The sequence below is a fragment of the Hakea prostrata genome, chromosome 3, assembly GCF_041222555.1.
Source record: "Hakea prostrata isolate BN-2017 chromosome 3, UWA_Hpros_2, whole genome shotgun sequence".
In the NCBI taxonomy this organism is placed as follows: Eukaryota; Viridiplantae; Streptophyta; class Magnoliopsida; order Proteales; family Proteaceae; genus Hakea; species Hakea prostrata.
In genome coordinates this window covers 3,283,170-3,425,696 of record NC_142602.1, presented here as the reverse complement: position 1 = coordinate 3,425,696, position 142,527 = coordinate 3,283,170, and the positions used below count along the sequence as shown (strand labels likewise).

The 142,527-nt window shown below is 37.2% G+C and overlaps 11 protein-coding genes and 1 pseudogene across 16 annotated transcripts in view; 5 read left to right on the top strand and 7 right to left on the bottom strand.

The window, feature by feature from the left end:
• LOC149020073 (zinc finger (C3HC4-type RING finger) family protein) overlaps positions 1–4,848 on the top strand; it is a 6,712-nt gene extending 1,864 nt beyond the window's left edge. The window contains exons 2-8 of the mRNA XM_089148104.1: positions 1–499; positions 2,784–2,996; positions 3,085–3,167; positions 3,253–3,410; positions 3,495–3,544; positions 3,679–3,753; positions 3,833–4,848. The exon at positions 1–499 is cut by the window's left edge and continues 1,164 nt beyond it. Coding sequence (XP_089004230.1) covers positions 1–499; positions 2,784–2,996; positions 3,085–3,167; positions 3,253–3,410; positions 3,495–3,544; positions 3,679–3,753; positions 3,833–4,391 — 1,637 coding nt within the window. The 3' untranslated portion in view covers positions 4,392–4,848. The remainder of the gene's footprint in view (positions 500–2,783; positions 2,997–3,084; positions 3,168–3,252; positions 3,411–3,494; positions 3,545–3,678; positions 3,754–3,832) is intronic.
• Positions 4,849–23,398: 18,550 nt separating this feature from the next.
• On the top strand, positions 23,399–32,127 carry LOC149020072 (uncharacterized; annotated as a pseudogene). The gene is made up of 12 exons (XR_016172148.1): positions 23,399–23,812; positions 23,902–24,030; positions 24,574–24,770; positions 25,406–25,453; positions 25,560–25,688; positions 27,115–27,239; positions 28,009–28,119; positions 29,103–29,211; positions 30,578–30,696; positions 31,233–31,386; positions 31,475–31,619; positions 31,696–32,127. The product of XR_016172148.1 is annotated as an uncharacterized LOC149020072 (transcript).
• A 2,384-nt stretch (positions 32,128–34,511) lies between these two features.
• NDPK2 (nucleoside diphosphate kinase 2) lies at positions 34,512–37,645 on the bottom strand. Its single transcript, XM_089148103.1, has 7 exons — positions 37,253–37,645; positions 37,098–37,154; positions 36,917–37,003; positions 36,700–36,780; positions 36,479–36,591; positions 36,314–36,363; positions 34,512–34,933 (listed from the first exon to the last, which is right to left on the bottom strand). The coding sequence occupies exons 1-7, from the start codon at positions 37,505–37,507 to the stop codon at positions 34,866–34,868; spliced, it is 711 nt and encodes a 236-aa protein (XP_089004229.1). The 5' UTR covers positions 37,508–37,645; the 3' UTR covers positions 34,512–34,865.
• Positions 37,646–39,539: 1,894 nt separating this feature from the next.
• LOC149020070 (putative carboxylesterase 11) lies at positions 39,540–45,133 on the bottom strand. Its single transcript, XM_089148102.1, has 2 exons — positions 44,034–45,133; positions 39,540–40,602 (listed from the first exon to the last, which is right to left on the bottom strand). Exons 1-2 carry the CDS (start codon positions 44,849–44,851, stop codon positions 40,065–40,067), a joined length of 1,356 nt encoding a protein of 451 aa, XP_089004228.1. The 5' UTR covers positions 44,852–45,133; the 3' UTR covers positions 39,540–40,064.
• A 1,356-nt stretch (positions 45,134–46,489) lies between these two features.
• LOC149020069 (serine/threonine protein phosphatase 2A 57 kDa regulatory subunit B' theta isoform-like) lies at positions 46,490–58,831 on the bottom strand. 2 transcript variants are annotated; one of them, XM_089148101.1, is made up of 4 exons: positions 58,165–58,831; positions 57,819–57,951; positions 56,012–57,682; positions 46,490–47,255 (listed from the first exon to the last, which is right to left on the bottom strand). In XM_089148101.1, exons 3-4 carry the CDS (start codon positions 57,227–57,229, stop codon positions 46,896–46,898), a joined length of 1,578 nt encoding a protein of 525 aa, XP_089004227.1. In that variant the 5' UTR covers positions 57,230–57,682; positions 57,819–57,951; positions 58,165–58,831; the 3' UTR covers positions 46,490–46,895. The 2 variants fall into 2 exon arrangements, with proteins under 2 accessions (XP_089004227.1, XP_089004225.1); XM_089148099.1 differs by having other exon boundaries at positions 56,012–57,951.
• A 449-nt stretch (positions 58,832–59,280) lies between these two features.
• On the bottom strand, positions 59,281–76,197 carry LOC149020068 (AUGMIN subunit 6-like). The gene is made up of 7 exons (XM_089148098.1): positions 76,010–76,197; positions 75,094–75,300; positions 67,174–74,279; positions 66,644–66,723; positions 65,707–66,536; positions 65,215–65,328; positions 59,281–65,100 (listed from the first exon to the last, which is right to left on the bottom strand). Exons 1-3 carry the CDS (start codon positions 76,112–76,114, stop codon positions 74,028–74,030), a joined length of 564 nt encoding a protein of 187 aa, XP_089004224.1. The 5' UTR covers positions 76,115–76,197; the 3' UTR covers positions 59,281–65,100; positions 65,215–65,328; positions 65,707–66,536; positions 66,644–66,723; positions 67,174–74,027.
• Positions 76,198–76,302: 105 nt separating this feature from the next.
• On the bottom strand, positions 76,303–84,538 carry LOC149020067 (uncharacterized). Of its 2 annotated transcripts, XM_089148097.1 has the most exons (6): positions 81,770–84,538; positions 81,612–81,664; positions 81,050–81,498; positions 80,783–80,900; positions 76,417–76,477; positions 76,303–76,327 (listed from the first exon to the last, which is right to left on the bottom strand). In XM_089148097.1, the coding sequence occupies exon 1, from the start codon at positions 84,347–84,349 to the stop codon at positions 83,222–83,224; it is 1,128 nt and encodes a 375-aa protein (XP_089004223.1). In that variant the 5' UTR covers positions 84,350–84,538; the 3' UTR covers positions 76,303–76,327; positions 76,417–76,477; positions 80,783–80,900; positions 81,050–81,498; positions 81,612–81,664; positions 81,770–83,221. The 2 variants fall into 2 exon arrangements, with proteins under 2 accessions (XP_089004223.1, XP_089004222.1); XM_089148096.1 differs by having other exon boundaries at positions 81,050–81,664.
• A 7,975-nt stretch (positions 84,539–92,513) lies between these two features.
• AUG6 (HAUS augmin-like complex subunit) lies at positions 92,514–106,492 on the bottom strand. The gene is made up of 13 exons (XM_089148095.1): positions 106,155–106,492; positions 105,999–106,055; positions 105,773–105,867; positions 104,530–104,680; positions 104,014–104,139; positions 103,739–103,898; positions 101,153–101,213; positions 100,745–101,063; positions 99,113–99,238; positions 94,882–95,040; positions 94,510–94,762; positions 93,874–94,359; positions 92,514–93,415 (listed from the first exon to the last, which is right to left on the bottom strand). Exons 1-13 carry the CDS (start codon positions 106,368–106,370, stop codon positions 93,375–93,377), a joined length of 2,250 nt encoding a protein of 749 aa, XP_089004221.1. The 5' UTR covers positions 106,371–106,492; the 3' UTR covers positions 92,514–93,374.
• Positions 106,493–108,850: 2,358 nt separating this feature from the next.
• Positions 108,851–118,682, top strand: LOC149020065 (plant UBX domain-containing protein 1-like). The gene is made up of 8 exons (XM_089148094.1): positions 108,851–109,257; positions 111,023–111,125; positions 111,298–111,366; positions 114,059–114,126; positions 114,571–114,700; positions 114,790–114,894; positions 116,295–116,509; positions 117,497–118,682. Exons 1-7 carry the CDS (start codon positions 109,174–109,176, stop codon positions 116,489–116,491), a joined length of 756 nt encoding a protein of 251 aa, XP_089004220.1. The 5' UTR covers positions 108,851–109,173; the 3' UTR covers positions 116,492–116,509; positions 117,497–118,682.
• A 2,199-nt stretch (positions 118,683–120,881) lies between these two features.
• On the top strand, positions 120,882–128,345 carry LOC149020064 (glucose-6-phosphate 1-dehydrogenase, cytoplasmic isoform-like). 2 transcript variants are annotated; one of them, XM_089148092.1, is made up of 16 exons: positions 120,882–120,991; positions 121,323–121,571; positions 122,214–122,299; positions 122,644–122,710; positions 122,807–122,993; positions 123,457–123,614; positions 123,715–123,783; positions 124,303–124,361; positions 124,671–124,707; positions 124,789–124,860; positions 125,048–125,195; positions 125,684–125,779; positions 126,729–126,799; positions 127,681–127,796; positions 128,013–128,058; positions 128,147–128,345. In XM_089148092.1, exons 2-16 carry the CDS (start codon positions 121,392–121,394, stop codon positions 128,315–128,317), a joined length of 1,563 nt encoding a protein of 520 aa, XP_089004218.1. In that variant the 5' UTR covers positions 120,882–120,991; positions 121,323–121,391; the 3' UTR covers positions 128,318–128,345. The 2 variants fall into 2 exon arrangements, with proteins under 2 accessions (XP_089004218.1, XP_089004219.1); XM_089148093.1 differs by lacking the exon at positions 120,882–120,991 and adding an exon at positions 121,025–121,136.
• Positions 128,346–130,617: 2,272 nt separating this feature from the next.
• Positions 130,618–136,102, top strand: LOC149020063 (F-box protein SKIP14-like). The gene is made up of 2 exons (XM_089148091.1): positions 130,618–132,614; positions 133,638–136,102. The coding sequence occupies exons 1-2, from the start codon at positions 131,676–131,678 to the stop codon at positions 134,184–134,186; spliced, it is 1,488 nt and encodes a 495-aa protein (XP_089004217.1). The 5' UTR covers positions 130,618–131,675; the 3' UTR covers positions 134,187–136,102.
• Positions 136,103–140,112: 4,010 nt separating this feature from the next.
• The window catches only part of LOC149020062 (S-adenosyl-L-methionine-dependent methyltransferases superfamily protein), a 6,236-nt gene continuing 3,821 nt past the window's right edge, over positions 140,113–142,527 (bottom strand). For both annotated transcript variants that reach the window (XM_089148090.1, XM_089148089.1), the window contains 3 exons: positions 142,273–142,344; positions 141,665–141,773; positions 140,113–140,885 (listed from right to left, as the gene is read on the bottom strand). In XM_089148090.1, coding sequence (XP_089004216.1) covers positions 140,784–140,885; positions 141,665–141,773; positions 142,273–142,344 — 283 coding nt within the window. In that variant the 3' untranslated portion in view covers positions 140,113–140,783. The remainder of the gene's footprint in view (positions 140,886–141,664; positions 141,774–142,272; positions 142,345–142,527) is intronic.

Genomic DNA, 142,527 nt, shown 5'->3' with positions numbered 1-142,527 from the left:
CTGTCGGGTACACGTGTCGGTTGATGGTACCGGAGAGACATAAAAGCATACTGAGACCAGAAGCACTGAATCCAACGCTGATCAACGTGGTCCACCATTTCCACTTAAAGGATGGGTTCCAGTTCGCAAACGTGGATAGAGCGGAGATGGTGATCAATCATTACAAGTATCAGGTATGGGAGGTATTTAAGGAGAAATTCATCAGGAGGGTTGCCACGTACGTGGCTGATTGGCAAGAAGAAGAGAATGTGGGGTCCAAAGATCGAGCTCCCGGGTTAGGTACACGAGCAATTGAACCGCCTGATTGGTCGAACCGGTTTTGTGAGCTCACGGACACAGGACTTAGAGACTGGGTTTTGAGGGAGATGGTTGACCCCCATACACAGGAGCTTCCGTGGCAGCGACAACAGAAGGAGGACGAGGAGGAAGAAGATAGATTAGCATTGATCGAAGAGGATAAGATAAAGCACAAGAGAAGGAAACAAATACAGGGTGAGACGTGATCTAGAATTCATTTATTTTTATTTCTTAATTATTTTTTTTGTAGATATAGATGAAACACAGTCACACAAGAAGCTTCAGCTTTCCATTTTGTAAGTATCTACGCCTTGTTAGCAATGACTTTTTTTTGGTAATGACTGATGACCTCAATAGGAGGGTGGAGAAGCATCATCTCCTTAATCCTTGCTGCCCCTACTGCCCACATAGGAAGACGAAATTGGATTTTGCATTTTTTTTAATCATATATAGGTAGGCTTATTTATTTTAGACGCTAATTTAAATAATCTTTTCCAGCTTGTAGTTAAGGTAGCCACATCATATGGACACATGTCAAACTGAGAGTGGTCTATTTGAAACTTAATTTGTCGTGAGTCTGGCTCAACTCGAGGGCGTATATAGTGGCCATAGAGATTTTTTACCACAGATTTTACGTGGGGTTCATGTTTGATTAAAATAAAATAGTTTAAAAATAAGATTTTTTTTGGGTACAAAATAGCTTTGTTAAGTCGGAGGGTGAGGATATTAATATGCCTCAACAAGAGTTGAACCTATCATTTCTTCATTAAGATGTGTTGATTTCACCATTAGAACAGTTCTGTATTGGTTAAAAATGAGATCTTTAATGAGTTTTATATGAGCCCCAAACACTATATGTAGTAAAAAAAATCACGACAATGCTCCTTCAACAAGCAGGTGATGTGAGACTATTAAAGTTATTGTTTTTCTTTTGTAAAACTAATAATTAGATTAAAAAGAAATACGGATAATATTTGTAAAAATGCATAAAAACATTATTTTCCTATTTTGGCTGTGAAATTCATGACTATTTAGTAATCCAATAGGTGTTTCTATTTGGAAAAACATCAGTGACGGTCAAAATTGTTTTTACAAGTAGATAATTTACTATTTTTGCTATTTTGGCTGTGAAATTTAGGATTATTTAATAATCCAGCAAGTGTTTCTATTTGGTAAGACATCATGATTGTCAAAATTGTTTTTACAAGCAAAAAACTTATTAAGCGTATGATAAAATTTGTGTATGGAAGGTAAATCCACTATCAGTATGGCTTTAATAGATGATTTTTATAGAGCTTTTATGTTTAGAATATCAAATTTTATGAATACTCTTCTCTAAAAAATTTTTCACTTAAACTTACTCACTTTTTGCGTTGAGAAACAAACATATTACTCAAAAATTTTTAAAAAAAATAAATTTTGGTTTTTAAAGTTGAGAAACAATGGATCATTAAACTCAAAATTCGAAACATAATATATATTATACACTTACCATTAGAAGTCAAGCCTTACCAACAAAAATTATAGAACACATTAAAAAAATTCAAAAGTTTGTTAGGTTCATAATATTTAAATTGTTTAACTGTATACCTTAATATCCTCTTTGCCTTTAAAATAAATAAGTACAATTTTGGTCAAGATGAAAATGGTTGGTAAATTTTATTGAAAATAATTTGAAATGGAAAAAAAGTGGGCAGTAAAAAATTAATAATTATTAAAAGAGGAAAAACTATAAAAAAAAAAAAGTTAAAAAAAAAACATAAAAAAAAACTTCAATCATTTTACACAAGAAGATGTTTATTCCATAATGGACAAATTCTATGGATTTGGAGGCTATTATTTTAAATAAAATAAAACAAAAAAAAAAAAAAAAAGTTCCATGATTCCCATGAGATTAAGATTTTACGTTTAAATTAAATATATTGTCTATTTTTTCTATTGCAAACATATATTAAAAAAAAAAGAGAGGAAAACATCCACATAAAAAGGGCATGAAAATCTTTGCATTTGCTTGGGTGTTGCTGCACTATGTTGATCTAAAATATTTATTAATTAATGGATAACTTCATTCACTGTATCCCTATTTCCTACCCATATCCCTAAGAGATCTAATGTAATAATTGATCTCTTAACTAGGAATGCCCTTTGGATTTTAGGCCAAGTAATAAAATTGAATTTACTTATACAAAACAAACAAGACAAAACGAATAGCGAAGATTTTAAATTGGACCGGTCGCCTTAAGGAAGAAACGAACCCTAAAGCAGAATTTGGGTGAAAATAGCCGTTAAGTGAATATAGCCGTTGCAAGGCTGAACTAGCTCCGAAGCTATATCTTAAAATTCGAAAATTCGACCGTTAGCAGAGAGAACGTCCCAGATACCCTGTTTCCTCTGTGCAGAAGAGAAACGTTTCTTCTTCCCTCATCAAAAAAACCTTGGAGAGAAAAAATGGCAGGAGAAGAAAAGAATAGTCCGCAAAATCTGAGTGGCCCATCGAAGCGATCGGCGGCTGTGGAAAATGGTGGAGATGCTGCTAACGCTTTCAGCCCTGGATTCCGATCGGTCGCCGCCATGGCCGGTTGGGATGAAGAGGCAATTATTCTCGCCACTCTCGTCGTAGAAGATACACCAGAGAGAGAAACGAAGGTGAAGAAACGTGCCCATTTGCAGATCAAGAGCCCTCCAACCAGTTCAAGAAGGCAAATCCTTTCTCCATCATTTTCGTCTTTCTTTCCTTTTGAATTCCTTCCACCTCTAAAATGGGTTTTTTGTTGTTTCACTGCTCAGAAAGCGTAGATCTAAGAAACGGAGTTCTGATTCAATTCCCATTGGTGTTCTTAATCTTGATGATGAAGAGATTGTTGGAGAAGGTATGGGGTTTCCCTCAATCTTTTCAATCTTGTAGCCTCCCCTAAGGTTTATTAAAATGCCGATCTGGGTTTTCCTGCTAATCAGAACCTGCTACAAAGAAGATGGAACCGAAAAATGATGTGAACAGGGAAAATCAGGAAAAAGAAGGTGAAGTGGCTTTGCGAGCAGAGGCTTCCGGAACCTCTTCTTCTGGTTTGGCACTTCCTTGTATGGATCGATTGAGGGAGGAGCTTTCTTGCGCAGTGAGAATCTTAATCTTAGATACCTTGATCTTTATATACTCTTTCTTACTCAGGATAATAAGTTTGGGCTGATCCCTTGTGCAGATCTGTTTGGAGATTTGTTTCGAACCAAGCACCACTACTTGTGGACACAGGTAAGGAAAAATTAAATCTTGAATAGCATGTCGTTTGGTTTCTATTGAATTAAAATGGAAGTGCTGTTTCATCTTCTTCCTCTTTTTTTGGTGGGTAGTTGCAGTCATTGAGAGATTTCATGTTTGTACTGCAGCTTTTGTAAGAAGTGCCTGAAATCTGCTGCTGACAAGTGTGGCAAGAAATGCCCTAAATGTAGACAGCTAATCAGGTATTAGAGGTCATAAATTCATGAGGCTGAAGGGATTCTTCCTGTGTCTTATCTAATTCTAGTTTTTGCATAATTGCAGCAATGGGAGATCATGCACAGTGAACACTGTTCTTTGGAATACGATACAGCTTCTGTTTCCACAAGAAGTTGAGGCAAGGAAGGCTGCAGGGGCTCTAAATGACCGTGAATTCGCTCGGCAAAGTCCTATAAGAGGAAGCAACGACGCTCTCGTTGCTAGCAGAAGAGAGTCAAGAAACAGAGATGTTACTACCAGAAGAAGGGAAGTGCCCATTCAGGTAGAGGATGCTGCATTAGCTTATAGATTGCAGAGGAACAGAAATGTCACTGCAAGAAGAAGAAGGGAAATACCCAGTCAGGTTGAGGATGCTGGTTTGGCTTTTAGGTTGCAGAGTGACGGATATGTTACAGCAACAAGAAGGAATGTGCCTAGTCAGGTAAGAGATGCTGCATTGGCTTTTAGGTTGCAGAGGGAAGAATTCATGGAAGCCTTTTCACAGGTACAACCCAGGAACCCTTTAACATCAGCAAGGGCAAATTTGAGAGCTCTGGCTTCCAGGGCCATGGCATCATCACCCACAGCCGCCATCAACCTTCGTATAAGAGACCGGGCGCTGTAAACCCAGCTACAGTTTCAAGGGCTGAAGTTCTTTCTGCAATACTTCATTCCTTATTTGACTCGATTATTGTTCTTTGTGTCTCTCTATACTCCTAGGTTCTACAAGAGATTCCTACTTTATTTGGCCTTTTAACACCATCTCGTTTGAAACTTAAGGTATATTCTGTGCCTTCTATTATGTGTAAAATGACCAACATACCTTTTAAATTTGCCTGTGAAATATGGGTGAAGTCGATTTTCCTGAGAATTAAAATAGGGTAAGTTAGTCAATTTTAAATGTTTTAAATAAAAGTAGAAGTATTTGGATAATTTCATAATCTATTTTAACATTGTAGGTAACTTTGTAATTTACAATTTTACCTGTAGGTGCCATGTAATTTATAAAACAATAGTGACTGATCAATAATGTTACTCAAAATATGGGGGGATGCAGTGTAATTTGCTTTTAATTAATTATTATTCTTCCGCCCAGGTATGTGCAGTGATGAGACAATAGTAAGTGATCAAGAATTTTGCTCAAAGTATTGTGATTTTAAGATGTAGTCTCCTCATTAAATTATCCTTAATCAAGGGATGGGATCACTGTGAAAGTAAATCTATTGAATAGGTATTCTCATGATATATAAATATAAATATTTTTTTTTTTGGTGTTAGATATATACATATCTCCTGCAGTAGTTATTTTCATTAGTGTAATCTTCTATTTTAGGTAAGAGTATTTTTATTATAAGAAAGTAAAACTTCTATTCTCTTCCATTCTCTCCCATTCATGTATATGAGTATGTTCATCAGAGGGAGCTTTGTCGTGCAGCAGGTTGATTATATCCTCCTGAGAGGGAGCTTTGTTACGTACTCAACAAACTCGCATGATAAAATTCAACGATTCTTCAAAGAGCAAAAGAAAGTATCCATCCTTGTATTTATAATATTTTTTCTAAAATCTAATTCCTTAATTAGATTTTTACTTAAACTCAACTAAGTGAAGAAAAGTAATAGAAAAAGAAAGTATTATCCTTCTATATATAATATTTTGTTTATTTTCTTCAAATCCTAATTCCTTAATTAGAGTTTTGTTTTACTTGGAATCAACTAAGTGAGGGATTTGTTAAAAAAAAAAAACTAAATGAGGGAAAACAATATCAAAGTCAGGTAACTGCGGCCCAAATTATAGTGGAACCCAATTACTAGGGTTAACATATTTATATACATCAGTTATCAATAAGATTCATATGAAATATTGAGTCAATTCTAAAACTTCAAGCATAACCCTACTTATCTTTCTTGCCTTCTTCCTCATGGCAAACGTTCCTCCATTCCCACCTCTTGCAGCTCCTTCTGACACTGCCCAACATGTTCAACAGCTTCTATCATTGCTGACAAGGGAAGAGAATAGGATAAGAACTGCGGCTACCATGCTGGTTCCTCTCACTGCCGATCAAGTTCAACGAGTTCTATCGTTGCTGAAAAAGGAAGAAGAAAAGAAAAACAGAAGGATATCAGTTTGTTTGGATGATGATATCTTGTTTAAAATTCTCCAGAGATTAGAAGCTGATACCTTGTTCAATTTAAGGGTGGTAAGCAAGCAATGGCATAATTTGATTTTTGATCCTTACTTTGTTATTTCCCATTTCTCTTATGAGCCACCGCCTGGTTTACTGGTCCAAACCCAGAGCCTATTATATGGTTCTTATAAATTGGGTTTTCTAGATCTGAAAGGAGAAAAGATTGTGATGAGGTACTTGGGAATAGATGTTGAAAAACCAGTAATTGCTTCTTGTAATGGTCTTGTTCTTGTTTCGAAATTATCCAAATCGAGGAGATTATTCTGTAGGAAACCTTTTTAATAGAAAAGGAAAAATTTTGCCTCTGCATAATTACGATGATGATTCATATCTAGACAAGGTTCTTGGGTTTACATACGTCAAAGATACAGGGGAGTATAAGATCGTGTGTCTGATGTGCAAGAAAGATTACAGTATTCACTGGCCGATGATATTCACGCTTGGGTCCAATACATGGACACAAGTCAAGGAGTCTGAACCAGCACACCACTTTTGGAATGAGCTTGGCTTTGTTGATTTTAATGAAGAGATTGCAGACAGGTATCTATGCATGTTGACACCAGTTTGTATTAACAATTTCCTACATGTGCTAGTTGAAAGCGAACATGTAGAGGGTGAAGAAGTCTTGGAAGTCTTGGTAACCATAGACACTAAAAATGGAATTTTTCATAAGAATTTACTACCCTTTGAATCTGAATCAAGGGGTGAACTGATAAATTTTGGAGGGGTTTTAGGTTTTCATGTCAATTACAATAACCAAATTAACATATGGGTTTTGAAGGACTTGTACAAAAAAGAGTGGATTCAAGTACATTCCTTGCAAATTGAAGATGCACCTTATGGTTTTGAATCACCTCTGTTGCTTGGTAACCTTGGAAATGGAGAAGTACTATTGTATTCAGACAATGGGAGTTGTGACTCTTGTCATGTATTGCATGTGAATTTTTTCTATGCATTGGATGTCGAGTCGCAAAAGGTGATTAAGCGTTTTCCACTTCCCTTGGATGATCGACGTTTTTGTTTGCAGCATGTGAACACCCTCATTTCAATCAAATCATTGTAACCAAGTCCCAAAGTTTTTGCTATTCTTTACTCATTGGTTCTTCTTCACCTAAGTCTCTGATTAATGGTCTTAGGGTCTGTTTGGTTACATGAGTCTGGAGATTTCAAATATCTAGAGATTTCAAATCTATAGATTTTAAGTCTATGGAGTTATAATTTATAAAATTAGATGTTTGGTTGTGGAATGAAATTTGTGGATTCATCCTAAAAAATTATTTGATTGACGTGATTTTTGTAAATGTACAAATGTATAGCTTTTTTGAAATCTCTGGATTTCACCCCTTACCCATAAATCCACAGATTCACGTTTTTAGTGTAAAAATGTGAATCTCTAGATTTCATGAATCTATAGATTTTTACAACCAAACGGGTAAAATTCTCAGATTCATGAATCCAGAGATTTGAAATCTCTGGATTCATGTAACCAAACAGGCCCTTAAAGAATGCTTAGAATTATTTTGTAAAGGATCTGGTCAATGCATTAACAGATCGAAATCATCAGTTTTTTTCAGCCCTAATACCCCAAGCAGATGGAGAAGGTGGTTCTCTCGTTCTTTAAGGCTGCCTCAAGGTCTTATTCCGAAAAAATATCTTGGCATTCCTATGGATTTCCACAAATATAAGGCTGACTTTCTCCAAGGGATTCAAGACCGTATTCACTCGAGGATTGCTGGCTGGAAAGGCAAACTATTATCTCAGGCTGGTCGTGCTGTTCTAATTAATTCGGTCACCTCGACTATCTCTAATTTTGCTGGGTTGCATCTTGTGCTTCCTAAATACCACCATGATGCTGTACGGATAGCACAAGCGCGGTTTCTTTGGGGTGAGATCCCTTATGGAGGGAAAATCCAATGGATTGCTTGGGAGAGAGTATGCCAGTCTAAATGCAATGGGGGACTTGGCTTCAAAATTTCTCAGCTGCATAATCTTGCTCTCATCTCAAAGTTGGCATGGAAAATCTGGTCTGAGCCAAATCTCTGGTGGGTACAGATTCTCAAAGCTACCTATTTCCACTCGTCTAGTTTTCTTGAGGCTGATAGGGGGTCTAGACCTTCGGTTCTGTGGAGAGATATTATGGCAGGGCGTGATGTCATTAAAAAAGGCTTGTTGTGGAGAATTGCTGATGGAAGATCTATTAAGATTTGGGAAGATGCGTGGATTCCCACTTCTAATAATTTCAAATTGATATCTGCTAAACCTCTTGACTGCTCTCTTTGTTGGGTTTCTGATCTGTTAGATGAGCATCGATGCTGGAGACTTGATGTGCTTCATCTGTTGTTTAATCCCCTTGATGTTATAGAGATACTTAAAATTCGCCCGTCGTTTGTTGAGAGGGAGGATTTTTTGGTATGGGGACCTTCCGTTAATGGGGCTTACTCTGTCAAGTCTTCATACAAGCTGCTGTTTAATGAGCTTCAGCTTAGAAACTCTCAAGCTCCTTCGACTTCTTCATTACATTCTTATCAATTAATGCCTTCATATATGTGGAAGATGATTTGGAATGCTACAACTCTGCCAAAAATCAAGTTCTTCTTATGGCGGCTGTTTGCTAATGGATTGCCATCTAGCTCCGCTCTTTGTAGAAGAAATATTTCGGTTGATCCAATCTGCTTACGTTGTGGTCTTGAGACTGAGACTGTCGACCATATCTTCTTCAGATGTCAGTTTGCTCAAGCTGTTTGGTTCGGTTCTTCCTTATCACAAGTGTTGGATCTTTCTGTTGAGAATATATCTGTTGCTTGGCTTGATGAGTGGTGTTGTTTGAAGAGGAGGGATAAAAAGGCTGTTGTGGATCCGTTTTGTCTTGCCTCCTTTCTCATATGGTCCATTTGGAATGCTCGCAACTCGTTATTATTTAAGGCTACTTCCTTTTCCCCGGTGGAGGTAATCTGCAAGGCCCAAGCTGCTGCGTCGGAATTTCTGAATGTTTGGTCTTCTAAACCGTATTCTACTGCTGAACTTTTCTTGCCGGGTTGGAGCTGCCCTTCAGTAGGATGGATTAAAATCAATTCGGATGCTGCTTTTTGTGACGGTCAGAATTCGGGAGGCATTGGTTTTGTTGGGCGAGATCATTCTGGTTCTATTCTCTTTGCAGTCTCTGATGTTAGAAGAATGAGCTCTGCTCTTGAAGGTGAGTTAGAAGCTATTAAAGAGGGTCTTCTGTTTGCTATTCAAGCTGATTTTCGTTTCATGGTGGTGGAGGCGGACTGCTTGTTTGCCATTTCTCAATTGCAAAATGGAGGCTCTGACATCCTTTCTATCTCCCCTCTTGTTGATGAAATTTTAGCTCTATGTGTGCCCCCCTTATCTGTTTCTTTCTCTTGGATTTCGCGCTCCTTTAACTTGGTAGCGGATGCTTTGGCCCGTCGTGGTCTGTCTTCTGGTTCTAGGCATTGTTGGCCTGTGAACTCTCCCTGGCTCCGGGACGTGTTGTCCCTGGAGCTTGGCTTGTGTAACCGCTCTCCCTTTGAATAAATTGTGGTTTACCAAAAAAAAAAAAAAAAAAAAAACCCAAATAATGACCCACTTAATCCTTTTATTAATCTAATGATTTGATTACCTTGAGCCTAGAAAGTATTCATCCTTCTATTTATAATATTTTCTCTAAACTCTAATTCCTTATTAGAGTTTTACTTTAGGGCCTGATTGGTTACATGAGTTTGGAGATTTCAAATCTATAGACTTCAAATCTATGGAGTCATAATTTATAAAATTAAGTGTTTGGTTGTGGAATGAAATCTGTGGATTCATCCTAAATAACTATTTGATCGACTTGATTTTTGTGAATGTGCAAATGTATAGCTTTTTTGAAATTTCTGGATTTCACCCCTACCCATAAATCTACCGATTCACGTTTTTAGTGTAAAAAGGTGAATCTATAGAATTCATGAATCTATAGATTTTTACAACCAAACGAGTATAATTCTCAGATTCATGAATCCAGAGATTTCAAATATCTGGATTCATGTAACCAAACAGGCCCTTAACTCAACTAACAAAATTAGAAAAAAGTATCCATCCTTCTGGTTATAATATTTTTCCTTAACTCTAATTCCTTTTACTCGGACGAGAGAAAACAATATCAGAGTCCTAACCGTTTTAGGCCATCATAGCTCAAATTATAGTGGAACTCGAACTCACCCACTAGGGTTAACATATTTATATACATCAGTTATCAATACGATTCATATCAAATCTTGAATGAATTCTAAACTTTAAGCATAACGCTACTTATCTTTCTTCCTCATGGCAAACGTTCCTCCATTCCCACCTCCTGCAGCTCCTTCTGACACTGCCGAACAAGTTCAACAGCTTCTATCATTGCTGACAGAGGAAGAGAAAAGGAAAAGGAAAAGAACTACTGCGGCTACCATGCTGGTTCCTCTCACTGCCGATCAAGTTCACCAACTTGTATCATTGATGCAAAAAGAGGAAGAAAGGAAAAGAAAAAAAAGAATGATATCAGTTGGTTTCGATGATGATATCTTGTTTGAAATCCTCCAGAGATCAGAAGCCGATACCTTGTTCAATTTAAGGATGGTAAGCAAGCAATGGCATAATTTGATTTTGGATCCTCACTTTGTTAATTCCCATCTCTCTCATGCGGCACGGGCACCGCCTGGTTTACTGGTCCAAATCCAGAGCCTATTCTATGGTTCTTTTAAATTGGGTTTTCTAGATCTGAAAGGAGGAAAACTTGTGATGAGGTACTTGGGAATAGATCTTGAAAAACCAATAATTGCTTCTTGTAATGGTCTTGTCTTGTTTCGAAATTATCCAAAACGTGGAGATTATTCTGTGGGAAATCTTTTTAGTAGAAAAGGAAAGATTTTGCCTCTGCAGAATTACAATGATTCTCACAATGATTCATCTCTAGACAAAGTTCTTGGGTTTACATATGTTAAAGAAACAGGAGAGTACAAGATAGTGTGTCTAATGTGTAAGAAAGATCCCAGAAGTTACTGGCCGATGATATTCACACTTGGGTCCAATACATGGACACAAATCAAGGAGCCTGAGCCGGCAAACCACTTTTGGGTAAACCACTTTTGGAATAACATTGGCTATGTTGATTATAATCTAGATATTGCAGACAGGTATGGATGCATGTTTACACCTGTTTGTGTTAACAATTTACTGCATTTGCTAATTGAAGAACGCGTAGAAATCTTGGTAACCATAGACACTAAAAATGGAATTTTTCATAAGAATGAATTACCCTTTGAATATAAATCAAGTTGTGGTGGTGAATTGACAAATTTTGGAGGTGTTTTAGGTTATCATGTCAATGACGAAAACCTACTTAAGATATGGGTTTTGAAGGACTTCTACAAAAAAGAGTGGATTCAACTACATTCCTTGCGAATTCAAAATAGACCTTATGATATTGGATCACCTTTTTTAATTGGTAATCTTGGAAATGGAGAAATATTATTGTATTCAGACAAAAAGCATGCAAAGGATATGGATTATTTCTATGCATTGAAGGTTAAGTCGCAAAAGGTGATTGAGGATTTTCCTCTTCCCTCCGATGATCGACGTTTTTGTTTGCAGCATGTGAACACCCTGGTTTCAATCAAATCATTGTAACCAAGTCCCAAAGTTTTTTGTTATTCTTTACTCATTGGTTCCTCTTCACCTAAGTCTCTGTTTCTCGCTCTATTTCGATGTCAATGGCTGTAAAGAGCAAGATTTTGATCACCAGAGGCACCGAATACATAGGCAAATTCATTGTAGAAGCAAGCGCTTGGTAAGGAAGAGCAGAGCTTCTGATCCTGCCAAAGCCAAGCTACTCAATTGTTTATTAATATGTTATCAGGATTAATTGATTATATACTTGGACATTTTCTGGATTCCTTTTAATTTATTTATTTGATTTGACAGGGAGATATTTATGAGCCGTATCATTATATGAGTTGCTTTAAATTGTCAGTATCATATATTTTTGGAGTGCTTGTTTGCTAGATCGGTATGGTTTGGTTCCACCTTCTCCTATGCCCTTTCACCACTAGTCCTACCATTTTGTTTTTATGTTATGGACTAGATGTAGGGGTGTAAATGGACCGGATTCGGATCGGATAGTGGTAATACCATATCCGCATCCTATTATATTTGGACGGATTCGGATAATATCCTATTGGTTTTCGGACGGATTCGGATAATTTCCTATTGGTTTTAGGACGGATTCGGATAATTATTTTCTCAAGTAGATTCTTCTAATTTTAAGTTTTAGGGAGAACCGCTAGAGATTTTAAGTTTTAGGGAGAATCACTGGAGACCAAAAGGTATACCATGGCCCCTCAGTTCTCTTGGTCACCCATTTGGCAATGGAAAACACTTGTGCCACGTAGACAGGACCGTTTTGGAAATTGGCCGATGATCATGATTTTGATTGGAAGGTATCAGTATGAGAATATACTTCGAATCCTTTTTCAACCCATGTACAGCCATATAGGAGATGCTTTGTCTATTTACGAAAATCTCCAACAAAATTGAAGATACTTCGAAAATGCCATTTTCTTGATGATGGCATTGCCCTTATTTGGTCATGAGTCTCATGACTTGGAAATTAAGGGACTAAGTACCTACTATAACCTAACCTATTAAAATCCCTTTATTTAATAAAATTAACTTCACTACTTGCCCACGGAATCCTTTTATGTATTTTGGATAAAAGTTACATAGAAAAGTATAGAGATATATCTTCAATAGGCACAGACATCTTCACACGTAATAGACTTTTGAATAGAGAAAAATGTCACAAATTAAGGGTGTCAATTTTGCAGTCTAAATCGTTAAAGTTGAACCAAATCGGTCTGTTATTGTCGGAACCGGCCCAAACCGAATCTTAATATGTTGTGTTTGGGTAGAGGGGGCAAAGCCCAAACGGTTTCAGCTAGTTCGGGCCAGCCCAACAACTTGAATCGCATGGCCCAAATCAACCATTAGTGAAGTACCTTTCTAATTTAACTCTATATTTCAAATTTTTAAGTAGCTTAACTCTTTTTTTTTGGGGGGGGGGGGGGGGTATTTCCATCATTCTAATTTCTTCCCTCAACCTTTGAGTTGTTTCATCAATCTAATTTCTTATTTTTTTTCATGAAAATCAATAAATCATTACCTATGGAGAAATTTTTATTGTTGATTGACTAACACAAACCGTTATAGTCCGAACCCAAACTGCACCAACCCTAAATCGAATCAAAATTGTTATTTGTAATTGGACTTGGTGTTTTTCATCGTGAAACCGTTAAGCCTAAACTGAAAAGTCCCAAATTGACCGTTAATACCCCTACACAAATCTTAGAATAACATATTTGTCTACTAAAAATCCTAAATTTCTAAAAATAGTTTCAGGATTTTAGGAAACTGATTCAACCCCCAACCCCAGGTCTAACTCCTCGTGGAATCATTGGTAGAAATTCATTGTAAAACCGCTACCGATTTAATTATAAATCAAGTGATGGGATCATTGCCAATAGAAGCAAACCTATTAAGAAAAAAAGTAATCTCGTGATATAAATATAAATATTATTAATTATTAATTGGTAATAATAATATCATTTAGAAGGAACTTTCTTAATTGGTAACCTTGGAAATGGAAAAATACTATTGTATTCAAACAACAGGATGATTAATGCCGTTTTGTAATTCTTGTGATGTTGTGGATGTCAAGTCTTTTTGTGCATTCGATGTCCAGAAGCGAGAAGGTGGTAAAGACTACTTTTCCACTTGCCTTGGATGATCGGCATTTTTGTTTGTAGCATGTAAACAGTCTTGTTTCAATCAATTCATTGTAACTCTAAGAAAATTAATGGAAAAACTCAATTCTCCTCTCCCCTCTCTTTGAAAGAAGATGAGCTACCTAACAAGTATTATCAATTTCTATTTTCTGATAAGGACCTGGCTAACAAAGACCGTTTAATTTGTAATTTCCTTATTTTTGATTAGTTCTTACAAATCATAGATACAAAAAGATTGTTTTTTTTTTGTTTACTCTTTCGTCTTGAAAGACTTACCATTATCATTATATGATGAACCGATGAGTTGTGAGTGATTTCTCAAATTTTTATTAATTGTTTATTAATTTATTATCAAGATTAATCGATTATATATTTTTGAACCTTTTCTGGGTTTTTAATTTATTAATATGATTTGATTGGGTGATGTTTATGAAGGAACATGAGCCGTATCATTATATGAGTTGCTATTCTTCTTCATGAATTGGATATTGAAACGTTTCTTCTGGTCTTCAAATGAGAAATCTTTAGTTAACACTGTTAGCTCTTCATCATTTTGCAAACCTAAAAGGGACGGTGGTTTAAACTTGAAAAAAATATATATTGTGGCATGAAATTTTGTGTACTTTCTAAGTGGTTCATAATATGAAAACCGGTTTTTTCCCCAAAAACCCCCCAACATCAAAAAAAAAAAACAAACTTAATACCACCTCTAATAAGCGGAGCAACCCTTGGTCTCCGGCGGACCCTGGTTATTGTTTTGGTCATGAAATGAACAATCCTCTATTTGCTTCTATCCTCAATAAACGATAGAGAAGAATTATGCAACACTGAGTTTTGTTTACTCTGCAACCCCTAACCTAATACCACCTTCTAATTTAATAAGGGTTTTCAAGGCCTTGTATTGTTCAATCTCTTCAAATTTCGTTTGAGAGAGAATTCTTTCACATTCAAATTAATGAATGGGAGATGTATATTAATATTATTTGAATTCGAATTACAATTTGTTTACCATCAAACTCTAAAATTTGTTGATACTTTAATTATAACTCAAACTCTTTTTGATCGATTGGAAATAAGATCAATCGATGATTGGGTTAATTATGGTGGATTTGAATTTGAATTTGAATTTGAATTTAGAGACTTATGCATTATAATTTAATTAGGGTTTTCAAATTAGCGTTTCTTGTATTGTTCAATCTCTACAAGTATACAACAGTTTTAATCTTTTTGGTTTTTCGTAAGCAATCCCATTAAATAGTAAACTATTGTTTTTGGGTAGCATAGTACGTGCTTCATTCGAATAATTTATTCAAAAAATCAGTCGCAATTCACAAAGAGGACGGAGTCGAATATGGAAAAGAAAAAAAAGAATTGATGGAGGAGCTCTCTTGCCCAGTAAGGATCTTAATCTTAGTTATCTTGATCTTTGTATAGTATTTCTTACTCTGGGCTGATCAATTGTGCAGATTTGTTTGGAGATTTTCTTCGAACCATGTACCACCGCTTGTGGTCACAGGTAAGGAAACGAAATCTTTAATAGAGTATGTTTTTTGGTTTCTATGTTGTTGAAAGTTCTGTTTGTTCTTCTTCTTCTTTTTTGAAGTGGGTAGTTGAAATTATCTGAGAGATTTTGTGTTTCTACTGCAGCTTTTGTAAGAAGTGCCTGGACTTTGCTGCTGTCAATTGTGGGAACAAATGCCCTAAATGTAGACAACCAATCAGGTATATATATTAGAGTTTTTTTTTCTTCTTTTTCTTCTTCTTCTTCTTAACCCAATAACTGGATATTACTTCATCTCGTCATTGCAGCTATGATTGCACAGTGAGCACTGTTCTTTGGAATATAACACAGCTTTGGTTTCCACAAGAAGTTGAAGCAAGGAAGGCTGCATGGGTCCTAAATAACCAGAAAATTGCAAGCCCAAGCCAAAGCCCCACAGGAGGGAGTGATGATGCTCAGTATATCGAAGTTTCTAGCATTGGATCAGTGTCGAGGTACAGTAGAGATGCTGGTTTGGGTTCTGGGTTGCAGAGTGACATATATGATACAGCAGAAAGGAACTATTTTGCATTACCAGAAGTAGATTTTAGAGGAGTTATTGGAGTAGAACAGTTGAATCAATATTATGCTTCTGTAGACCCTTTTCTTAATATATGGAATATCTGGAGTTTTTAGGCATTAGCGGATGTAGATTTTAGAGCAAAGATGAATTTACATCATGATGCAATATCGGCTTCCCTGAACTCTTATGTATCAGCTAGCACTCTTAGATCATTAAGAGCACAGAGGATCGGTAGCATTTCTCAGTCCTCTAGATTAGTTGTTCAATTCTGTTTCTCTGTAAAGCTACGATTCCTCGATTCATGACTCTTTTGCCCCCTTACCCTAATTAGGGTAACTTTGAATCAACCTAGACCTGCCTTTAAGGTCATAACTTTGATGACCCTCTTTGGTCAAGGGCCTCTACAATTTTGCTTAGCATTTTAATTATGAGGAGATTTTTTATTTGCATTGTTTGTATGATGTATTATTATTGTTTGAAGTTTATTGCTCTCTCCATTGCATGGATAAATGTTTTTCTTTGTATTGTTTGAACAACATATTATTGTCAAGGTGTAAATAGATCGGATTTGGATTGGATAGTAGTAATATGATATCTACATTCTATTATATTCGGACTGATTCGAATAATATCCTATCGGTTGTTAGATGAATTTAATTGGATTCAGATGATAGTTGGATAGTTATTTTCTCAATTAAATTATTCTAAATGAGTATAAATACGGGTTGATTATATGTTTTCGATTGCCTACTGACATCTTTACTATTTTATTTTTGAAGATTATGTTTGAAATTTAAAAATTCAACAACTTTGATAGCTATTTTAGTAGAAAAATAGTCATTATTATTACTAATTGGCAAAATTCATATCTGTAGAAAATAATGAAATATAGGAGAAGAGTTCTTTATATGATAAAAAAAAAATCATTTATCTCAATTTTTTCACAAAAAAAAGAAAGAAAGAAAAGAAAACAGAGGATTTGTTGAATTTCAAATATTCAATTTCTTCTTTTTTTTTTGGGAAAATGTCAAGAAAAATAGAGTCCATTATAAACAATTAATTAGTCACTTGGATATTAGAGAGAGAAAAAAACTCGTTAATTTGAAGATTCATTTGGAATTATTTGATTAATTAGATCTTATGAATTTCTTTTCGTTTTCAATAATTGATGGAATAATGAATCAGGGAAAAAAGATATGACTGTACCAGCTATAAGAAATGACCTTATGATAGTTAATATAGGTCCTCACCATCCATCAATGCATGGTATTCTTCAACTCATCGTTACTTTAGATGGTGAAGATGTTATTGACTATGAATCCATATTGGGTTATTAACACAAAAGGATGGAAAAAATTGCAGAAAACCCAACAATTATACAATATCTGCCTTATATAACACGGGGGATAACAGCAAATGGACCAGAACACTTGGGAAACATTCAAGTACCAAAAATTGTTAAGCCTAAACTGAAAAGTCCCAAATTGACCATTTACAACCCCTACCACAAATCTCAGAATAACATGTTTGTCCACTGCAAATCCAAACTAAAACAAAAATAAAACCAGAAGGAACAAACGCAAACACGAGCAAGGCGAAAGAGAGAGACACCAGAGGCACGAAACAAGAGAACAAGCGCAGGGGGCACCCAACCCGAAACGAAGAGCAGACCGACCCCGCCAAAGCCAGCCCGAGAACCAACGACCGCACACGGCCACCCGACAAGAAACCCAAAAAACAGAACATACAAGAGCCACAAGCCCCCCAGGCAAGCACAGGACACCGAAGAAAACACAAGACAGCAAGTGAGAACACGGACAAAAACTGAGAGTATACCAAACAAAACCAAAGAAAATAGCAACCGCACAACCCCAAACAGACCCACACCAACCAAAACCCATAAAAACCCCCCCACAAACCCTATATGAAAACGAAAAGAGCCAAGCACGACCCAAAGGCAAGAAACAGCACAAAGGGAAAAAACAAAAGGACCCCGGGGACGCCAACAAAAAAGCCGGGGGGAGGGGCCGGGCAAGCCCAAGGGGCCGCCGCCAACGCCAACCCGGCCGCGGGGGCCCCCTCCCGGTGCCGAAACAACCCGGAAATTGGTGCCGTCCAGCCACACTCAACGTTTGTAATGGTTGGTGCACGGGCAAACGAAAGTCAATTGACGCACCCCACAAAGAATAACATGTTTGTCCACTGTAAATCCTAAATTTCTAAAAATAGTTTTCAGGATTTTAGGAAACCGATTCTACCCCGAACCCTAGGTCTAACTCCTCGTGGAGTCATTGGTAGAAATTCATTGTAAAACCGCTACCGATTTAATTATAAATCAAGGGATGGGATCATTGCCGATAGAAGCAAACCTATCAAGAAGTAGGTTGTTTTTCTTATTAGGAAAGCCAATTTCCAATTCTCTTTCTCGTTCTTTTTATATTTTGTTCATATCAATTTCAGCCAATTCTAAACATAAGAACCGATCGATCTTTCTTGCATTGCCTTAATTGTTCCTCATCAAGTTCAACAGCTTCTATCATTGCTGACAAAGGAAGAGAAAAGTAAAAGGAAAAGAACTACTGCGGCTACCATGCTGGTTCCTCTCACTGCCGATCAAGTTCAACAAATTGTATCATTGCTGCAAAAAGAGGAAGAAAGGAAAAGAAAAAAAAGAATGATATCAGTTGGTTTCGATGATAATATCTTGTTTGAAATCCTCCAGAGATTAGAAGCCGATACCTTGTTCAATTTAAGGATGGTAAGCAAGCAATGGCATAATTTGATTTTGGATCCTCACTTTGCTAATTCCCATCTCTCTTATGAGCCACCGCCTGGTTTACTGCTCCAAACCCAAAATCTAGTATATAGGTCTTACAAATTGGGTTTTCTAGATCTGAGAGGAGGAAAAATTTTGATGAGAGACTTGGGAATAGATCTTCCAAAACCAATAATTGCTTCCTGCAATGGTCTCGTCTTGTTTCAAGATTATCCAAAAAATGGAGATTATTCAGTCGGAAACCTATTCAGCAGAAAGGGAAAGATTTTGCCTCTGCAGAATTACAACAATTCATCTCTTGACAGAGTTATTGGTTTTACATATATTAAAGAAACAGGAGAGTACAAGATCGTGTGTGTGATGTGCAAGAAAGATCACAAAGATCACAGTAGTAGTAGTTACTGTGTCATGATATTCACACTTGGGTCCAATAATACATGGACACGAGTCAAGGAAGAGATTGAGATTGGCGTTGCTGATTTTAATCTAGACATCTTATACAGGTGTTCATATGTGTTCCCACCCGTTTCTGTTAACAATTTCCTGCATTCGGTAATTGATAATGAAGACGATGAGGAAGTCTTGTTTACCATAGACACCAAAAATGGAACTTTTCACGAGAATAAAATACCTTTTGGATGTGAACCAAGGGCCAAACTGACAAATTTTGGAGGGGTTTTAGCTCTTCACCGGATTAACTACGGGCTAATTAAAATATGGGTTTTGAAGGACTTTTACAAAAAAGAGTGGATTCAACTACATTCCTTGCAAATTAAAGGTATATATAATTTAGAAGCACATTTTCTAATTGGTAACCTTGGGAATGGAAAAGTACTACTGTATTCAGATAAAAGTATTATGCCGTGTGACATGTAAGCAATCCAATAGTTACCCAACAAACTGGAGTTTGGATAAAATTCAAGTCTTTGTGTGCAAATAAATACAAAAATAAATTTCAATGTCCAGTGGCCAATCCCATGAGAGAAGGTGATAAATACTTTTCCACTTGCCTTGGGTGATCGGCGTTATTGATTAGTTCTTATAAATTATGGATACTTTAAGATGTTTTATTTGACCATACAAAAAGATTGTTTTTTTTTTACTCTTTCATCTTGAAAGACTTACCATTATCCATTACCAAAAGAAAAAAAAAACTTACCATTATCATTATATGATGAACCCATGAGTTGTGAGTGATTTCTCAAACTTCTATTAATTATTTATTAATTTATTATCAAGATTAATTGATTATATACTTTTAGACCTTTTCTTGGTTTTTTTAATTTATTAATTTAATTTGATAGTGTGATGTTTATGGACGAACATGAGCCATATCATTATATGAGTTGCTATCTGCTGTTCTTCTTCATGAATTCAAATGAGAAATCTTTAGTTAACACTATTAGCTCGTCATCAGTGGTTTAAACTTCAAAAAATATATAACTATGGCATGTAAATTTTGTGTACATATTTTCTAATGTGTAGTTCAGAATATGAAAACTCTGGTTATTTTTAATTTTTTTTCCCAAAAAATTTCTCCCCCAACACCCCCCAAAGAAAAGAAAAAAAAATCTTAGTGATGGAAAAATTATGGTGTTTCATTGGTTCTCTTTTTTTTTTTTCCTTTTTTTCCTTCATTTTTGTTTCCTGCAATTAAAATTTGAATTTTAAATCACACGAGCTCAATCTTTGTTTGAGATTTGATTTGAAATATATTCTATGCACCTCCTAACTTCTAGGAGAGTCCAATTCCATTTGGTCTCGGATCGTGTAACCTTCAACTAGTTTAATTTGATTTGGATCATGAAATGTAAACAAATCTTATTAATATATGCTTCTATCCTCAGTAAACGATAGGGAAGAATTCTGCAACACTGAATTATGTTTACTCTGCAACTCTAAACCTAATATCGCATTCTAATTTAATCAAGGTTTTCAAATTAGGGTTTTCTTGTATTGTTCAATCTCTTCAAATTTCGTTTGAGAGATAATTCTTCCACACTCAAATTAGAGTGGGAGATGTATATTAATATTATTTGAATTTAAATTATAACTTGTTTACAATCAAACTTTAGAACTTGTTAATACTTTAACTATAACTTAAAACTTTTCTTGATGTCAATGCCGGGTTAGTTGAGTGGTAAAGATACATACTTCTCAGTGGAGAGGTCTTGAGTTTGACGCATTTCACTTCCATTATTAAAATAAAAATCTTCTTGATTAATTAGGGTTTCCTTGGATTGAGAGAGTCTTTCCTTTTTTTCCTTTTCGTTTTTTTCTTCAACTGAAATAATTTTCCTTATAAACCATAATTTAAAAAGGAAAAACTCAGGTCGTGTGGTTTATAGGGAAAATATGGTTTGAGAAAAAAGTAGTTTATGAGGAAAGTGGTTTGAGATTGGGAAAAAAAGAAAGAAATAATATATTTTATTGAAAATTTTCTTTCTTAATTTGAGATAATCTTTGATTTTATATATTTGAAAGAAAAAAAAAAACTACTTCTAATCGATGTTTACAAAGGAAGTTTTTTGAGATTGAAAAAAAAAAAATCTTTTCACTTTCATTTTTAGAAAAAGAAATCTCTTTCCTATTTCATCAGAGGCTTTTATTAGGGTTTTCAAATTAAGGTTTCTTTGTATATATTGTTCAATCTCTACAACATTTTTAATCTTTTTTGGCTTTTCGTAAGCAATCCCATTAGAAAATAAACTATTGTTTTTGGGTTACATAGTACGTACTTCATTCGAATAATTTATCCAAGAACCAGTCACAATTCACAATGAGGACGGAGTCGAAGATCAAAAAGAAAAAGAAACAATTGGCGGAGGAGCTCTGTTGCCCAGTAAGGATCATAATCTTAATTAGTTATCTTGATCTTTGTATAGTCTTTCTTACCTCTGGACTGATCAATTGTGCAGGTTTGTTTGGAAATTTTCTTCGAACCATGTACCACTGCTTGTGGCCACAGGTAAGGAAATGAAATCTTTAATAGTATGTCTTTGGTTCTATGCTGTTGAAAGTTCTGTTTGTTGTTGTTGTTGTTCTTCTTTATTTGAGGTGATAGTTATCTGAGAGATTTTGTGTTTCTACTGAAGCTATTGTAAGAAGTGCCTGGACTTTGCTGCTGTCAAATGTGGGAACAAATGCCCTAACTGTAGACAAGTAATCAGGTATATATATTAGAGGTTTTTTTCTATCTTCTTCTTCTTCTAAGTAACCCAGTAACTGGATTCATCTGATCATCATTGCAGCTATGATGGCACGTTGAACATTGTTCTTTGGAATATAACACAGCTTTGGTTTCCACAAGAAGTTGAAGCAAGGAAGGCTGCAGGGGTCCTAAATAACCGCGAAATTGCAAGCCCAAGCCAAAGCCCCACAGGAGGGAGTGATGATGCTGATCAGTATATCGAAGTTTCTAGCAGTGGATCAGTGTCGAGGTACAGTAGAGATGATGGGTTGCAGAGTGACATATATGATACAGCAGGAAGGAACCTTGTTGCATTAGTAATAGTTCTTAGAGAACAGTGGGATCTACATCATGCTTCTGTAGAGAATTTTGCATCAACATTGGCAAGTTTTAGAGCACAGCTGAATTTACGTCGTGCTACAATATCGGCTTCCCTGAACTCTCATGTATCAGCACGGTTTCATCAATTTAAAGCAAATATGGATACGTTGAATTACAAGGCCAACAGCTTTTCTCTACCCTCTAGATTAGTTGCTCAATTCTATTGCTTTTCTATTCTACGGATTGGTGGATTCATGTGCCTTGTATATCCATGGCTGCTTGATCTATCATCAAGAAGGAGAATGAATTCATGAGTGGAGACAGAATTCTCAGAGCTGACCTGCTTGTTAACACTCCCCTGCACTTTGCTTGGAATTTTAATGACACAGTGATATTTTTATTTTTATTTTTATTTGCATCGTTTGAATACTGTATTTTTTTTGGTAGAAGTTTGAATATTTTATTATTCTGCAATAGTTGTCATTGGGGTTCATTCCTTTAACCTTTGTGCTTGGTATGAGATTCCTCTCATAGTTTTCAGCTTAATCAAATCCTTCCTTCGCTTTGTCTCAGACGAAAAAAAAAATTTATGATGTTCTTTTATTTTTTTGTCTGAGGTTCATCTTGGCCAGCTTGTGTGCACCTATTGTTCGCAAGGGTTAAACCCATGACCTCTCCACTGAGAAGTAAGGATCTTACCACTCTACTAACTTTGCTTGATAAATATAATAATGGCATTTTGTTTATGCACAATCTATCTAGACACTTAACCATGGTTTTCACCATGACTCCTGTGCCCCCTTGACGTTAATTATGACAACTTTGAATCAATCTAGACTTGCCTTTAAGGTATTAATTTTGATGACCCTCTTTGGTCAAGGGCCTCTCCTACTTTGAATCAATCTAACCTGCCTTTAAGGTATTAATTTTGATGACCCTCTTTGGTCAAGGGCCTCTCCCCATCACCTGGATAAATATTTTTATTTGCAGTGTTTGAATGGCGAATTATTGTTGGAGGAGTAAACGAATCAAATTGGATAAAAAAAATGTTATTTATAAAAATAAATAATAAAATTAAACTAAGTAACTTAATCTGATAATTTTATTAGACGGATAATAACCAAATTCGAATATTCTAAAAGAAATGCAAATGCAAATGCAAATTTGAAAATGGACCCTATAATTTATTTGTTCAGCCCAAGCTGTCTATATGTTTAAAGTCGCCCTTCCTATGTGCGATTTTAGTGTGTTTTGCTGCGGGGAAGATATATAAAGCTGATGAATCCAATTTCCCTTGAGACGCTTCTGTTATGAGAAGTTGGTCAGCATCTGGTGGGTCACAATTCCCAAGCAACCACAAAATCCCAAATCCCTCCTTCTTTATTCTCCTCCACTGGGCTTCTAAATCGTAACTTACAGAGAGATCTGATGAATGAAAAATCGAATTGAAGAGCAGCAGAGACTTGAAAGCCCTAGAAATTTGGATATACAGAATCAAACTTTAAATTTCTTCTGTTTTCGTCTCAAGGGTGTTAGTGTTATACCATTTCTTTCCCTTATCATTGATTGAATCCTTCTTATGGAGTTCAAAATGCCCTTTCTCCAACTAGAAGATGTACGTGACAAGTTAACTGCCCACCTCAGACCTTGGCACCGCTCCTTTCAGTTTTGGGTACGGGCCGCAGATATCTATGCCGGCTACAAGGTGTGTCCCTCTCTCAGAAGATCGAAGACCGTTGTTTGGATTTAAAAAGGTTGATACCTTGAACACTTTGGATTGGTGGGATTTCTCAGGTTGTCCAGTTTCGAGTTAATTTAGTGAAGGATGTCAAGAAAGTGGAGACAATGTGGGAGTCACAGCATGAACTTGCAGCCGAGAAGATATACTCAATGTGTTCTGAACTGGGTGGTTTTTTCCTTAAGGTATTCAATTTCTTGCATTTTCTTTTCTCTTCCATTTACGTGTTTTCGATGCTACTGGCTGAAATTTTATCCTTTTCTTCTCCTCCCCGCTTTAATTTGCTTTGTGTTTTGGAACTTTTGAGGTGAAGTAGGATTTAAGGTCATGGGTTTTGCTCTTGTGGTCTTTTGTTGCCACATTGCCATTTACATGTTTTGGATGGCTGGATGCTGCTGGTTGAAATATTATTCTTTTCTACTCCTCCCCCTTTAGTTTGTTTTATCATTTGGAGGTTTTGAGGTGAAGAAGGTTTGAAGATCTTGCGTGTTACTCTTTTGGTCTTGTTACCACATTCTTCTCAGCAAGAGCTTAAGTGGGTTAAACTCGTGATTCGTAGTCTAGAGCTATTTTATTTTTGTTCTGTTTCTTCTGTGGCTGTCTATGACCTCTTATTTGAAGCTTAAAAGGCAAATTTATGCATTTTTAGTTTTTAGCTTGTATTGATATTTCACGTTTCTTTATTGTTTTTCTTCTCTCATTGTTTGCTTGATGAGGTTTTGAATCAGGCTGCTCAGATTTTAGGGAAGCCTGATTTGGCACCTGCTGCTTGGGTGAGAAGGCTTGTTACATTGTGTGATAGAGCCCCTGCGACCCCTTTTGATATGGTCCAGATTGTGTTAGAGAGAAGGAATTCGGTCAAACTGTTGCTGAGATGTTTGAAAGGTTTGACATAGAACCTCTTGGCTCTGCTTCAATTGCACAGGTTTGCTCATCCCTCAACAACTTTATTTGTTAATCTTGGGAATATTGAAACCGATTATTTTGAACTTCAGTTTTTTGAAAGCAATTGCAGTAAGTCCCAAGCCTAAAAAAATGGTTAACAGACCTCAGTAGGAGACGTTGAGAATCAGAACCAATTGAGAGGAAAAGATGGTAAAGCAGATGAGTGGGGAATCGTGAAGATCAACCACATGCCTTATAGAGAGTGTAATTGTTGATGACACACTTTTGGTTCCTTATTTTATGTGTGGACATGGAAAACTAGTTCACAAATGATAACTGAATCAGGGAGATTCTGAGAGAACAATATATTCCTGGTAAAAGCCTTCGCTTTCAGCAACAATATCCAGATTATAATGAAAGAGATGGTATTGCTTCACTATCAATTAATCTTATATGTGCTGCCGGTCAGGAAAGGGAGTGTAATTCCCTTGAGTATGCATTTTCTGGAGGGGGTCTATTTTTTCTTATCAATTATTTTTTATTTTTATCTTTTGGGGGTTGTGTTTGTGGGGGCGGGGGGGGGTCGAAAGTTTTTTATAGCTTAGTTTGGTGCACTATTTCATAGGAATTGATACCATTATGGCTTTTAATTGTGAACTTCAATGCTTGATTTAGGTTCATAGAGCAAGACTAAGGGGTGCTGACAGTGATGTTGCAGTCAAGGTGAGGGGATTGAAAATATTTAACTGATATGGAAAACAAAGTGAATGTGTAACTTTTACAACCTGAATACTGTTATGGTGTTCTTACATTCTCTGGATATTGATAGGTCCAACATCCGGGAGTTCAGGATCTGATGATGACAGATATCCGTAATCTGCAAACTTTCGCTCTTTATTTGCAGAAGACAGATATTGAATTTGATCTTTTCTCTGTGACCAAGGAAATGGAGAAACAGGTAAACTCTCTGGTTGATAGGAGTAGGACTGCCCATAGTATATGTATTTAGAAAACTGGCTTATGTCATTACAAATTTTGCTACCTTAGTCTTATCGCATGCAAAACTTGGTGATTTGAAGAGAAATATGTGCGATCATACTATGTCACACTTATTAACGGATGCCACACATGATGAGTATGCAATGGCCAATTGGTTAACCACATATTACAAGTGGATGGTAAGTACTGCAGTGGTGATCTTACCTTCCAGTGCAAACTTAATGATCAGGAAAAGCTAGTCCTTACCAACCCCAGGCATAAACACTTAGTTTTGCACCACTCTAATCACAGAGTAGCCTACTGTGCAATTAGCTGGAGGTCTATGTAATGGGGGACAGAGAATTGAAGAAGGAAAGGAGAAGATGATAAGGGGGAAGAGGGAAAACCTGAGAAGAATCAGAGTTGCAGGGGGGAGGAAGAAGAGAAATTCACGTAAGAAGGGGAGAAGTGCACACAACACACACAAATTCTTTTCATTCTTTTGGATTCCTCTAGTTGCATGATGACGTGGTATAAAAAAGGGAATGGAAGTGCTTGTTTGCTAACTCTAAAACTGAAGTAGAACTTGGACTCTTATGGCTTGGAAATTTAATGGTGAGTATGACTCTACTATGATTTCATCAAGAATAATTAAGGACATTATAAAATAGACAAAACTCCTGCTTGAGCACAAATGACAAAGTAGACTATAACATAAAATGTCCTACCAAACCCAAAACTTAATTTGACCCAGTTCATCCCAATCCGGGTCCCCAAACAGTTTCGGGTATGTTCAAGGCTGTGGCGCTGTGCTGCATCACAGCCCTTGGTTGAGGCTCTAGCACAGGCTGCATAATCATTGAACTTATTATTATTATTTTTTTCTCAAGCCGTTCAACATTCCTTTTCTGTTTTTGTTTTAGTACTCTACTTATTCTTTTAGTTGAATTCCTAAATGAGTAAATGCTGTAGTAGCACTTAGATACCAGATTGGATTGGGAGTGCATGGATACAGTGAGGTAGTTAATTACTTCACCAATATTTCATAGATTAGCATCATTTCATGGAACATATGGATATTTATGAGTGTACATAATTATGAAGAACTGAAGCAGTGTCCAGTATTTAGGTTGATTAATTTATGCAATTAATATATTTGGATACCGTTGAATTTCTGTAACCTGGGGCAAGCTCCAGTCTCTTTGGTTTTATTATTTGCTTTGAGTATTTCACTCCCTATTGTCCATATAATTTTGTGGAAGCTTCCTCAAGTTTGATTTCTTCTACCAGTGAAGTTTATTTTGAAGTTGTATTCTTCTTTTTTATTTTTTAGTAGCTCTTATTATGATGATGTTTATCCCAATCAATCATGTTCCTTTTCTCTGTTTGGTTGCATAACATTCAAGATTGGACTTGAGTTTGACTTTCTGAGGGAATCAAAAGCTATGGAGAAAATACGAATTTTTCTGTCAGCCAACAACAAAAAGAGTCCTGTTTTTGTGCCACGAGTGATCCGGGACTTGGTGACAAGGTATGTTATTGAAGATATTCAGTTGAACACTTAAAAAATAAAAAATAAAAAAGGGAGACATTCATGCAGGCAGCACTCAGGGTCTTTTTAATGTGCAAATGGTTCTGTGGTGTTGGGAGAGTACACAATATCATTTACAGTGTAATGGATTATCGTATTATTTAGATGCTCGATGTTAAGTTCTTGAAGACCACTGCCAGTGCAGTTGGTATTTTTAACGGCTGGTGAAGGGTCCCAGGAGGTCAAGGGATCATTCTCCTTTCTGCCTTTTGTGCAAAAGGCACTTACTCATGTAATTTATCCTCTCTGGTGAAACATTGTGTAGGGTCCATCTACATTTTTAAATTATCCCCTTACTTGGGGTCCTAACATTTTTAACAAAATTTCAGCCAACATAAAACCAGAATTGGTGGGGTTGGTTGGGATCAGTTCAGGTCTTGCCAACCTTAGCCTCTTGTTTATCTGGTAAATTTTGCTAGTTTTCCTCCTTAAGGAATTAGAATAATTACGGGTTTTTGTTTCATTAATATGAGAGACCTAAATTATTTGCATCTCTGACTTCTTTGGTAGCACTACTGAGTTTCAGCATCTTCCACTAGCCCATTTCTACTAGTATGTAGTTTATGATCTTGTGATTCTATAGATTGAGGTGAACCCACAAGGCATAAACTTAATTATTTTTCCCATTGAGAAGACATCTATGATACTTAGATTACTTCTGGTATCATTTTATTTATTTATATCTGATCAAGAGTTATCTTTTGGTTAGGAGAGTTTTGGTGATGGAGTTTGTAGATGGAATCCCAATCATGAATCTTGGTGATGAAATGGCTAAAAGAGGAATCAACCCTGGTGGTAAGATGGCAGCAGCAGCAAAGCAGTAAGCCCCTTAGATTATTCTAGAGAGTATGAATTCTCTTTGTTCTTATTTGTCTATTTATGAAATTCTTTTTACATGCCTCTTCTGCTGTAGTGAAATTTTCAAGGGGAAAAAGTCTACTGTAGTGATTTTGCATTTTGTATTTCACTAGGGCCCTATATTTGCAACCAACTCTTATTTGTTTTGATCATACGCATTCCGTTTCATCAATTATTTTCCTTCGCTAATTTTCAAATGTTGATTTCATATGTGATTGAGAAAGAAGAAAAAGAAAGGAAAAAAAAGAGTCTGATTTCCGTTGGTATGACTGACTGTTTTGATGTTTTTGGCTTCCCAGCTGCTTGGATGGGAACATACGTTTATTTTCTTCAATAGAATCCATGTTGTGGAAAAAGAAAAAAAAAAAAAAAGCTGTAGATTTAAAAAAAAGCATTATTCAACTTAACTCAGTTTAACGTATCCAACCAGCTATTGGACGAAGTGCATTATCTGGTCAATCCATGACTAAATTGAGAGAAATTTTAATTTTCCACTGGAAGAGGGGACTGAGTTGTGCATTAATTTGCAATGTAGTACCAGCAACAAAACAAATGGCTTTCTTTTCTGGTCTTGTCTTGTTCATGGTTAGTGGTTTTATTGATCTTGAAAGTTTGATGGTTTTTCCATGTAGCCAACCCCATTGATTTGGAGTAAGGTTATGGTTGTTGTTATTGCTGTGAAGTTCGATGGATTTCTACATATCTATCAAATCCTCAACAATCTAAACTTCCATGATTTTATTTGTTCTCATATTGGCTCTCTTATTGTTATAGCCTCTTTATGCTCCTTTTCAATGTTTCTTTGATATATGTGGGTAAATGCTTGCTTTGTTTTCAACTTCAGTTGGACCTTAGATTTGGAAGTTAACTCATGTTTCCAGCTTGAGACTCTTTGCAAATGTTAAAATGATGTTAACACCTTTATCAAAACCTCTATAACTACAGGAACATTCTTAGAAGTTTGACATTAGCATATGGTCAAATGATATTGAAGAGCGGTTTCTTCCATGCAGACCCTCATCCTGGAAATATCCTCATCTGTAAGGGTTCAGAGGCAAGTGAGCTACAATCTTTTCTTTTGGCTATAATATTTTCTGCCCCTCTTTTCCTAACGTATATTATGATGCAGTGAAGGTGGAAATAGGTTTGATTATTTAGAGGTGCATGTGTACAACTACTAGAAGTTAAAAATCTGGAGTTCTGACTCTTCACTGAGATGTAATCTAATGTCTGGAATTTGTTGCTATCTGGATCGCTTAAATTGAGCAGGGTTAAGGGTGAGGTACAAGATGTAACAGTATCAATATCAATTTGTATATTGGGTGGTTTATTTCAAGAGATTCTCAGAGACATACTGGAGAGATGATAAAAGACATAAAGATAAATTAACGATACACACAGAAAATACACGGATATGTTTAGGATACATGCAAGATACAGTTCTTGAGTATAATACACCTGATGTAAACAACAATTAGGTCTGAAGACCATTGTCAGATAAGTGAAAGCCCAAAACCTGTGTACAAGTAGGCCCCATGGTACCCTAATTATTTATCAATTTTGAACTCAATTAAAGTTGTCCATGTGGCAGTGTAAAACTTTGAAGATTCATTTCATTTAGAGAAAGACAAATGGATGGTTAGAAACCTAGAATAAATTTCTATACATGAGTGACAAAATAATTGAGTTTTGCTGTGAAAATATCTGTGTAACCAATCCAGATCAAGCCTACCCTTTTTATTGAGTTGGATTTGTCAAATCATCCTTCTATATGGCACAATAGGTAGTAGTTCATTGAAGCTTCCACGAGTGGCAAATTACAGTAAGATTTTCTTGCTATAAAAGGGGGAAAACGGGCAGTGGGGAGGTAAAGTCTGTGAGCCTGTCATACTGCTGCTGCTGCCCTCGTTTTCTGTCAACATTGTTAGCTGTTGCTATTGCTGCTGCTGTGGGTTGGTGGTGATTGTTATTCCAGATGATTCTTTTGGATAGTCTCAGGTTTTATCTGCCTATGCTGCTAACTTTGCTATCATATCATTGAGTGACATCCCCTATACGGTCGATCCACATTGATACTTGATACACTGGATAGAGGAACTGTATAGTGTTCTTGGAATGGGGAGGTATGTGGAACAAGTGCTTCAATCTCTTGAATCTCATTTCTTATGCCTTTTAACCTTAACAGAGCTCATCATTTAAGTTACTGAGACGGTGCTCTGTGTTATTCATCCCAAGAAAATCCGTAGGCTGTTGTATGTTGTGAAAGAGAGAGAGGGGTTGCATGTGTGTTCTTGTGTAGTTACATTTAGTGCTGGCACATAATCGCTTTATTTCTGAGGCAACTAGCTTATGGTGGTGAATGTGTGCTCTGGAAATTTATATCCATCCAGCAGGTTCATTTTTCTTCCCAACATTTTCAGGTTGCTTTGCTAGACTATGGGCAAGTGAAGGATCTCCCAGAAAACTTGAGGCTTGGATATGCTAATCTCATTCTTGCAATTGCTGATGGCGACTTTGAGAGGGTCTCACAAAGTTACAGGTACTAAATCTTGTAATTATACAGCAGGATCTATGTCGATAAGTAAAATGAACGACTCTTTAGCTCCCAAAAAAAAAAAAAAGAAGGTAAAATTAACAGTTGGCAATCGTGAAGTAGTCTTGCAAAAAGAGACAGCGTACTGGCATTGATGGTGCACATGCAGGGTTGATTTAATCAATAATATTGCATGAATTAACGAATCCCATCCCATGTTGGGGTTGAAAGAGAAATAAACAACATAAATGGTTTGTCGCATCAGATATTCTGGCCTTCTTTCATAGAAACCTATAGCTAATCTTCTCCCACTTGCGCCCAAGGGATCCATTATATCATATACTTATTATGAACGTCCGAGAGTTTGACAGATCAAATAATGTAGATGATCCAATCAGGCCTGTGTAGGGGCTGACTGGTTACTTCTGTCCTTTGCTGTGGACATTTTTGCTGTGGACATTTTTGCTGGTAGATCAAGTTTACTTAATTCCTAGATATGATCCCACATCCATTTAAGTCTTCTTCTTTTGGGCACTCTGCAGGGAGCTTGGCATAGTAACCTTAAGCTCATGTGAGGATGAACAGAAAGAAATGGTTAAGTTAGCTCAGACAATGTTTGATACAAAGATGCCTCCTGGGGTTACAATGTTGCAACCCTTTTCAGAAGAATCTTCAATAAAAAAAATTGCTGTTCAGGTATACAATTATTGACACCTTGAAACCAGTTTGTTAGTTGTGGTTGAAGCTGAACTGTTTCTCTGTTTTTTTTCTTCTTTTTGGATAGGCATTTCCAGAGGAACTATTTTCTATACTCCGTACAGTGCATTTGTTGAGAGGACTCAGTGCTGGTCTTGGCATCAATTACTCCTGTGCAGAGCAATGGAGACCTATTGCAGAAGAAGCACTATATGCTGCTGGGAGACTAAAAGGTTTGATCTCTTTTCTTGTTCGTCAATATCTCAATCTGTGAATGTTATTTATCACACTTTCCTTTTGAACTTTCAGTTGAAGATCTCAAGAGAGAAAAACCAAAACGTGGATTCTTCAGAAGACTATTTCGAAGAGGGTGATTAGATATACTGATAAAGCTTTCTGATTCTCGTTTCCTGACAATCTTTCTGACTCGAAGAAAAACAAACCAAGGTCTTTTCTGCGGATGTAATTTGATATATTACGTATATCAACCATATCAGGGGAGACTTATACTTTCAGATGAAATGACAACAAAAACTGCAATTACTGTGTAAATGAAATGTTAACCAAACAATGATCATGTTTTCGTTATTGCATTTATTTTTTTATTACCCCAATTTGAAACTGGCGATTTTATAAGAGTTGAATTTAGACTTCTCCACTAAGAGGTGTTGGTCATTGCCAAATTGAGCAAATCGTTTGATGGTGTCGTCGCACTTGTACTTGTTACATAGGTGTGACATATATGAGAGACCCTAACCCCTAGATTAGAATGAGTGACCAGGCTGTGATCAATAATCCCTTAGTATCACCTCCGTGTCGGGGGAGCACATGGGGTTTTCTTGGCGTTTCTCCATCATTTAGTAGGAATGGTGTCCAAATGGTACTTTAGGCTGTGTTTGTTTGCAAAGGTGGGGTGGGGAAAAAAAAATGTGGGTCCCATGTGTAGTGGGGTTAGGGAGAAGAAAATGAAAGGAAATGAAAGTGTAGAAAAATGTTAATTGTGAGTTTTACATTTTACTTTTCTACACTTTTCTACAAAGTCTTATACATTTTGTGGGATTTTGAAAAAACTTGAGTGAGAAAGTTGGGTTACCACCTCACTAGACAACTTGTCTCTAACTTTTCCACCCAAACAACCAATCAATGAAAATTTTTAGGATTTAAAGGAAAATTTTGTTTTTTTTCAAGGAATTTTTCGCCTCACCTTCATTCCAGCAAACAAACGCAGCTTAATCAATTGGGTGGGTGTCACTTGCGAGTCGGACTGATGAGGCCGGTCTAGCCGCTTTCAACAGAACCAACCGTTCTCCGTTTTTTCCATGTATGGGGTTCCTTCCCGCTATCGCGTTTTAGGCAATTTCGTTGCCGCGCGAACCCCTTTGGATTTTGGAAAATGGCGGCATAAGAGCACTTCTACTCTTGCTTTAAATCTTCTATTTGTGAATTCTGAAACTAGAAGAAGATTCAAGAGTAAGCTAGCGAAGGAGATCGGAGATCAGAGACCAAAAATGTTGGGAAGGATAAGAGCCTCTCCTGTAGATTGCTCGGACTTGGAAAGGCCTTCACCCAAGATCACCAAGAACGACGCTCTCTCTATTTACGGTGTAATCTCCGATTTCTTTTCCTCTGTCTATCTTCGAATATGCTTTTGATTATGTTTTTGTTGATCCGTTCCTTGCCTAGGATGTTATATGCGATAGGGGTTTTCTTTTGATTTCATTTCATTCACTTTGCAAGTGTTTCGGAAGATTTTTTAGGTTTTCGATAAATAACCTCACTGGTAACTAAAATATCTTCAATTAAGGCCTTAATCGAATATCTATAATCGGTCCCTGGGTTGTTTGATTGTTGATTTAATCTTGCTGAAATTATTGTTGTTAACTGTTTTTTCTTCAAATTATAATAATAAATAAAAGAATTAAAAACCGAAAACATCGGGAATATAATTGTTATCTGTATGTTTTAGGGTTGGAGATCTTCAGAGTTCTTTCAGCTAGTGATGTGAATCTCACTTGCTCGTCCTGTCTTGGCCTCTATTGCCTCTGCTTAGCGATCTTTGTATGCTAATTTGACAGTAATGTGCATAATTTGCTGCAGAGGCAACGCTTGAAAAGCTAAGACTAGGAGCTCGGCGCGTTATGGGTTCATCATCAATGAAGGCGACGAAGATAGAAACCCCTTCTTCATCTTTAATGGCTTCGCCAAGTCCTAGTGATGTTCAATCCGGTGATTGTTGTTCTGTAATGTCTGCAGAAGTCCCTCCTTCCTGCGAGGTTCAATCCATTGGTTGCATAGAGAATCTAATGGAAGAGGACTCTTGCAGTTCTCTCTCATCATCAGTTATTAAAAGTGATAAAGTGGGTGAGATTTGATTCATGATATTGGAGCTTGCATCCTTTTAGAGTCTCATTGAGTTCTTTAGATGTTTCAAATAGCAAGTCCTTGACCGGAGACTCTGTTATTGATTTCGTTTTCGATTTCTAGAGACTCAGGTGTTTGTACTAATTAAGTTTTGAGTGTAAAATTTGTTCTTGCCCAATATGGACGAAACGCATCATTCTTCATTTCTTCTACTACTGGAATCATTCCAAGTCAGAATTGTAGCGATGGGATGATTACTAACCTGCCATCAGAAACTAATTCGCATGTTCCAATCGGTTAGACTCCACAAGGCATAATGATGGGAAGCTCATATTCACAAATTCTTAATTTTTATTTTTCTAAATTGTACTTAATGATGAATAAGCTTAGAGCATTGATATAATGGAGAACTTGTTTCTAATTGATACCCTAACCTAAAAAGGGGTAAGGGTTGTTGTTCTTGTCTGATTTACATCACAAATTAAAACAGGGATTGGAGTTCTTGAACTTATGTAGTCAAAACACAGAATAATATATTCAGTAATATATAAAATTTGTTACAGTATTACTTCATTGACCTAATAATTTGGCTAAACCATGTAAATTTGATACTTAATGTCTAGTTTATTTTTCATTGCATAGATTAAAAAGTGGTAGAACAGAATCTGATAAACCCAGTCACATTGTGGTGTGATGGGGTGTCTATATAAGTTTTGTAATTAGTAATTACAAGATTGTTCCAATCTTGTAAAAAAAAATCTCGACTTACGATTAGAGAAGCAACACCATATTGAACAGAATTTTAGATACACTTGTAGGTCAACGTACCCCATGGTGTATAAAAGCACCCAAAAAAAACACAGAATTTGTTTGCAGAATTCGTAACTGGAAACTCTTTGAAAGAATTTTTTTTCCTCTGGTTGAGACATTCAACCAGAATATGGGCAATTCATATATCCGAATTCCCAACTAAATTATTTTCTTACAGAATAAAAATTAAGATGCCTTCCAATTCCGGTACAGTTTTTTTGACTAGCTGTTTGAGAGCACAATAAACTGGAAAGTCTGAGACCTCACAAAATTGCATTCTCAATAATCAATGTGCCCGTCCCGAAGTTTTATTCTCGCAGCCAGGGCTGTTGAACTGGTGTCCATTGACATAATTCACCTTCTTTAAACCATAAGGCTGCACAAAAAAGACTTCTTCAGAACAAGATTCAAAACATAACTCGAACATGACTGGAACTGATTGCTCTCATCTAAGAACAACTAGATTTCTCAACTGACATGGGTAAATTTTGCTTTCAAAATGAAGAATTCTTTGGAAGTTTCTTCCATTGACTATTTTTTGGAGAATACTGAAAGACATAACAGTAGAATTCTCAAAGCAGAAATACATCACAGGACAACTATCAAATATATATGTGAACCTTTTCCTGGCAATCACTAACAAGGGATTGCTGAGTATGCGCTTTTCAAAGTATTTTGGATGTGCTCAGCAGCTATATCATTTTCGAGTAAGCTAATTTTAGCAAAGCTTGGGCTGGGTTAAGCTGTTTCATTGCAGAGTACAACGACCAGGGATTGTTCCCCTAGAAAATACAAATTCAAGTTCAACTGAGCTTGCAAAACAACTATTTGATGTTTCTCAACATTCTTCTAGCTTTTGACATTCAACATGGATGAGCAAGCATCTATGAGGCATCACTAGTACTTGTAAAACATGAAGTTTTTTGCAAAGAAACAACAATGAAGTTCAGATTAGGAGAGAAGATTGATATAATTCTAGTAATCCAAGATAATATATATAAGAACATATCATTGTCAGCATCGTTTATACTTGGGCAGCAGCAACTAATCTGAAACACTATTTCAAGGATAAAGTTTGTTTCTTGGCTCTAAAACTATAGCAATACTTTCTAGAAAGATATGGGTATGGAAACTTATTAGGTCCTATGAGAATGCAGGTCAATGGGTCACAGACCAGCATATGCGTATATACAAACTGGTTCTAGAAAGAAAAAAAGACACGCTAACTCCCCAAGTCTACCGTATAAAGTCCTACTAACATTGATCTTATGATCTATAACCTTTACCCTCCAGTGACGAAATTGAATTATCTACACCATTAAATGGAACACCAATTTTGGACAGAAATATGAATTAAAAGCAGATGGCACTCTCAAGCATCCCCTTTAGGATTTTTTTTTCTTTCTCCTGACTCAACAATTTTTTTTGCTTTTCAATTTAGCATTAAGTGAATAAGATCTCATCAGTTTGATGGCAGTATCCAACAGAAAGGTATGGAACCAATTGAAACTCTAGATTGATGTTAGCTGTGAAATTATATGTAGGGGATCAGAATCATGGGGATAAATTAACCTCAGGACCATGACATATTATCTTCCCAGTTCTTAAAGGCTCTGCCTTAAATTTAAGGGAGGGAGGATTCAACAAAAAGTAAGAGCATCACAGCAGCAGTAAATGTCACCCCATTCAACAAATAATGAGTGCATAGTCCAAATAAAATAAACAATGAATTGATGAGAGTGTTGGGCAAACTCACCGGCTTCACGTTTTCCATTCTCAGGGCTGTCACTTCCATGAATAACATTCCTGTCAAAAGGAGAAGAGTTGGAGAATGCCTCCAAAGTTTTAATTTCCAGGATCCTAAAAAATAGTAAGACTAGTATTAAGAATTCCAGAATAAATAAGATGCTGGGAGTCTCACCTTCCTGTTTGCACTGCTAGATCCCCTCTAATGGTGCCTGGTTCTGCTTGAAGAGGATTTGTGGCCCCAATTAGTTTACGTGCAGAAGCAACAACACCAACACCCTCCCAAGCCTTTGCAAACAGAAAATCAAATTTTCATGAAGATTAGAGTTAAACAATCCTCTTTTTTAAGTGTTTCACCAAAGACATACAAAGATGATGAGAAGTTGAGAACCGTACCATGCACACAACTGGGCCGGAGGTGATGTATTCAATAAGCTTAGGAAAGAATGGCTTGGCCTGAAGATCCTTATAATGTTCCTAAAACGATTAAAGACAAAGGACATTAAAAGAACATAATGGTGACTCAATAATCTAAAAAAGTGAGGAACGGTTTTCATGTAATCAACTAACGATCTAATGCATAGCAACTCATCATTAGGTTCCAGTCACGAACCTCGGCCAAGTCCTTGGGACATTGGAAAAGTTTGAGCCCAGTCAGTTTAAAACCCTTCTTCTCAAACCGAGAAATTATTTCTCCAACCTAAAATCAAAATTTCAATTAAAATCCAGTTTGAACAGCAAACAATTAACTACCCAGAATGTCTCCAAATTCAGGAAATTACAGTGACGCTTACCAGGCCGCGTTGGACGCCGTCGGGCTTCACCATTATGTATGTCTCCTCAACATCTTGCTGAGAAAAAAGACACATTCAAATGGGTTCCAAGCTTAATGTATTAGTAGGGTAAATTGAAGCCATAGAAGGGATGGAAGAGAAAGAAAAGAGCTCACCATGGAAGCAATCAAGTGAGGAAGGAAGATATTGGATCTGGTGTTTCTCGCTCGCCTTTTAGGGTAGTAAAGAGATGGGGAACACGAGAAAAGGGAAGAAGAGCCATGATAAGCAGAAAGAAGACGAGAGCGTACGGTAAGATTCTCGGTGTTGGATAAGTTCCAACCCTCTCCGGTTCTGGTGGTAGCTGCAACTGAGTGAAGAATTGAAGCTGAAACACGAGGACTTGCTGCAAAGACCGCTAGAGCTTCCATTATCCCTCTTTCTCACTCTCACAGACAAAACTAACGAATACTATTTACCAGAAAGACCAAAACCTTCGAGCGAAGAAAGATTCCAGTTCCTAAATCGCAGATGCCCTCACGCGAACGGCGCGGCCGAAACGTTTCGACAGTGTCATTTGTAAGCGCCCAATTCAACCAGAAAGTTATCCATTCCGTTTCTTCTTGTAAATGTAGAACATGTGTCCAAACAACACATCAAATGGTTGAAATTCATTAATAATTCATATCAAAGAGTTGTGATTAAATTTTAAAAAAATAATAATATAAATTGACTCAACCTTTTAATGAGATATTGGAAAATTTGGAACACACATCAACAAAAATGGTCGATATTGGGACATGTATAACACTTCAACTGAAATGGACTGGATATTGGTTCCACTTCAACCTTTCCGTCCAAAGAGCACTCTGATGTTTTTTCACCATACATATTGTGTAGGGCCCACATATGATTCGGGTTAAATTCAACCCCACTGTATCTCATAGCCAATTTTTTTATTTTTAATGGGGATTGATTTTCCAATAGTAACTTTACTATATTCTTTGATAGTTTTTTTTAAAGAGTTGAATCCAAGACCTTTTTCATTAAGGAGGCATTAATATTTCTCAAGTAAGCAACCCTTTGCTAGTGAAAGATATGATTTTGTCATGCGAGAATATTCCCTTAGTATAAATTTGGTATATGAGGCCAAAGGATTTCGATTACAAAGCTCCAAAATCCACAAAGAGAACAACATCATATTGTCATGCCAGCGAGGGACAAGGCCTTCTGAGCATGGAACGAAATCTCGGACGAGATCACTGGTTTGCTACCTGGCTAACCAGGCGAACTGGCGAAATCGAGATTTCGCCGATATTTCGCCGATATTTGGATAACACAACAATTCTAGGATGCGTGAAATAGAAAAAGTAAGAAACCTGCAAGGCTGCAACATGGGTAAGTGTGAAGTGAAAAAAAAATTTTTAAACTGATTTACGTATGACACTGACACCCATCATGTGAAATGCACTTAATGGACTTGAATAGCAAATCAAATATAATAAATTAAATTACAAAACAAAGCTAGCTATTGACGTGTGTGAGTCGGTCTGACATTAACACAATAACACATACTTTAATGGACTTGAAATGGAATTCAAAAGTAACAAATAGTTTTGTAAACAAAAGCATTACGAAGTTCATCAGCAAAAGTGCAGAACACAGTTGCAGACCAGGGGGCGATCTTCATAGGGCTTCTTCTTCTTCTTCAGTTTTTCTTCCCTTTTTCTTCCCTCGTTCGGTGGTTTCCGGTTTTATCAATCTGCAGAACACAATTGCAAACCGAGGGCGATCTCCGTAGGGCTTCTTCTTCAATTTTTCTTCCCTTTTTCTTCCCTTATCGGTGATCGTTAGGGGTTTGATGGTGGATTCGTGGATAATAATGGAAGCTTAGATCGTTAGGAGGGTTTTTATTTTATTTTATCTGTGATTGCAAATCTGAGATCACCGGTAATAATGGAAGTTTTGATCACTGGATTTCTGGTTTCAGGCGATATTTCGCCATATCGCCGAGATATCGCCGAAATTTCGCCAAAATCTCGGCGACATATTGCATATCTCGTTTCGGCCCCTGGTTTCGTTTCGCCAGGGGGCGAAACTTTCCATGCTTCTGAGTTAAGGTGTGGACAATTACATTTTTCTCCATGAGAATAAAAACTACAGAAACAAAATTTAACTAGATTCCAATATTGCAAGTGTCTTGCAGCAATCCAAGAATAAATGAAAGTAAGTTGGATGATTAACAAGGATGAAACATCATAGACCAATCTCAAGGATTGGTTTAAGCGATAAAAACCAACATCTTATAGTATGAGATTAAGAGTTTAAATCCTCTTAAGACTAGAGACAAAATCCTACTATATATACAATATATAAAACTAGCCTTCTGAAAATATAATCGAGCTGCGCATAAACTAGCTTGAACGAATCTTAATTCAAAAATAAAAAGAAAAACGTGGACGCAAAAGGGCCAAAACCCAATATCAAAGTTTAAAGCACAAGTAGGGTCTAAAACACTTTCTCAATGCAAGCGTACCTTAACAATTTTTGCTGAGAGACCAGCACAATCAAATATGAACGACCAGAAAGTGAGAAAAAATATGTTGCCTAATCGTGTAGCCTATGTCATCAAAACACCTTTGGCCTTCTCTCTTGTACTCAGATTTGAAAATTTCATTAGGTACATCTCATGGATAAGGTACAGAGAAGAATTGACAAAGTTCTCAGAACATGAAGGACATGCCATCTCATTATCTAAGTATTCCTGATATATCTTACAAAAAGAATATCAAATAAAAATAAATACAAAAAAAAAACAAAAAAAAAAAAAAAAAGATCTAAACTATAACAGCAAGATTGGCAGGAAAAGAAAACTGTATACAGAACAGCCGAGTAAGGGAAGACTGCTCTCCTCCATCTTGAAGAAAAACTAAAATACACAAAAATGTTGCTCATGCTGCAACTATTGCTGACTTTGCTAACAGTCACTTAATAAGAGAGCTCATGGCCTCTGAGAGAGATATGCTTCTTCACCCAGATAGCAATGTCCTCCGCACAGGCTTGGGCCTGTGGGGTTTTAAGGAGCATGTCAAGTGAAGCAAATTCATGCACAGCATCCTTATACTCGAGGACAGGAGCATCGATGTTAACCTTTCTGAGCTCTTCCGAGTATGCAATGGCACGGTCTCGCATCCAGTCATGTTCTGCAACCACTGTCAGCGTTGGGGTCATGTGCTTAAGTGGTGGTTCCCTTCCAGGAATTAGAGGATTGGCAGCTGGATGATCTAAGCTAAACTCCTCCTCTGGTAGAAAGAGCTTCCATGCAAGTATGCACATAGCTTTATCATAGAAGTAAGAGTTTGCTAGTTTGATCTCTGAATGTGTGGGGACACTACCAATGAAAAAGGGATACATTAAGACCTGTGCCACCACTTTGACAGGATCTAGAAGGTTCCCTGCCTCCACTGCTTTCCGAGTCACATAATCTGCAATATTTGCACCACAGCTCACACCCAGGAGAACACATCTGTTTGAATGACAAGAAAGCAATTTAGGGATTCTACAATATGTGACTATACGAGAGGATATAATAGTTATGTTGGAACAAAAGAAAGGAATGAAGACAATTTAAAATCAAGTGAAAAATGAACTGAGAATTAAGAGTGTGCAGCTTTCAGGATGGAAAGTTGCAAATCCACAACCATTGCAAGAATCAAATGCCTCGGGATACAAAGAAATGTACAATAGAAAGAAACGACAATAGAGTGATAGACGATGAGTCAATGTTTTCCTCTTAAAAGAGGACACCGATAACCAGCCATGTGCTTACTGCTTTGGCAGTAAAAGGCTGTTCTTTTTCATGAATCATTATTATTTTTATTTTTAAAATAAATAAGTGGGAACATAGGATGTGAACCATGAGGCTTGAACCTAAGGCCTCCAAGTAGAAATGGGCTTTTGTGCACCATAAGCTACCAAGTGAGACCTCGGCACTCAATCAGTTGGGGTAGTATTGGCTTATCAGGTAGGACATCATACCAGGAATTGCATTCTTATATCGGGTAAGGTACTCAAAACTCATTATCCATGAAGTTTCTAATCACTATCCGAATGAGAAGACAACAACTGTAATACATTATCAGGACCTAAACAAATTATACCATGAACACACCAAGAAGTTACCAAGTGTACTAGTCACTCATTCACTTGGCAGGTAGTATTGGCTTATCAGGTAGGACATCATATCAGAGATTGCATTCTTATAGACAACAACTGTACTACACTATCAGGACCTAAACAAATTATACACCATGAACACACCAAGAAGTTACCAAGTGTACTAGTCACTCATTCACTTGGCAGGTAGTATTGGCTTATCAGGTAGGACATCATATCAGAGATTGCATTCTTATAGACAACAACTGTACTACATTATCAGGACCTAAACAAATTATACATCATGAAAACACAAAGAAGTTACCAAGTGTACTAGTCACTCATTCACTTGGCAGGTAGTATTGGCTTATCAGGTAGGACATCATATCAGAGATTGCATTCTTATATCGTGTAAGGTACACACATTAACCATGAAGTTTCTAGTCACCATCAGAATGAGAGGACAGCAACTGTACTGCATTATTAGGATCCATAGAAATTATAGACTGAGTTGCCATGAATGAATGTACATGCCAAATGAGTGTTTAGGAGACTGAAAACAAAGAATTCAAACTTGATATGGAATACACAAGGTCTACATATATTCAGTTCATATCGGGTTTTTTTTTGGATTCATTAACCAAAAGTAGAAAGAGCCCCCCCCCCCCCCCCCCCAACAAAAAAAAAAAAAAAGAAAAAGAAAAGAAAAGAAAAGGCAGAGCCTGCTGAAACTAACAAGGCAGTAAGCAAAAAGCAAAGGAAAAGAAATTAGTCACTACAGACTGAGATCAAAGAACCTAGACAAACTCAAGGATTGAAGCTGGTGTTCCTATTTTTCTTCTTCTTCCTAAAAGACTTGGGCAATGAAGTCTTTGCCAAGGTGGTGGCACCCTTTACTAGAAGGGGTGCTTCTCCTGCAACCCAACGTGGAGGAGAAGGGGTATTCAGTTCTCTGGTTGCCTAGATAAAAGAATCTTCTGTCATTTAGTTCAACAGCCAAAAGCAAGAACTAAATAAACTGAGAAAAACTTGTACATTACAAAGCAAGGGAGCAGTAGTAAGGATAGATATTTCCTTATGGATCTTATCTGGAGACATGTTCACTTTAACAACAGCAAAAGAGAGCTTTTAGTTGCTAGACAGATGTTATTTATCAGAGCCTATACTCACCTACCTTTCTCTACTGAGGTTTTGGCATCAACTAGTGTTCAAGGTAAGATGTGGATCTAACATTTATACCTGGTTGGAGAAGGAATCTGCTGATTTCTAAAAGTGAAATTGTGCAGATCCATAAAAATCCATGAAATGAGTATCTTTTATTTATATTTCTGAACCAGTTAAATTCTTCTCAGCTAAGTATTACAAGAATTTCTTGTTGGTATGAATTCGAAATACTGATGGAGCATGCATCTGGAAAGGCATAGGTTTTCTGAGGATCATGGTCTCTCTTTTGGTTCTTTCAAAGAAGAAAAGTTTGACTCTTGAACAATTTGAAAAGAGAAGGTTTAGCCTGCTGAGCCAGAACCGTAAAGCTGAAGGAATAGCCTAGCATATGTTCCTCAATATCAACGTGACTATCAGGCTAAACCTCTATTATCAGGTCTATTCCAGCATGGCTGGCTTCCTCCCTCAACCAAATGCCCTCCTGCTGCAACCACCCCCCCCCCAAAAAAAAAAAAAAAAAAAAAAGGAAACGAAAAGAAAAAGGAAAACCAATAGACACAGGATTAAAGATACATCAACCAAGAATTGGTGTCATCGTAGAAGGCGGCAGTTTTTTTGTAATTTTATTCCCTGGATAATCGTGGAGTTTAGCAGAATGAGTGGAACTGAAGGTTGTACGACCGTAAATGAATCACTGAATTCTTGTACATTAAAACTGAGCCTCAAGATTCTGGCATCAATCTTCCATCTATCAACAATTTCCACAGCCCACAAGGAAAAGAACAAATAGTATTGCATGTTTGGAGAATAGCTACATCTTTTCACATTTAGTGGCAGAAGTGGAGCAAGACTTGGATAGAATCATTATATTGCTTGTTGTGCAGGTGGTCCTCGAAGGTTAACAATTTGAATGGGGCTTACCACCCTCAATCTTGAAAGTGGATAGCATCCCAAATAAAATGGGTTAGCCAAGAATGGAGTTACAGATATGACACTCTCTGGGATTGGTTAATCAATCTAATGATCTAAGCCACCCTCAGCACCTTGTTTTCTTTGAGCTCTGCTTTCAACCACCATTCGTTCTTTCTATGGAAATTCTGTATTTCACTAAACACAACTCTCAAATCACATTGCCACTTCTCTTGTTAAACACCAGCCTCCTTCCACTAAAGGTTTAAACGCATCATCACTACTTTACTTGGGCCCCTTCACAGCTCTGAAGATAGACTAAGATTCTCTAATCCCCTCAGTCAGGAAAAAAAAATACCAGGTATGATAACCAGATGCACTTGATAATTCATGTTAGCTTTCAGAATTCTCAATAATATGACAACGGTGAATGGAATCCCAATATAATCCATTAACATAAAAACAGAATTTAGCATCGCTCGCAAGCAACAGCACAGTCCACATCGTCTTATTGATCAGCAGGACAGGACAAAAATGGTTCGTGCAAACCATGGAAGATCAATATTATTTTTGCACATTTAGCCATCTACGAATCATAATAATGAATTATTCTATGACCACTGCAGTTTCTCTCCATAAAGCACTATATCCATAGATAGATGGGATCAGCAAATGTTGCATAGCAGAATTTGGTCTTACAAAAAGGAGACTAGTGGATTCAAATCTAACCTGGTGGGATCTCCATGAGCAGCTAACCAAGGCTCCACCATTGACGCACCAAAGTTGTCGGCAAGCCGGCGAGTACCACCTCTTCGGAGATCTGCACCGCCACCGCGTTTACTGGCAAGGGACTTACCACACTCCGCCAGATTTGCCTGCTTCGCTAACCAATGCAAAACCTTCAACCCATCCTCAAAGGATGCTGGATACCTGTTCTCAGGGGCTAATCTATAACCGACGGCAATGACAATCACATCACATAATTTAGCCATTCGTCTACAGAAAAAATCATTGGCGGACGAGTCATTGCTGCCGGTGACGAACCCACCGCCATGAAATTGCAACATTACCGGCAATTTCCGAAAAGAGTGTTGATTTTTGTCCAAGGTAGGGGAATAGCCCATGTATGATCCTGGCTCCCGTTTCGAAGTTAAGCTCTCGTTCTGGCTGCTACCACCATAGCTGTTGCAACGAAGGTAAGTATGATGATCATCAGCGGAGGAGTGTGAGGAATCCGGATCTGATGACCTAGAAGAAGATTTGTACCTAGCCCTAGATTGGGGAAGGGAATCGGATTCGGAAGCGACGAGGCAGGTCTGAGGTAAAAAAATACGGACGGAGAGGGACGTCAGAGCATCAATATGGATGTCTTTGGTGGCGATACCGTCGGTGAAGGAAGGGTTAGAAGCTACTACAGATTCTTCAGGCCGTGTGGTGATACCGAAAGGGTTGTTATCATCAAAAGAAGTTTGGATACGGTTCTGCAAACGGTGTTTGAGGAGGAATTTGAAGAACACACTGTAAAGTTTCACACCCACGCTAGGCATTTTTGCCTTCCACTCCTCTCGTTCTGATCTCGCTCCGTGTTCGCTTGCAGAAGCCGGCCGATGGAGAGATATACGAGATTTTGCTCTCTTTCAGGTTACAGTGAAATCATGCGATTACGTTTCAAATTAGAGTTCTTTTCTCTCTCTCTCTCTCTCTCTGTGCTTATGGAGACTACATGAGATCAAAATTAAAGAGAAAAATTCAATTCTCTCTGTGAAAGTCGCACGAACACGCAGCAGACAGGGAGAGACAGAGACATGGATGGAGATTGAAGACAATTTCAATCAAAAACTTTTTTACTTTCATTTATTTTTTACTTTTTTGGGGGGCTAAGATATATAATTTTATTTCGAATGACATCAGATAAGATAAAACCATAATCGTATTTCACCAAAAACAAGAAGAAAAAATATACCTGAGAATCTGTGGGTTTAGCTAAATGACAAGGCGACGCGGTTTCAGTGATGCACGGCTAGGATTCTTCGTTAACATGGGAATTTTATCCTAGTCTACCTTTTGGATTTACGAATGACACGTGTTTATAATATTTAAGTAAATTTCACTTTAATATTTGAAAGCATTATGGAAGATAAAAAAAGGCTATTTTCCCTTCTGAGGAGAAATGGGAACTGTTAATCTCTCCTCCAATATTGGCACCTTGAAATTGTCATTTATGGACAGTGTTACAATCAGCATGATATGGCTCCAAAGTAATACTACCTAAAATAAATAAATTTCATCATTCTAACCTTGTGGGCCCTCCAATAATTTCGGACTAAAAAACTTATCATATAAAATTAGATTGCGATTCTGGATGTGCTTCTAACATAGTTGATATCAACCTCTTATGTAGAGACATGCCTTCCCCCATCTTATAGGCATGTGAGTCCCCCCTGTGCTATGACTGCTTGTGATTAAAATTTTTTTTGATCCAAGGTTCATCCGGGCCAGCTTGCGCGCACCACGACTACATCATCAGGAAGCTTTTATATAATTAATATAAGCAGTTCGCCCCTGACACCAAGAGGATTCAAACTCTGACCTCCTATGTGGAAGGGTTGGTCTTTTGCCAAATGAGCCACCCCTTTGGGGTAAAAAGTGAAAAACTTTATTATGATTGTACATGCTTCTGAGTTGAACTTTCTTTCAATCACTTTCTTTCAATCACGTTAGAGGTATGTCCTCCTCTTACATTTTCTCTCACATATTAAGAAAGAGATGGGAACACACTTCTAAATCCAAGCAATGGTTCTTAGGAGCGTTGATACCCACCCCTATGATAATCAAATTAGGAGGGATGTCAATTCCAAAACCGAACCAGCAAGCCAGACTCAGCTCTCAAAGGTTAAATCCTTTACCTGATTGAACTGATTACTGAACATATTAGTTCTGTTATCTAATGTGGTAATTAGCTCTGGTAAAACACATGCAGAAGCAGCATGCAGCGGGTACCAAACCTATACTGAATTATGTATAACACACCGTAACTTTTTGAGAGATGCTGTACCATTGGCAATTGATGCAGTTCATAATCTGTAATTCACTCACTTAACCCCCCCCCCCCCCCAAAAAAAAAACACTCACAGAAAGAAGCTTCCACTCTTGAAAGAAATTAAAAAAAAAAAAGAAGAAACTAATGCATATATATAAATAAATGATCATGTGAATAGTTCAACTAACATACAGAAACTAGGAACCAATAAGATCTAGAGAAGTATATGGTGATAAGGTATACCTCTGAGCAGAAGCTCCTTTATGTGACCCTTAAGAAACGTGAACTAAAAAAGCTACAACTACTGAACATCTTCCTCTGTGGCTGTACAGCTCAGAAGAATAAGCTCGATCTGCTTTCTTCCCCGTATATACAGTCCTGTTCCCTATACAATCTTGGTGTTGGTATTCCGGGACCTGGCAACCCGAAACAATGGGATGTAGCTTGGAGTGAACAACTAAGAATGAATTTCAGCATTCCACTTCCTAAAGCTTGTTACCAGTTTCAACATAACCATTGCAAGGAACTAACATCAGATCTCTTTAATCCTCCTAGCCCACAGGTGTATGGGGAAGTAATACTCGAGGAACAAGAACGGCTTCGTTACTTGCAGCTTTCGATGCAGCAATCTCTTCTAAGCGCTTCCAGGTGGCCTCACGTTTTGCTTTAATGTCGTTTTCTTTGGCTTCATCCTCCTGAAACTTGACTAAGCACTCCTCAAATAGCTCAGGGTCAAAGTCAGAGAAGATCTTGCGTACATTTAATGTCAAGCTCTGAACTGCTTGATTCCAGTGGCCTCTGGCATTTTTCTCCAAGGCAGGAAAGATGATGGGAAGTATAACTTTGCAGTTACTCTTGATTAAGTTCTCTATATGATCATTATTCCACATGAACAAAGCCCTTTCTGCCACCTGCAACCAAGAACCAGTTGAGCAGTGTTATTCAATTTCAACTCCTAATGTAGAGGCTACCATAAGGCAAATAGAAATAAGAACATAACCATGCATGGAAGTACTAATTTAAGGAATCCCCACCCCCCACCCCCACCAAAAAAAACAAATCCCCCAAAGAGAAAGTATCCTTAATTTAAAGAAACCTTCATGAATGGAACAGTGATAAGGACCTGTCCCTCAGGAAACAAAATCAACAAGGTAGAAAAGAATGACAAATATAATTATATGGGTCAGGATTTGGAGGGGGGAAAATTAGCTTAGATTAGATTACATCAGGGAATCTACATTAAGCAGTTCAGGTACATAGCATGTTCCATGATACATACCAACATTTATCAATTACCTCTTCCTTTTTACCACACCCCAATTATTTTCTGTGTGTATATGTGCTCATGTGTGTAAGTAAAAGTCACAGCATTTCATCATAATGATGAATATTAAACACGTTAATACCTATATAGTCTGGACTGGAAGCAAATGATGACAGATATCATAATCTAAAATTATCAAAATAAAACAACCAATAAGCCTTTGTCCCAAATAAATGGGGTCGGCTACACCGATTTTTGCCTTTCAATCAACTCTATTTGAGGTCACACTAGATACAAGGCCTAAGCTATGCACATTCTTTCTCACCACTAATCTTAAGGTTATCTTAGGTCTGCCCTACTTCTTCTACTTCCTTCAATTTGGAATTAAGTCGCTTCTCCATACTAGGGCATTTAAGGTCCTCCGGTGAATGTGGTCGTGCCACCTCAATTGACTTTCTCATAACTTATCATTTATGAGAGTTATTCCCAAACCATCTTTAACACAATCATTCCTTATCTAATCCTTCCTAGTTTTTCCACTCATACATCTTAGCATCCTCACTTCCACTACACTAAGTTTATCTATATGAGCTTCTTAATAGCCCAACACTCTGCACCGTACATCATAGTTGGTCGTACAACAGTCCTATAGAATTTTCCTTTGAACTTAAAGGAATATATCAATCACACAACACCAGGACACACCTCTTTCATTTCATCCACCCTATTTTAAATCCTATTTTAAATTTATGAAAAACACCATCCTCTATATCACATATTTTATTTATGATTGAGCCAAGATACCTAAAATGATCACTTTGTGGAATCTTTGAGCATTTAAGATCCTTGATGTAGCCCAATTGTAATCCTTATCATCCATCCAATCATGACCAAAGTTACACACTAGATACTCAGTCTTTGTTCTACTTGATTTAAAGCCTTTAGATTCCAAAGGTGCTCTCCATAACTCTACATTGGTATTAATCTCTACTTATGTCTCATCTATCAAAACAATAACATCAACAAAAAGCATACACAAAGGAACCTCATCTTGAATGTCTTTGGCTAAATCATCCATTATAAATGCAAATAAATATAGGCTTAAAGCTGATCCTTGATGTAGCCCAATTGTAATTGGGAATTCACCACCTTGTCCCCCTACCATTCTCAAAAATGTCATCATACCATCATACATATCTTTAACTACATCTACATATTTAATTGCAACATTTCTTTTCTCTAGTAGATGCCAAATTAACGATCTAGGGACTCTACATAAGCTTTATTTAGATCAATAAAGACCATATGAAGATCTTTCTTGCACCCTTAATACCTTTCAAGAAGTCTCCTCATAAGGTAAAGCTTCAATTGTAGATCTTCCAGCATGAAACCAAATTAGTTCTTTTTAATAGTAGTTTCTTGTCTCAAACAGGTTTCAATTATCCATAATTCCATGGTATGACTCATCAATTTTATGCCTCTATAGTTATTACAGCTTTGAATATCTCCTAATTTTTGTAAATTGGGACCACAATGCTTCTCCATTCATTTGGCATTTTTCTATAGCTCATAATCTTTTTAAACAACTTACTCAGCCAGGCTAGACCATAGGTTCCAAAGCTCTTCCATGGGATTTCATCAAGACCTTGTACATTGCCTACTTTCATCCTCCTTAAAGCTTCTTTTAATTCAGACATCAAAATTCTCCATATATATGTTTAAAAATTATCAAAACAACATTCTAGCAAATTCTCAAATATCAAAAGTTGAACGTTATATAAACTCGGAAATCTAAAGACAAGCACTCAAGACTCTCAACTAATCACTTTCAAATGCGTACACACATGATTGGCATGTTGAGGGTATTGCCACAAAATTTAATGGTACCCTCAAGTACATCTAGATCAGTATGAAGAAATCATGACAACCGTGCATTTTCATCATATTCATCAGGACCATGAGAATATCAGCTGTTAGAGACAAAGCCGAACAGATCCACATGGTTAAAGATTGTCAACTCATTTTTACTTCCTACAGAAGCTATCTCTTAAATGGCACTTGTCTAGTGGTATGCTCTGAACCACAACCAGAAAAAAAAGAAAAAGTCCATTAAATGACTGCCGTAGTGCTGTTAGTGAGCTGTGATGCTCCTACAGCCCATGCTCACCAGGCTATCTCGAGTTCAAACCCCCTGGCCTGTTACTACTCCCTGCCACCCCCCCCTCCCAAAAAAAGAAAAGAAAAAACACACACACACAGGAAAAAAGATACAAAAACCACTTTTACCTATAAAAAAATAAAATGAGAGAAAAGGGTTACTAAAAACCATAAAACCAAACCTTATTTGTACAAGGCAATCTCCTATGTTAATATTGATAAAATGTAGGTTCAAGGCATTTGTCCAAACATGTCACTATAGGAATAAAATATAAAACTGAGAATCTGGACTGGAGACACTACAGCAGTGTTTGGTATGCATTATTGGAATGTGTTCTAGATTGATTTGAAATTCTCCAATGATGATAAAATAGTTGTTTTACCATTCGAGGATACAAAATCAACCTAGAGACTATTTCAAGAATGCAAACCAAACAGTGTATCTTAGATTTTCCAACAAGTGTAAAAGCAGCCCTTCACACAGAGCATAGGCAATAGACAATCTATTTAGGAAGTGTTAAAGAGGATTTTATCTGTGCGCAGCGTGTAGGAAACAAGAAAGGGAAGAACTTGTAATTCTAAAAGACTTTCGGAAACGAGAAGGGAAAACAAAGAGAGGGAAGAACTGACAAAACAATGGGGCAAACACAAAGAAGACACCAGAAGCCTCCAAAATCTTCCTTCTGCGGAATTTTTTTTCTTTCAAAAACTCACTACATATCTAATCCACCAACATTGACCCTGCAAAAATATCTTTCCCAGGAAAATTCTCACAATATAAGCATGTGCATATTCAATTCCAGCATTCAAGGGGTCCAGTGATGGTGTGAAACTGTGAATCACTTGCTAAAGAGATCCACTAACTCAATGGAAAACTTCAAAGACACTGAATTTGTGTAGATCACCAACCAAGGACCATGACCAAGGCATTACAATGGTAGAAAACCAATTTTTCACGAGGATTTATGTTAAATGGCAACTCCATCATGTTTGAACTGCTAGGCATTAACTTGCAGGATATGCCAAGACCATATCCAGATGAAAATTCATCATATACTTCCGTTCTCCTACTCGTAGAATAAATTCAATCAACATAGTTTTCCATATAGTCTAAATTCTATGGTGACCTGATTATGTCACCCTGCCCGCGCGGCGGGGAGGGGGGAATTGGGATAAGGCTTCTTGTTGCCGTTGTTGTATGCAGAAGGGGTGGTTTCTCTCTCTTTTTTTTTTTGGGGGGGGGGGGGGGGGGGGAACTGTATTGAGAGGTATATGCTTTGGGCTTCTCCTCAAGTTCAAAGGTCAATTTTTCACAAGACCAAAAATTAGATAATAAAGCAAGGAGATAACTTCCACAGTTCACTTTTAATGCTTTTGTTTGGCATCATTTAAGTCTAGAGAATTTAGTAATCATTTTGCCGGAGGTTCAGGTAATTTAAGACAAGATTTAGTTATGGATCCTTTGTATTTCACATATCTTGGGTCTCTGGGACCTTTATTTAGACCCATTCTCAGAGGTCAAAACCTGTTATCTTGTGAGATTAACATGTCAGTCCAAAGGATATTCATCATAAATTTATTCTCCAAGCGTTCACACAAAACCAAGTAAATTATTGGAAATTATTGCTAACATACTATGAATCAGTCCATGATAAGGTAATTAATATATGCATTGTAGGGAAGTTAAGAGTTCAAAGATTATTCAACATGCACCAAAAATTTTAAATGATATGAGCACTTGAATGCTCAGAGACCAGTGTCTGATTCACAAATTCCGCATCTCAGTTTAAACTTTAAACCCTAGAAAAATTATAGCTTTCAATGCCTAGACCATTACTAATGTTAGTAATTCACACCAACATTTTAAAAACCAGATGAGAATTCCTGAAGACACTCTTTACTTCTCATACATATACCCAAATCAAGAATGTAGTTTAAGTTCAAAAGGAATTTTTTGGACTATCACATTATCCAAAAAACACAGAAAAGGACAGAACTAGGTGGATATAGTAGAAACAAGCTTCTAAAATAACCCCCCCCCCCAAGAAAAAAAGAAAAAAGAGAAAAAAGGGAAGAGGTAATTACCCTACTGGGGTCCTGGGGGAGGGGAGGTTAGAGTTTTCCTAATCTTTGACACATTTAGGCAAAGTGGACACCTGCAAGGCTTGAACCCAAGCATTTATCTACCAGACTGAACTTTCGACATTGCTTTGAGCAATCACATCTTCTAAGTACCAATCAATAGATTTTAATACTGAGGGCTAAAGATAGAAACAGCTGTAAACTACCAAACCCTTAAAAAATGGATACAGAAAAATTAAGAAACAACATGCAAAAAAAATTGTAGTTAGGTAGTGACATCAAGTGGATGAATAGCGAGATAGAGCAGGTAAAATTACAAATAAATGCTTCCACAGGAGGTCATGAGTTCCATGAGAGGAGACAACAGAAATGATTCACCTGTATGGAATGAATATAATTGGATGTACAAATGAAAAAGACGCTAAATGGAGCAAGTCTCATGTGCGAAAATGATAAGAAAATGATCAAAACTGACCTCAGCAGCAGTACTAGGAAGAGAAACGAGGGCCTATTGAGATGACAGAAGATACTAAATTTAAATAGAGATGAATAGAAGGATGCCTAATGGTGGTTGGTTAGATGAGAATTGTTTCCTTACAAATATTTTTGTTATAAAAGACTAAGCAGTTCAGTCTTTTGGTGTATAGATGGACACCTTACTCAGTACAGTTATGGTATTCAAAACAATACTAAATACCTAGGATGCATAAAACTGACTTTAGAACCAGTCCCCCACCCCCAATTAAAATGGTGGTTCGTCTCATCAGACAAAGCACACTTAAAACAGACATTAAGACTCTTATCAGGTATCAGAGTAAACATAGTCAAAAATAAATGAGATATTAAATCTACAGAATCATGTAATGAGCTGGCCTTCACCTGGAATTTGGCTTAAAGATAGTAGCAACAAGATAAGGGCACACCAACTATGAGGTAAAACTACTTTAAGATAGCTGTTCTTGTCAATTGTCAGAAGTTTATCAATGTGAGAACTACTGATACATTTTGGTACAAAGCATTTTCCCCCTATTTTCTCCAAGGCTGATTCCAGGCAAGAGAACTAGTATTTGTCATTTGCAAGTTTAACATGCAAGGCTTTTATGTGAGGAAAAGCTATGCTGCAATCCAAAGTTAAAATACTAGGCAAGATTCCGTGTCAGGTTCTGTGATGCATTGTCCAGCTTGCTACACAGCATAAGAGATTGCATAACGTCCCAAACAAATTTACAAGATAGGCCAAAAGAAGGTGACCTTTGAATGTCCAATGGCGACACAAAAGAAACTGGTTTGGAGCCCAGGAGGAGCAACAAAGAAAGCTTACAAGCAGCATGAGTAAGAACAACATCTATAACACACCCCAAATATCTGAGATGGAACCAGCACTTGGGTTCAGAACACCACAAGCATCTCAGAGATGCAGCCACCAAAGCCATAGACCCTATTACTCAGTTGACTAACTGATCCATGATCAGTTGCAGCCACAAGTAGAACCATAACTCCTCGACGAAAAACTGTCAAAAGCTGAGGACCTTGTAACGGCCACACTGAAGATCCACTTGAAATGTTATCTAGTCCATGAATGAAGTGGTAAGCCTTGATGCTGACTCATTCTTTGTGGATAAGGAGGTCAGTCTGCTCATTCCCAAAGGATTATCTTAGATGTAACTTGTAAGACATGCTTGCTAAGAACCTCTATCATTTTAAGGCAGGCTCTGGACAGGCAATCCTGATATCAACAGATACACAGCAATGTAACCTGGGTTGAACCCCCCCCCCCCCAAAAAAAAAAGAACGAAGAATTGGGCCCGAAAACCAGACCCAAAGAAGTCTCTTAAAGCTGACCAAATACCCTAGGGGGATTTTGGTCATTTTCCCTGCCCTTTTAGGGCTGAATATGGATCTAGTTTTACTCCCCTCCATCCCAGGGTCAGGGTTCTAATTTTATATTTTTATTTTGGTTAGTCAATTTTAAGTTATTTAAGAGCCCGTTAGTTGGTCATCAGCTGGCTGGTTGTGAAAAGGTTTGTTAGGAGGTAGTGATAGGGTTCCTTATACAAAGAGATCTTATCTTAGTAAGTCTTTGTTATTAAAGAGTCCAAGCATCAAAGTAGTTGGATTCCTATCAGTTAAGGAATCCTAACTTGAGTCAGTTTGGTTTTTGAAGGCTATAAAAAACCAATATTCAATGTAATCAGTTGGCTTGATTTGATGAATAAAATTTGATTGAAGAATTGAATGTGAGAGTCGTGGGATCCCCAGGGGTGACCTGCAGCTGGGTAATTTGCTATTGTTTCTGCAATTCTGAAGCTCATTTGCTCCTTCAAATTTCAACAGCAACAACCTCAGACCTCCCTGCAAGTAAGTACAGCACCATACCCCCTCCCACAAGCTAACCGCAGCCCTTCCCTATACCTACTTCTTCCCTGCAATACAGCACATCCCTCTGCCAGTTCTGCCTTGATTCCCAAGCCCTTTAGCCCCTTTCCAACCTCCCCTAGGATTGCCCCAAGTTGTAGAACCTATTGCTACAGTTAGTTTCTCAATCAGCCCCATTTACCCTAACCTGAAAAACTCTGCAAGTCATCTTCTTCTTTGAGATTTCTGCAGAATTTTAAGAACCTAAGTTCAATTAATTTTCGGACCTAAACTAAAAAATTACAGCTGTGTTTTGAGCCTTGAACAGCCCACAACCACCTGTTGCTGCTTTCTCCTTTAAGTTCCTGGGCTAACCCTAAGTCGAGAAAAATTACCAAATTGCCCCCAACCCCAAACCAGGTTACATTACACAGATTTCTAGCAAGGAAAAGGAAAAAGATAGATGCAGCATTAGTCTCCAAATAGCCCACAATAAGGTGGATATATTCCCACAAGATAAATGAATCCAAACAGTTGTAGACTGCCACACTATTCCATGGCACAAAAGAAGCTTATCCTAGAGAAACAGAGTGGAATAGTTTGTACTTGATGGTTAGAGTACCAGTCTAGGATCCAACCAGAACTGATCGAGATGGATACTATCCAGGAAATGAATTCCAGGCAGGTTCAGTAGAAAAAGATCATACCCAGTGAGTCAGTCTGAAGTTATAGCAAGGAAACAAAAAAACCTCTTCCATAAGAAGACAAAATGGCAGGTAGCTCTTGTGACTATGAAAGCAATGTTGCACCCTTACTTTAGTCACTTAACTACTAATTCCTTCTCTTCACCTCTGCTCTAATCAAGTAAATAACTATATCCAATACCATTCTTGGACAGTTGGACCACACAGTTTGGCTCTACTACCCACAGCTTCCTACATCCTCCATGCACACAAAGAACCATTCAATTTATTCACAATTGACATTGATCACAGACATGATTGCCAGTATCTACTCAAAGCAACCATGTTGACAACAGAGAAGAGGAAATCCAGTTACAATCCAACAGAAGCAAATAAGTAAGACTCCATACCCTCCTGTCTCTCTTATGCACCAAACTATGGAACTCCTTATAACCCAAACATTGGGAAAATAACCATGGATTGCCAGGAATTTAATGAAACAGATCGTTCTACAAATGCCATTAGTATATTATTTAGTGAGAAGTTTCCCATGAATGAGACAAGCAATTATTCATGATTCGCTGCAAGCCAAAATAAAACCCCCAAACATGTGGTAGCAACTTTTTCATTTTCCTTAACTTATTGCACATCTAAGAGCATAACCATCCTCAAAGAAACACACACAGTTAGGCATCAAATAAAAGCGACATCATTATTAATTGTGCATGCCATGAAAGGATGAAAAAGATTTTGGGACCTCCTAATACAGTAAAACTGATTTTGTCGGCTTTTATCAATGATAGAACAACATCATCCAAAGTGAAGGAAAAGAACTTCAGACAGGCAGGATTAGTGACATAAAAAGGCATGGGAAGTACTAAGCAAAGTGTATGGTAAACAGTAATTTTTACTGTTGACTGGAAGAGAAAACACCAATTAGTTTTTATCTAAGTAAACAAAGATATATGACCCTTTTTTTCTTTCTTTTTTTGGTGGGGTTGGTGGTAGAAAATTCATAGTTCATTGCTACAAAAAGAAAACCAGAAGAATAATTTACTGGGAGCAAGGGAATCATGCCAGAAGAAGGGAACCAAAAACCTAGAGCAGACGGTAATAAAATTTATACCTGAAAATGTGAACTACTCAAACAACGAGCAATCTGGCGAAACAATGGGACCATACAGCGCTGGAACTCTGGAGGCTGGGTCAGTTCCAAAACCTCCTCCAGCTCACCTAAGAACATGACCTCTTTTGAACTATTAGTGATTGGCCAGTACTTCAAAAGACCCCTTATAACAGTATCAGCAAGCTTACAGTCTTTTTCTACAAATTGTGAAATGCAGTAAGACAGCTGCTGATGGTACATGGGTATGCATTTTGGTTTGTGAAGTGGAATCAAGGCTCGAACAAGAAATAGTTTGTGTTCTTCTTTCAGCGGCAGAGCAAACCCATTGATTATACTGCCCAAAATCTCTAACAACTCTGCAATCCCATTATGCTTTTCTGTTTCGAAAATAAAGCGGTAGAAGATATTATTGATAGATTTCCGGATGAATGGACGATGTACCATAAATTTTCCATATATGCGGTGAAGAATTGTTTTCAAGTACTCCCTCTCTCTAGGATCCTCAGAGTCAAAGAGGTCTAACAACCTAAGAACAAATGAGTGATCAATGTACCTCTTGGCTAACTTTGCATCTGTCTCAGGTGATGCAACAAACCTCAGAAGGAACTCATACACAACTTGCAGGTGTGGCCATGCAGGGTCCATTAAAGGTTCCTCATCTTCCAAATCAAAAGCCTCTAGAACCTTGTTCTCACGTGGATGGGATGTGAATGCTCTAAATAAATTAACTGATACCATTTTTATTATTTCTTGCATAACTGCCTCCGTAAACTTCCCATTAGCAGTAGTAATATAATCCACAAGCTCTAGCAGTGTCTGCCGCTTGATTTCCTTTTCTTTCAGGTTCTTCGTTGGGTCTGCAAAGTCAAACACAACACAACATAGGTCAAGCTTTCTGATTAACAAGTTCTGCTTCTCAGAGTTGGGGACATCTCTAAAACTCGGCAATGCCTCATAGGAAGAAGTTGCAGAATTTCCATTCATCTTTGAGCTTACAACTTGTGAAAGCTTGTTCCCATGACTGACCCCAGAATTTGAAGCATAATCAGGGGCTTGAAGAGATGCATTGCTTGGGTTCACAGACCGGCTATTTACTAGATCATTGCTCCTTGAACTGGAAGAAGAATTTGAAGAAGGGCCAGATGATCCACTGAATTCACGACTTTCAGCCGACTTAGAAGGCTTCCGAGGAAGCCTACCAAGTATCTGTTTGATCATAATTGAACTAATAAACAACCAGCTCCTCTTAATCCCAGAAACCAGCTAGCTGATAAATTTCCTTAACCTCCTTCCGAGCATGAAATATCAAATTAACAATACAGAAAATTCCTCTTCTCAGTGAGAATAACAAAAACCTTGAACCATCTCAAATCATTGTTACCAGTGGACAATGTCTTCCATCGCGCCTAAAATTCTTATCTGCACTTCCATCTGAATATTAGTGCTATTCCCTATTCTTCAGTTTTTCTAGATACCGAGGCCAGCTACCCCCTCCCATCTGGAAAGGCCAATCAAGCCAACTACTAAAGGGAAATTCCTGATGCAAAACTCCATTCGAAATCCAAGATCAAACAGAAACCTGAAATCTAATCAACCAACAAAAGCAGGAAAAACCCCCGGTTTTCAACCTTCCCAAATATGATAACTTTCCCTTCCTTCTCTAAGGCACAACTGAGACAGAAAAAAGAGGAAAAAGCTTTATCCTCAAATTAGAACGGTAGATACAAAAGAAGACAACTCAAACCAAACATCAGGAAAAACACCCCTTAAGCAGTTAAGCCAGTGTCTTCAATGCTTTTCGACTTACAAAAAAGACCTGAAGGAAGCGTGCCAAAGATCAAAAACAGAAAACCATTCAGTCTCCCCTTTCGCCTTCCCTTTGTTCCCCCAAATCAGAACTAGTTCAGCTGGATCGAAAGGCAAGAAGATCCGGGTATGATCTGAAAAAAACATGATAGTAATCCCCGTTAAACGAAATCCTAGAAGACAGAAAATTAAAATCCCGCCAAGACAGAAAGAGATAGAGCTAATATATCACTAATCACTAAACTAATAAACATACATATTTCAGGAACAGCTAAAGAGGATAAGTGTAAAGAAGAAAGAAGAAACCCAACAGAAAATTTTAGAGGATGAGTGAGCATGGTACTCACAAAGAGCTCAGCTGGTCCTGATGAGAGTAATACGAGCAAAAACAAACTCCGTGGTCGAAAACCAGAGAACCCAGAAACTGAAAAGGTCAGACACAGAGCAATCTTCTACACTTGGTTATAAAAATTAAAGTCTTCTCACTCTCTCCCTTATTTTCCTTTCTCTCCTGTTATCTCTTTCCAACATCTGTGCCTATTTTTCTCTCTGGCTTCGTCACAAGTCACAAGCACAAGTGAGAGAAAATAGACTGCAACAGCTTTCGACATCCCCACCAAATCCGCGTCTAGAGCCTCCTTCGGGTTTGGGTTTGAAAAAACAAATTAAAATAAAAAAGGACCAATTTGAAAGATAAATAAATCATTGTTTTGAACGATGAGGCTATCACTCTTTTCTTCTTTGAGGACCATGACAGTTTTTTTTCTAGGGAACTCTTTCAGGTTGTTTGCATTTTTTCAAGTTTCATTTTCATACTCTATAATGCTCTGTACTGCGTACTTTCTCCTTTGTTTTCTTTTCCGTTTATAGGGTTCGAATAATTTTCCAAATAAGTCATTAGTTCCTATCAAGTATAGCTTTTAAGTAACTATCAACTAATTTTGAGATGCTGTTCTTTAGGTCATCAAGAAAAGTAGTGAAGATCCTATCCATTCAGCATCTCTGACCATTTTCTTATGTGAATCTCACATTTTGTACTAGCTAATACGGATAGACACTAAGAATGTAATCACAATATCAAATGTGAGTAGAGAAAATTAATCTTACCAAAAACGAGTAGAGAAAAATAATCCGATGGGTATGTTGGCAGAGAGAATCTGAATTCCAAGAAAAGTACCATTACCTATTTACCTTTATTTTCTTTTTTCTTTTTTGGGTAATCAAGCCTTTCATTCGTGAAAGAGAGTTAAACAGAAATTGGAGCCAAGCAACTACATTGAATCTTCTAGAAATATTCTTGAAATTAGAGCCCGAAAATTTAGTGGAGAGAAGTCTTATATCTTTTACAATGGACAAAATCTAGGTTAGGGGAGCTAATATTCAAAACAAAGTTTACAAATCATTTGCAATTTGAATCCACCTCAATGAAATCAAAGCCATTCACCAAAGCTTCAAAAATGATGATTCCCATTCCACTTGCTCTTGTGTTCAACATTGAAGATACATCAACAATACTCGAATTGCTCCCTAATGCTCCCTTACGCATAAATGCCCTCCTCACTCTATCTTGAAAATGAAATCTTTTCTGTTTGGTGGAAAAATTAATTTCACTTGTGTGTCATTCAAGATTCTCCTCTTTGACTTCACTCAAGGTTTAAAGTATCAATATTGAGTATGTCATGTGATTTTAAGAGACGTATCATCCCATATCGAGTATTGTATCGTTCTGACAAACATATTTTTAGTGCAATTCAATAGAGAGACGTATTGAGATGTATCATATCAGATGTATCAAATAGAGATACGTATTGACTAGTATAGTATAGTATCGTGGGATACTTTAACCTTGAGTCCACTCCAACACCCCCAACCGCCCAAAAAGAACTTTTAAAAACCATCACACTTGGTCCAAATCAATGACAACGTATAAAGAGTTTGGATGGTCACAAGCCCATTATCCTATTCCAGAGGATTCTTATAAGAGAATTGATTTTAACTAAAACATAAAATCATTGCATTGAGTGGTGGTGTCTTGTTCTTCCAACATATTGGCTTTTTGAAGTTAGGGTTTTGTTGGTGGTAATGAGTCATGACTCGTGTATATCCATGGTGGTTGAGAATTTTTTGTGGAAGGTAGAGCACAAGAAGTCATTAATAACAGGCATGTGGTGATTCAATTAGCCTTCTAAAATGGGATGTTGATTATAATTCCTTTTACCATTTATCTAGTTTTGCCATGTGGTAGGTTGAGATGTGACAATTCAACCATTGGATATCCTGAAAGGAATGTCAACACCACAACATTCAAAAACTATTGAACAAATAAAGATAATACAGTTTGATAAGAACAAATAGGGAAAGGACATGGTTTACCTGAGTTGCTTTTTTTTCTTTTCCCAACATGAATATTTTCGTGATTGAACCACTTGTGGCAGCAAGATAAAACCTCTTTTCTTACTATAAAAATTAGTTTAATTCGAATGAAGTATAGCTTTTTCCCAACAGATTAAGTGATATGCAAAATGTTTAAGAATAAGTAACTAATCACAAAGTATAAAGAGTTTCTGGGTGGTTGATGGTTGAAGGACAAACTTTAAACATAAAAAAAATATAAAAATAAAAACAAAAAGAGGGAGAATTTTCATCTAAAATGGTACGAAAGCGCATGATACAGAGCATTATCAGTTGCTTTTTTATTTTCAATTCCTAACATGATTGGGATATGGATTCGTACCCACGACAAAGAACGCTCTGGGTAAAAAAAAAAAGTGATTGAATGACTTCTAAGTTAATTTTTTTAGTAGTTACTAAATTTGTAATAATTAGAGATTATGGTTTCAACTCTCCTTAAGATAGATATGAATAATATTAATTTTGCATTCTTTGTTAAAAACAATTGATCCATCTCAGTACACAAAAGTCCTAGCAAGATCTAATCTAATTCTACAGACTTTTTCATATTAATTAGTATTCATAAAAGTAAAATGCTTACCATCTAGAACACCTTAAGGGCCTGTTTGGTTACTTGAGTCTAGAGATTTCAAATTTATAGAATTCAACTCTATGGAGTCATGGTTCATAAATTTAAATGTTTGGTTAGCCTGAATCTTTGGAATGAAACCTGTAAATTCATTCTGAAAAATAGTTATGGAGTCATAGTTCAATGTTTAACAGTTTTATAATAAGAGTAAAATCTCTAAATTTCACCTCATACTCATAAATCTATAGATTCACATTCATTTTTAGTGTAAAAATGTGAGTCTCTAGATTTCATAAATCCAAGGATTCACACAACCAAATGGGTATAAATCTCCTATTTGTGAAATCCAGAGATTTGAAATCTATAGATTCATGTAACCAAACAAACCCTAAAGAAATATTAAGAATGTCATTAAACGAGTAAATTTTTTTTTCTTTTGGAGAATGGATAAAAAAAACTTCATCAGAGTATTCAAGCCCAAAATCTACTCTGATCTCAAAACATTTGGAAAACCCAAAATGCCTTTCCCAACTCTCGAGTTCAGTCAAAGCTCTCACACCATAAAATTATCCAGATTATTCAAGCAAAAATTAAAGATTGTAATTTTGTTACAAAGTGTTTTTTTTTAATTAAATAATTTTTATATATTAGATTACTATCTGAATCAAATCCACAACATTTTTATAAGAGTTATTACTCGTTGCAGGGTGTTGGTTTAGTCAATAGTCATTTATTGACTAAAGTCAAACGTATGACGATTTTGTTCTAAAAAATAAAAGAGTATGACTAATAATCGTGACCTGTAAAGCGAAATCCGATTGTATTTCAGACAAAAAAAAGAGCGCGAAAAACCGATTAGTGCTGCGTCGGATCCACGGGAGAGAGGAGACGGACTTTTAGTTACAAGATGACACGTATCAGGAACCACCACAGAGATGGGTCATTGGGTCCCATAGAAAGTTATGGTTGCAATGATTATAAGCCATACGATCCTCAATTTCTGTTGATCTCATTAATCGACGATCATCGTCCTCACAGACTAAGATGACCACTTAAACGAATGAAAGGGACAGTGGGACCCAGGACTATCATCGTCAAAGTTATGACGATGTTACGAGACCTTTTCCATGTGGAAGGGAGTAAGAGGAACTCTACAAAGATGTGGCTGCTAATACAAATCTTTCGGCTTTTGTCGTTGAACCCTAAACGGCCAAAGTTGGAGAATGAGTCCAGAGTCAAAACTATTGTGCTGCAGAGTTTTCAAAATCTGCTCCAGGTGTCAAGGGTAAGGTCATTTGATATATTATAGGATCACATTTCCCAATCGCCCATTGACTCAACTGAAAACCCAGAACCCAAAGAAAGCAACCTATGATTAAATCATGGAAACCTAGAGCTCCTCAGGCCTAAGCTTTCTTTCTTTTCCTTTTTGTGGTAAGAGTAAGACCCTGACACTCTAAAGAGGGCAAAGAGAAGTAGATCAAATATTTGACAAGGAAAGGGGAGAATTTCTGAATCAATGATTTTGTACAGGTGTTGACGAAACTTTTTCCAGGAAAAAAACAAAATAGTACAAAATAGAACACTCCTATGTAAAGTAGTATTTGAGGTTATTTTCAAATCCGGAGGCTGATTTTAAGCATCTACTTCCCTCAAACAGACTTCTTAAATACAAAAGCTGGCAGCACACCATCATCGGCATGGCATGTTGAGGTATTCGAGTCATATTCAAATATAATTTAGGTATTTGAATTATACCCAATACATATTCTAATATAGGCCATTGGATTGGTTATGATCCAACAGTATAATGGGCCTTTGTCAAAGAGTCCAACTAACTATAGAATCTAATGTTGTTCTATAAATACTAGCTGAAAACAACGGTCCAAGTATTACAAACTAGAAACTCAGGATATAATGTTTTAAACAACATTGTGCTTAAACCCTAAACCCTAACATGGCAGAGCATCTTAAAAGGGAAGAAAATACTTGAACAAGGCCTCATTTGGAATTTTTAGGGATGGCACAAAAATAATGGCTTGAAAAAACAGGTAGAAACCAACTCTTGAGAATTTCAAAGTCACCATCAAACCCCCAGTGAACTGCAATGTAGTTAGCGTGGCAGACCTAATAGACCAACAATCAAGATCTTGGAGGATAGTGCAAGTAAGAAAATGGTTCTCCACTTTAGAGGCTGAGGCCATACTTTAAGTCCCTCATTTGGAAGGCAAGCTTAATATTAAGGTTTGGGGACTGTTAAAGGATATGGTAAATTCACAGTGAAGGTTGCATACAACTTGCAAGTTGCAATACAAGAAAGACGACAAGCTGCTTCTCCCTCAACTTCAGCCCTACATACTTGGGAAGGCCTTCAAGCACAGTTGGAGAGAGAGATGGAAATGTAACACCTTGCCAAAAGTGAGGAAGTTTCCATGGAGAGCATTTAATGACAGCTTAGGGCACGTTTGATAATGTTCTTAAAAAACATTTTTGGCGTTCTTCTGTTCTTTGGGAACGGAAGAACAGGTTAGAGGCGTTTGATAAAAGGGTTCATTCTTCTGTTCTTTAAGAACAAACCAATCAGAAAAGTGTTCTAAAGAACGCTTTTTGCAAAACATCAAAAAGATGTTTTTACCAAAGAACAGAAACGAAAGTGATAAAAAAAAACACCAACATATTCTATTAGTGTTCTAAAAATATTTTCAGAATGGATTTATCAAACGACCATTTTCAAGCAAAGAACGGTCTTTTAGCACAGAAATATTAAAAAACGATTTTGCATAAGAACTGGTTTCTCAAAACATAAACGTTACCAAACACATACTTAGCTACCACACAAGGAATGAGCCAAAGAGGTACAAAATTGACACTCTCTGTAGTGAATGTGGAAGAGCACCTGAATCGGTTATGCACATCTTTGCTAACTGAATTCCCTTGTCAGCTATTGTTCGGTTCACATCTGAGCTGCAGGATTATGCTATTAGATTGTCACTCAATGGCAGATTGGATGAAGATGTGGTTAGATTTAAACAAAGAAAGGACTGCTGAAGTGGAGAAATTGAAGAGCTTCATGTCATTTCTAATTTGGTTGCTACAGCGAGCACGCAATGATAGGGTGGCAGGTACAAAGAGATGGAAGCCTTTTGATGTCATATAGGCAGCTACCAATGGTCACACAGAATTTTGGATGAATCGAAGACAGAAACCAAACTCAGGTAAATGAAAACGACGACACTACTCCCTTACCTGGCTCTTGGATACCCCCTTCTTTGTATGTTAGAGTAAATGTGGACGAGACAAGGAGGTATCAGGATTATTATCAGGGATCAACAAGGAGCACCTACCTTGCAAATCTAAGCCAATGAATCTTGCCTCGATGCTTGAAGGGGAAGCAGTAGCAATCAGAGCTGGACTTATAGAGGCTTTAGCAACAGGTTATGACTATGTAGAGCTTGAATCTGATAGCAAACAAATAGTGAAGTATGTACATGGAGCTGTGTCACCAATTCCCTACTATATACGAGCTGTTGTACAGGATATCAGAGTCATTGTCTCTAAGTTTCTAGGCTACATTAACATTGCTTTTGTTTCTAGGAAATTCAATGGAATAGCGGATTTCCTAGCAAAGAAGGCCCTGTCGGTTTCAAGCCCGACCAAATGGTTGTGCTCAGATAGGTTGTTTGTGGAATTATATTCACCTTCTCCTCTTGCTTGCCTTCAATAGAAATGTTGGTTACTCAAAAAAAAAATAGTAGTAGATAGGATGGTATTATCAATGATGATATAAAGACTGCAGTGGCCATAGCAAAGGAAGTAGCTAGCAGCTGATATATGACAATGATGAAAGGCAACAGGTCCATGTAGGATGGTATTATCAATGATGATAACCAGGTCAGCTGCAACTTAATGAGGAAGAGTGGAAATATGTAAGAGAACTGAGTCTCCTTGCAAGTTTAGTTACTCCCAAGATTGATGCAAAACCTACCAAAGAAAATAGATGTTGACTTGTCATAGAGAAACTGGAATATCATATAGTATTTTTATTTTCAACTTTTTTGGGGGTACAATCTTCTTTTAATTTTTATTTATTGATTTACTTATCTTTATCTAAAAAGTGAAACATCAGATGCTATGTATGGTGCACCATTTGACAAGTATGTACACCAGAATTCGCCCAAAGTTGTATTTGGAGCACAATTCGTGAGATTAGAATCGGTACCTCATATGGTTGCTGCTCCAATGGCCTGAATCGGCCATAAACCAACTGGAATCCAGATTAGATCAACTAGTCTGATACCAACTCCTGGAAAACATGCTTTCGACTGTTATGAAAAAAAACACAAAACAAAGAGCGAGAACAAAAACTTTCACAGCAACGAAGATGCATGTCCAAATCCAATAGGGAAAGAATCCATACCTGTATCACAAACTACTTCTGGTTTTGTTCTGCATATAAGCTTGAATTGGTACCTCTCTTCCAGGAAAGTCTGAAACACTTTCAGCAGGGTCTTGCTCCTCCTGGACCCCACAACTGCAAAATGCAATTTCAATTTATTCATATTTAGCAGTAATATGATTGAAAAACTTTCCGAGATGATTCAACTTCATAAAATTAATTAGAAGACAATAGCTTTACATGAAAAAGGATACAATGCACCTAGAACATAAATTAAGGCTTAACGGAAAACAATTAATTTTTTGAGCTGAGGTCAAGGCTTCCTATACAGTAAAATGGTTGCAAGGTGTATGCTAAATGCCTAAATCATCAGTGTATCAGGCAGAAGATGTGAGCCCTAACGTACCACATGATACTGAATTAAAGGGCGTAAGAACCATATCCCCTACAATATTTTGAGAATTTTCCAACATTATAGGATTTAAAGAACAAACACAGCCGCAAGTTTCTCACCTAAAATTGTCTGTTCTTTCCACAAATCTCCATGTTTTATCTTATGGCAATGGGAGTTTTTTCGAATACCAGTGCTGCAAATGAACATTAAATCTTGAAATAAATCTTCATATGATGAAGAAAATATTATGTAACTAATAAATTTTAGAGTTCCAACATAAACCAAACTCTGAAACCCTAGGAAAATTTTAACACAGAAAACTTATGCCACAAAATCAGCACTTTATTCAGTTCAGGTAAATATATGTAGCTGATTTTCACAAGCATTCAACAACTAGATCCCTCATCGTCACACCATAAATTGATTCATAATACATATGGCACTGTCACCCTCAGGCATCAGTTAAGAACTGGATATCCAGAGTCTACAATAAATAGTAACCAAGTGATCTCCATGATAAAACAAAATAAAGTGGTACATATCCAAACAAAAAGACAGATATTCATACAGCAGCCAACCTCGAAGAATCTCATATACCTTACAACTCAAGAACCCTGGACAACAATTTATGAGATGATTACTTGCTGTGCACCGCTGCATGATGACATGCCAATTTGAAGAGGGAGAGAACCCAAGTATGACCTTCATTGTTTTGTAAATCAAGTCTTTTAGTCTATCCAAAATACGAGATAAAAATTTCACCAACAAAGGTGCGGGCAGCAAGCCAAATATTTTCTGATATGAACTAGGAAAGTTGTCCTGAAACAATATTAAGTTAGGAGTAACCCACTGGAGTAACCCAGTGGTTCACTAGAATGAAGTTCAAAGCAGAGGAAGAAGAATATCTTTATGCCAAACCTCAGTCATGCAACTTGATCAAATCTTAGTCCTGCATGATGACAAGAAGGATGTTATATCTGTTGTACCATAACAATAAAAATCAATGATAAGCACAATACTATGAAGTTGTATCAATCTCAAAGTACATAACATTACCAGAAGGACCAGCAGAAGGTGGAACCCACCATTGAGGTATGGTGAGTTCTCCAGTAGCCAGGTCATTAAGATACAAATACCTGCAATCATAAAAGAAAAATAAAATGCCCTAACAATATGGACTTATGGAGAAGTTAGTAAAAGTTAAAAGAGGGGAAGATTTCAAGAAAGACCAGAAATTAGAATTTGGGCGGGAACAACCAAACCCCCACCCCACCACACCCCCAGCCCCAACCCGGAAAAAAATTAAAAAGAAAAGAAAAGAGACTACCCAACATGCAAGTGATATTGTGGCATGGAGTAGAAGAAATTGAGTAGAAGAAGAATGAAGGAACTCCAAAGAATTGGCATTTGTAGATCATCTACATAAATTTTTTCATCATATTATGTCGTATTTACATATCTCAGAAAGTAATCAGACGGTTGACCTGTATTGACTAGTCAAAGACAAATTATAAAAGGATTTTCTACTCTGCTCCATAAAGAAGTAAAAGAACAAAATATAAACTTCACAAAATGAGTGTTTTAACCTCCAAACAAGGTAGCTCACAGCCCATTGCCATCAGCCTGTGCTCCCTTTAACTTGGAACCCAAGATGAGAGGATAGGTTCCTGTACTCTGTCATATTTATTCTGCTACGCGTCCTGCTATCCTGGTAAGTTCATATTAATGCTTCATGGCAAAAAAATTAAAACTGTTTTTAGCAGAAAAACGATTTCCATGACAAATAAATGTCTGATGTTTGAGTCCAGAAAATAAAGAATAAAGTCTATGCAAAACATTCGAGTTCTCCTTAAAATATTACTACTTGCTAGCCTAAAATGTTACCAAGATTAAGATTGACGAGATTGCAGAGGACATCCAATTCATACCCCAATTCACACCCACAAGAAATTCCAGACCTTGGCAATAGGCAAATTTTTTTTCTCATTCTGGGCTCAAATTGCATAGTTCAAATAGCCACGCAAACGAGCAAGTTGATAGCACAAATGAACCCGAACAAATTAATCCTCTCTGCAAGAACATAAGTCTGTGGGTTTAACATCAGAACTCAAAGGCAAAGGAACTTCTACAGACAAGATATTATAGGACAGATTTTTTTGAATCTGTATTATTGACATGTCTTATCAGGAGAGAACTGTAGACCCCACAAATGTATAATACACATAAACTCAGCGATTTGGTTGTGTTGAAAATGAGCTAATACACAGTCAAGTTATCCGAACACTAATGCATTGACCTCATACTATAAGATGTTGGTCTTTGCCAACTGAGCCAACCCTTTGAGGTTGACTAATGCTTGTTTTTTTCAATATGCAATAAATTCAAATAATTAAGTTAGCCCATACATTTTTCTAGGTGTTATTACATGCCAACAATAAATTAGCAGCCACAAGTGAAGAAATGGTGCGCATCATTCAAAAAGATTCCTTGCCATAAAATTTCACGTTATAAATACAGCAAAACTATGTCGCAACAAAGTATAAGGAAACAATTAAATACAAGCACAATGTCACTTTAGGAAGCTGCCTAGAGAAGAAAGGCATTTGGATATATAAAAGACCATATCCAAGTTTTGAACAACTTCAGCTAAACTATTTTCAGTAGTTTCGACCAGATTAAACCAGTTCATCATATGTTGAGTTTTACCTCCAAATAATACCAGGTTTTGACCAAATTTCAGTTTACGGCTGGCCAAAACCTTGGTCAGCACTGGACCTCTTTATCCTTGATTCCCACCACCAACTGAAAGAATATATAGCAATTGCTCAGAAACAAGCATCCAAGAAAAAGTCAGGTTTCTTGAGCACGTAGCACGTAGTTGATAATACTAGCCCATAGAGCAGCATTCATAAACCTAGTTATTGCAGGCATATATGATATGTTGGAGTAAAATCTAATTATGGGCAATATATTAACTAAATTAATGTGTATTTATGCTTTCTTATAACATAACATATTAAAATTATCAATTTAGTTATAAAGCATCGTATAGTGTGGCCTCCTATGTGTAGAGACCAAAATGCAAGTTAGGGTTATTTATGAAATTAATCTAATTACTAAACTTTATGATGGGTTAAGTTAGTAATTGAAACTGCTCATATTGAGCAGTATATAAAGGGGTCACGGTCCCCAAGCCAAATGCATTGCTTTTCTCTTTAACTCCCGTCATAGAGAGAAAAAAGTGAGATCAAAAGATCTTCTCAAGAGGGCTTGCATTCAAGGCTTGGAAGATCAACGATGATCATTCAATCTCAGGGATTCAGATCAACGATCCCAATCAAATCTTTTCTAAATCTTATGGATTCAGGTGAGTTTCCGCGCTTAATATTTTCTCGATGATTTGACATGTTTGATCCTGGGTTTAATTAAGATTCTACATGAAAATCATTAAAATGGATGAAATTCGTCCTTATCATTCTTGCTTTGTCAATACCAAGATCCTAAAGTAGGGAGTAAAATCGAACTTGATATATACACCTTTGGGGTTAATAAACATTTCAGCCATCAGACCAAAAAACTCAAAAGATGTTGCTCAAGTCACCTATCACCCAAGAAGGGGCAAATTTGGCATACTCCCAGTTTTCAATTTATTCTGAATAACCGTTAGATCGAGATATTTCACTGGCAACCTCTCAAGCCACACACATGGGGATGAGCCGAACCCCACTGCAGAGCATCTGGGCCATGGATGGCCAATTTTGAGCTCTTCCATGAATGATCTGTCCTGTATATAAGTAGTAAATTAAACCTCAACTACCTCTTAGGATCATGTGCTGGTTTTGCATCTACAGGTGGAACATATTATTCTACTAAGTCATCGATACAAAATATGGTTTTACAGATCCATCCTGTAAAATAAATTTGGTCAGTGAGAAAAGGGGCTAGTCAGTAGGCTGTCTGTCACACAAATCTATGCCCCACAAGCATTCCGGTCACTATTCTAATACATTTGAAATCAAACAAATTCATTACTGTTCAAGAATCACACTGCAAAATTACTGATTATCCAACATTCCTTGTTTCCCTTGTACAAGCGAGCGGGTAGGGGGGCTGGATCAGAAAAAATAACAATCTAACTTGATTTGCAATCTAGAAGAACTATAAGGTGAGTTTCTTAATGATGGCCATCCCCACGTAAATTTCAGACGCAACAAAAAGAATGAAGAGAACGAAATCATTATAGAGGAAATCATACAAACCGCAAGTCTTACAAGGGGAAAAAATGGAAATGAACTTTGGTAACAAAAGTGTAAGAAAAAAACAGAAACCCAATTCACAAACTGAAGCGTATCACAATCGATTCTAGCCACCAGCATGACTGGCACGCAAATCAAACTTTGTCTAATACTCCATAAAAGCTGTGTCAGTTTCCGATAATGGTGCTGTGGAAAAATTTTAAACATTCAGTCTCACAAACATTCTCAACCAACATGTGTTAACGTAAAGCAATATATTGTTTAGAAAAAACAGGGATACGAAGACAACTCAGATATGTTACTCCTCTCTAGCAGAAGTCACCTCCAAACATGCATATCCAGTTATCAACCAAGTATTATCCAAACCGAACAACAGATGGGTCCCTGTGGTAGAACAACCAAGGTCCCTTTGGCAACGATTGACCAAAGCTTTGACATCACAACTTAAATAGAATAAATTGTCTAGTGACTATTCTGGAGAATAAATTGCTTATCTGACAATAAAATAATCATAATGGTTCTCCTTGAGGCCTCAATAAGCGCATCATGAAAGCAAGCTGGCAAAGTGGAAGAACAGCTATTTAATTGGATGGGTTCGATAGGTGTTTTCTCTATCAACTTCTTCTAAGACCTATTTAAAAAACCCTCTAACCTGCAATCCTCATACATTGCTAGTCAATCACTGTCTTAAAACTAAAGATTAATCAACCAACAAGAACTAAGACAAATTGATTTCTGTATAACAGCCAATGATTTTGACTTTTAGTCTGACTCTGACGGTTTAGGCATTTTCTCAAACCCTAACCGCTTGACCTACCATATTGGTATTTCCACCAAACAGCCATAAAACTCAGAATTCATCAAACAATCAACGTCTGAAACACTGTCCCTCACACCAAATTCCATCATAAATCTCCAATTAAACCAAGCAACATCATAAATCCCAAATGACATTGAATGCTAAAGATCCTAGAAACACTAACAGCCAGAGGAGACGATTGTCAGGAGACTGTTTGGTATCTACCATATTAGTGCAATGCTTACTCATAGATACAGAATATTTAAATACCAACCAAAGTTGAAACATCACTGCTTTAGTGTCTGTAAGAATACTCTTCAAAATAAAGCTTTTTCAATTACCACTCATGCAGCCACATGGAATATATGCAAATCTATCCAATCAACTGATTCACCAGGTCTCACCAAAGAGATCACTTCATAAGCCACCCCACTCAAGCAGAGGATCAATGTCATGTCAAGAAGATGATCTAAATCCAGGAAATGCAAGGTAGACTAAATCCATATGATACAATGATAAAACAGGCAAACAATGGGCTTAAAAAAGAGCAAATGAATTTGCAGAAGGTGGAACCCGTCATTGAGGTATGGTGAGTTCTCCAGTAGCCAGGCCATTAAGACACAAATACCTGGAATCATAAAAGAAAGATAAAATGGCCTAAAATAAATACGGACTCATGGAGAAGTTAGCAAAAGTTATAAGAGGGGAAGATTTCAAGAAAGACCAGAAATTAGAATTTGGGTGGGAACAACCAAACCCCCACCCCCAACCCAGGAAAAATTTGAAAAAGAAAAGAACAGAGACTACCCAACATGAAAGTGCTATTGTGACATGGAGCAGAAGAAGAGTGAAGGAACTCCAAAGAATTGGCATTTATAGATAATCTGCATAAATTTTTGCATCATATTATGTCGTATTTACATATCTCAGAAAGTAATCAGACGGTTGACCTGTATTGACTAGTCAAAGACAAATTATAAAAGGATTTTCTACTCTGCTCCATAAAGAAGTAAAAGAACAAAATATAAACTTCAGAAAATGAGTGATTTAACCTCCAACCAAGGCGGTTCACAGCCCATTGACATCAGCCTGTGCTCCCTTTAACTTGGAACCCAAGATGAGAGGATAGGTTCTTGTACTCCCTTTCTGCTACCTGCTATCCTGGCAAGTTTATAGTAACACTTCATGGCAGAAAAATTTGGGCGTACGTCACTGTTTTTTGCAGAAAAATGATTTCTAGGACAAATCAATGTTTGATGTTTTAGTCCAGAAAATAAGGAATAAAGTCTATGCAAAACATATTTAGTTCTCCTTAAAATATTACTACTTGCTAGCCTAAATTATTACCAAGATTAAGTTCGACGAGATTGCAGAGGACATCAAATTACAGCCCACAAGAAACTCCAGACCTTGGCAATAGGCAAATTTTTTTGCCATTTAGGGCTCAAATAGCCATGCAAACGAGCAAGTTGATAGCACAAATGGACCTGAACAAATTAATCCTCTCTGCAAGCCATAAGTCTGTGGGTTTAACATCATAACTCATAGGCAAAGGAACTTCTACAGAAAAGATATTATAGGACAGATTTGGTTGAATCTGTACTGTTGACGTGTCTTATCAGGAGAGAACTGTTGACCCCACAAATCTATAGTACACATAAGCTCAGCAATTTGGTTGTGTTGCAAAATAGATAATACACAGTCAAGTTATCCGAACAATAATACGTTGACCTCATACTATAAGACTTTGCCAATTGAGTCAACCCTTTCGGGTTGACTAATGCCTTTTTTTTCAATATGCAATAAATTCATAAAAATAAGGCTCTTTTTTGTATCAATTCTCATTCTCTATTATGCCTATTTAAAATAAATAAGTACAAGAATTCATTATTGGTCAAGAATGAAAAATGGTTTGGTGAATTTTGTTGAAAATAAATTATGGAATAAAAAATAAGTTTGGTGTCAAATAAAAAATTATTAGAAAATAATAGTGAACAAGTGATAAAAGAGGGGAAAATGATGATTTTTATAAATTAAAAAAAAAAAAAAGTGTATTGATTATTTTACCCTCATCTTAACCATAAAATTATAAGTAAACTTGTGCATAAATGAAGATAATGAAATTCTCACCATAATTCATAATAGACAAAAACTTCATTATGGATTTTGGAAGTTTTTCTATTATTTTAAATAAAAATAGAACTGATAATAGATGCGAAACAACTTAAAATAATGAAAAAAATCTCATAATTGAGAATGATAATTGATACCAAAAAGAGCCTAAGTTAGCACATACATTTTTCTAGTTGTGTTATACTGTTATTACATGCCAACAATAAAGTAGCAGCCACAAGTGAGGAAATGGAGTGCATGATTCAAAAACATTCCATGCCATAAAACTTCAGGTTATAAATACAGCAAAACTGTGTATCAACAAAGTATAAGGAAACAATTAAATACAAGCACAATGTCACTTTAGGAAGCTGCCTAGAGAAGAAAGGCATTTGGATATATAAAAGACCATATCCAAGTTTTGAACAACTTCAGGTAACCCATTTTCAGTAGTTTCGACCAGATTAAACCAGCTCATCATATGTTGAGTTTTACCTCCAAATAATACCAAGTTTTGACCAAATTTCAGTTTACGGCTGGCCAAAACCTGGGTCAGCACTGGAAACTTTATCCTTGGTTTCGCACCACCAACTGAAAGAATATATAGCAATTGCTCAGAAACAAACATCCAAGAAAAAGTCAGGTTTCTTGAGCACGTATTTGATAATACTAGCCCATAGAGCAGCATTCCGCATCTGCCTACCATAAACCTATTTATTGCAGGCATATATGATAATCATTAAAATGGATAATTAGTTGATCACCAGTCAAAGGAGGGAAACATTGGTGTACAGGAAATTGTTTGCTATATTGGCCTATTGACAGAATACAAGCTAGACAGACACAATATCATCAGTAGCACTGGCCAAATAATCCTACACTCTAGGAGCACACTCCTCAATTGCATATACTATCAATGAGAAAAATGTTTCAGACAATACAAATGATCAAAAACTACTCAAGCTTGCCTTCGCCCTTGGAATAGGCAATAAGCTCACAGAAATTAAAGGTATGGAGTGGACAACATAGTACTATTGTCAGAAGAAGAAAAAACCTTGGGACAAAGTATCCACATGATTGTTTGCAGAGGCTGGTCCAGAGACTTCCCTTCGGAAAAATTTTCCACCTGGCTGGCTTGAGAAACCAGAGTTTGCTTCTTTTGGATATTTCCCCCTTTTGTAGAAGAAATTGGGGTCAAACTAAACAAATGTGGTCATTTCAAAGCTGGAGGGCTTGGGGAAACCTTATCAAGATGAACACTTGGCTATTAGTTTTATAAGTACAAGTGTTTCAGAACCCCACAAATCACCATATTCATATTCCATAATGTTTCTCCAAATAGATCAGTGTTCTCCAAAGAACTTACAATAGATCTTCCACTACTCTGAGCTTGGATAGGCGCAGTAGATTGGCAACGATTTTTAGTCAGAGGAAGAGTAGATGGAATACTCTTTACTTCTTCGGTTAGCTCTGAAATTGATTTATTTACTGATGGAGCAATTTCCTTCAGTTGACTAATGAGCACCTGTGCAGAAGGGTATCAGTTTGGGATGAGTCTCCACTGTTGCCCGTTATTTAAAATATGTCATGTCAATCAGAAGCAAAAATGGATTGCGAGAGTAGAACAGTTCAATAAAAGGAATTTTCTGGGAAAAGCTACAATGAAATTCACATTTTTCGCCAATATAACCTTAAATGAACATGAACTTGTCATTAGATACTACTGAGTACTGATACCAACATCATGAAAGGAAATTGCAGAATTAAATTTTCTAGTGAACTGTGCCCAACAAACAGGATGAACAGGTTTTGTACTTTTCAAGTTCCAACTCATTAACAAATATAAACACCTGTGCTGATAGAAAAGGTAAGGGCACCTGCAAAACCAATTTCCCTAGATAATGACTGTAGAAGGGAGCCGTTTCTGATTATAAACTCACAAACTTCAAAGTTAAATAGCACAACCTAAATATGGAAACACTGCCATGCCAATAGCCAGCCATTAACAAATTGACTTAGCATAAAACTAATAAATAAAAGCATCGAACTCTGAAGTAAGGTTTTTCAAGGCATGGTAAATGCAATGCCTCGATGGCCCTTTCCATTTGGGTGAGGTAAAGTGTCAGTTCTCTACCATCAGCTATTGCTCTCTGTTAGGACCCCAATTAACCTTTGAGAATCCTGGCTATAACCTGCAAACACCGCTGCAATTACCACCACACCCCCACACATGCACACTGCAATTTGAATGGTGAATCAAAGCCTGAAGAAACTGTAAAGAGCTCACTCGATTAACCCAATACTACAATTGAGTAACATGATTGCAATACAAGATATACCTCAGCCTCAACCCAACCGCTAATTGCCCCAGCAGAGGGTATTCCCCTCCCTGCATGCAAGCTTGATCTTACAAAACACCATTCAATCCCCCCTTGCAACCAAGGTTTAAAGCATCCAATGATAACATACGATTCTGCATGGCCACCAGTACGGTCATCAAGTGCACTTCGTAAGAGCTCCGGACCCTCCCCATCATTTGCCTTTGCCTACAACAACAATATAACAGGTGCATAATTACTAATACTTCTTCAAAGAAAATAAAAATGAACTTCCAAGTGCCTCAATATGTTAGCAAAATCTTAACCAATGGGAACTAAGATGGTCAGCATAGACCCAAAAGCAAAAGTGACATAATAGCAATGGATGCCTAATTAACTTCCATAAAGTAAGACATAGAAATTCAAAATGCAAATGAAGTGAATGGATATTGCAATTGCTCAAGCTTGGTTGGACAATCATGAACCACTTTGGAAACCCAACCCAAGGATTTGTCCATAAAGTTTCTATATTCATGCAAGCAAGTCTTTGTCATAATCACTGTAATACGTAAGAAAATATTGAATAAGAATGAGGTTGAATCTGGTTTACTCAAGAGTGCTGCGTGCTTTGATGGTCAAGCTGGTCAATCATTACAACCTTGATTTCTCCAATTTTCTCCTTTTCTCTTCTTCTTTTATCTCTGGACTTTTCCCCCAATCCTGACAGGAAGCCTCATGTTTGTGGATAAATCATTACAACGGTTTGCAGTATAATACAAGCTTCATACACATAAAATAAGACGGCTAACAAATGCACCTGTAAGAATACCGAAAGGAAAAAATCCAGAGCTGCACATGAAATTTAATAATTCCCAAAGATTACACTAATGCACAGCAACAGATTAAGTGATTAACCTAAGAAAAGAAAAGCATCTACCAGATAAAGTGACTGCTTATGAATGCGTTGTAGAGCATGCGTCCAACGTCTGAGAACTTCCGCTATGTCAACAGTGGAGTGGACCCTTCCATTTCTATCATCCATCCTCGCATGCGTTTCTTCATAAACTTGTAAATGAGATGCATCTGAGCTGCTTTTTGGTTTTTCTCTATTTACACTGGTGTATAGTCCATCTACCGGTTCTCTATCACCTGGTGTTGAAGTACGATTGCCAGGCTGACCAGCTGACAAATCTGGATATGGAACCTGAGAACTTTGATCCATAGCAGCAAGATGGATGACCCAGAAATGTGGTACCTGGTAAGGAATATTACTTATATTTATCATAAAAAAATATATAAATGCTAATATTGCAAGGACGGCGAACAGGAGGGAAGGAGGAATACCTATGCTCACGATGGGCAATCAGATCCTCAATTGGGCCAGATGCAAGAACTTCATGTTGACCTGTAAACAGAATCGGCAAAAATAATAATGATTAGGCAATAAAATTAGAATAATCTAAAAAATCATAGAAAGACACCACTATTTTTGAGAAATGTTTCTGGTAATGTGCCTATAATTGTAATTCTTTTAAGCGTGCACAAAATATTTCAATAGTTAAACGTTCAAAAAAGATAATATAGAACATCCCAATATAGTGAGACAATGACATGAAACGAGATAAGCATCAAAAGCTTCAGGTCTAAGTGTCTCGATCAAGAATGCTGGAGATGGTTAACAATCACCATGCTCATGTCAGAACAAGAATTTGTCAATCAGTACTCGAGCTGACACTAATTACGGAAAATAGTTGGCTCTGTTCAGATAAACCAATCTACACAAAGAACTCCCATTCAATGAGCAGAAGCACAATACTGCAGTTGATAGGTCAATTCACTTTGTCTGATAGATTGGATTGCCCCATTCGGAGTTGATCAAGATTGGTATCAAACCATCACCGGAAACATGTATCAGATACGGAACCTAGAAATACCTCATTCCATAGAATAGTACCTTATTAAAATAAAATAATACAACATAATAGAACATTTACTCAAAGGTAAGTTTCTCCAAGTATTTATGGCTGTTAATAAATTATAGGTAAGGGTACTTGAACCAAGTCTGCCGTGGGGTAACACTTGAGTCAAGTACATTATAATGTGTAATCTTCTCTTTTTACAATGATGCCAGGAACTATTCAATTAAATTTTTTTTTCCTCCAAATATTCCATTGAATTACTCTATGCTTAACAAGGGCAAACTATTTCCCCAAGCAAACAAAAGCCTGACTCATCCAGAAAACATCACATCTGTTCTAAAGCACCATGTCATGTGGCAGTATATTCTCAAAATAGCTGAAAAGAAAATTTCAGGAGAGAAGGCTTGACCACCACATACAAAGCATGGATTTAAAACATTGTAGACATGCAGCTGAGATGGGACTTTAAAATTGTCTAGTGACTATTCTGGAGAATAAATTGCTTATCTGACAATAAAATAATCATAATGGTTCTCCTTGAGGCCTCAATAAGCGCATCATGAAAGCAAGCTGGCAAAGTGGAAGAACAGCTATTTAATTGGATGGGTTCGATAGGTGTTTTCTCTATCAACTTCTTCTAAGACCTATTTAAAAAACCCTCTAACCTGCAATCCTCATACATTGCTAGTCAATCACTGTCTTAAAACTAAAGATTAATCAACCAACAAGAACTAAGACAAATTGATTTCTGTATAACAGCCAATGATTTTGACTTTTAGTCTGACTCTGACGGTTTAGGCATTTTCTCAAACCCTAACCGCTTGACCTACCATATTGGTATTTCCACCAAACAGCCATAAAACTCAGAATTCATCAAACAATCAACGTCTGAAACACTGTCCCTCAAACCAAATTCCATCATAAATCCCCAATTAAACCAAGCAACATCATAAATCCCAAATGACATTGAATGCTAAAGATCCTAGAAACACTAACAGCCAGAGGAGACGATTGTCAGGAGACTGTGTTTGGTATCTACCAGATTAGTGCAATGCTTACTCATAGATACAGAATATTTAAATACCAACCAAAGTTGAAACATCACTGCTTTAGCGTCTGTAAGAATACTCTTCAAAATAAAGCTTTTTCAATTACCACTCATGCAGCCACATGGAATATATGCAAATCTATCCAATCAACTGATTCACCAGGCCTCACCAAAGAGATCACTTCATAAGCCACCCCACTCAAGCAGAGGATCAATGCCATGTCAAGAAGATGATCTAAATCCAGGAAATGCAAGGTAGACTAAATCCATATGATAAAATGATAAAACAGGCAAACAATGGGCTTAAAAAAGAGCATATGAATTTGCAGAAGGTGGAACCATCATTGAGGTATGGTGAGTTCTCCAGTAGCCAGGCCATTAAGACACAAATACCTGGAATATAAAAGAAAAATAAAATGGCCTAAAATAAATACGGACTCATGGAGAAGTTAGCAAAGTTACAAGAGGGGAAGATTTCAAGAAAGACCAGAAATTAGAATTTGTGTGGGAACAACCAAACCTCCACCCCACCCCAGCCCCAACCCAGAAAAAATTTGAAAAAGAAAAGAACAGAGACTACCCAACATGAAAGTGATATTGTGACATGGAGCAGAAGAAGAGTGAAGGAACTCCAAAGAATTGGCATTTATAGATCATCTACATAAATTTTTGCATCATATTATGTCGTATTTACATATCTCAGAAAGTAATCAGACGGTTGACCTGTATTGACTAGTCAAAGACAAATTATAAAAGGATTTTCTACTCTGCTCCATAAAGAAGTAAAAGAACAAAATATAAACTTCAGAAAATGAGTGATTTAACCTCCAACCAAGGCAGCTCACAACCCATTGACATCAGCCTGTGCTCCCTTTAACTTGGAACCCAAGATGAGGGGATAGGTTCCTGTACTCCCTTTCTGCCACCTGCTATCCTGGTAAGTTTATAGTAACACTTCATGGCAGAAAAATTTCTGCGTACATCACTGTTTTTTGCAGAAAAACGATTTCCAGGACAAATCAATGTCTGATGTTTTAGTCCAGAAAATAAGGAATAAAGTCTACGCAAAACATATTGAGTTCTCCTTAAAATATTACTACTTGCTAGCCTAAAACATTACCAAGATTAAGTTCGACGAGATTGCAGAGGACATCAAATTCACAGCCCACAAGAAACTCCAGACCTTAGCAATAGGCAAATTTTTTTGCCATTTAGGGCTCAAATAGCCACGCAAACAAGCAAGTTAATAGCACAAATGGACCTGAACAAATTAATCCTCTCTGCAAGCCATAAGTCTGTGGGTTTAACATCATAACTCATAGGCAAAGGAACTTCTACAGAAAATATATTATAGGACAGATTTGGTTGAATCTGTATTATTGGCATGTCTTATCAGGAGAGAACTGTTGACCCCACAAATCTATAGTACACATAAGCTCAGCGATTTGGTTGTGTTGCAAAATAGCTAATACACAGTCACGTTATCCGAACACTAATATGTTGACCTCATACCATAAGATATGGGTCTTTGCCAATTGAGCCAACCCTTTGGGGTTGACTAATGCTTTTTTTTTCTTTCAATATGCAATAAATTCATATAATTAAGTTAGCAAATACATTTTTCTAGGTGTTATTACATGCCAACAATAAAGTAGCAGCCACAAGTGAAGAAATGGAGTGAATCATTCAAAAAGATTCCATGCCATAAAATTTCAGGTTATAAATACAGCAAAACTGTGTTTCAACAAAGTATAAGGAAACAATTAAATACAAGCACAATGTCACTTTAGGAAGCTCCCTAGAGAAGAAAGGCATTTGGATGCATAAAAGACCATATCCAAGTTTTGAACAACTTCAGCTAACCCATTTTGAGTAGTTTCGACCAGATTAAACCAGCTCATCATATGTTGAGTTTTAACTCCAAATAATACCAAGTTTTGACCAAATTTCAGTTTACGGCTGGCCAAAACCTGGGTCGGCACTGGAATCTTTATCTTTGATTTCGCACCACCAACTGAAAGAATATATAGCAATTGCTCAAAAACAAACATCCAAGAAAAAGTCAGGTTTCTTGAGCACGTAGTTGATAATACTAGCCCATAGAGCAGCATTCAGCATCTGCCTACCATAAACCTAGTTATTGCAGGCATATATGATAACTAATTGTTAAAATGGATGATTAGTTGATCACCAGTCTAAGGAGGGAAACATTGGTGTACAGGCAATTGTTTGCTATATCAGCCTATTGACAGAATACAAGCTATACTGACCCAATATCATCAGTAGCACTGGCCAAATAATCCTACACTCTAGGAGAACACTCCCCAATTGCGTATACTATCAATGAGAATAATGTTTCATATAATACCGATGTTCCAGAAGAAACAAAGGATATGATTGTGCCAGTCATACCAGTGAGTTAGCTAACATATACTGAAATCTGACAGTTTACAAAAACAAAGCATCACTCAGAAGCGTACTAAAAAAATCAAAGTTAAGAAATGAATTCCTGGGATCAATAAAAAAAAATCATGAACAAACACCGCCACATTTTAAAATGCTGTGAATTGTGAATGCAGGATTGGTCTGCATATTTGAGCCACTCTGACTCAAACTTTGTAATTATTCAGATATACAAACATGTGCATTTTCAAGTAGCCACATCAGTTGAAAAAATTACAAGAGCCCAAGAAGACAGGAATAAAATGAAATTTGCATTCAAAAGAAAGAAGAGATAGCTTACCTAGAAGAATTAAGGCAACTACATTGCGAACCTCTTATGAATTCTGAAAATGAGATGCACAGAGGATAACGCTTAGATTCATATCCAGGGTAGAAGGTCACATTTGATTTCACCCTCACTGCAGCATACACATGGATGCAACCATAGCAAGCACAATGAAGAACGCCAAATAAGTAAAGAAGGATTACAGAAAGACTAGAAGGAATTTTAAAATGAAAAGAAGAGTAAAAAATTAATTGGAGTAAGGGATTAGAGAAGAATTGATACCTTGGAGTTTTTACTTATTTGATGAGGACGTTTAGAACAACCGCGATCACAGCTGCAACACCTGCCATCTTTTCTTTCGCCATTGAAGCCGTTCCTCTTTTTGCCTCCGATGGTTTCCTTCTTTCTTTCTCTCTGAGCTCTATCTAAGTTCACTGTCACTGAGCCTCTTACTCAGGGCAAGCGACCTAACCGCGAATCGGTGGGATATTTATGTACGGAACGAGAAAGGCCCAAAGCTGAACAATGGACGTTCTATTCGAATAATTTAATTAACCCTAGGATTAACTCGAATAATATGATTCACTCTCAAATTTCACCAAAACATGTGAATCCTTGCCGCCAACGCACTATTAAATTTAAATCTTAAGGAGAAACCTTGCCGCTTGCACCACTAAATTTAAATTTAAGGCTTTCAAACCGAAATCGGAACCGAATACTGGAATTAGAACCTAAAAAAATTACGAGCACAAGAAGATGAAATTTACTTATAGAAGAAAGAAGAGATACTTTACGGATGAGAATTGAAGCAATTGCATTGTGAACCTCTTAGGATAACGCTTACGTTCATATCCAGAGTAAGGTCACATTTGATTTCACCCTCACAGCAACATACAACTGGAAGAAACCATAACAGTATCTCAAGCGAAATGAAGAAGAGTAGAAAGAGTTTTGCAGGAAAAAAGAGGAGTAGAAAATAATCGAGTAGAGAAGATTTGATACTTTTGCGTTTTTGCTTCTTCTCGGATTCGAGGATGTTTAGAGCAACTGTGATAACACAATCTTCTCTTTCGCCATCGAAGCCGTTCCTCTTTTCACCTCCGTTTGTTTCTTTCGTCTCTCCGATCTCTATCGAAGCTCTCTCTCTGTAATACTCGCGCAAGTGACCTAACCGAATATATATAGGAGAGAAGGCGCGAAGTTGAACCGACCTTTGTTCGAATAATAATTATTATTTTTAATTTTTTCACAAATAATTAAAAAAATGCGAGAAGCCGGACCGACATTTTTATTTTATTTTTGGTAGAAAACATTCTTAATTTGAATAATGTCATTTTTACACTCTAATTTTACGGAATTTTACCATAAACATGTGAACCTTTGCCGTTTTCTTTTCTTTCTGAAAAATAATTTTACCATAAACATGTGAACCTTTGTTCGAATAATAATTATTAACGTTGTTGACATATTAATCATATTCAATTAATTAAAAAAATGAAAATATTTTAAGAAATAAATATAACCATTTTTCTATGATTCGTACTTTTATAATGGTCGTATGATTAGATAACTGTTATTATTATTTCACTGCATGAAGGTGAACAACTTATTATTGGCTTAGTATTATTTATTTTTTATACAATCTCTTCTAGAAGATTAGGGAAAAAAATTAAGTCTAGATCAATGGTCTTTGCTAACATTATTTTTGTCAAATTCAACCACAAGTACAAACTCTTTAATTTATTTTTACTTTTTAAGGATGGGGTAGGGATGTAAATGGATAACCGAAATTCACCTTCGAATTCGCATCCACATCCTTTTAGGAGCATCCGAATCTGTCTGATTATTAATAGGATGCGAGTGTGGTATACGCTCTTCTTACCGATTATTAAATAATATTATTCAATTAAGTACTTATTTTAAATTTATTTCTCTTATTTTTATAAACTTTTTTCTAATGATATGTGACTATTTTTCTAAATTTGCTACTAGAATAACTACTAAATTCTTAAAATTCAAATGAAATGGTAAAGATGTAAACAGGTAGTCGAAAACTTGTTTTCAATCTGCATGCCCATTTAGAAGAATCTACTTATACAAATAACTATTCGATTATCATTCGAATTCAACTGAATCCGTCCGAAAACCGATAGGATATTTCGAATTTGGTCCGTTTACACCCCTAGATTGAGGTGAGGGGGAGTCGGAGAATGAAGGACAAACATAGACTCGAGCGTTGTCCCAATGATATGCAGCAGAGACACACCACACAAGTAAAAGACCAACAATAAACTGACAATAAGTAAAAAAGACGAATGATAGGTAGCACAAATACCACCATGTCAGACGCACCATACAAGTAAAAGACTTGACAATAAGTGAAAAAGACAAATGGTTGGCATGTCCCCATTTGACCACTCAAACTCCTTTGATGCACTTCCCGGGCTCCCAAAATCAACGAGTGCTTGGAGGTTTATTCGATTTAGTGTCCCAAGTACTGAGCTTCTCTGTCTCTAAAACAAAGTAAGTTTTGGCTAAAGCATCAACAAAACAATACTCTCCATATAGAGATTGATCAAAGAAGTCGCTGACCGAAGCATTGTTGAGGAATATATCAGAGGTTCTGGTTATTTGCCCTATAAAGCGAAAACTATCGATGACGAAACAGCAGGAAAGACTTTTAGTACCTGGTTTTCTCAAGGCTTCATTCACCAACCAAGTGCCAGGATTTCCATGTTCGCGAATTTCGCCACGCCCAGGTACATAAGATCTTCGAATCACGAATTTTTGCTGAGGTTCATTCTGATCAAATTGTAGCACCTTGAAAGGACAAGTAGTCCAACAATCCTGGTCACAATAGTAAAGAATTTCAGAACTATTACTTGAGGCAGCAACTTGGGTGCCAATGAAGTCGAATTTGAGATAGATTCCGGCGGCGTTAACAAATGTACGATTCATCCGACGCAGAAACCCTAAGAAGCCAGAGTTGATCTTGACTACGGGTCGAGGAGGGTCGAATTTAGCCGCTTTTAATTTCAGCCCAGCATTTTTCTTCTTCTTCTTGTTCATCTCATCCAGTGCTGCTGCTTTGACGATATCGTCGACTTGACTTTGCAATTCCTTCAGCAATTCATTCTTCACGGCTAAATATACTTTGATACTATCAATCTCCCTTTGTGATATATTCAGAAGATTGTTCTTCTTCTCCAAATCAGCATTTGCATTGTTTAAGCGGGCACGCAATTCGGTCACCTCTGCTGACATTGACAAGGGCAGTTGGCTAACGCTTTGGATACCAAAATTCCCCAACGATAGCACCACATCAAGAAGAAAGCCATTATGAGGCTCTCCAGTCTTCATGATGGGAGAACAAATAATTCTCCCTTGGCGATTAACCAAAAACATCTTTTCAGACAAGAAATTCAGGAACTCCTCACTTTTTCGCCCATCATAAGTGGCTTTCCACATACTAGTACCCTGTAATGGCTCAGAAGAGGATGATGCTTTGAGGTCGAATTGCCAAATAGAGTAGCCATGTTGACAGACAAATAAACTGTCATCCTTGGACCAAGACAAACTCATGTTTCTTATGAAGGAAGAGGAAAAAACACAGCTTTAGCTGATGACAGAAATTAAGCAAAAAATCAGTAACTGTTAGTGAGCTCTCTAATAAACTTTAATATGGAATGAAAGACTAATCCTCAACCCTCATATTTATAGCAAAACTTAACAAGTTAGCCTGGGCTAGCTGTTTATGGGAAACCACTCTTCAGGCAGGTTCTTGTTCTTTTGGGTGAAGAGGTCTCTTAATTAAAATAATTGATACATTTTGCATTGAGGTACCTTAGCCTTCTTTTATTTTTTATTTTTTCTTTCCTTTTTTGTATTTGGGTGATGAAGAAGTTTTCTAGAATAATGAGAACTCTTCAATAAAGTCGGTTGGTTTCTTTCGACAATTGGGATACTGATATTCATTTTTATTATTATTATTATTACTGTGAGGGAAGATTAGGTATAGGTTTGATTGTTTTAATTATTCACATATGACAATAATCACAACTTGGTGACACCTCAATTATCTTTTTTTTAGTAACACATGGTGCTAATCAGTTGAGAAGGACATTAACTTCAGGTCTCTCACGCGGTAATGACCAGCACCTCTTTGTGGAAAGATCAAGAATTCAATATTCCCTATAGTTCATGTAATAATCCACACACCACACTCCTCACTCCATAACATAAAACTAGTAATTTCAAAAAGAAACATTAATTTTGAATTTATTTAAAACATTTACTATTATTTGTAAATTGAAATTGAGTCTAACGGTAAGGTTTACTCTACCTATACCAACCCTTAAAAGCTGTTTACATTTATATATTTTGTATTAAGATCTCAAAGAATAAAAAGCTAACACCATAAATCGTTTATACAGAATGAGCAGGGGTTTTTTTTTTTTTTTTTTTTTGTAATTGCTAGTTGTAAGGGACTGTCTATTAAATATATTCAATAATTTGTGAATGACCTTATAAACGATAACCAATGACCAGAACATTAAAAAAAAGAAATGATTTTTCGTAAGATATAAAGAAATCAACTGCTACTGTTGAATAGAATAAAACAACCCAACCACCATATTTATAGGAGAATCTTATTGAAGAAAAGGACAAACAAAAGAAGAAAGAAAAACTATATGTGGAGACCAACAGAGACTTTATCCAGCAAGGCAACCAAATTTTAATTTGGCTAATTGATATGTATTTCAGTGAGGTCTCCTAGAATACTGAATAAAGTTTTATGAATACAACAAGCTGGCTTGACTTAGGATTGCTAGAGGTGTGAATGCATGACCACCTAATTTTTATTCTGGAACATTCATCATAATTGTTTTACATTTTGATGCAAGTTTTTTAGCTTTCTTTTTTGGAACTGGTAGTCTTCACATTCTAAGACTTGAAAACAAAGAAATTTTGCTAGAGCATCCACGTAATAATCGTCTTTATCGTTCTTGCATTGTCGATGATCATCACTAGCTTGTAACCCAAAATCTTGAAATATGAGTAAAATCAAACATGATATACACACCTTTGAGGTTAATAGACATTTCAGACATCAGACCGAGAAATTCAAAGATGTTGCTCAAGTCAACTATGACCCAAGAAGGAGTAAACTTGGCATACTCCCAGTTTTCTATTTATTCTGAAGAATTCATTGATTTTTTATTTTTTTAATAAATATACCAGACCAATTGGAAGACAATTGAAAGAGGAAAACCAAAACTTTTGATCAGTAATAAGGTTATATTCCTCCAGTTCCTAGCATCATTGTTAATTTGTTATGTCATCTACTATGGATAATGGATGTGTTTAATTAAGGTCTCTAAAAATATATTTTATTCTTAGGTGAGGAGGTCTCTTAGAATAATGGAAACACCGCATTCTCATAGGATAATGGATTTATGTAGCATTAAGGTCTCTTAAAATATATATTACCATTAAGAGAGGTCTCTTAGAACATGCATTGAGGTCTCTTGAGATAATTAAGAGTGTTCCTCACTCTTGCCGGTTTTGCAAAGAGAAAGATTTCAAATTGGATTTGCAATTTTTACTCAGATTCGTGAGTTTCAATAAGGTAAAATTAGGTGTTTTATGTTACCCATTAGATCGAAATATTCCACTGGCAACCTCTCAGGCCACACTGGCCATTCCCTGGAAAATATTCTCCATGAAGAGCAGCCGAACCCCAGCAATGGGCCATGGATGGCCAATTTTGGGCTCTTCCATGAATGATATGTCCTGTAATAAGTAGTAAATTAAACCTCAACTACCACTAAGGATCATGTGCTGGTTTTGCATCTACAGGTGGAAAATGCATGCACCATCCCAGTAAAAACTTCTGGACGAGATAGGATTAGTTGATGGCACCAACCAACAATGGGACAAACTTGATTGTTGCGCATTAAATATGCAGCACTGAAATTGAACCAATCAAAAACATGCCTGTACATGATCAAGGATGTATATTAATTCGAACAGACTCTATTATTCTACTAAGTCATCGATAAAAAATATGGTTTCAAAGATCCATCCTGTAAAATACTTGGTTAGTGAGAAAAAAAGGGCTAGTCAGTAGGTTGCCTGTCACACAGATCTTTGCGTATTTACTAATTTGATGCGGATGTTTAGAACAACCACGATAACAGCTGCCACACCTGTTGAAATCCAATACCGTCATTTCTTTGGATTCACATCCTCCGCTCCCCCCAATCCCTAGGGGCCGGGCGATCCAAGGTTCACAACGAGTAATAAAATTCAATTAGGGGGGTTAAAAAAATAAATTTATTTAAATAGATAACCGTGGATCTTGAATGCCCATGGCTCCATGAGGGAATACAGGAATTGTAGGGAAGGAAATTGCAGAGGATGTGAATCCCATTTCTTTAGGCATTGAAGCCGCTCTTCTTTTCCTCCGATGGTGTCTTTCTTTCTTTCTCTCTGAGCTCTATCTAAGCTCACTGTCGCCTCTTACTCAGAGCAAGTGACCTAACCGCGAATCGGTGGGATATTCATGTACGGAACGAAAAAGGCCCAAAGCTGAACAATGGACGTTCTTTATTCGAATAATTTAATTAACCCTAGGGAATTAATTTGAGTAATATGATTTACTCTCAAATTTCACCAAAACATGTGAATCCTTGCCGCTTGCACTACTGCATTTAAACTTAAGGCTTCCAAACCGAAATCAGAACCGAATGACGGACGAGTACAAGAAGACGGGAATAGAATGAAATTTACTTATAGAATAAAGAAGAGATGATACGTATCAGACAGTTTGTGAATTTTAGATGCAGAGAAGATAAAGCTTACATTCACATCCAGAGTAAGAAGGCAGCATTTGATTTGAGCCTCACTGCTACATACACATGGAAGAAACCATAAAAGTATCTCAAGCGAAATGAAGAAGAGTAGAAAGAGTTTTACAGGAAAAAAGAGGAGAAGAATTGATACTTTTGCGTTTTTTGCTTCTTCTCGGATTCGAGGATGTTTAGAGCAACTCTGATAACACAATCTTCTCTTTCGCCATCGAAGCCGTTCCTCATTTCACCTCCGCTTTGTTTCTTTCGTCTCTCCGAGCTCTATCGAAGCTCTCTCTCTCTGTATTACTCGCGCAAGTGACCTAACCGAATTTATATAGGAGAGAAGAACCGACGTTTATTCGAATAATAATAATTAAATTTTTTTCACAAATAATTAGAAAATAAAGGAAGCCGGAACGAAAAATATTATTTTTTTTGGTAGAAAACATTCTTAATTTGATTAATGTCATTTTTACACTCAAATTTTACGGCATTTTACTATAAAAATGTGAACCCTCGCCGTTTTTTTTTTTTTTTTTTGGGCCAAATTAAACTTTTATTTTTTTTTATTTTTTATTTGTTTATGAGGTTAATCGGGCCAGCTGGTGCGCACCACGATTACATCCTCAAATTAATGTCGTCAAATGGGTGCGAACCCAAGACCTCTCCCGAACCCTTGCCGCTTCCCTGGTGGGAACATCCGCCAACTGCTAAACCCCCCAACGGGTACCATCGCATTGAACGTGAACGAAGCGGCAGCGGGGAAAGTTGGTCGTCTGGTTTTACCCCCTGCGGTGCCCGGCCGGATTTTGTATTTCTTTCTAGTCAATACGGAAGAGGCTCATAATAGCGCGTCCCTTAGTGAAAAGGCTTGGAATTCTTTTCTTTCTGAAAAAATATACTTATAAGTGCACTTTTTTTTTTTTCTTTCTTATGGATTAAAATAAAATGATGCTATTACATGATATATTAGCGTTGTTGACATATTAATCATATTCAATTAATTAAAAAAATGAAAATATTTTAAGAAAGAAATATAACCATTTTTGTATGATTAGTACTTTTATAATGGTCGTATGATTGGATAACTGTTATTATTATTATTATTTTACTGCATGAGGTAAAACAACTTATTATGGCTTTATATTTTATTTTTTTATACAACCTCTTGTAGAAGATTAGGAAAAAAAATTAAGTCTAAATCAATGGTCTGTTTGCTAACATTATTTTTGTCAAATTCAACGACAAGTACAAACTCTTTAATTTATTTTTATTTTTAGGGATAGGATTAGGGATGTAAATGGATAACCCAATTTGGCTTTAGAATTAGCATTCACATCCATTTAGGAGTATTTGAATAGGATGCCGATATAGTATACTCTCTTCTTATCGATTATTACTTGTCAAATAAAATTATTCAATTAAGTACTTATTTAAATTTATTTTTCTTATTTGTATAAACTTTTTCCGAGTGGTATGTGACTATTTTTCTAAATTTGCTACTAGAATAGCTACTAAAGTTGTTAAATTCTTAAATTTCAAATAAAATGGTAAAGATGTAAACAGGTAGTCGAAAACTTGTATTCAAAATGAATACATGTCCATTTAGAAGGATCTACTTAAGAAAATAACTATTCGATTATCATTCAAATCCAACTGAATCCATCCAAAAACCGATAGAATATTCCGAATTTGGTCCGTTTACACCCCTAAATTGGGGTGGGGGGAGTCGGGGAATGAAAGACAAACATAGACTCGAGCGTCGTCCCAATGATAGGTAGCACAGCCACCAACATATTAGACACACCACACAAGTAAAAGACCAACAATAAACTGATAATAAGTAAAAAAGACAAATGATAGGTAGTACAGTTACCACCATGTCAGATGCACCATACAAGTAATAAATGACTGACAATAAGTAAAAATGACAAATGGTAGGCATGTCCCCATTTGGCCACTCGAACTCCTTTGGGTGCACTTCCTAGGCTCCCAAAATCAACAAGTGCTTGGAGGTTTATTCAAAGATTTAGTGTCCCAAGTACTGAGCTTCTCTGTCTCTAAAACAAAGAAAGTCGTGGCTAAAGCATCAACAAAACAATACTCTCCATGTAGAGATTGATCAAAGAAGACGCTGACCGAAGCATTGTTGAGGAATGTATCAGAGGTTTTGGTTATTTGCCCTACAAAGCGAGAATGACCGACGGCGAAACAGCAGGAGAGACTATTAGTACCTGGTTTTCTCAAAGCTTCATTCACCAACCAAGTGCCAGGATTTCCATGTTCGCGAATTTTGCCACACCTAGGTAAATAAATTTTTTGAACCACGATTTGTTGCTGAGGTTCATTCTCATCAAATTGTACCAATTTGAAAGGGCTAGTAGTCCAACAATCCTGGTCACAATAGTAAAGAATCTCAGAACTACTACTTGGTGAAATTGAGGTAGCAGCTTTGATGCCAATGAAGTCGAATTTGAGATAGATTCCAGCGGCGTTAACAAATGTACGATTCATCCGACCCAGAAACCCTAAGAAGCTAGAGTTGGTCTGGACTAAGGTTCGAGGAGGGTCGAATTTAGCCTCTTTTAGATTCAGCCCAGCATTTTTCTTCTTCTTCTTCTTGTTCATCTCATCTAATGCTGCTGCTTTGACGACATCGTCGAATTGACTTTGCAGTTCCTTCAGCAAATTATTCTTCTCTGTCAGTTCTGCTTCGACCTTTTCGAGTTGACCTTTTTGTTCCTCGAGCAAATTCTTCACAGCTAGTGCTGCTTTGACACTATAAATCTCCATTTGTGATGCATAAAGAAGATTGTTCTTCTTGATATCGTTGAGTTGACTTTGCAATTCCTTCACCAGATTATTCTTCTTTGTCAGTTCTGCTTCGACCTTTTCAATTTTACCTTTTTCTTCCTTGAGCAAATCAATCTCCCTTTGTGATTTATTCAGAAGATTGTTCTTCTTCTCCAAATCAGCATTTGCATTGTTTAAGCGGGCACGCAATTCGATCACGTCTGCTGACATTGGAAAGGGCTGCTGCTGGCTAGCGCTTTGGATACCATAATACCCCAACGATAGCACCATAGAAAGAAGATAACCATTATAAGACCCTCTAGTCTTCATGGTGGGAGAATAAATAATTCTCCCTTGCCGATTAACCAAAAACAGCTTTTCAGACAAGAAATTCTGGAACTGCTCACTTTTTCGCCCATCATAAGTGGCTCTCCACATTCTAGTACCCTTTAATGGCTCAAAAGATGATGGTGCTTTGAAGTCGAACTGCCAAATAGAGTAGTTACGAGGACAGACAAATAAACTGTCATCCTTGGACCAAGACAAACTCATATTTCTTATGAAGGAAGAGGAAAAAAACACAGCTTTAGCTGATGACAGAAATTAAGCAAAAAATCAGTAACTATTAGTGAGCTCACTAATAAACTTGAATATGGAATGAAAGACTCATCTTCAACCCTCATATTTATAGCAAAACTTAAGAAGGAAGCCTGGGCTAGCTGTTTCTTGGGAACCACTCTACAGGCAGGTTCTTGTTCTTTTGGGAGAAGAGGTCTCTTAATTAGAATAATTGATCTATATTGCATTGAGGTACCTTAGCCTTCTTTTCATTTTTCATTTTTTTTTCTTTTTTTGTTTTTGGGTGGGGGAGGGGGTGATGAAGAAGTTTCCTAGAATAATGAAAACTCTTCAATGAAGTCGGCTGGTTTCTTTCAACAATTGGAACACTGATATTCACTTTTATTATTATTATTACTGTGCGGGAAGATTAGGTATAGGTTTGATTGTTTTAATTATTCACATATGACAATAATCACAACTTGGTGACACCTCAATTATCTTTTTTTTAGTAACACATGGTGCTAATCAGTTGAGAAGGACATTAACTTCAGGTCTCTCACACCGTAATGACCAGCACCTCTTTGTGGAAAGATCAAGAATTCAATATTCCCTATAGTTTATGTAATAGTCCACACTCTCTAACATAAAACTAGCAATTTCAAAAAGAAACATTAATTTTGCATTTGCTTAAAACATTGGCTATTATTTGTGAATTTAAATTGAGTCTGACAGTAGGGTTTACTCTACTCTATCAACCCTTAAAAGCTATTTACATCTATATATTTTGCTTTAAGATCTCAAAGAATAAAAAACTAACACCGTAAATCGTTTATACAGAATGAGCACGAGTTGTTATCTGTTTTTGTAATAGCTAGTTTTATGGGTTTGCGTATTAAATATATTCAATAATTTGTGAATAACCACCTTATAAACGATAACCAATGACCAGAACGTAAAAAAGAAATGATTTTTCGTAAGGTATAAAGAAATCAACTGCTACTGTTGTATGGAATAAAACAACCCAACAACCATATTTATAGGGGAATCTTATTGAAGAAAAGGACAAACAAAAACAGAAGAAAAACTATATGTGGAGGCCAACAGTCAACAGAGACTTTATCCAGCAAGGCAAATTTTAATTTGACTAATTGATACGTATTTCATTGAGGTCTCCTAGAATAATGAGTTAAGTTGAACAAGCACCTTGACTTAGGATTGCTAGAGGCGTTAAGTTGCTTGACCACCTAATTTTTATTCTGGAACATTTATCATAATTGTTTTACTTTTGATGCACGTTCTTTAGCTTTCTTTTTTGGAACTGGTAGCCTTAGACATTCTTAGACTTGAAAACAAAGAAATTGTTGCAAGAGCATCCACGTAATAATATTCTTTTATCATCACTAGCTTGTAACCCAAAATCCTGAAATAGGAGTAAAATCAAACTTGATATATACAACTTTGGGGCTGCAATTGTCTTTAAGTAATACATATGTTTTTCTTCTTATCCAAAAAAAAAAACTTTGGGGTTAATAAACATTTCAGTCATCAGACCAAAAACTTCAAAGATGTTGCTCAAGTCACCTATGACAAAAGAAGGGGTAAATTTGGCATACTCCCAGTTTTCCTGTTAATAAGTAGTAAATTAAACCTCAACTACCACTCAGGATCAAGTGCTGATTTTGCATCTACAGGTGGAACATGTATGCACCATCGAAGTAAAAGCTTCTTTACTGGACAAGATATAATTAGTTTATGGCACCAATCAAAAACGGGACAGACTTGATTACCGCACAATATATGCGCAGCACTGAAGTTGAACCCATCAAAGATATGCCAGTACGTGATCGAGGATGTATAATAATTCAAACAGACTCTAATATTCTACTACGTCATCGATACAAAATATGGTTTCACAGATCCATCCTGTAAAATACTTTTGGTCAGTGAGAAAAGGGGCTAGTCAGTAGGCTGTCTGTCACACAGATATCAGCCCCACAAGCATTCCGGTCACTATTCTAATACATTTGAAATCAAACAAATTCATTACTGTTCCAGAATCACACTGAAAATTACTGACATCCAACATTCCTTGTTTCCCTTGTACATGCGCGAGGAGGGGGGGGGATGGATCAGAAAAAATAACAATCTAACCACTTGATCTGCAATCTAGAAGAAATATAAGGTGAGTTTCTTAATGATGGCCATCCCCACGTAAATTTCAGACGCAACAAACAGAATGAAAAGAACGAAATCATTATAGAGGAAATCATACAAACCGCAAGTCTTACAAGGGGAAAAAAGGAAATGAACTGTGGTAAAAGAAGTGTGAAAAAAACAGCAACCCAATTCACAAACTGAATAGCCACTCCGCATGACAGGCGCGCAAATCAAACTTTGTCTCAGCACTCCATTAAAGCTGTGTCAGTTTCCGATAATGGTGCTGTGGAAAAATTATAAACATTCAGTCTCACAACCAGTCTCAACCAACATGTGTTAATGGAAAGCAATATATATTGTTTAGAAAAAACAGGGATACGAAGACAACTCAGATATGTTACTCCTCTCTAGCAGAAGTCACCTCTCAAACATGCATATCCAGTTATCAAACAAGTATTATCCAAACCGAACAACAGACGGGTCCCTTTGGTAGAGCAACCAAGGTCCCCCTTTGGCATTGACCAAAAGCTTTGACATCACAACTTAATTAGAAAAAAGATAACTAGTACAGTTCTGATTCCTTTTAATGATGTCTAATGATGTTCTACCTAGTAGAACTAACTATACACGCAAAACATGTACATAAAATTACAAGGAGGAAAACATGCAAGGCTTTAAAAAGGAAAGTAACAAAAATGAAGTCAGAGCAATTTTGGAATTATCTGGTGAAAGTCCACATACCAAGCAAGTCTTCATATGCGGAGTCCGAAAAAAAAGAAGACTCCATTAGCAATGGGGGTGAGAAGTCCTGATCCCGAGTATCCTCCATGTCAAACAATGCTCTTTCTGCATCAGAACTGACATATTTGGAACCATTAACTGAGAAGAGCCTATTAGCTTCACTGCCATATTGGTGTGGTGAAGCTACATCATTCAATCTATTTTGTACATCATCATAATTGATCCTAACAGGGCCCTCAGATACAGAATTCCTGTGTAATCTGGTGGTGTCAGATGGAGAGCCAAACAGTCTTTTGCTCCTAACTGCAGCAGATTTGGTTTCTGGGCTCAGATGAGAAAATCCAGGCCCGGAAAGAGGAACAAAGAAATGTTCTGAGCTGCCATCAGATTGATAATCTCGTGTGGAGTCCATATTGGAGGATTGTGTGGAAAAAGCAGCCTCCCGAACAGATCTCCTCAAGTTTTGGACATATGAACTGTCGCCATCTGCAAACCAAAAAAATGACAATTCTTCAGACAATACAAGTGATCAAAAACTACTCAAGCTTGCCTTCGCCTTTGGAATAGGCAATAATCTCACAGAAATTAAAGGTATGGAGTGGACAACATAGTACTACTGTCTGAAGAAGAAAAAACCTTGGGGCAAAGTATCCACATGACTGTTTGACAGAGGCTGGTCCAGAGACTTCCCTTCGGACAAATTTTCCACCTGGCTGGCTTGAGAAACCAAAGTCTGCTTCTTTTGGATATTTCCCCCTTTTGTAGAAGAACTTGGGGTCAAACTAAACAAATGTGGTAGTTTCAAAGCTGGAGGGCTTGGGGAAACCTTATCAAGATGAACACTTGATAATTTAGAACTTACTTCTGCAACCTCATCAATGCCATTTTCCTGCCTCATTAGAACTGCTATTAGTATTATAAGAACAAGTGTTTCAGAACCCCACAAATCACCATATTCATATTCCATAATGTTTCTCCAAATAGATCAGTGTTCTCCAAAGAACTTACAATAGATCTTCCACTACTCTGAGCTTGCATAGGCACAGTAGATTGGCCACGATTTTTTGTCAGAGGAACAGTAGATGGAATACTGTTAACTTCTTCAGTTAGCTCTGAAATTGATTTCTTTATTGATGGAGCGATTTCCTTCAGTTGACTAATGAGCACCTGTGCAGAAGGGTATCAGTTTGGGATGAGTCTCCACTTGCCCGTTATTTAAAATATGTCATGTCAATCAGAAGCAAAAATGGATTGTGAGAGTACAACAGTTCAATAAAAGGAATTTTCTGGGAAAAGCTACAATGAAATTCACATTTTTCGCCAATATAACCTTAAATGAACATGAACTTGTCATTAGATACTACTTAGTACTGATACCAACATCATGAAAGGAAATTGCAGAATTAAATTTTCTAGTGAACTGTGCCCAATGAACAGGTTTTGTAGTTTTCAAGTTCTAACTCATTAACAAATATAAACATCTGTGCTGATAGAAAAGATGTATGGCAACTGCTAAAAAACCAATTTCCCTAGATAATGACTGTAGAAGCAGGACCCGTTTCTGATTATAAACTCACAAACTTCAAGTTAAATAGCACAACCTAAATATGGAAAAACTGCCAGCCATTAAAAAATTGATTTAGCATAAAACTAATAAATAAAAGCATCAAACTCTGGATTAAGGTTTTTCAAGGCAGGGTAAATGCAAGGCCTCAATGGCCCTTTCCGTTTGGGTGAGGTAAAGTTTCAGTTCTCTACCATCGGCTATTGCTCTCTGTTAGGACCTCGATTAACCTTTGAGGATCCTGGGCTATTACCTGCAAACACCCCTGCAATTACCACCCCACCCCACACATGCACACTGCAATTTGAATGGTGAATCAAAGCCTGAAGAAACTATAAAGAGCTCACTCAATTAACCAAGGTTATTAAAGTGGCAAAGCGTCCAAAGCGATTCTCCGTCTTGGCGATTAGGCGACTAAGCGGCGCTTAGGCGGCAATAAAGCGACAAAAGCGGTTTAGTCAATATTTTTAATATAATTATTTTTAAACTACTTTTTAATACAAATACTTTTTATAATAAACTAAAGTACTAAACAAACATTCAACAATCACATTCATAAAAATAAAAATAAAAAAAACATTCAAGAATCACAATTATGAAAATTATCCAAAAAAAGAAAAAAAAAAACATAACTTCATCTCATCAAGCATCATAAGATTCATAACAATAATTATGTAGTATGTACTATATCAGTAATCAATGTGAAAAATGAAAATGAAAGTAGTAATTTTACATTCTTACTTACCTCTATGATAGTGTGACGCTAAATAAGTGTCTTGTACTCTTGTGCATAGATCAGTAATCAAAATTGATGTATCCATTTTTCCCTTTTTTTAACCAAACAGTGCCGACATGATAAATTAATAGATCTCATTATTCCGATTTCCAAGTCATTGTCTATTTAATGATTCATTGATTATCGATGTTGAATATGGCTCATGCTTCACATTCTGTTGCTGCCTTGCACTTTGGGCCTCGGAGTTCATTTGCAAATTGGGCCTTGATTCTAAAATTGCTCACATATTTAAATTTATATACGGCATTTTAGAATATATTATGATTAAAAAATAATAATAATAATATGCACAAATTACAAAATGTAAAAAAACGGCTACTTTAGCATCTAGGCGGTAATTTGGCGCAAAAGGCGGCAAAGCAGTAGTTCCTAAGCAAAAAAGTGGCAAGAAATCAGCCCGTTAGTTAAGCGGCAACAATTTAAGCGGTTCAAAAACCGCTTTGCCGCCTAGGCGGACGCTTTGATAACCATGCAATTAACCCAACACTATGATTGAGTAACATGATTGCAATACAAGACATCCCTCAACCTGAATCCCAACGCTAATTGCCCCATCCGAGGGTATTCCCCTCCCTGCATGCAAGCTTGCCCTTACAAAACACCATTCAATCCCCCTTGCAACTATTCCCTCTCCCCACTCATATAGCCCCCCAACAATCCCGAAAACATCCAAAATAATTACTTTCCACATGGGCCAACCTGAGAGTGGATGTTCCCTGATAGAACCCTGCCACCTATCCTTGTCCCCCCTCCACCCACATGGTTATTTTGATACCTATAATTCCCCTACCGCTACACCCTCAACTTTAGTGTCTTAAGAATACTTACCCCTTCAGTTTCACCTTGCCCTCAAGATGAAATCAATGTTCCATCCAGTATAGCTAGTACCATGCAACGCTCATTCCCCGTAGCATCAACACTATCGACAGTGAATCCCCTGCCTTATTTTATCCAGCTCTTTTCTAATGTTAAAGACTAAAACATATCTTCTAACTCATCTCTCTGAGGGTCTGTCAATGTCCATTCAAGTCTTACACGCCTGCTTCTTCCTGCAACGAATGTGGCACCAAACTCTTTCTCATGTTCTGGGCTCTTTGTAACTGGCAAAGGGAGTGGTGCTCATAGACAACCCCCCCCCCTTCTTTTGATATGCAAGTTGAGCCCAGCATTAAGGAAGATTTCATAAACGAAGTCGCCATCGCCAACAAACCCTCAGGGATATGGCCGCAAGATGCAACACCGTGACAGCGTCACTATCAAAATCCAAGCAACCACCTTCACCACTGCAATCAACCTTTGGTGCCTCTGGCTGGCAAACCCGGTAGGGCTTCCACTTCCCGTCACAACAAAAGTCCCTGCTCGATTTTGGGAGGTTGAAGACAATGGTTCACTCCTCAGTTTGGTTGGGCTACCATTGGAGTGGTTCCTTGAGTGGGACCTTGGTCAATCTGCTTGAGTTGGACCCAAGTTAATGTACCATTGGGATGGGACCATGTTATTGCCTTAGGGTTTTTAATGGCCCAACTTTTAGCTTCCATGAATTGGGTGGCGTCCCACATTTGGCCCAATGGAATCAGCCTATAACCAAACTGCTGTTTTAACTCCTTTGTGCAACCTAGCCCTAACAGCCCCTTTGAAACCCCCTTCATCCCAAGCTACGCCAGCCATCGCAATCTTCCCACCTCTCCCTTTGTAGTCAACGGTGGTGACATTCGACCAGAGGGCCATCACAGCACTCTGAAGCGTCTCCATTTGCAGTGTACAAAGTCTTCGAACCATGGGCTTCTTCAACCCACAACTCAACAAGTCACTACAACTCCTTGGATCGCATCCACTCCAGCCTTGTTTTCTCTATGCATTCCGGCAATTTCGGATTCACCTAGCTGGTCTTCCTCATCAACAGGTAAGCTCTCAACTCCTCCTTGAACTCGTTGAGGGCTTCCTCCTCTCTCCCTATTTGCCACGCAAGAGACCCTATCGGCCAACAATTGGCCTTGCAAGGCCTTCACAATGGCTTCAAAACCCTTGACCCTGCTCTCCATTCAGTTCCTTGCCTTCCACCGGGATCAAAAGGCTCTGATACCAATAATTAGGACCCCAATTAACCTTTGACGATCTTTATGATGACCTGCAAGCACCCCTGCAATTACCGCCATAACCCATGCATAGCAATTCGAATGGTGAACCAAAGCCTAAAGAAACTGTAAAGAGCTCACTCCATCAATCCAACCTAAGATTGAATAAGACATTTGGAATAGAAGATATCCCTCAACTAGAATCCCAACTCTGATTGCCCCAACCGAGGGCCTTTCCCTCCCCTCAAGCAAGCTTGCCCTTATAAAACACTTACAAAACGCTATTCAACCCCCCCCCCGGGGGCAAACTATTTCCTATCCCCAACTAATAGGCCCCAACAATCCCCAAAATACTAATTAACTAATTTTCCACATGAGCCAACCTGAGAGTGGATGTTCACTGAAAGAACTCTTGCCAGCTTTCCTTGTCCCCTTCCCCACATGGTTATTTTGATATCCTAACAATCCCCTAAACCTCCACCCTCAACTTTAGGGTCTTAACACAATAACACTCTCCATTCAGATGATAATGGAAAATCCAATTTCAGAGACATGAATGACAGACTAGATTAGGGTGAAAACCATGCATAGTATACCCTAAACCAATCCAGTGAAAAAAATATAGACAACAAACGAAACACTACTAGAATATAATTTAAAAAATGAGAAAGAAATAGAGAACTACAACAAAGAGAAAAAGAAAAAAAACTTTAATGGTACTTCAAAGTTACATTCAAGAGTCAGGACCAACACACACCGAAAGTAGAAGTCTCTTGCATCCATGATAACAATTCTATTCATTACCTGTATGCTAGCTAAATGCTGTCGATGTTCAGCAAGCGTTGCTGCTAAGGATTCTGCATGGCCACCAGTACCGTCATCATGTGCACTTCGTAAGAGTTCCGGACCCTCCCCATCATTTGCCTTTGCCTACAACAACAATATAACAGGTGCATAATTATTAATACTTCTTCAAAGAAAATAAAAATGAATTTTTAAGTGTCTCAATATGTTAGCAAAATCTAAACCAATGGGAATTAAGATGGTCAGCATAGACCCAAAAGCAAAAGCAACATAATAGCAATGGATGCCTATTTAACTTCCATAAAGTAAGACAGAAATTCAGAATGCAAATGAAGTGAATGGATATTGAGATTGCTCAAGCTTGGTTGGACAATCATGAACCACTTTGGAAACCTAAGCCAAGGATTTGTCCATAAAGTTTCTATATTTATGCAAGCAAGTGTTCATCATAATCACTGTAATACATAAGAAAACACAGATTGAATATTGAATAAGAATGAGATTGAATCTAGTTTACTCAAGAGTGTTGCATGTTTTGATGGTCAAGCTGATCAATCATTACAACCTTGATTTCTCCAATTTTCTCCTTTTCTCTTCTTCTTTTATCTCTGAACTTTTTCCTCAATCCTGACAGGAAGCCTCATGTTTGTGGGTGATTGTCTCCCCCTTTTACTTCCTTTTCTCTTGGACATGGATTGTTTATCCATAGGCGACCTTAGGTCTTTATCCTCTGAACCTCAGATCCAAAATATTTCCCTCACGTGAAACCGGGAAATATCAAACTCAGATCAGACTTGATCTCTGCTCCCTTGCCTGGTTTAGTTTCAGTAGCCTTTTATCTCCTCCACAATTGTGGCTTTGAGTTGTTGTTGGCGTTGATTCAAGATACCTCATCAGTACCAACTTCCACTGGAGGCAGCAGCCTCAACTGAAGCATATACAAGTTCCCTCCCTCCTTTGCAAGGTGTTGGATTTCTGCCATTCCAGTTCCTTCCCAAAATTGACGAAAGTACCTTTTTTTTCCCTTTTAATCAAAACTGTTTTATAGCTCAAGCTCCACAGTTACCCTGTCATTTGTTCTTATTCAAACATTTAACCCTAGTTTATTTTCTTCAAAGTTAGAATTAGATCTATAAAATTAATAACTTCTCCATCTTGCCTTTGTCCTACGTCGCAGCATTTAATTCTGTACGATTACAATTCTGTCAATCGCTTATGGAATTCAACTTATTTATAGAATTGCAACCCCTCTGAAAACATTATAGCCTTCACTTTTTGGTATTTAACGTTGGATTAGAGTGTTTCCTTGCTTGGGAGGGTCCACAAGCAACCCAACAGGGGTTATATTCCAACAGGGTTTGCACGAATGGATGCTAAACCTCAGTGGGACCACAAACAAGCACATGACTTAAGGCATTCTATGACAATCAAACAATTTGTCAGAAAATAGGCAACGGTTTGCGCAGTATAATACAAGCTTCATACACAAAAGATGACAGCTAACAAATGCACCTGTAAGAATACCGAAAGGAAAAAATCCAGAGCTGCACATGAAATTTAATAATTCCAAAAGATTACACTAATGCACGACAACAGATTAAGTGATTAACCTCAGAAAAGAAAAGCATCTACCAGATAAAGTGACTGCTTATGAATGCGTTGTAGAGCATGCGTCCAACGTCTGAGAACTTCCGCTATGTCAACAGTGGGGTGGACCCTTCCATTTCTATCATCCATCCTTGCATGTGTTTCTTCATAAACTTGTAAATGAGATGCATCTGAGCTGCTTTTTGGTTTTTCTCTATTTACATTGGTGTATAGTCCATCTACCGGTTCTCTGTCACCTGGTGTTGAAGTACAATTGCCAGGCTGACCAGCTGACAAATCTGGATATGGAACCTGAGAACTTTGATCCATAGCAGCAAGCAAGGATGACCCAGAAATGCGGTACCTGGTAAGGAATATTATTTATTATTTATGAGTAAAAATATATAAATGCTAATATTGCAAGGATGGTGACCAGGAGGGAAGGAGGATTACCTATGCTCACGATGGGCAATCAGATCCTCAATTGGGCCTGATGCAAGAACTTCATGTTGACCTTTAAACAGAAACGGCAAAGTAATAATGATTAGGCAACAAAATTAGAATAATCTAAAAAATCATAGAAAGACACCACTATTTTTGAGAAATGTTTCTGGTAATGTGCCTATATTTGTAATTCTTTTAAGCGTGCACAGAATATTTGAATGGTTAGACATTCAAAAAAGATAATATAGAACATCCCAATATTGGACTAGTGAGACAATGACATGAAACGAGGTAAGGATCAAAAGCTTCAGGTCTAAGTGTCTCGATCAAGAATGCTGGAGATGGTTAACAATCAACATACTCATGTCAGAGCAATAATTTGTCAATCAGTACTCGAGCGGACACTAATTACGGAAAATAGTTGGATGTGTTCAGATAAACCAATCTACACAAAGAACTCCCATTCAACGAGCAGAAGCACAATACTGCAGTTGATAGGCCGATTCACTTTGTCTGATAGATTGGATTGCCCCATTCGGCGTTGATCAAGATTGGTATCAAACCATCGCCAGAAATATGTATCAGACAGGGAACCTAGAAATACCTTATTCCATAGAATAGTATCTTATTAAAATAAAATAATACAACATAATAGAACATTTACTCAAAGGTAAGTTTCTCCAAGTATTTATGGCTGTTAATAAATTATAGGTAAGGGTACTTGAACCAAGTCTGCCATGGGGGTACACTTGAGTCAAGTACATTATAATGTGTAATCTTCTCTTTTTCCCTAGTCTTCTAGTGCTATTTTTAGTAACCGCAGGATATTTGTTCTGCTTTAGAACTATTTTATTTTCCTTCTAAGGTGTATTAGTTTAGGAAACTATTTTTAGGCGTCTGGTTGTATATATTGACTGCATGAGGGGGAGAGTGGGTATTTCTGTGAAACTCTCCCTTCTCCTCTTCTTCTTCACTTCTTCTCCACATCTCCTCCTTTTCTCAATTGCTGGTATCTTGTCCACTTCATCTCACAATGGCAATGTGACTTTTAACCAAACAGGAACCCATAATCATTGATTAGTCAGATGATGTTATACACTTATACCTAGAAATTATCCTCAAAATATTACTCAAAACATGCTTTTTACTCAGCTAGAGATGAGCCCTCTATACAAGATGTTAGATTAATTAAAAAAAAGACTTACAATGTCTGGACCCTTTTCCAGGTCCTATAATCTGGAGTCCTTGCCATAAAGAGCTGAAAAAAAGTTGGCAATGTTTCTGAACAAAGTCTAATAACATGACAGATCCATCCATGCTAAATTTTCATTGGAAACCCTCAAAAAGTTATATATATACATCAAACACATATAAAAACTAACCCTCCATCCAGCCCTTCTCTTTTACAACGATGCCAGGAACTATTCCATTAAATTTTATTTTTTTTCCTCCAAATATTCCATTGAGTTACTCTATGCTTAACAAGGGCAAACTATTCCCCCAAGCAAACAAAAGCTTGACTCATCCAGAAAACATCACATCTGTTCAAAAGCACCATGTCATGACTCATGTGGCATATTCTCAAAATAGCTGAAAAGACAAATTCTGGGGAGAAGGCTTGACCAACACATAAAAAGGATGGATTTAAAACATTGTAGACATGCAGCTGAGATGGGACTCTAAAATTGTCAAGTGGCTATTCTGGAGAATAAAATGCTTATCTGACAATAAAAAAACCATAATGTTTCTCCATGAGGCCTAAATAAGAGCATCATGAAGGCAAGCTGGCAAAGTGGAAGAACAGCTATATAATTGGATTGGGTTTGATAGGTGTTTTCTCTATCAACTTCTTTTAAGACCTATTCACAAAACCCTCAAACATGCAATCATCATACATTGCTAATCAATCACTGTCTTAAAACTAAAGATTAATCAACCAACAAGAACCTAAGACAAATTGATCTCTGTATAACAACCGACAATTTTGACTTTTAATCAGCCTCTGTCGGTTTTGGCATTTTCTCGAACCCTAACCGCTTGACCTACCATATTGATATTTCCACCTAACACCCATAAACCTCAGAATTCATCAAACAATCAACATCTGAAACACTGTCCCTCAAACCAAATTCCATCATAAATCCCTAATTAAACCAAGCAACATCATAAATCCCAAATGACATTGAATGCTAAAGATCCTAGAAACACTAACAGCCAGAGGAGACGATTGTCAGGAGACTGTATATTTGGTATCTACCATATTAGTCAATGCTTCATCATAGATACAGAATATTTAAATACCTAGGTTGAAACATCACTGCTTTAACATCTGTAAGAATACTCTTCAAAATAAAGCTTTTTCAATTACCACTCATGCAGCCACATAGAATATATGCAAATCTATCCAATCAACTGATTCACCAGGCCTCAATGAAGAGATCACTTCATAAGCCACCCCATTCAAGCAGAGGATCAATATCATATCAAGAAGATTATCTAAATCCCGGAAATGCAAGGTAGACTAAATCCATATGATATAATGATAAAACAGGCAACAATGGGCTTAAAAAAGAGCAAATGAATTTGCAAACTTACTCTTACGAGCTAATAAGGATTCCCACAGGCGAGTAGCCTTGGAAACCAAATGTGAATTCTGATCCAATGGGCTGGAGACAGAGTCATCCCACAGTTCACCATCAGACTTTGCTTTATTTCTCAAATCCTGTAGTTTTTCCAGCTCTTGCTGCAAATAAGCCTGACTTGCAGGATTGCAGGAAAATGTCAGAACTGATATATCCAGAAAAATGTTGAACAGCTTCTACCTCTAAAACTTTAGTCCCTCAAAGGAATATGAAGAAGTTACGGTCTACCTCTTCAGCACAAAGACCACGAAACTCAGCAGTCATTTCATGGGCCAAGTTTGACCACATGGTTTGTCTATGAACAGCTGTTTCTGCATTCTTAAGAAATTTCCTTCGTTCAAGTGCTATCCTAGCCTGTTTGACATTAAAGAGTCAAACTAAAACTAATAAGTGTTCACAGAGGTTCATAACAATTAGCTCAGGATATTAAATAAATATAAGGCACCATTGAAGAAAACAGCAGCATATGCAACACAAGATTCTCATTCCTACCCAGACCAACTTTCTTCTGACCCATCCTCCAATCACACAACAGCATGCAAGTACAGAAACCATACAGTTGCAATGAAAACACAACCTATTTATTCCCAAAAAAAAATGCACAAATACGCAAAAATTCAACCAGTCATCTGTACATTAACTTAGAAGCACTCAACCTAGAACTTAAAAAGTTTTGGAGAAGAACAGCTCAAAAATTCCAGCAAGACAACCTTTCTAGTTTTTCTAAATAAGATATAATTGTACCTTTGTCACAGGAAGTAATGTAGCAGCGTGAGAAAATGCTACATCTGTCAATGAAGCAGGCAGAGGGTTGGAAGTTACATCAGCCGCAAAATTTCTTCTGTGAACCTCTCGTAAAGCATGCAAAGAAAGTTGCCACAGTAGTTCAACAAATCTGCAAAATGGGGCTTCAGTTCCTCATTAATCAACATTCTTATGACAAATATTAGAAACTCAGATTGTGTGTGTTATTACACAGAAAAATGTGCACCAAATGACCAAGTGAAACATTTTTCTCTATTTGTAACAATGCAATTTTACAGCCCAAATACTCAAGAACATATGAAGCACAGATAAGTGTCTAAACAAAAAGTAGAATTTTTCTTTTTTACAACTGGTTATGTGAGAAAAACTTCATCATGGAATTTCCTGTTGAATTTACATATTGTGAATAGTCATGAGACAGACCCGTTTCATAATCCACCTGGTGCTTTTGCTTCAAAAACACCAAAAAAAAATCTTCATGTTTCAGTTCCAAGAAACACCATTAAAAGTGTTTGATAGAACTTGTTTCTGGACATTTTTAAGGCTCAAAGCTTCAAACACTGTAGAGTTCTGTATTTTATGTTTAGGTGAATAATGACCATCATAGCTCTATTACAACTTGTTTCACTTAAACTTCATGTGCCTTCAAATTTTGTTTCAAAGGCATAAATTCCAATTTTTGGTTCCAAAGTAACCAGAAACAGAACATGCGTTATCAAACTGTTTAGACCAAAATTAAAACGACTGCTTTTCAAAGCAGAAAACACTAAAAACAGCTTTTGAGTGGGTTATCTAACAGGTCCGGCATCCTCACATGGCCAACCGAGAAACAGACACCTTTAGTCAGTTTCCTAGCGTGGAGTTATGTCTGATAAAATAAATACTAGGATACTAACAAGTTGAAATTCAATTAGTAAAGGAACACTCTGGGGTTCCAAAGGACAAATGCAAGACGAACTTTCATATAGCATGTGGAAAAAGTCCAGCTCCATACTATACATAGATCGTTTCAAACAACACCTAATGATCCTAAAACAGGCTTCTAACTCTGATTCTGAGCCAACGAGATCGTACTGGTTTCCAGAGTATGAGAAAAGTATCTTCCATGTCTATAATAGTAGAGAAATGCACCGGTATGAGCTGCTTAAAGGACTGGATAAGAAAGAAAAAAGAGAGAACATAAACTGAAACACAATTGAAATGGAATTGAAGAAGTACCAACCTCGGCCCGCAACAAGTCGCAAGAGAAGAAACCCTTGAATTGCTTCTAGGTAGTGCCCCTTGCGATTCGAGCTCGTTTATGATTCCCTGGACGACCTAGAAAATAAAAGAGAAGAGGAAGGGGCAGAACAAATGAAAAAACTTACGCACTCGAAATACAGAAGAGATGAAATTCAACATCATTCAAATCAATTTGCAGAGCCTTAAACGAGAATAATTCAATTTACCTTTCGGAAGTCGCGAGACTGTGCAGAATCGAAGATCGGCCAAACCCTATCAAAATCCTGCAAGATCTTGATCGTTTTAGAAGGATGAACCGAACAGAAAAAAATGATTGAAATAAAAAAGGGATAATATGTGATCTGCAGAAACATGAAAGTGACCTTTGCAGATTGAATTGGACCTCTAAGGGAAGATAAGATGAAGTACAGAAGTTGTTCGCCTAACTTGGGGTTTGAATGGCGAAAAAGCCCAACTCGAGGGGTTCCATTGTTGCTTCCGACGCCGAGAATCGATGGATCAAGCCCTAGTAACAAGCAGTTCGTGTACATTGCACTCTCTAGCTCAACCTCTCTCTCCTTCTCTCTGTCCATTGTCATCTCTCGCCGGTCTTTCCCCCTCTGTGGTTCTCTTCTCTTTCTCTCACCGGCTTGTGTACTCTCGCTGAACGATGTTTAACTTTTTCGGTACTTTCTTATCTTTCCTGATTACAGTCGCTGATGGCTGTTTATTGTTAATTGCTTGGTTCGAGGGTTTCAAAATTCGTCACAAGACAGCCCCTCAAATTTTATTATTACATATAGACCCTTAAAGAACACAAAAATGCTGTGCTTAGAGTTAGATTAACCCATGTGACCACGAGGTAACTCGACGGGGGTAAATTTTGTTTTTAGGTAAATAGACGGTGGTAACTGGTAAATTAAACGGTCTGCTCGCAAAAAACCAACTAGGCACGTTTGATTTACAACCAAAAAAAAAAATCCAGGCACGTTTGACCACCAAAAAATTTGAAATCGCACGTCTGGAAAAATAATTTGAAATCGTAAGAGGGACACTGACGTGCGGGACTGGCAACCCCAATGGGCAGGAATCCTTCATCAAATAAATAATTTTTATGACAATTTTACCCCTTCTCGTCTGACACTGCCATTTAACGGTCATCCCTGCTGCATCCGAAGTCCGTTGATATACTAACGTGCATGATACCTTTAGTCAATTAATAAAATCTTTTATCCAAAAAAAAAAAAAAAATTACATAAAATCAAATGTTCATGGAATGAAATTACCTCCCGTCATATGGTTTTTCTCATGTTCATGTTCCAAATTCGAATCTTCTCTGCAGTTCTTTTTTCGCATTGAACAACTGTGTGTTCTTTGACTTACATATAAGATCACTACCAGCTTTTGTAGATTATATTTAACCTCTAATGAGACTACGTTGATGCACCCAGTGCTTGCACTAGTATTTCACACTACTAATGTGTGCATAAGTCGAACTTAAAAGTTCAAATATTGCATAACCAGGGGCATCGCCACTACTGCATCCCCTATTTCTTATCAAAAATAAATAAAATAATGAATGAAACCACCTAAGTTAGGGTCCGATGATTGATTTAATGTGAAAAATATTTTATTATCAACGTATTTGATTACATTTTGATTAATCATAAGATGTCATGTGCTTCACTATTCGAATACATGATCCAAAACCTTCGTCTTCGCCCTATCACTCTGTCTACTTCCACTATATCCTACTTATGTTTTCTCTCTCTTACAGTGCCTCTTACTCCTATAATCCTGATTGATGACTATGTGCAAGTCTACCCTTCAACCTGGTAATTCAATTATCGACATTCAAACTCATAGAGGTCAAAACTCATATATATATAAACAGTCAAACCTATAATTAACATTATATTATGCAAAAGATTGGCTCATGTAGAAACTCCGGCAAAATCTTTCATCTATACAATTCTCAACATCAACCTTCTTTAAATTTGATTCATTTTGGCACACCAATATTGATTCCATAGATTGAGGCTTTTATAATTATGCCCTCACTTTCTTCTATGACCAAATTTTATTAATTAATAATACTTTATGGTAGCATATATTTATTTTGGTGAAATTATGAATAGCATATTGTTCCCACCAAAAAAAATTGCTAATCAACATTTAATTGTAAAACATCTATCGGTGATTTGGCTTGGTTCTATAATGATAAAGAAGCTTATGTTCTTTTCATATGACAAATGACAATATAACATGGTTATTTCAAATGATGTCTTTGTAATTAGATTTAATGAGATGCATATTTATTGCTTGATGATGAATATGAAATTATGCCAAACAAAGCGTATTTCTCACCTTCATCACAGTGGAGTGTTTCATGTAGAATTGAAGCCTGTATATAAGTCCAAAATAGTAAAATGTAAACCTGAACAAAAAAAAAGGAAAATAAAAAATCTAAAATGTGGACAGCTTTTGCCCCAACAAGGTTACACGGTTACACAATTACACTGCTCGTTACTAAACAAATGTCATGAATTCACACACCTCATGCTCAGGATCATGACACCCGCATGATAAACTGATAATCCCTCATGGTAGTGGGATTAAGAATCTCAATTCTCACAATGCATAACTAGGGATTAAGAATTTATTCAAAATAAGTCACAATTATAGAAATAGATTAGCGAAGTAAGAGTAATGGGAAGAGACGTATGTAAAAGATAGAGAACTGTGAGGGGTGGCTAACATCTACATTTCTTAAGAAGAAACTTGACTGCTACAGAAACTCTTTAGACGAGTGAAGAGAGATGATTCCAAACCTAATTTTGGAGGCTCTAGTTGATTCTTTATGCATTAAACCATGTGGGTCTAGCACATAAAAAGACACAGTAAATGTGATTAATTAAATCTACTATTGCTTTATCCCTTTTAAAAGGACATTATATTATACATTCCATCATATAACTTTACAAGCGTCACTTTTTTGTCAGGTAAAAGAGGGTGAGTTTGGCATTTACCTTATCTGCGGGGTCAAAACTAGTCATTTGATTGCAAAAATGAAAATTAAACTTTTTTATCTGGAAACTTCGTTACCTTTTTATCCAACTACTGTTGCGATTCTCCAATCTGAAACGGTACCAGAGTTGTAGAATTCATCCTTGAAATTTCGCAGTGCCGCCAGCAAAAACCCTTGCCACATCGTGTATTGTGTAACCCGCGCGGGCGAAATTTCTTTCAGAGGGAACTTGTTTGAACTAATATCTTTCTTGCGTACGAAGCAAAGGGAAAGTGCTTTTTGGCTTTCGATACTCGCTCATGAGAACTGATGGTTTGATAGATTGTTCCTTGTAGAGGAATAGACTGTCGAGCTTTTGGCTTTGATGCTCGCTCATGAGAGCTAATGGTTTGATCGATTGTTCCTTGAAGAAGAGAAGGCTAACGATCTTTGATCCCATGGAAGCAGATATGGCCAAGGTCACCCATCATTTCTAATTAATTGAATACAATTTTTTTTTTGGGGTCATAAATTGTGTCTTCGGTTTCTCATTTCCCTGTGTTTGTTCTATCCTGGTAGTGTACGTGAATTCGTTGATGCAGCGTTTTGTAATCTTAATCTTCTGTTTTTGGCAATGGATGTAGTTGGTTTCCCCCTCCCATTTTAACCCCAATATTTGAAGTCTGGGTGCTTGTCGTTCCATCCACTACCATCTCTGTCCCTTTTTGACGTCTTTATTTGATTGAAGAACAACGTTTCTGATGATTAGGTTGCTGGTGATTCAAAAGAAACGCAAGCGTGTTATGAGATTTACGCAATATCACATTCCTTTTCCGATGGAAAATTTGTTAGAAGTAGGAAACCTATAGACTGTTTGTACGGGAGACGACTTGACTTTTGAATCGGTGGGTTCCAATTAGCACCAGTGTGTCTTAGTGGTAACAACGCCAGTTGCCTGTCATGGATAGATTTCTTTCCTGTCTCTAGTAGTTTCACTGGCTTCATTGTTACTGGAGAAGCGTTGTCAAAACCTCAGTCTGTATTGGTACAGAAGCACCATTTGCTGGTGCATGGAAACTGGAATGGAACGAAACAATTAAGTTTTGCTGGTTTGTGGAATTTGATAATGGAACCATCAGCTGTAGACTCCATATGGTGTGGTCCTTCTCACTCAATGATAGTAGTGACTTGGGAAAACTACAAAAAGATGCTGGAAATTTTGTACCAAAGAGCATATTTTAGAATGAATGATTTAAGCTAGAGATTTATGATTTTAGGAATCACTCCCACTCAAATACTCAATAGATATCATCATTCCAATTTCCTCTGTACATGGTTTGCACTTTGCAAACTAGAGGTTCACCGGCAGGGTGACTATAGATGCTTCCTCTATCATTGGGATATTTGGATTCATTGTCTATTGGGTTGTGGTCTCTAATCACTTGGATGCTCCTGGAGGAAAAATTTAATTATGCTTTACTCTAGCTACCTCATATCCCATAGTGGTGCTATAAGCTAGTTTATACAGCCTTTATTGGAGTTAGCAATGAGGAGAGAGGGACCCTTAGGGGAGGTCTGTTTGGGGTGCAGCGAAGCAAATCCTTTTGAGTTAATATACTTCCTGGTACTTTATGCTCATGTAAGCCTTTCTATTTTTTGTCTGAAAGTACTTTCTCAAGTTCAACAAAAATTGGGTACAACAGTTGAAATAACTGAATTTAGGCACTAGTATGTGTTTTGGTTGGTGTTGCCTATCAATGCTGTTTTAGCATTTAATCAACCATTTAGAGACATAGTTGTTTGAATTCTCGTTTCTACTGATCATCACATTTGGAGGAGGATGATAGTCCATTGTAGTACTCTGTCCTCTATTTGACTTTGGTGAAGGCTGATAGTGTTCTTTATGCCCATTAAACTGCCTCCTTAGACTCTCTTCCAGAACTTTGCTGCATTCTAGTTTGAAGTTGTTTGTCAAAAAATATTACCCCCCTTGGTGAATTCACTTGCAACTCCATTGACATTTGAACAAGTGAAGATTAGTGACTTTACATTGCAAGTGAGGATTGGTGACCTCCTTTTGCTTCTTTTCTAGTTGCTTTATTGCAATTGTTTTTCAGACATTGTTTCCTTGTAACCTTCAGCGACCAGATAAGTTGATTTTTATCTGTGAATTGTCTTTCTAACAATGTGTCATCTGCTAACTGATGAGGCCTTGTATTCAATCCCTTTCTTTTCTTGTTGAAGACAAAGCTTGCAGCAGTGGCAGAAGAACTTGGACGAGAAATTCGTGTATTTGAGACATCCCCGACATCTGTAGATGGATCTGCAGCCATGACATCCATTGAAGGTCAGCACCAAACTTGCATCATACCTTGAAACTTGAGTGGCAGCATATTCATTTTTTTAATTTAATCCTTCTGGCTCTGCATTATTCCTCTGGCTGATAATCCTTTCGGGATTTGTGATCCTGTATCATATTCTGTATGGACTCTGTTGGATATGATTCTTTGTTTTGGCAGATGAACCTGATGATTTTTACGAGTTCACAGCAGAGGATTATTTCCGGCTTTTGTCTACCAGAAAGGAAGGTACACTAGAAGCTATCCAAGCAAAACTCTTACAATTGATTGGTTGTCACTATTCATTGTTTTTGGATTTTGTACACTTGGAAGAATGAAATTGTCAAGAAAGATTGTAATCAACAGTGTCTCTTTGTTTGTCTTGCCTGCTGCTTTTTGGTTTGTTTTCTTAACTAGAAGCTAAGCAGCCCCTGCGGCCTTGTTTGGTTGCAAGGAAAATCAAAGGGAAGGAAGTGAGATTTTCTCACTCTTGGAAAAGAAATTTCATAACTATTAGCCCATGTGGTTGTATCACGAACTCCAAATGATCCCATGTATGGGTTTTAAAATTTTACTTTGCTTTCTACCCAATTCCCTTTGGATTATGAAGCAAAAAGAAAATTTACTTTCATTTCTCATTACTAAATATGGTAAGAAATTTAAGTAGTTTATTCAATAACATAAGGGATAACTGTTGCCCCTTTTCTAGGTTGAAAATTTTCACTTCATTTTCGTTTCCTTTAATTCCCCTTCCAACTGAGTGTAACATAAAAATGTAGCACACCATAGTGAATCTTTTTGGGGATAACAATCCGATCAAAACCCTTGATTACAAATGAAGTCGCCCTCCTTAGATGCTGCTACACTGCTTTGGGCTTCCTGACTGAGATGAACTGAGTTGATCTTGAGTCATGAATCTAGTAGAATTTTAGGAACTTTTATTACTTGGGGAGATAATGTCTTTGGGTTCTTTATTTATTTAGAAGCCAATTGCATAAGATATTGGGTTTCTTTATTTTTTTTGGATGAATAAATAACTTTACTAAAATGAAAAAAGAAAGAATATAGAATGGGCGAGAAGGGGGGGCTGTTGGATCAAACCAGCCTTCAAGAGGGAGACTGGAAGGAAGAGCCTAGACCCCAGGAGACAACATGAAGCCTGTTCCTTGGGGTGTTATCAAAAGAGTATTGGGGAATAGATTGAAGTCTAGAGGAAACATCAGAGTAGATGGCTTTCCAAATCGTGTCCAAGGAACGAGATTTGGTTTCTTTATTTGAATCAATGTCCTAGTTAAAGAGCTAGTCTTATTTAGGAGTCTTTTAATTTTCCTTGTATATGATGTAATCCACCATACAATTGACAGATTGAATAGAATGAAATGAGTAAGGGTTTAAGGGCCTGTCTGGCTGTATGTATGTGTGTGTGTTCTTATGCGTCTTTTCTATCCCTCTACAACTCTGAATTTCATACAGCTTTTCAGTTTTCACTCCCTAAGTTGCCTGCCATTAACTTGGTATCAAAGCTGAAGGGTTTATTCCTTCCTTCAATCTCTTCTTCTTCTCTATCTTTCTCCCCATTAATGCTCCGAGACAAACAGCAGATTTTTTTTAACTCCTTTGGGAGAGGGGGATTTCTCTTCTCTGTCCCTCATCCTTCTGAAACCAGAAACTAACTCCCTTTTTTACCTACCATGCTTTGGCAACACTATCAAAAAAGACATCCTATGCTTCTAGTGGCTACAGTGCGACGGTTCTGACACTCTATCCTAGTTGTCAAGGTGGCAAAGCGACCGGGGCTATGCCTAGGCGATAAAGCGGCGCATAGGCAATCAAAGTGGTTGGGTAAAATTTTTTCAATTCAATTACTTTTACACTACTTTTCAATACAACTACTTTTTATAATAAGCTAAACAAATGTTGAATAGTCACATTCATTCAAAAAAAGCAACCATTCAAGAATTATAATTATGAAAAATTATTCAAAAAAGAACATAAACATAAGTGTCTGCCTAGGCATTTACTGATTCATTGATTCTTGATGTTGAGTATGGTGCATGCTTCACATTCTTTTTGTCCGACGGTTTGGGGAGGTCGCCCCGGTGGGGTTGTGGGGGCAGCGCCCCCGGAGCAAAAAGTAGGTTCTATGTCACTTTGGGCCTTGGAGTTCTTTTGCAGATGGGGCGTCAATTAAGCAATTGAAAAATTGCTTTGCCACCTAGGCGGATGCTTTGACAACTATGCACTCTGTCCCTTCCCACCTTTTCATTTTCAGCTTAACACCCACTGAAAACCCGCCCCTGCCATCTTACCCCCTGCAGCCTAACCCCATCCCTCCCCAACAAGAAAAAAAGAAAAAGCAGCTGTCTCTGTAGAAAAATTGATCAAACAGAAAAAATATAGTAATAAAATTCAGTGACCCACCCCATTCCTGCGATTCCTATAGACGAACCCTCAACTCCATCCCTCTTCAATTTCCTTTCTGTAAAGTGTAAACCTTAAACCACAACCTCCAAAGCAGGTCATTCTTATAGCTCGATTTACCCTAAATCACTCTAGAGTTCCACCCTAGGCCTTCTTGTGGAGCTATTGCAGACTTGTGTAATGGCCTTCCCCCTAGAACTCAGCGGAGAATAAGGTGATGCATATCAATAAAAACTACAGTTCCTCTTCACCAAAGGCAGCCTGTTGCCTTACTCTGTTGCCACTGATGTTGCACCTCATGATACAAGTGCAATTTTATGATGGTTGTCCAACATAAATAAGGATGACTCCTTGCTATCTGAGTCTCAACCACTGTCAAATGCATTAAAAATATTATAGTCTGAAGGTCTTACACAATATTGAGATAGATACTTGGTTTGATTAAAAAGAATGGTGATAATTTTCTAATTTGTGCATTTTTTTCCTTCTTTTGAACTTGTTTAATTGGCTTTGTTCACAGACAAATTTTTGAAGACACGCAAAATCCGAGAAGCAGAGCAGGCAGCTCGTAGGTCAAGAATAACTAAGGTGCTTACTGGCTGCCTCTTCCATATGATTACAAATTACAAATTTTTTAGAGCATTTATTGTCTCCATTTTTTATCGTTTTAAATCGAACATTTGTGAAACTTCTCCTGACTATTCTTGAATTTTAGATTTCCCTGTTAGTTCAGTGTCGCAAAGTAAGTAATCAAGATGTTCCCTTGTTTCCTTCGAACTCATTTAGATTATGCATTGCAACCTCCTTTGTGCCCTCTGATCTGTAAATGGTTCTCCGAACCAAAAGAAGTGGCCAATGAGATTATGCAGTATGGTCCTTAGATAAGTTTATAACTATAGGCTTCTGCACTTTGTTCAGAATCTCCTAACTATGAACTAGGGATACCATTTATTTATGACTTCTTCAAATTTTTACTGTGTTATTGTGTACTTTATCATTCAGAATATGCTGTTTGACTGTCTGTTTATGCAGGCAATAATTCAGGTCCGCTTCCCTAATAATTGTACATTAGAGGTTAAGTTTCACCCATCAGAGACATTACAAAGTTTATTTGATCTTCTGTTGAAAGTGGTTGCTCGGCCGGACTTACCATTTTATATATGTAAGTATTATCTTTAAGTATATGAATTCCCATTACATTATTGTTAATTATGGTAAAGTCCTGACTCCTGACTGATGCTAATCTGTTAGATACAACTCCTCCGAAAAAGCGTATAGTGGATTTGTCTCAGGATTTCTACTCGGCTGGCCTCGCTCCTGGTGCAATTGTTTATTTCTCATATGATGTACAGAAAGGTTAGTTGGACTATGGCTTGGTTAAGTTGGCTGAGTATCGATTGGAAGGCCTGTAGTTGCACTGATTTTTTGTGTACTTTTCAGTATATACATGCTTCTGAATTCAATAGGTTGCTCAAATTTTCAGTGTCGATTAAAAAAAAATCTTGTCATTATCTTCAAATGATTCCAGCCGCCATCAGGGTGTGCTTTCTACTACCATTTGTGCTTTGTGCTTGAAGCAGAGTAACTAAACGCTTGAAATCAGGGAACAATTTTGTCTTCATAAAAACTTTCAACTTTTCCTTTGAAATAGACTTCTCTGAAAGAATTTGAGTTTGTTTATTCTTTCTCTGATTATATGCTTGACTTTTAATGTCACATGGAGCACATCATTATTGACAATTGACTTTTTGAGAAAAAAATTTCACATATAATCATACGAAACATACATGGTCCTTATTTTCATCTGCTCTTGGAGAAGGTAGGTGTCTATTCATAAGTTGCTGGTAACATATTTTGTTTATGTTTTTCTGCTTAATTTTGTTCTGATATTTTAGTATTTTAGGATCAGGTCATCATTTTCTCTTGAATGTCTTGTCTTATTACGTCAATCAAATCATTTCACGTTCCATTATATGTTTGAAGTTTGTCCGTTTGTTCATTTTTAATGCTTTTGGATGAATAGTTTAAATTTAAAAGCGAACATGGCCTGTTAAATCAATATATTGTTGCAACATGCGGGTGGCCTTACATATTTTTGCTTGTATTCTTGTGGTCAATCTGGGCTGCTGCAACCATTGTTATCTTTAGTGTTGGAAAACTTTAGTTTTGTTTTTCTTGGCTTTGGATTTGTTATCTTCATTTTCGGCAAGATCCAGTGAGGTTGTGGATGTTAAAGCTGCAATCAAGTTGTCTGTAACAGGCTTACCCAATATTAAATGGCAGACTCTTTCAAGGTTGATTTATATTTCACAGTAAAGAAAGATACAGATTCAGTGGCAGTTTTAGTGGAATTGATTTGGTGGTCTTGGTGGACTGGAATATGACTAACAAGAAGTTGAAGGCTCAAAACCATTAGTGACATTGTTTATCTATTTTTAATTAAGATTTGTTTGATTGATCCCACTGAGAGCCAATTGTTTTGTTTAATATTTTTTACATTTTATATATCTTTGGTTACTGTAGATGGCTTAAAAGATTTATCTTGGGGCAAGTTTAGATGACTTCAGTGACTCCATTTAGTTGGGATAGGGCTGTGCTTCTTGTTGTATGGTGACAAGACACTATTGTCTTCCTGATTGGATGCTTTATTTAGGCTGTCATTTGTCAACTTAATTGACTTGCTCCCTCCTACTTGCATGACCATTTTATGATAAACGATTATGTATAAAACTATGCTTCATTTATGGCATGTTTAGGGGACACTGCTGCAGAAACTTCAGTTCCCTTTCTTCGAGATGAAATCATGTGCCTCAAGGGCCTGGATGTACATTCAGAGCAAGCTGAACCAGTACAATCTGCAGTGGAATCTGTAATGGCAGAACCGTCACCTGTTGTTCAGGAACGTAAAGTTGTTGAGAAGAAACCTGTTAAGCCCAAGTGGCTCAAAATGTGAGACAACTCTACTGCACACGTAAGATCCCTTTCCCTGTTTTTGCTAAAAATGGTTTTAATTTCAGTATCCATTTTGTATCCAGGCATCTATTCTGCTTGTTAATTTATGTAGCTAAGATTAGTTGGATAGGACTATTTTCTGCCACATAGTGTGTCAGCTGGAACTTGGAATAGGATCCATATGTTAGCTGCCTGTCATCTCCTATTCTCCTCTACTTGTTACCTTTAATGTGGGACTGATTAAAGGTAAAACCAGTACTAAAACAGGAAAAAACAGAGGAAAAATTCTAGCAATAGGAAAAGTATATAGAATAAAACAAACACTTCGAGGAAGTATATAGAATAAAACAAACACTTCAATCAAAATAAAAGTCTAGTTAAGTTCTTTTCTTGGTAGGTGTAAATCTTGCTGAAAGTGCTGGAAACAATCAAGAGCCTGTAAACAGTGCCTGTTAAAGAGAGGAGAAAGAAAGAATTGAGCAAGAAGGAAAAGAGAACAATGGGATAGAGGGGCGGCTGGGCAATAGATCAGATGTATATTCTACGTTTCTTCTGTAACAGCTAAGACAGAATTATGGAAGGAATATAACTCTTTACCAACTTAAGCCTAAGGCCTTAAAAGAAAACTTAGGCTAGGATATAGTACAACAAGAGACCTACAGTAATAAAAGAAAACCATGATAGTGAGACTCCCCATCGTGTGACATGGTATCTCTTAATGTTTTGCTTAATAAAGAGTGTACCAAGTGCACAAAGCTGCCAGCACTTGGCGGGCCTTGGGAGGGTCATATGTACAATGGCTTTACCCCTGCCTTTCACAAAGTTTGTTTTCAGACACTTAACCCTGTGATCACAGTGGGGGCATCCTTACCATTACTTCACGCCCCAGGCCTGCTGTTGTATGTGTTGCGTTGGCATGCCCCTTTTTTCCTGTTCCATTTTTTTGTTCCTCTTCAATTGTAATTCTTGTGAGCTTCCCAGGAAATGACGAAATGAACTGTGGCAGGGTATTGAAGATGTAACTCTACAGTATGCTTCTGATGGCAAAAGTAAAGTTTACAGCAGGCTTCTGGTCGAGGAAGAACTACCAGGAAGTCAAAAATGTGTAAACAGGATGAGCTTTTCCCTTTTATCTTTTCTCAACTTTTGAGTCCCTATTGATTAATATCAGATATATTATATGTTCAAGTGTGGGACTCTACTAAATCTATTCTCATATGTTTTCTGGATAGATTTATGGGAATTGTATGTTACTTATAGGGATTAATCTAGGTTAGTAACTATTATTGGTTCAGCTCATGTTCTGTTAAATGTTGAATTGGCCCAGGTAGCTTGGTCAAGCTTGTCAGGGATCCTTTGCAATCATTCACTCTACAAGTTTATAATGTTTGTGGATATTTCTCCTGTTCTGTGGGGTCCTGGAAAGGGGCTACTCAGTTGAAAGGCTGGTTTTTGCCTATTTTATTGGGTGCATGAACAATTGGGGATCCTATCCCCAAAAAAATGAGCAATAGGGGATGATAATTAATGTAACCATTTCATTCCCTCTTTAACCTCTTTCACCTCGGGAGATAAAGCTGAACCCTTGGGACAGTTTCCCTTTTGAGACCCTAGAGAGTCAATGTGGTCGTATAGAAAGCGGGATTGTTACCTGTGAAGGGTATCTGTTATGAGAAATGATGAACATAGATTTTTCTTATAATCCATGGAATTTGACTTTTGGATTTACCGAAAAGAAAAATTAAATAAATAACTGAAGTATTTTGACTTTAGTATTAGACTGATAAAAAATAGGTAGTCTTCAGCGGTTAACGGAAGTAGATTTTTCTGTTATTATTTTTGAAGTTTGGTCATGGTTGTTAAATATCATAATTAAAGAGATTCTCTTTGGGAAGGCTCAGAAATATGGTTTCTAGTTCTAACATTGGAATACTCCATGTAATTTTCTGGGCTTCACGGTTATGGTCTTTCTTGGATTTTAAAGTATCTACATGTTATTTTCCAGGAGTTGCATTGAATACACATTTGCAACAAATTAAGATTAATCTCGAGGGATGGCTTGGTAAAAACCAACAATTTCAAGTGGGAGATTAGAGTTTAAATCCCTTTAAGCCCAGGGGTGTAATCTTGCTTATCATGTAATATCCTGAGTCCCAATGTATAAAATTGCCTATTATAAATAAACAAAAGAAACAAATTAAGATCTCTGGTAATGGAACAAAAAAACAAAGATGCTTCATCGCAGCAGGCAAGATCTCCATGTTGTCTGCTGCCACAAATAAAAATCCCACAATAAGGGCATTGAAACTGACGCCTAGAACTTGGTCGTAATCCTAAGTTGAATTATCAAAGATTTATCAAATGATCATCAAAAGTCAAATGGAGCCGGTCTTTTGTTGGGTGAATGGTAACTGAAAATTGAATCAAACGAAACCAACTAATAAAATCATAAAAATAAAGGTTTATTTTTTTCCACCCCTCTCTCTTTTTGCTAAACCACACTCTCCGTTCAACGAAGGAATAATTAAAGGTTTATTTTGGTTGACAAACCGATGAGATCTCTCACCTAAACCCGTCAGCGTTTGGTTAGCTACAAAGAATGGAAGGAGAGCATGACCCACGAGAGAGGGAAAGGAAACCGTAACACCCAATAACAATTATCCTTTGTTGGGTAAAACCGTAAACGTGCTTAACTAACTAGACCAGTCACGACCCGGGGAAACCGGACCGGGGGGGGGGGGGTCGGCAAAAGCGCCCAAAACGCGCAAAGTTAATACCAGTCCAACCAACACATTATGACCGTTTGAAGTCTAGATATTTGAAATCTCGTGTAACCAACGCCTTAAGTAGTTAGTAGTTAGTTACACAATTTCATATTCTTCGTATTAGGTTATTTTAGTAATTGCGACAAAAGATGTCCGCACCGCAGATCAGGAAATTGATCTACGCGGTCGTTGAAACGTTGTTCTCTCGTTAGGTTTGGTTTTTCTGAAAAAGTCATCTTCTTCTTCTTTAGACTTTACTCGCAAAGAAAAAAAAAAAAAAAGTATGTTCTTGAGGCAAGGCAAGAAACTTGATACCTTCCACTTCCCATTGACCGATCAGTTCCATGCTACAGCAGGCTAGGCGTGCCGCGTGCGTGACTGGGCGGGGCGTTCCACTATTGTACGCCGAAAACACAATTGTTTAACCTTAGTCATTAGGCAACTCGTTGACTTTATAGTGTTCGGTGTTAGCCTGTTAGGTTAAAAACGGTTGACACCGTTCCTGAACCGGAAAATTGAACCGGAAAACTCAGAACCCAACAGATTGACACCGTTATACGGTTTCGTTCACGCGTCATGCGCTCGTCATCAAGGATGTAAGGCTTCAAGTCAATGCGTACTTCCAAGATCTCAGGCAGAGAGCACCAGTGAATAACTGATGACGTGGCGTCTAGAACCCCACTCGACGAGCTGCCTAGCGCGTACTTCGAGATGCAAATTCCTTTTGAAACATTATTTTTTCTCTTTTTGGTAATAAACATGCATTCAAGAAAAACTCTTGTTCATCTCGATCACCTGTGCTCCTCTGATGCCTTTTCAAGGTATGTCACTAGGTCTGATATAAATAAAATAATCTACAAGTGAGATTCACAATAGGTTTTACCTGAATCTGGTACAAAATGTATTGTGAAAAAGCGTCAGAAGCTCCCAAATAGAGTTGATTTTAGCCTCTATTTTGTGAATCTAAATTTTCTATCATTTTGAATTAAGAGGCATTTTTCTCGCACTTTTAATCACAAGTATTGATAAAACAAATCAAATGTGAGACTAAGGGGATCTCGTATGAATTATTTCTTAATATATGGCAGACCGGTGTGAGAGGAGCATAGACCTCTAACTTGACAAATAGAGGATCATAATTAATTATATGGGTTTTGATGTCATGTTCATATGATGGGAAAAAAAATCATTTGTTGTGTATCTCTTTGTTGTATATAGAAATACACTTTTATCTCAAACAATAAGTTATGATTAAATGTTCAATTTTAAATTAAAAAAATTCTCAATACTCTTTTAGATTTTAAGTTTTGTATCACTTGTATGACATATAAATGCATTGATGTGCATAGCAGATGATGTTTACCTTGTAACATGCTAAATAACCATTGCTACAGTTACCAACAAAACTAGTTTTTTTACTATTTATTCTAAAATAAAAAAAAAAAAATCACTTTTGATATAAATTGAAAGACACCGGTGTGATTTAATGGTTTCATCCGTCCGATGACTCCGATCTAGATTTTCATACCCTCCATTTTAATATTATTTCACCGGGTGGAAACCTCCACGTGGCCGGCGGCTGGGTAGCTGCTTCCTCCTCTGTAAAAAATCATTCAATAAGAGGAGACGCAGAGACACCGCAAGGGAGAGGGAGTAGGTGATGGACCAAACCAATTGAAATCCAGAATCCAATTCCTCAGGAGAACATCGCGTATTCGCATCTTCCAAGCTCCAAGGTAGTAAAGAATGATCCTCTCTTTTCCTTTTTCAATACCTGTCTACAATTTCTGGTTCTTCTCTCTCGATTCAGTGTAGCTGGGATTGCACTCTTTGACTTTGATCGCTTCCTTCATCTTGTGGTTGAATCATTTCGATTGCTAGGTTCATGGTTTCTTTCGCTTGTTAATTAGTTCGGAGTAACTAACTTTTGTATTCGCCTTTGATTCCCAAATTCCACAAGTATGATTCATTGAGTGGTCGAAGTATTATCTGATACTCCACTAAAACAGTGTTTTGTTTTCTTTTATTTTTTCTGAATTTTAAAATTTCACCCGCAATGAAATACAGATCAGCTGGCGTATAACCATACAAGCAGAGTTCTGAGATAGCTCCGCCCAATCAGACTTGTCCAAAAAGATGACAACTAATGGGGCTTCATCAGAAGGGAGATCTAGTTTCAGAAGCGAGTCCTTCTCGGACTCAAGGGACCTCGACTTTGTTCCAGAGACTGGTTGTCTGTCCATTGTTGTGCTTGGTGCCTCAGGTGACCTTGCCAAGAAAAAGACGTTCCCCGCGCTTTTTAATCTTTTCCGGCAGGTTTGTTGGAAAAACTTTCTATTTTACATCTTTGTTAACATAGCAAATGAATTATCATCTGTTTGGTTTTGGAAATGGGATGCTAATCCAAAGAATATCTACATAGTTGTGAAAGATCAAGAGAACTGCTCTGTTGCAACTGTTGTCAGAATCTGTATGCAGATTAACTCTCTGTTTTTTATGTGTAGTTTATCATGTTTTCCTAAGCATAACTATGTAGATAGCTCTTAGTCTTTGAATTTCTAATGTTCACCTTATGTTGCTATAAGCTAAAAATGCTACATAATTATTATTACGTTTTTTTTTGGGTGTTGGGGGAGGGGGTGGGACGGCTGTCTTTAATGCCGAGAATACTCTAGGTATTCGGCAGGGCCACCATGGACTATGTTCAGCAGAGTCAAAGTATTGTGTCTGTGGACTGTGCTGGCACTATTGCTCTAGATTTTAGAGCCTTTCCCTGAATCTGGTCCCAAGGATGACACTGTACCTGAGGATATGCTTGTATCTCCAAATTTGGTTATACCTAGGAGATTTGAGTAGCAAGCTAGACTTTGAATTTCATTTCTATTTGTTATTGTCGATTCCCATTGTCATTTGAAGAAAACAACAATAATTTTATCACTTCTGTTCAACTGATATCAGGGGTTCCTTCAACCAAATGAAGTTCATATTTTTGGGTATGCACGATCAAAGATATCAGATGCTGAATTAAGAGATCGCATACGTGGGTGAGATATCTTCACTTTAGTATGGTTTAAATAAAGATCAAAATATTGTAGAATGATATAGTACCAGACTGTTTTAAGTTATTTTCTGACGGACCTATGCTTTATAGTGTCAGTTTTTTGATAGATACTTGATTCGTGGTTAACCAGCTCAGGCAACTTACAACACAGATTTTTGTCAAAACGAACATTCATATGTTGCCTTCAAATAAATTTTTGATGATGAAGCTTTTCCTTTTAGCCATTCTTGCTTGTTAATTCAATCTTGTATGCCACTCCAAGTTCACCTCTATCGTTGCTTTTATGTTCATCTAAAGCCAATGGATATTTTCCAACATTAATTGCAGGCATCTCGTCAAGGGGAAGGCAGCTTCATCTGAAGTCTCCGAAGACTTATCAAATTTTCTACAATTGGTACGTATGGCTTTTGTCCTAAAGATGATATTGTAGGATTCATTAATCATTTTATTACCCTGATAATTTTTTTGCTTCTGCTCTTACTTTTGGCAGATCAAATATGTTAGTGGTGGTTATGATTCTGAGGAAGGCTTTCGTCTTTTGGATAAGGAAATTTCTGACCATGAGATCTCAAGAAACACTCAAGAAGGAACATCACGGAGACTTTTTTATCTTGCTCTTCCTCCATCAGTATATCCACCTGTTAGCAAAATGATCAAGCTTTATTGCATGAATAAATGTAAGCTTTCTGAGTGGACTTGGATCAAAACCATTATTCAACACATTTAATTAGCATGCTCTTCTTGTTCATCATTTTGGATAGATCCTTTATTAACAGATATATGCTTGGTCTGCATTTAAAGAGAACATGATTGTTTGCATGAGAGATAGTATCAAAGTTTCAATGTGATCAGAGAAAACTTGTTGGTTTTTTCATATTGATGTTGATGCTGCACCAGATATCTGTGGAGAACCACCAGATTATTTCTGTTGGCATTACATGACTTGCATTATTGAGTTCAGTTTGTATGTATTACAGAGTGAGTCCCATATGCCTGTAACCCCATCAGAATAATTTTTTGGATGAGGACTGAGCACGGGGTTACGGAGAATCTCAAAATAGCTGTTATGGATGCAATATTTTCCCGTTTAACTGATCTTTGTGGACTAGACACTCAAGTAGATCCTTATGACTTTCTCAGCTGACCTTGGTGGATGGACTCGAGTCATTGTTGAGAAGCCTTTTGGAAAGGATTTAGACTCTGCTGAGGAGCTTAGTGGACAGCTTGGGGTGTTGTTTGATGAACAACAACTTTACCGTATTGACCACTACTTGGGAAAGGAGTTAGTGCAAAACTTGGTAATATGAAGTTTAGATTTTACTTATCCCATCATCCTCCAAAAATGTTCTCTTCAACAATGTGCTTACCAACTCTCCTTTTGTCCTGTTTAATTTGCAGCTGGTACTCCGTTTTGCTAATCGCTTCTTTTTGCCTCTGTGGAACCGTGACAACATTGATAACATACAGGTGAGACTGAGCTTTAGTAGTGGATATATTGATCATTACCATATACTAGGAATTCTCAAGAACAGTTATGTAAATATTTTTGAGTAATATTGGGTGGAACTTTTGCCAGACTATATTGTCTGATGAACGTTGCTAACTGTTTGCTTTCATTCATTCTTTAGGTGTGGTGCTTTTTTTTCTCTCTAAATTTAGGGTTGTGGAGTTAACTGTTCATCATTAAATGGGGTTCCGTATCATTTGCCTGTCCTGTTTCTGAACTATATAATTTACTGCAATTATCCTGGGGAAATTTGTTACTTCATCAATTGCCCCTGGTTTTAGTTGTCTATTTATTTGGTGATGGGTTTTAAAGGAATCCTGTTTATCCAATATGATTTAGATCTTTATGGCATTTTCCTTAATTTGTAATTTTCCCCCTGTTGAGACTATATAGCATTTGCATTGTTTTTCCCTCCCTTGAGTTCTTTATTGTGTGCTCAGAGTTGCCAGATGTTTCACTATTTATCTTTACTATGTCAGATTGTCTTCAGGGAGGATTTTGGAACTGAAGGACGCGGTGGATACTTTGATGAATATGGGTATGTGTTCTTCATGCTTTTATCAATATTTTACTTGTAGGGTATATGATGTATAACGTTTTTGCTATTTGAAATGCAAATAGTTAGTTCTTTTTGTTTTTCTCAGAGATTTAGTGGTCTTCATTTTCTCCTCTAGGTTGTACTTCTAGCTAGGTATAGTTTTCTAATAGATCGTTGAGCTTATATTATATTGGATTAGGGAACTGCAGCTGCATGCCTTTCCTTTTTTTTCTTCTTTTTGGTTGGGGGGGTGGGGGTGGGGGTGTCTTAGTTTCAAAATAACATTGGGAATGTGTGATTTTATTGCAGAATTATCCGTGATATCATTCAAAATCATCTGTTGCAGGTAGTCTTTGCACTTCTTTGTGCTAATTTATTTTTGGCGGCAGCAGCAACTTTTTAAATTTTACGTTTATGCCAACTGTAGGTCCTCTGCTTGGTTGCCATGGAGAAACCTGTTTCTCTTAAACCTGAGCATGTCAGGGATGAGAAAGTGAAGGTCCATGTCTTATATCACTCTCAGAATTCATTTGACTTCTTTACCATTAAGAGAACTTTAAACCCTTCATAGTTTTACTATAATTTGATATTATTACTCTGAAGCATATACCAGAAGAAATTCATCATCCAAAGATCTTCATCTTCAGTATTTTGAAGCTATTGCCTGTCTATAATGATCATTTCAGGTTCTTCAATCAGTTTTACCTATAAAATCAGATGATGTGGTCCTGGGACAGTATGAAGGGTACAAGGATGATCCTACAGTCCCTGACGACTCTAATACCCCAACTTTTGCAACTGTCATTTTGCATATCCACAATGAGAGATGGGAAGGTAAAAATTTTCTTAGTGTACTGATTTATATTAGTATAAGTTTTATCTCAAAAATGTATTTTTGTTAAAAATAAAACTCTTCAGGAGGAGATGCAGGAAAGAAAGAGTCAATGAGCTAGGCTATTGATCCTCCCAATTCATAGTGACTTTGAATTGATGGGCCTCTCCTTTATTCTCATTTTGTTTGAGGCGGGGAAAATAGAGAATGAAATGCAATAGTAGGGAAAGTCGTCTTTTATTTATTTATTTAAGAGCTGCTCCTCCAACTGTAGTAGTTCATGGCTCTTTTTGTTTCCCAAGGATAATGCCTAATGGTAGCTGGGGGCAAAGCTTGCTTTGTTCTGTTGGCGATTGGATGTATCAATTAGTTCAACCTTTTGTCTTTTCAATGTGGAATGTCCGTATTTTCATTTTAATTTATTGATCAACTTTAATACTCATTCCCCTCATTTTCATTTAAATGCCTGAAAATTTCCCCTTTCTTTCAGGTGTCCCTTTTATCATGAAGGCCGGAAAAGCACTAAATTCAAGAAAGGCAGAAATTCGTGTTCAGTTTAAGGATGTTCCTGGTGATATCTTCAAATGTATGGCAGCATCTTGTGTTACTTTGGTAAAATGAAGTACAAGGACATCTTATAATATTCTAAATCACAATTACTTCAAAAACAATAGGAATAATAGCTGATATCATACGTTAATCACATTTAACTATGGGAAGTTTGTGTAACTACTGGCTAATCCACTGTGGTGATTCTTTTCTCTTGCATTAAATTACATACTGTAGTAGTTAACTGGAATGAAATATTTTATCTTATTTTAGTAGCATTAGTCCAAAATCATCTATGCATGTCTGCTCTTTGAATTTGTAATTTTAGATCCAATATTCTTGACCTACCTCCCAATCACAATTCATGTGTTTGTGTGTATGTGAATGCGTTTATGATGCGCAATTTGTGTAACCTGATAACCTGAACTGGTTCATTATGTACTGAACTTTGTCTGGTTAAGGTCATGTTTAGATCCAGGTTATTAACAATTATACATGCTTACCCAACCCATTGCTACCCTTGATATAGATCATAGATCATCTGTGTAGCTTTTGAATCTTGTATCTCAAGGCCAATATCTTCTTGGGTGAGTTGGAAATAATGCTGCCTCATCCAGAAAGACTCAAGCTACATGCCACTCTATGGATGTACATGATCTGAATAAGCGATGCATTCTCTTGAACCCTCAAATTATGTTATCCATTAAAAAGATTCATGTATATATTCAGAGTTCTCCTGAGAACAGGGACTCAATGTACAAGGTTCCATAACCTTGTAGCTCAGTATCTCTTTAACAGAAAAGTCATTGTTTTGTTATAATTTCTGATTGAATAACAATTCTAATACCAATGTAGTTGCTTCTACTGATCTGATACAATCTTATGTGATTTTTCTATAGATTTTTGCTTCAAACTGCAGTATTTCAATGACTTTGCCTTCTGTTGCATGAAAGAGTTCTCATGATGCAGACATTTACTTTTTCCAGGTCAAAAGCAAGGAAGAAACGAATTCGTAATACGGCTGCAACCATCAGAGGCCATGTACATGAAGCTTACAGTGAGTATTAACTCCAGGAGACACTGTTATACTGTTGTTATGGTTTTGTCTAAAACTTTCCAAATCAAGTACGAAAAAGGATCAACATATTATCCTTGAGAAGCATAGCATGTTTAATTTTCTTATTTGCACATGTAGAGAACTAGAGATTTGAGTTTTTGTGAATTATGGTTATTTAATAGCAGGAAATGTGGGGTTTAACATGTTCCACATATTTGAGAAATTGCATTGAAGATTTTGCTTCCAAATAGGCTGATCTATAGTTAATTGCTATAACTGATTAACACCAGCTGGTATTCTTTCTTAGAGCAGCAATTATATACCACTGCTATTTTTTGGTGATCCATCAAAGTACTCCCAAGTTTGAGAAACACTATGAATAGAATTTAAGAGTTCAAATTTATCTTTTTATTCAAATCATACCTACTACTTAAAAATGTTATTTCATTCAATATCATACAATCAAAGATGCTTCAAAAACGATTGCCGGTAAAACGAAATCACATTGTATTTCATAATGCGTTCTATGAAAACAGAATTTGCTCTGGCCCCTGCATAAGATGTCCTGATTCTTATGAAATCTTGGTGAAGTTTTGAGTTTTTTCTCAAGAAAACAGTAGAACTTTGGAATGTCTTGTGAGGAGTTTCCCTTCTTAATTTTTCATGCCTTCAAGAAAATTTTGTATTCTTAAGAGGTTTTCTGCTTTGGGAAAGAAAAAGGGTTCCTGGAAAATATCTCAGTATTACTTTTGAGAACTTTTTACACATTATTTGGTGTTCTCTTCAATCAGGGTGGATCTTGTTAATCAATGTCAGGGAATTTGACACTGGTGGCTTTCTATGCACTTGTTACATGACACCTGCCTTCTTTGTTCTCTCAGGTCAAGAAACCCGGATTGGAAATGTCAGCCATACAGAGTGAACTAGACTTGTCCTATGCACAACGTTATCAAGGGGTTCCAATTCCTGAGGCTTATGAGCGCCTGATTCTTGATACGTATGGCACCCACTTTCAATTTCCCCCTTTCCTTCGTCAATTCCTACATACATCTATAGACTAGTAATAATATAAGCTTGAATGCTGCAGCCCCTGTTCTTCCTATTGAATGAGTGATCCAACTTGTGTTGGGGAGCTGTACATGAAAATGGAAGATTTATGGTAGGAGTTATTCTAATGAGGAATAAATAGCTGACTAGACTGAATTCCTTGCAGAATACGGGGAGATCAGCAGCATTTTGTCCGGAGGGATGAGTTGAAGGTAAAAGCATCTTGTACTGTATATATTAGATATTCATCCACAGGGTAGATTTGCTTGCAAGTTGACAATTTGATGTAATGATCTTCAGGTTGCATGGGAGATTTTCACTCCTTTGCTGCACAAAATCGACGAAGGGGGAATGTCGCCAATTCCATACAAACCAGGCAGCCGAGGTCCTGTGGAGGCCGATGAGCTTCTGGCAAAGGCTGGCTACTTGCAAACACACGGTTATGTTTGGATCCCACCTTCATTGAATTAACTAATTATTGGGTTGTTCAGACGAATAATTTATCTGTTATACTTAGTTGCTTAAGTTGGCTTGAGTGAGGGTACAGCTTTGGAGCACCTGTATGGGTAGCAATGCAGCGAATAAGCACCCTCTCTGGCAAATAATCTTCTGCACTGCTCTGCGTGCCATTGCAAATCAATTTGTATACAATGTTAAGCGTGACATACTTGGTAGTTTGTCCGGAAAAGTTGTTCTTATGATGTTTATATGGAAGAGAGATTTTGCGTGCAATAACATTTTGAATTTGAAGAATTGAAAATGAGCCAGTTTTTCTACATATATAGTTAAAAATAGTTATTGTTATACAAATTTTCTCCATTGAATCGGACTACCATTCTTGATTTGGTCGTTGTTCCTGCGGTTAAGCGAGACAAAAGAGTCTTTTTCCCAGTTGGCTTTTCCCCTCCTCCAAGACATCCAAAAGTAATTATTTATAGAACAAAGAATATTCAATCCAAGTGGAATAAAATAAAATGAACAAACGGTATTGCACGAGACAACCTTGGCCATACATTATTATGTTTTGCTATATCAAAGCACAATTTATCTGCTTTTCAAGCTGAAGCTGAAGCTGTTCCTGTTCGCGAGGCAATTCATTTGGCTATCACGAACAACTACAAGAATATCATCTTCGAAGGGGATAATGAAGCTATAATCAAGCTTATTAATCACAAAGATGATATGGAACCGTGGAGGATTAATAATACATTGGATGAAATTCGTTCCCTTAAGCTGCACTTTGATTTTATTACCTTCAATCACATAAATAGAGAAGGAAATCATGCGGCAGATAAACTGGCCTCACTTGCTGCCTCTCAACCTTCTCTTAATTTTATCTCTGTTAATCCCCCACCCCCGCTGAATTGGAACTTGTATTTTGATGCTATTGGCTGTCCTTTCCCTAGGGGTTTTCATTTTAAATAAATTCCCTATTTCACCAAAAAAAAAAAAAAAAAAAATGGTATTGGGGTTGGCTTATAGGTAAGGGGCAAGTGGGCAACAGAGGAAATCCTTGGAATGGTGATCCCTCATTTCCTCCTCCTCTTCTTTTGGGGGGGGGGGGGAGAGTGGATCATCTCTCCTGACGGGGAGCACAGGGTGCTCTTCAGACGGCTTTATAACCACGAATTATGTAGAGCTTACAAATAAAATAAAATAAAATCTCCATCACCCTAATTCTATTGTCACCTCTTGTAATTTGTAGTTAATAGCCGTCGGGGGAGCATGGAGTGCTTCCCGTCGAGAGAGGCGATCCTCTCTATGGGGTTCCACTTTTTTCGGTGTTTTCATTCATTGGAAATTTGAAACCATGTCCTCTACCCTCCTATTCAATACTTTCGAATGCCTACCACATATTCCTCTATTCCATTGTTAAGTTATCTTGAGTGGAAAGCTTTACGATGAATTTACTCATGATATGTTAGGACTTAAAAAGAAGAAGTGTTGAGAGGGAGGCTGATCACTTCCTCACTCATAGTCAAAGAGAGCATATATGTTCGTGACGTTTTTCTCTCTTACAATAAATATAAAGCCCACGTTATATTATTGATATAAAAAATTCAAAGGTGGGACATCAATGAATCCAACATGGTCCCACCTCTATTGTATGACAAATAAATGTTACTGTTTCCTTGATTGGAAGGTGATCCAACTTGTTGATGGGTAGCGTTAGATAGGGTCAGAATCTTTACCAACTAAACCGACAATTTATTCCTACCAAAAAAAAAAAAAAGCAGTTTAAAATCTTTTTAGAATCAAGAGTTTAATCTTTTCGAGCTTCTCATAGCATTTAAATCTTTTATTCAAATTATATGTAAAAACAATCTGCTATGTATGAACCTCCATTCAAAAACTAGAGAAAGAATCAAATTATTGAAAAATAAAATTAAAGTTGATTTAAAAGGAAAAAAAAACTCTACATAACCTTAAAGAACTACCCTTAACCACCTATGATTCTGTCTTTTGGTCCTTCATCGTGGGGGGGAACAACGAGGCATCTGGTACCCTAATTAGCTAAGATTTTTTTGTGTGTTGGGTAGAATAATTATCTATCTAAGACCGAAAGTTAAATTCTACGTGTGGTCAATTTGTTTGGGCTGCACGCATGTATGTCTGGTTTGAAGATCGAAACATTCAATGGGCCATACCTAAGCAGTGACGTTGATCTACAGTTATTCGTCCAAGTCAAAGATCCAACGGCTATAAAACACTATATGATGACAAGATTAAGATAGAGAAAGAAATATTAGGGTTAACACCCTGAGAGAGAGAGAGAGAGAGGGAAAGTGGTGTTTTAGCGGGAGAAAAAACCAAAGTTCACAGAATTGGCGCTTCAGCGCCCGCCACATCTCAATTCTCGAAGCCCAAGAGGAGAGCGACAAGTTCTTCTTTGTCGCTAAATCCCACACGTGTCCTTCTCCTTAACCCTACTCTCGATCTTCTAATTTTCGGCAATTTCTATTTTTCATTTACTCATCTCCATCTTCTATCTCATTCGTAGTTCTATTTTTCTGGGTTTTCCCGTCTCCGTTATTTCCCCTCGCTTCACTCTCTCTCGCTCTCTCACCCCTTCCTTTTTCGTCTCTTTTCTCCTATTATATCCTTCTCATTCATTTATTGGTATCTGCTGGCTTCTGCATTCGACAAGAAAATTGAAGTTATACGTTGCTTCTTGTTTTCCTATTTCGAATCGGACAGGTTACCTCTAGAGCGCGTGAATCTCTCTTGCTCTGAGTTCAGTTCGTGTGGCTAGGGTTTTGTTTTCTTCGTCATAGTGCTAATTAATTTCGATTTCGAATCTTTGTCTCGGCTTTTAAATGATGATAGAGCTTGTTTCCTTTTTACCTATCTATCCATATATTTCTGGTTGGATTGGTTGAAAATTAGAACTTTAGTCCTTATCAGGTTTGGAAGTTTACAACCTAATTTCTCTAGCCTAGATTGTGTCTTTTCTCTTTTATTGAAAGAAAATTCAGCGTAAATTACTCCTTTTCTATTTGCTGGTAAAAAAAAAAAAAAGGTTTCATTTTTATTCCCTTCCAGTTGTTCGATTGTGGCTGCTATTGTATCCATGAAACAAGAAACTCAGTGAAATTTTGATGCTTTGTTTTTGTTTGCCATCAAAAATCGAGAGTTCCCTTGTCTGATCATCTTGTTTGGGGTTCATTATTCATATTTCGTTTTTCTATTTTCGTCAATTTCTTTTGTTCCTCCTCGCCTTCTTTCATCCTCGTTTCGGTTTTTCATTTTTTGAATCTGGAGTTCAATTGATTTTCTTGATTTTTTTTGTTTTGAGAGGCGTAGGAATTCCATACGTTCTTTTTATAAGATGACGAACTTGAATTTTCCTCACCGCTCCATGTTTCCTGCCAATTCGTCTGAAGACCATCTGATTTCGTCCATTAGAATTGCTAATGGTTACGTTGTCGAGGGAGTTTCCGACAAGAACGGAGATGGTTCTGGCAAGCCGCGGCGTTTCAACTGGGAAATTGAGGATTCCTATGATTGCAGAAGAGACATAGCCAATAAAGGAGGTTCTTGCGAGCCAATCTCAGATGATATACTTGATATCCTTCCAGCGGATCCCTTCGGCATGGATATAAGTGCTACTTTTACAGCCATCACAGGTTGGATCGGGGGTATGGAAGCAGACCCTGAGAACTACGTCATAGATGAAACTGTCGATAAAAAGGGAGATTACCAGTTTGTTGCGGGGTTGAATTTCATCTGGAATAGGTCCATGAGGTTTCAGGCGGAGCCATTGTTGACTGGAAATGGTGATAGATCAAACCCAGATGGTAGGGCTGATGGAGGGGTGGAGGAGAAAGAACTTGTAGATGGTACATGTGACTGTGGGTTCGTATCACTATGCAATGTGGAGGAGTTCTTGAGTTTTGGTGACAATACTTATTGTACTGCTAGTCCTCCTCCCCATGACTCGCATGAAATCGCTGATAACTGTTCTTCGGGAGAAGGAGAAGCACCACATGATGCTTTGCTCTTTGCCCTTCATTATCTTGGTGTGCAGGATCTTCTTTGTGCTGAAAAGGTGTGCAGAGCTATGCATTCTGCAGTGCAAAATGATCCTCTCTTGTGGATGAATATTCATATTGATAAGCCTTTGAGTAAGCGTATTACAGATGATGCTCTCATACAACTAACAAGCCGAGCTCAAGGCAATTTGCAATCTTTGAGTCTGCTGGAGTGTCCAAGGATCACTGACGATGGAGTGAAACGTGTCCTTCAAACTAGTCCGAAATTAAAGAAGGTAAGTAGTTCAAGCAGCATATTTTTCTAGTACTCACAGGATTCTTTTTACAATATGAGGTATTTATTTTTCTAGATGTGTTCTTTTTTCACATTGTGACTGTTCGTGTCATCATGGATTTTTGGTTGCCAATAATGCTTGGAAGTATCTACTTCATTGTGAAATCTTATGCATGAAATATAACCATGAGGACAGCAGATTCACCAAATCACCCATTTTTTCGATATGCTTATGGATTGATAAATTAAGTTTGAAGCTTAATTTGTCAGACTTTGGAAATGCCAAGTGGATTGTTGTAGAATTTGTAGTCTTTGAAGGTTAGACCCTACTAGAGATTAGAAATGAGCTGTGCCCAAGTTTTACTTTTAATGTTTAAAGAACTTTGACTTTCTAATCCCCCTCCACCCAACACACAAAAAAAAAGAGGAAAAAGAACTTTTGACTTTCCTGTCCCTCAATTTCGTTGCTTCTTGGGGTCATGCAAAGATAGAGAGAGTCACATGAAGCTTTTTTCATGGAATATGATGTAGTATAGCTATCCACCATTGCAAGGAACTTTACAAACCCATTGGAATTGTGTCACTCTCTTGTAGTTACTAGACACAAGTTACTGCCTTATTGGTCATCCACCCACTTGACCTTGGTATCAGTTCAATGGGTTAATTTCTGAAGATTTTGGAGATACAGAAATTATGTTGGCTTTGTGACATATAATTTGATGACCACTACATGATCTAGTTCAGCATATTCTAGTTTACCTTCATATGGATGCTCATGTTCTAATAGCTCTGGGATGTTTTACACTTGTCTCTTGGATTTAGTGATTAGTTGCCTAGACTTTGCAATAAATTCTTCCTTTTTTGGGGGATGAAATTAAAATTTTAATTTTGTTGCTGGAATAGTTTCTTCCTCCCATCCCCAAGTCCACCTCTATGAAAAGAGAGACCCAAATCATTCTTTTCCTTATGATAAATTAATTATTCTGAATGCAATATCCTCATTATTATTTCATTTCCTATGCAGTTAAGTGTGCCGGGATGTTCAAGACTCAGCATTGCAGGAATTGTGAGTAACTTGAAAGATTTCAAGTCTTACAGTGCACCTGGGATAAAGCAACTAAGAGTTGGTGGGCTCTTTGACATAACAAACGAACACTATGAAGAGTTGAAGCTCTTATTGGGTTTAGAAAATTGTCAACAGCCAAAAGCAAATAAACGACGGTTCTGTGGCATTGCAAATAGACCCTTAACCCTCTCTTGGGATGATGATCGTGCCATTGATATTGAGATATGCCCAGGATGCCAGCTTTTGAGGCTAGTCTATGATTGCCCTTCAGAGAGATGCCAAGCAAAGCAGCATGCTTCTCAGGCATGCAGGGCATGCACACTCTGCATTCCACGGTGCGTGCAGTGTGGGCATTGCATCAAGGACAGTGAGTATGAGGAAACATTTTGCCTGGACTTGCTTTGTTTAAACTGCTGGAAGCAACTGCTGCAAGAGGAAAATGGTGTTTCCTCAAAGCACACCATTTTTCATCATGAGACAAGGTACCATTTTTGCCTCTATGGCTAGAGGGTTTTATCGGTCTCTCTTGACCTAAGAAGTTCTGTGAAAGGTTATCTGGCAGTCCAGATATGTGATTAAAGATAACATTAATGATAAACAACGTGATGGTTCCTTGCCCATCTGGTTGATTACTGGGTGGGAAGGAGTGTTGCTTTAATCTTTTGAGTGTACCTTGTCTAGGAAGGGTTGCCATGGTATCGCCCTTGGGAAAGTTTATTGGCAGAAAATAGGTGTCAAATTGTTGAATATACTTGTCCTATAAGATTGGGAGTATAAACAGGGGAGTTAAAAAAAAAAAAAAAAAAAGAAAAGAAGGGGGAAAAAAAAGAAAAAAAAAGTAAAAAAAAAAGTTCAAGAAAGAAAAACATAAAAAGCACACCAGGGAATTAGAGAGGTGCTAACTATGGAAGCTTTTGAACTAGTCTGTATTGGGATCTGGTATCAACCATTTCTCAGATCTGCACATGGGTTTCCTATTTTAAGGGAAGGGAGGTGCACATATGAAAGCTAGGAGGATGAGAATGTGATTTGTCTGATTGCTTATTTAAGTGGTGAATGTTCCTATGGTGCCTGTCGAAATGGGTTGTCATCCTTCCAATTGAAGTTCACCTGTTTAAGTTGGAAATGTTGCTGTGATGCTGTTAAGATGGTCAGACATGGTCCTGTCGCCAACGTAATGAAGTTGAAGTTTCACGTGGAGTTCTACTCAAAGTCCCGTAGTAGGCATCCTGACCAGAGAATGAGATGTGATGAGCATCCATCTCTGGGATGTGGTGGGTGTTGCTTTCCATCTGCCTGTTGCTAGTCAAATGGAGAACTGGAGAAGTATCATCTGATGAAGAGTCTTCTAGGTGTACAGATTGGCTGAATAAAGTTGTAAGGTGGGTTTCTAACCAGTTTGTTGCCTGCTGGGAAATGCAGTTCATGATGCAGGTGGTTCTAATTCTTGATGAAGAGAAATTTGGGACTAACTTGTAATGTTTGTAGTGCATTTCATGACATAAGGTAATTTCTGTAAGACTGCAGCATCATTTTGTTTGAGTGGGAGACTAAATGTGGATTTTCTAGGTAGTGTATATTTCCATCCGTGTCGTCTGTTGCATGTTGTCCTTGTTGGTTGTTGATGGAGATAGCTAACATGTAATTTCCAGCTTCCCTGGGTAAATCATTTGTGCTTTTATTTGTTACTCTTGTTTCTTGTAATCTCTTCTGTAGTTTGAAAATTTCTGATGTATTGTAATGTCTTCCTAGCTTAGAGAATTATGATTTAATGAAGACAGATATGCTTTACAGTTCCTTTCATGGTCTCTATGTGATCTGTATAATTCACCTTCTGCTGCAAGGTAGAAATGCACAACTGTTTAGAGCATTACTAGCCTCTACGAATAGCGATTGTACAAACTATGTTTAATGCAAAAAGGTAGTAAACTCAACATTGAAGAATGTTCTGGAGTTCATATGAAAGCATACTTCTCTAGTTCTCTGGGTTGCTAATCATCATTCTTTGTTATACACTGTAGTGAGATAATACTACAAACGCACGCACAGGCGGCGTTTGGGAAGGTGAGCTGTATCTCCTGACTCAACTACTACAATCATCTTTAATCCTGGTCAGACTTCGGGGATCTTTTGGTTCCTAAGCATAAGATTTCCTTCCCATTATAGATGTTTCTTCTGGAGTGGTTTGGATCGAATTGTAAATAATGATAAGCTGCAAAATGCAATAGCATGATAATACCAGTAACTTTACTAATCATTGTCTTTTTAAGTAGTAAATTCATTTATTTTTAGAAGAATTTTTATGTTATATTTATGAGATTAAATCAACTTCATGGTAGTTTTTAGCATATAGCGAGGAAAGTTTAAATTATCAATGTTGAATATCACATCGGTGAGGTAATTTTAAGAAACACATTATTTTGTATACAATATCGTATGGTATTGATCAATGCAATCTAATACATGCCTTTTAAGAAGAAACAAAGATGTATTGGTACGTATTATATCAATTACTATCGCATTATAACGTGTGATATTTTAAGGGAAAACATCCTCTATGTGCGCATAGATACCAAACAATAGGTTGAAAAAACAGTAAAATTACAAGCTTATTTTGGACTTTTTAAATTAAAAAAATCATGCATTAGAGGATTTTTTTTCGTTCATATTTTAAACCTGTAATGAGTATTTTATACAAATTAGAGAGAGTTGATATAGCTTTTAAACAATCCACATTTTATGTCAAAAGAAGATTATTGGTTAAAAGGAAAAATTGTGCATTCATTTTTAACAACACTGACATGGATTGACTACAAACTGTTGGCAAGAGTACTCTGAGGGAAAATGTGGAAATAGCATTGCATGGATAGTTCAATAGAAGAGCACGCACGACGACATCGGCAAGGTGCACAGAACTTAGCCTTCTTTTATATTTTTCTGATGATTTGTATCCAAGCTATGTTAGTTCATATTGACTTTACAACCACATGGATTGATCAACTGGAGATGAATCAAAACCATTTAGCTTTCACAAAAAATAAAAATAAATATTAGACACCTATAACAAATTAACAACCCACCACAATTGTATGGAAAATATTGAAAAACATTAAACATCGCATGGTTCTTTGTAATTCTCTATATATCACGAAAATGCTTGAGTTGACCAACTATTTGCCTTTTAATTAAAGTCTGTGTTTGTTTGCAAATGTGGGGTGGGAAAAAATGGGTGAGAAAAAAAAAAAAAAAAACATGTGAGTCTCATTTATAGTGGGGAGAGGGAGAAGGAAAGGAAAGAAAATGATTTTGTGGAAAAATAATGGTGGTGGGTCCCACTTTTTACTTTTCTCAACTTTTTCACAAAATCTCACCAAATATGTAGGGTTTTAAAATGGCTTGGAATGAAAAAGTTAAGTTGCCACATATAAGTTTGTCTCTCACTTTAAGCAACCAAAAAATCTACCATTTTGGGATTTAAGGAAAAAAGTAAAGAAATCTATATTTTTTTTCAAGAATTTATCCACCCGTTTTTTTTCTCACCCCACTTTTATTCCATGCAGTGAGAAATATTGCAATATAAGAAGTAATTTTGTGACTGGTTAGTTCCATATAACCTAAAGAATATATTTCAAGTTGCATTGATCTTAACATTTTTTTCATTCAAAAAATTGTTTTATCGTGACTTTTATCCAAGAGACTAACTAAATTGCACAGGAATTGGAAGAAGTGCAGGTGGAAGATGTGAAATTCGGGAAAGAAAAAAAAAAAAAAAGGAATCTGATCTGCTTGTCTCCTTGGAAATGAACTGTTATGCCTAATTTGATGCATATACAGCTAACATGCGATAGATCAATGAACTTGATTCACTCTGTTTCATCCGCTTCAGAACTTTTGATGCATTAATCAAAAATACCTAACATGAACATTCTTTTCCCTCCCATGGAGAATTTCGATCACTACTCCCTTGTTGAAGAGGGAAAATCACTCCTAAACGCCTTGGAACGACATCCCAGAGAGAGAGGGAGCAAATGAAATTATGTTAATATAAGGAGAACAATTAATAGGGTTACAGGAGTAAGGGATGGGAAATAAGAAGTGAATCTTGGAAGAAGTAATCTATACAGCAGCGTGAACTACTCCTTTGGAGACTTCTTACGGAGCTCTGAAAACCATTTGAAACTCATTTTCTTGAACTTTTTCTTGCTGGAATCGTCTTTGTTCTTCTTATCATTGCCATCTCCAGAGGCTGGTGGAGGAGGGTCTGGATTGTTATCCCATTGATCAGCCCAAGACAGGCCACCATCCATCTTGCTTTTTTTTTTTTTTGTAATCTCTTTCTCCTCCTCCAAAATATGTTCTTGGGTTTGAGGGAATGGCCAGAGTTTTTAACGCTGGATTAGTGGGGATTATTCATTATTATATTGGAGGAATCACCAGAAACTTGAAACAGTTATCCCAAACAGAATTGTGTCCTAATTGGGTCAATAATGTTATTCTTAGCTTCATTCTTACTCTGTTTCTGTTCTTTTACAATTGACCTGTTCTTCACTCCGGATCACATTCAAAGTTATCCCAAAGATTCCTGGCTACTCATATTCAATGATTCTTAGACTCATTGGTAAGGGGTGTCAATAGCTTCGCTTCAAGATTCAACAGGTGGAAACCAAGAGCCTGGATCATCTCAAAAGCACATATTGCTCCCCTGATACTTCTTCACCACGTAGTATATTAGTATGGGTGGAACTCATGTATGACCATCTTTAAACTATTCACACGACATTGTTTGGTGAATAAGAGGTATATTGCTACCCCAATAGGAAGGTGATTCAGACCTAGAAACCAAGTGTGGGCCCCACACAACATTGTGTGGTGAATAAGAGGAATTGCTACCCCAACTAGAGTCCGGATCAGCCCCAGGGAGCACAAGCCCCCCCCCCACACATCAGTGGGGCCTACGGTGAAAAACACTTTTTAGAAAAAATAAAAAAAAAGTTTTTTTTTCACCAGTGGGACCCACTGATGTTTGTGGTCAGAAAGCCATGGGGGAGAAGATCCGGATTCCCCTAACTAGAAGGTGATCCAGACCTAGAAACCGAGATCTAGATAGGTTCCAGATCTCCAACTCAAGTGTCAAATTGATGACAACCCGTGTGAAATGTTAATTCATATTGGGCTTAAACTAGGCCCAACACTTTTAAGTTACAACCAACTCCATTTGGATCATCTCCCTTGACGTCTGTGTTCTTTCGAGAGCGTTAGAACCATAAATTATGTGGGTCCACAAGTAAAAAAGAATAAAATATTAAAAAAAATTCCATCAACCTAATCCTTAGGGGGCCTTTTGTAAGCACTTTGTGTGGTCCTCATTGGAGGAGACGAGTTGGACTACCCAAAACGAGCTGCATTCCATTTTCTCCAACAAATATAGGTGCTGCCTTCTCAATTTTCTCATGTGAAAAATAGTTGAGATCTATTGGCATGGCAAGTTCCATTGGTAGCGGCAACTGTCACAAATGCAAGGCATCAACAATCAAATCGGAGCTAGAACAGATGGGTTATGAGTCACTAAATTTTTAAGGGCATTTTGGTATTTTTGAGTCATTCATTGTTTTCTTGCGTAAAACAATGAAAAATTGCTGGCTTGGATGATTTTCTTGGCAGAAGTAATCTTTAAGGGCGCATTGCTGCGATTGGCACTCACTCAAATCGGAAGTGAAATAGAGATGTTACAGCTCCCCTAAATTTGAGGGGCATTTTGATTTATTGGAGTTGTTCTCCATCTTCTTGCGTAAAATAGTTGAGGTCTGCTGATATAGCGGCAACCTCCACTGACGCGAATGCACTCAAATTAGAACCAAAATGGATGAGTTGTGTGTTGCTGAATTTTTTTAAGGGCATTTTAGTCTTTATAGTAATTGGTTGTTTTCCAGCATAAAACGGTAGAAATCTGCGTAGAAGCAACCGTCACAGACGCACTCGTGCGGTTGGTGCTCAAATCGGAACTGAAACAGATGAGTTACGCGTTGCTGAATTTCTACGGGCATTTTGGTCAACAACGGAAATTTGCTTGCCTGACTGATTTTAATGGTAGAAGCACTTTCACAGGACGCAATGCCACGATCGGCGCTCACATCAAAGATGTAACAGCTCCCCTTAATTTGGGGGGCATTTTGGTATTCTCCCAGTTTTTTTTGGTTGCCTTGTTGGGCAGGTTTAAAGCCCGCAAATGTACAAACTACAATGGGTTATTTGGATGTTAGCGACGAAAATCTCCCATTGCGCAAATAACATCGCACCAAGTTTTAGCGACGCTCTATGGCGAGTGAAAAGGTACCCTTAACGCGACGCTTTCCCAGTGGAATGGTGAACTTTTATTCGCGGCGGCAGCAGCAGCTGGCCGCTGCCGACGGTCCTGGCGGCATTTGACTTCTGTTGCTTGGTCAAACTTATGCGACGTTACAGTCATCAGCGGTTTCAGCGAGACTCATTTGGTTGGCCAAATCAATTTCTAACGCAGCCTCCAGTTTTAGCGACGCTTTCCCACCATGGGCGGAGAGATTAATTCCTTCACAAGGGCAAAAAGTAGCACTCCTTGCGTATGTCCATAAAAGCAATTGTAGCCCTGAAAAGTTAGAACATTCTCCTTAAGCCATCCGTCCGCGAAAGCAGTAGGATTAGATTAAGTATAATAACTAGGCCATCTTAGTAGGAGTTGAGGGAAGTGGCAACATTAGGATTGGCATACGTCTCTCACTCAACAAAAATAAATATATTAGTAGTTTTAAATTACAGACAAGTAAATAAGAAATGCCCTTTGTTTTAGTCCAAAAAACAAGACAGATTAGGCAAATTGGATTCTGTATAGGTGAACCATTCAATGGGTTGGACCTCAACATGACAAAATTCATTGCTGCTGTTATTTACTGACCAATGGAAACAAACCAGAATACAAAGGATTTAGCCCGGAGAACATCAGAGCGATCTTTGTTACACAGAAGGCTCCATTCTCATTCGGCAGATGAAATTCTAAGTTCAAAAAACCCTGATCGAATTGGAGAGTAGACAAAACATTCCAAAACTTGTTCACGATTCAATTTGTGTCCTCTAAAATTTCAACCCAGAATGAATGGCAACAACTCCACCCACAAGATTTTCGTAGTCAACCTTCTGGAATCCCGCTTCTACAATCATTGAAGCAAACTTCTCCTACATATGTATAAATCATTAAAACAATAATTAAAGATACACGCCAAACATTAAAAAGAGAAGGGGGGGGGGGGGGGAGGGTGTTAAGGGCAAAACCCAGTGCCGAAGGCTTCCACACAAGCAGAGTTTAGGTGCAATTTTCACATGCAACTTTACCCTAATAATTTATGCTGAGAGTCTGTTTCAATCATGCACACATTCAAACATAAGAACTAAAATAAGCTCACTACACTGTTTTAATAAACCCACGACAACAACAACAAAAAAAACGACTCAGTCTTATCCCAACCAAGGATATCAGGACATTGGATTGCTGCCGGTCAAAATTGATGCTTGCTCACTTAGATGAGCCCACCATCTACAGCTACAACATGAATGGGCCAATTAATCCAGCTTTGCATGTATGAGGGGACCATTCATTTGTTTTTTCACTTGCCTTTTTTCGGTAAGACATGAGGGGTCCTACCAGTTTCTCAGTTAAAGTCTTTCATATTCTGTTGTCTTCATTTTGCATGTTCCAGCATTATGATTTTTTTGTGATGATAAAGCATACTAAGCTGCTTTATTTAGAGCATAATTCAAATACAGAATGGCTGTGCCCTCACATCCGTTGATTGAATCCCACCTTTTCTGACTACTTCTAATTGTTTGGATCGCCAAAGCTAGGAACTTAAAGGGTAAAGAAAAGAAATAAGAAAAAGCACAAACAAGCGGGCTGCACGTGAGAGAGACTACTAATACCAGCTAGAATAGTGTGTACTAAGAAATTTGAATTTCACCTGGGAGGGAAACCGACGAACGCTCTCAACTAAGTATTGGTAAGATTGCCGATCACCCGCAACAAACTCACCCACAGCCGGGATGATTGAAAATGAGTAGTAATCATACCTACAAGAAGTCAAGCAATACGAAGGTCATGGCTGGAATAGGCCACCAAATAGGGCAAATCATTACTTCATAGATCATTAATACAATGCAGTTCAGTTGCATGTGGCAGCATGTTATATTTCTACAGAGTGAATTCAAGGTCATGGGTAATTCTAGTAACTCAGAAGATTAAAACATCAAGCTCCTCTGGGTTGGGGACCCCCCCCCTTTTTTTCTTTCTTTCTTTCTTTGGGGGGGGGGGGGGGACCCTTTAGCATTCCAGCTAGTATCAAATTTTAAATGGCCGTAAATGAGTAAAGATAGGTATTTTCTTCTGACATATATAGGGTAAAAACCCAGAGGCAGACAAGGAGCACGACAGTGCCCAGATACGTTCAGCATGGTCATTCATATCATAGGTGACTGTACAAGTGAGAAGTATGAGTTGCCATGTCATAACCTTCTTTTGGGTCCACAAATAATGAAAAGCCACCTCAAGTTAGGAGTTGGAGAAACTTACAACTCTTTGAAGACAGGAGTTTCCACATGGCTCAACTCAAGACAAAGGAATCTTCCTCCTCGTTTTAGTACCCTGAAAAAGACAACCAATTGCAACACATTAAGAAAAGAGATGAGCAAGGATAAATTTGTTCTGAAAAATGTAAAGGAAATAAATTTGATGCATTCAATCCCCACAATGGCTTCCGAGAGCTATTAGCTATCTAGTCACCCTGATTATTCAAGGTACAATATCCTCACTCAAGAAGATAGTTTT

Coding starts and splice junctions, on each gene's coding strand:
- NDPK2 (XM_089148103.1), bottom strand. CDS start 37,507: ATGGAAGCTCTAGCGGTCTTTGCAGCAAGTCCTCGTGTTTCAGCTTCA. Junction 37,155..37,252: donor CTCACTTGATTGCTTCCATG/GTGAGCTCTTTT, acceptor CTTTTTTCTCAG/CAAGATGTTGAGGAGACATA. Junction 36,592..36,699: donor CCGGCCCAGTTGTGTGCATG/GTACGGTTCTCA, acceptor CTGTTTGCAAAG/GCTTGGGAGGGTGTTGGTGT.
- LOC149020070 (XM_089148102.1), bottom strand. CDS start 44,851: ATGCCTAGCGTGGGTGTGAAACTTTACAGTGTGTTCTTCAAATTCCTC. Junction 40,603..44,033: donor GCTCATGGAGATCCCACCAG/GTTAGATTTGAA, acceptor TCATTCAAACAG/ATGTGTTCTCCTGGGTGTGA.
- LOC149020069 (XM_089148099.1), bottom strand. CDS start 57,229: ATGATCAAACAGATACTTGGTAGGCTTCCTCGGAAGCCTTCTAAGTCG. Junction 47,256..56,011: donor TGAGTAGTTCACATTTTCAG/GTATAAATTTTA, acceptor TCTTGGTTGCAG/GTGGCAGAAAGGGCTTTGTT.
- LOC149020068 (XM_089148098.1), bottom strand. CDS start 76,114: ATGGATGATAGAAATGGAAGGGTCCACTCCACTGTTGACATAGCGGAA. Junction 75,301..76,009: donor ATAAGCAGTCACTTTATCTG/GTAGATGCTTTT, acceptor TTGTTGTTGTAG/GCAAAGGCAAATGATGGGGA. Junction 74,280..75,093: donor GCGGTTGGGTTGAGGCTGAG/GTATATCTTGTA, acceptor CCTTCTGCACAG/GTGCTCATTAGTCAACTGAA.
- LOC149020067 (XM_089148096.1), bottom strand. CDS start 84,349: ATGAGTTTGTCTTGGTCCAAGGATGACAGTTTATTTGTCTGTCAACAT.
- AUG6 (XM_089148095.1), bottom strand. CDS start 106,370: ATGACAATGGACAGAGAGAAGGAGAGAGAGGTTGAGCTAGAGAGTGCA. Junction 101,214..103,738: donor ATCCTTATTAGCTCGTAAGA/GTAAGTTTGCAA, acceptor TTCTGTTTAAAG/GTCAACATGAAGTTCTTGCA. Junction 99,239..100,744: donor ATAAGCAGTCACTTTATCTG/GTAGATGCTTTT, acceptor TTGTTGTTGTAG/GCAAAGGCAAATGATGGGGA.
- LOC149020065 (XM_089148094.1), top strand. CDS start 109,174: ATGAGAGCTAATGGTTTGATCGATTGTTCCTTGAAGAAGAGAAGGCTA. Junction 111,367..114,058: donor TTTGTCTACCAGAAAGGAAG/GTACACTAGAAG, acceptor CTTTGTTCACAG/ACAAATTTTTGAAGACACGC. Junction 114,127..114,570: donor GTAGGTCAAGAATAACTAAG/GTGCTTACTGGC, acceptor CTGTTTATGCAG/GCAATAATTCAGGTCCGCTT.
- LOC149020064 (XM_089148092.1), top strand. CDS start 121,392: ATGACAACTAATGGGGCTTCATCAGAAGGGAGATCTAGTTTCAGAAGC. Junction 123,784..124,302: donor ACAACATTGATAACATACAG/GTGAGACTGAGC, acceptor TTACTATGTCAG/ATTGTCTTCAGGGAGGATTT. Junction 126,800..127,680: donor CCATGTACATGAAGCTTACA/GTGAGTATTAAC, acceptor TTGTTCTCTCAG/GTCAAGAAACCCGGATTGGA.
- LOC149020063 (XM_089148091.1), top strand. CDS start 131,676: ATGACGAACTTGAATTTTCCTCACCGCTCCATGTTTCCTGCCAATTCG. Junction 132,615..133,637: donor CTAGTCCGAAATTAAAGAAG/GTAAGTAGTTCA, acceptor TTTCCTATGCAG/TTAAGTGTGCCGGGATGTTC.